General features: G+C 35.3%; 9 protein-coding genes, 1 long non-coding RNA gene and 2 pseudogenes across 11 annotated transcripts; 9 read left to right on the top strand and 3 right to left on the bottom strand.

Annotated features, from left to right (window-relative positions):
• Positions 1-44,318: 44,318 nt before the first annotated feature.
• On the bottom strand, positions 44,319-45,429 carry LOC141675169 (uncharacterized). The gene is made up of 2 exons (XR_012555925.1): positions 45,152-45,429; positions 44,319-44,781 (listed from the first exon to the last, which is right to left on the bottom strand). It is a non-coding gene; the product is annotated as an uncharacterized LOC141675169 (long non-coding RNA).
• A 23,519-nt stretch (positions 45,430-68,948) lies between these two features.
• Positions 68,949-69,497, top strand: LOC141672858 (histone H4). Its single transcript, XM_074479548.1, has one exon. It carries the CDS (start codon positions 69,005-69,007, stop codon positions 69,314-69,316), a length of 312 nt encoding a protein of 103 aa, XP_074335649.1. The 5' UTR covers positions 68,949-69,004; the 3' UTR covers positions 69,317-69,497.
• A 149-nt stretch (positions 69,498-69,646) lies between these two features.
• LOC141672857 (cytochrome P450 714C2-like) lies at positions 69,647-70,639 on the top strand. Its single transcript, XM_074479547.1, has 3 exons — positions 69,647-69,876; positions 70,004-70,230; positions 70,361-70,639. The coding sequence occupies exons 1-3, from the start codon at positions 69,816-69,818 to the stop codon at positions 70,637-70,639; spliced, it is 567 nt and encodes a 188-aa protein (XP_074335648.1). The 5' UTR covers positions 69,647-69,815.
• Positions 70,640-70,809: 170 nt separating this feature from the next.
• LOC141672856 (dammarenediol II synthase-like) lies at positions 70,810-75,188 on the bottom strand. Of its 2 annotated transcripts, XM_074479545.1 has the most exons (16): positions 74,940-75,188; positions 74,649-74,837; positions 74,374-74,463; positions 74,089-74,283; positions 73,746-73,830; positions 73,300-73,655; positions 72,983-73,216; positions 72,492-72,614; positions 72,316-72,414; positions 72,151-72,210; positions 71,999-72,045; positions 71,780-71,923; positions 71,506-71,683; positions 71,212-71,289; positions 71,028-71,114; positions 70,810-70,947 (listed from the first exon to the last, which is right to left on the bottom strand). In XM_074479545.1, exons 1-16 carry the CDS (start codon positions 75,141-75,143, stop codon positions 70,834-70,836), a joined length of 2,283 nt encoding a protein of 760 aa, XP_074335646.1. In that variant the 5' UTR covers positions 75,144-75,188; the 3' UTR covers positions 70,810-70,833. The 2 variants fall into 2 exon arrangements, with proteins under 2 accessions (XP_074335646.1, XP_074335647.1); XM_074479546.1 differs by lacking the exon at positions 74,940-75,188 and having other exon boundaries at positions 74,675-74,813.
• Positions 75,189-89,119: 13,931 nt separating this feature from the next.
• LOC141673039 (CENP-B homolog protein 2-like) lies at positions 89,120-90,845 on the top strand (annotated as a pseudogene).
• A 274-nt stretch (positions 90,846-91,119) lies between these two features.
• LOC141673728 (uncharacterized) lies at positions 91,120-92,320 on the top strand. Its single transcript, XM_074480470.1, has 2 exons — positions 91,120-91,144; positions 91,878-92,320. The coding sequence occupies exons 1-2, from the start codon at positions 91,120-91,122 to the stop codon at positions 92,318-92,320; spliced, it is 468 nt and encodes a 155-aa protein (XP_074336571.1).
• Positions 92,321-101,584: 9,264 nt separating this feature from the next.
• LOC141671389 (histone H4) lies at positions 101,585-102,130 on the top strand. The gene has a single exon (XM_074477622.1). The coding sequence runs from the start codon at positions 101,638-101,640 to the stop codon at positions 101,947-101,949; it is 312 nt and encodes a 103-aa protein (XP_074333723.1). The 5' UTR covers positions 101,585-101,637; the 3' UTR covers positions 101,950-102,130.
• Positions 102,131-102,279: 149 nt separating this feature from the next.
• LOC141671388 (cytochrome P450 714C2-like) lies at positions 102,280-103,272 on the top strand. Its single transcript, XM_074477621.1, has 3 exons — positions 102,280-102,509; positions 102,637-102,863; positions 102,994-103,272. Exons 1-3 carry the CDS (start codon positions 102,449-102,451, stop codon positions 103,270-103,272), a joined length of 567 nt encoding a protein of 188 aa, XP_074333722.1. The 5' UTR covers positions 102,280-102,448.
• A 170-nt stretch (positions 103,273-103,442) lies between these two features.
• On the bottom strand, positions 103,443-104,873 carry LOC141673727 (dammarenediol II synthase-like; the record flags this gene model as incomplete). The annotated part of the gene is made up of 7 exons (XM_074480469.1): positions 103,443-103,580; positions 103,661-103,747; positions 103,845-103,922; positions 104,139-104,316; positions 104,413-104,556; positions 104,632-104,678; positions 104,784-104,873. Coding segments are annotated over 7 exons (738 nt in total), but the record flags the coding sequence as incomplete, so codon positions are not given.
• A 296-nt stretch (positions 104,874-105,169) lies between these two features.
• LOC141673007 (CENP-B homolog protein 2-like) lies at positions 105,170-106,895 on the top strand (annotated as a pseudogene).
• A 274-nt stretch (positions 106,896-107,169) lies between these two features.
• LOC141673726 (uncharacterized) lies at positions 107,170-108,370 on the top strand. The gene is made up of 2 exons (XM_074480468.1): positions 107,170-107,194; positions 107,928-108,370. Exons 1-2 carry the CDS (start codon positions 107,170-107,172, stop codon positions 108,368-108,370), a joined length of 468 nt encoding a protein of 155 aa, XP_074336569.1.
• Positions 108,371-133,449: 25,079 nt separating this feature from the next.
• On the top strand, positions 133,450-134,781 carry LOC141673725 (uncharacterized). The gene has a single exon (XM_074480466.1). It carries the CDS (start codon positions 133,450-133,452, stop codon positions 134,779-134,781), a length of 1,332 nt encoding a protein of 443 aa, XP_074336567.1.
• The last annotated feature ends 9,398 nt before the right edge of the window (positions 134,782-144,179 follow it).

Here is a 144,179-nt window from a genome sequence, read left to right as displayed (position 1 = left end):
TGTGAGCATCTAGTATGCTCCTAAGTGATAGTGCAGAAGACATAACGTACAAAGTAAATCTGTAAATGATAAACACATAACAACATTTAGCAAATATTCGATTTCATTTCAAAACACTATATGAATCGGGTCTTTATTCATAAGTGGCTCCCACTAGTTTATCTAATTTATTCAACCCCCTGCGTGAAAAATTAAGCATTCATAATGCTAGTGGGAATAGGAATCCTACATTCCATTACACAACCCCGGCTGTGGCACGAAACGCCATGTAATGTTCAATAGGTAGACAACTCTTATCAATTACATCTAATGTTATTCCCTAATCAAACTTTAGCCTCTTGAATAATTGAGTCACGGTTGTGGCACGACAAACTCAATATTCTAAGTCAAGTCTAACCCAACATTCCGTACAATTGAATCAGTCCCCAAAGGCCCACGGCTGTGGCATGTAACGACCTTTAGATTCTTATTCAATGTACATATCTTTATGTAATAGACAAGTATTTCTTACTTCGAAATCAAAGCCCTCGGCTGTGGCACGAAACGACAATGATTCAAAAATAAGAACTACTTTTCTATCATGTTGGAAGGCTATGACCGACACAAGCCCGTTGTATCATTGGCCAATTACTACTTGATATTATTTAGTTTTAGAGGGATTATATTACGTTACAATCATAATCATATTATAAAGAGATTCTTCCTTTTAAATTAAATATTTCAATCAATAATCAATAATCAGATGATTCCCAGATCGGGTGGAGCATTGTCAAGAGGCGTCACTTAATAACCCTTTCTTACAGATAGAAATCTGTTGTTGACAGAATCATCCTTTCTCTCATATCGACAATTCATATTCAATTACGTGTTTCACAAACACAAGAATCTCATGATTGTATTCATAATATTGTTATTAAGGTTATGAAACAATTTCACTATACTAGGTTGTCTAACAAACGCCTTATGTTCATTTAAGTTCACCTAAATCTATCATCGCATGATAAACTAAGCATATATCACATATATCAACATGAATAAACATCAAGGTAGGCATGTTACATCATCTAGCACATTAGTCAAAGCATTATACATCTCTATGTATCACATGAAGCATTTAAAATTAATTCAAATGATCAAAAATAGCTTTAAAACACTTCATGGAATATAAACAGTTCAAAACTTTTATATAAACTAAAATTGATCACTCCATTAGATCCGTCTCGAAAAAACGAATCCAACGGTATATTGCACGCCTAAAACGGAGTTACGAAACTCCCAGAAAATCAATTTTAAAATCAACAGACGGGCTGTAACGCATTACCGGAACGCGTTACAAGCCCTATAACGCATTCCGGTGATGCGTTACACACCTTTTAAGCCATTTAAGGGTGTAACGCATTCCGTGAATGCGTCACAGGTGTGTAACGCATTCCCAGAATGCGTGACACCCCCATTTTTTTTATTTTTTTGTTTCAGCAGCCGCCGCTTTCTCGGAAACCGCGCCTGACAGCGCCTGACAGCCGTCTAGCAGCAATCAACAGACAACAGTACAGATAGACAAGCAACAGCAGCATATATAATTTACATACATACTATCAAAATATATATATATATATATATATGATTTATTTAATTCCGAATTTAATTGCAAGAACTTCAAAAATTCATAATAAAAAATCTATACATCCTAAAATTATGAAAAAAATACCCAGACGATCTACAACACTTGCAGAACCCAGATTAACATTCAAAATTATTCTGAGAAACGATTTCTCGTCAGACAAAATTAAACCATGATATAACTTGTAAAAATCATAATTAATTCATACAAGCACATAAAATTCTGAAATTTTTACCACAGATCTATATGCATACAACCTATGCTCTGATACCATTGTTGGATTTTTAACGCAGCGGGGTCATGGCGAAACACTTTTACACATACAAAATCCAAATAAAAGCATATAAATCGTGAATAAAAAATTCGAGGGATCGAATCTAACCTTTAAAAATAATTCGGAGACAACGATCAGAGATCTTTAGCAGTTTCTCCTCAAGTGTGAAGCACTCCACCGGTATCCACCAAGAAAACGATGTTAAGGAGGAGGAAGGAGGTGGAGAGAATTGGGTTTTCCAAACTTTTTGGGTTTTCGGGTTCGATGGGGTTAGAATAAAATAAGGTCTATAATAGTGTATTTATAGGCAAAATTTTCAGCTGAAATTTTCCCATAAATAATATTATTATTATCCCATTTATTATTCTCATTAATAATTAAAACACCTTTTAATTATTAATCCTTTTTCTAAACACTTTAGAAATAATTCTCTCTCTTGATTTAATTTCCAAAAATTAAATCCTTAATTAATAATATTAAGAACTTTTCTTAATTAATTTATAATCAATTAAATCTCATTTAATCAATTATTAAATTTGCCAATTAATTATTTATTTCATAAATAAATAATTATTAGCCATTATTAATTAATTCCTCCACCATTAAATCATTCTCTTTTTATGGTGTGACCCTGTAGGTTCAATATTAAGCCGGTAGTAGAAATAAATAATAATAAAACTATTTTATCATTATTTATATAAATTCTCTAATTTATTAAATATGATTAATTAATTAATCATATTTATTCTACATCGTGAGGGATACTTCTCAGCATATCGCGACTATCCGGATAATATGAATTCACTGCTTAGAATACCAAGAACCTATTCAGTGAATAGTTACCGTACAATAAACTCCTTCTACCCTACAATGTCCCGATTAAATACAAGGCATGGATCTCGTGTCAAGCCTATCTAATTCAATCACTTGCTTACCATTTACTATACATAGTTCTATGCAAATTAGAAACTCCTTTCTAATTTCATTTACTCTGGCCAGAGATTCATGAACTAGCATAAGTGGATCAGCCTTGAACATTCGCTTCCTTCACTGGAAGGGGTAGATCCTTTATTGATCATACACTATCTTCGTGTACAAATTCCTATATCCAGAAGAGCCCTAATAATTGTCCCTGGAGACTAAGAACTAAACCAAAGCATAGTTCAGTGTACACAAGATGACTATGATGACCTCAAGTCTAAGGATACTTGTACAACTATCACTATGTGAACAACTGCTGACACGTGAGTGAACTCCATCAGTTGTTCAGCTGTGCGAGTCATGTTCAGTGAACTTATTCTATAACAAGCACCTACATACTAGCTATAGTATCACCACACAAATGTCTATGAGAACAGACATCCTTCATAATGAAGCAAGCATAGTATGTACCGATCTTTGCGGATTATTAATTGCCAGTTAGTAATCCTATGACCAGGAACTATTTAAGTTTAGAGTTATCATCTTTTTAGGTCTCACTATTATGATCTCATCATAATCCATAAAAAGCTTTACTCTAAACTATGGTATATCTTATTTAAACACTTAAATAGATAGAGCCCGTAATAAAAACAAAACAAGTCTTTTATTAATATCAATGAAATCAAAACAGATTACATAAAAGTTATTCCTAAATCCTAATACATGATTGGACTTAGGACATATTCCTTTCAGTTATAACTAAGAATTAAACTAATAATTATAATTAAGAGAATAAGAATGATTGAATTAATATATATGACAAACATGAGATTCTAACTTCTTTAAGTACTTCATTCAATAGCCTTTTCGTTCTTAACCTTAGCATATAATGGTGATGACACTAATCAGACAACACGAAACTGATAAACGCCAACTTTCGTTGCACGAATACCATACTACCAGACATCCACAAAAGAGATAGAAGCTGAATATACACCAATTATATTGAGACCCTATATGTCTCTAGAATTTGACAACATAACGGTTTAAGCACAAGTTATCTATCTTGATTACATAGGGCAAGTAAGATGGTTAAAATTATGTACAAATCATAGTCATTGCAAGTTATCTATCCCGTTTTTTCCTCTTCCCAAGAACTGCTCCAACTGCATAGTCACTTGCATCGCACATCATCTCAAAAGGTTCATTCCAATCAGGTGCAGTTATGACGGGTGTCGTGATTAAACTCTTCTTCAATGTCTCAAAAGCTCCAAGGCACTCATCGTCAAACTTGAAAGGGACATCTTTCTCTAGCAAACTACACAATGGCTTCGAAATCTTTGAAAAGTCCTTGATGAAACGTCTATAGAAACCCGCATGACCAAGAAAACTGTAAATTCACTTAACAGAAATAGGTGGAGGAAGATTCTCAATGACCCCCACCCTGGCTTTGTCCACCTCAAGACCCTTAATAGAAACCTTGTGCCCAAGAATAATGCCCTGTCGCACCATAAAGTGATATTTCTCCAAATTGAGAACTAAATTGGTCTCAACACACCTCTTGAAAACGTGTCCAAGATTTTGCAAGCATTCATCAAAAGAATCGCCAAATACAGAGAAGTCATCCATGAACACCTCCACATTCTAGCCAATTATATCAGAAAAGATGGCCATCATACATCTCTGAAATGTGGATGGTGCACAACACAGACCAAAAGAAACTTGTCTGAAGGCGAAAGTACCAAATAGACAAGTGAAGGTAGTCTTCTCCTGATCTTCAGGAGTGATACAAATCTGATTGTAACCTGAATAGCCATCCAAAAGACAGTAGTACTCATGTCCAGCCAATCTGTCAAGCATCTGATCAATGAAGGGAAAAGGGAAATTATCTTTCCTAATGGCCTTTTTCAGCTTCCTGTAGTCCATACAAACTCTCCACCCCGTGACTGTTTGTGTAGGAATAAACTCATTCTTCTCATTTGCTACCACAGTAATTCCACATTTCTTTGGCACACATTGAACTGGGCTCACCCATGAACTGTCAGAAATAGGATAGATGATCTCTGCATCTAGCCACTTAAGAAGTTCCTTCTTCACTACTTCCTTCATGATTGGATTAAGTCTTCTTTGATGCTCGACCGTAGGCTTGCTACCTTCCTCTAGCAGCATTTTATGCATATAGTAAGAAGGGTTGATTCCCTTGATATCTGCTATAGTCCAACCTGTTGCCGATTTGAACTCTCCCAGAATCCTCAGAAGCTTTTCCTCATCACTACCTGAAAGGTTAGATGCAATAATCACAGGAAGAGTAGATGCATCACCTAAAAAAGCATACCTCAAATGCTCAGGTAAAGGCTTAAGCTCAAGAGTGGAAGCTTCCTCAATAGATGGCTTGAGGCATTTAGGAGCTTTGTTCAATTCCTCCATTCCAAGAGATTCAAAAGGCATATCAACCTTCCTCCTCCAGGGAGAAGCATTCAAATATTGCAATTGTTCTTCACCTTCGTCATCTTCACTATCGGAATTCCCCAATAAGGCCTTCTCTAAGGCATCAGACCTCGGCAATTGATCAAGTTCCGAAGTCACCGCAAAATTGATCAACTCTAACTTTAAGCACTCCTCATTTTTCGTAGGAAATTTCATATCATTGAACACATTAAAAGTTACATCATGATCCAGCACTCGCATTGTAAGCTCACCCTTCTACACATCTATCAAGGTTCGGCTAGTCGCCAAGAAAGGTCTTTCCAAGATTAGGGGAATCTTTTTATCCTCCTTAAAATCAAGAATTACGAAATCAGCAGGGAAGATGAGTTTATCAGCCTTGACCAAGACATCCTTCACAATACATCGCGGATATGTAATAGAACGATCGGCCAACTGTAAAGTCATATAAGTCGGTTTTGGATCATGTAAGTCCAACTGCTTGAAGATTGACAAAGGCATTAGATTGATTCTAGATCCCAAGTCACATAAGCATCTGTCAAAAGACACTTTTCCAATAGTACACGGAATAGTGAAGCTTCCTGGATCTTTAAGCTTCGGAGGCAACTTATGTTGCAATACAGCACTACATTCCTTCGTGAGAGCGAAAGTCTCTAAATCATCTAACTTTACATTCCGAGAGAGAATACCTTTCATAAATTTTGCATAACTAGGCATCTGCTCAAGAGCCTCAGCGAAAGGTATGTTGATATGAAGTTTCTTGAACACCTCCAGAAACTTCTCAAATTTCTTGTCCAGCTTTTTCTTCTGTAACCGCTTAGGAAAAGGCGGTGGAGGATAGATCTGTTTCTCCCCTGTATTACCCTTAGGAGGAGTGTGCTCAATAGTAGTCTTCCTTGGTTCCACTTCTTCTTCCTGCTGCTCTATTTCTTTTTCAGCCCCAACTTCTTCAGTCGACTTTTGAATTTTTTCAGGATTCGTAACCTTTCCATACCTCAAAGTGATTGCCTTTACCTGCTCCTTAGCTTCCCTCTTTCCTGGAACTTCAGTGTCACTAGGTAGTGGACCAGGCTGACGATTTAGCAAGGCATTGGCAATTTGCCCAATTTGATTTTCCAAGGTCTTGATAGAACAGCTTGACTCTTGCACATAAGCTTCAACTCCTCTAATTCAGATTTTTCATTAGCTTGTTACAGCTGGAGTTGCTGCCTTGATGCATATTACGGTTGCTGAAAACCAGGGGGGTTGTACAGCTTAGTTGGATATTGTTGATAAGGTTGTTGAACCGTATTCTGAGCGTTGCTCCAACTGAAATTAGGATGATTGTGGTTGTTGGGATGATAAGTGGATGGCACAGGTTGCTGTGAACACTGAAAGCTGCTCACGAACTGAGCTGATTCACTAGAAATTACGTATTGATCAGTCTCATGGGGACCAGCACAAAGCTCACAAACACTAGCAATTTGATTAACTCCATAATTAGCCAAAGTGTCCACCACCTTCATAGTCAAAGCCTTAAGTTGGGCAGCTATAGCAGTTGCTGCATCCAACTCCAGAATTCTGGCTACTTTTCCCCGAGTCAGTCTCTGAAAAGGATTATGGTATTCATTAGCAGCCATTAGTTCGATCAATTCATAGGCTTCATCATAGCTCTTCGCCTACAAGGCTCCTCCTGATGTTGCATCGAGCATGGGTCTAGAAGTAGCACCCAATCCATTGTAGTTTATAATCATCCAATCAGGCAGTCCATGGTGTGGGCACTTCCTTAGCAAACTGAGTAAGAGCATTCCTGATTACAGCAGTCTTCACCATAAGGAAGAATTTAGTGAAAAACTTTTGAGCAAGATCTTCCCAAGTAGCGATAGACCCTGCTGGTAGAGAATGTAACCAACACTTAGCTTTATCCCTCAAAAAGAATGGAAAGAGTCGCAACTTGATAGCATCTTCAGTCACATCGTTAAACTTGAAAGTGTCACAGATCTCGATGAAATCCCTGATGTGCATGTTAGGGTCTTTAGTAGGAGAACCCCCAAACTGAACTGAGTTCTGTATCATCTGAAGCGTGCTTGACTTGATCTCAAAAGTGTTAGCCCTCATGGCTGGCCTGATGATGCTTGACTGAATGTCATTGATCTTAGGCTGAGAATAATCCATCAAAGCCTTAGGATTTTCCGCTTGATCTCCCATCACTACTAAAACTGGTTCCTCGACTTTCTCTTCTTCTTCTACATTCTTTTTTCTTAAAAACTTCCCTTTAAACCACCACAACTTCTTCCTCGGCTTTATCCAGAATACTCTTACGAGACCGCGAACGCGTATGCATATGCATACACCCTCGCTAGAGTACCTGTAACAACCCAAATCCGGGGTCAAGATTTGGTGTCACTAAACACTTTTTATATAAAATAAAATAATAAACAAATAACCCCTTGAATCCGGATCGTTTACAGGTTATGGTATGAAACAAGAATCTAATCTTCTACAGCTTACAGCAACTAAAATACAAATGAGAATACCTTTGTCCTAATGCTCCTGTCATATTCTTCTAATTTCTTCAACCTCTCGCAGCGGAGATTTTCTCTAACTTCTGCAGTCTATCAAAGCTATTCACTTTTATCCTTATCTGTTTCTGGTAGAAATAAGAATTTACAAAGTAAGAGTGAGCCAAAAATGCCCAACCAGTATATAGTTTGAGTTTCAAGCATTAATATCAAAAGTAAACTTCCGGACAAAATCTTAAAACAATTTTAAATAATTCTATTTATTTGAGTGAGTGAGCGAATAAACGTTGACTGTCACCAGCCTTTACTAAAATCCAAAAATGACCAGCGATTCCCCGATTCATCTCCTGAATCAGGGTTTTATCCGGTTTTGGAATCATAAAACCTTTTGAGAGAGAATGCCGTTAATGGCGATCAACAACACATTAGACTGGACACTAGTTCGCATCTATATCCTGCTGATCAGTCAGGATATAATGCAGATCTATATCTCCATATATAGATCTAGTCGGGTCCCCAGGCACTACGGCCCATCTCGAGGCACCACTCATATCCCGGTCCTCAGGATTAAGACACACTTAATCCTCAAAACATCATCATTATCCAGCCCATGGAGTATTTTGATGTTAAATCATTTTGAATTCAAAACATCTCAACTCAGGGTTCGCAAATAACCCGAAAGAATGGGTATTTGCTCAAGAGAGCAATCGAATTATAGGAACAAGAATAAAAAGATCATGCATAATCAGAGTAATTGCAGCGAAATGTAAAAAATTTAACTATTCTGAACTTAGAATAGGAACGAAGAAATAATTGTAGTATTTTAAAAGAAAAATCAAGAATACTTGCCTCAATAAGCACTTGGGTTCTTCAATTTGGAACTTCGTTACCCTCAACGTCTAATCACTAGATCGTTCCTAGTGCGATGTCGATACTTGGGTTTTTCTGTCTAGGACCTACAGGGTTGAAATACCCTAATTCAGATAATCGTCTTGCTTAACATAAATTATTATCCTATTCTACCCATATGATTGCATAGCCCAACTCATATTTATATGTATTATAAAAATACACATAACAATTAGGGTTTACATCTTAAAAACTCGGTTTGGTATTTATTTTTGGAAAGTACATATACTCGTCGTTTTGAAAAACAGGTAATCGATAATTCATAAATTATTTTGTCTCCATCGCACTTAAGTTCATATAATATAATCATATATGATTATTCAACGTCTCCGATAATTATAGGTTATGTTTCCGTATTTTCAGAATTTATTTCCCGAAAATCGGGCAGCGTCTCCTTTGTTTATCGGCCTACCCGTCGAAATCAAATCGACGTCATAATGCTTAGTTGCGAAGACATTTTAGTATACTTCTAAAGTTGTTACATGACACAGTTGGGATATGATCGATCAAACTCGAAAGATGAATACAAGTGAAATGTGGATGGTGACCCATGGTATCATCCTTGTCCTCAACATTACAGCGTATTTTTTTTTAATTCCTAAAAATGTATGAACTCCTTTTCTTAATAAATTCTTTCTGGTGATATCAAAATGTAGGATTTTGCATTACTTTCAAATTTAATTGTTCCCCTCAAGTTTTGCTTTCTAATTGGGATAAACAGTGTTATGATGAGACACTTTGTCGGAATGACGAAGAGTCGGGTGGGACGCCACCTAATCATGTGCTGTATGCCATACGGTATGAAAGACTGGCCATCTTAAGTACCAATGTGGTTGTCTCATTCATATTCAAATCATTACTTCTTCTTTCTTTTCAACTCTAAGTTTATTAAAATTGTGAATCCTTCTAGTTGTTTCGTTGTACCGTTGTTCTTTGCGAGAGCTTTTCAAGCAAGAGTCAACGTATTATACACCCAGCGGGCAAAGTTTTATCTACCTCTCATGCATGGAAAGGAAACAAGGGCATATGGTGAAAATTGTAAACCACTGGCCCTAGCCAGGGATGCATTACGAGTCAAGGGAATCTACTTCAATAAGGAATACATCTCCGAGAACGAGAATTTGTGATTTTCTTGAGAAATATGTTATTTAGAATATGGATGTGATAACGTGGAAGATTATTGTGGATACCTTATGCGTTAAAGTATTGAAAGACGTGGGAGCAATTTGATCGTATATCTCTCAAGGTTTATTTGATAAGATGAATTATCCTGTCAAATCAATAAGTTTATGACTAAAGGACTAGCAAGTTAAGAACGTGCAGTTATTGAATAAATAAGTACCAATGGAGGAATCGATATTTCTGGCAATAAGTTGCGAAGAATTGATATCATTTGAGTTAAGAGGATTTGACATTATTCTAAGGAGTGGATTAACTATTCAAGTGTGATGCTCAGGTAGACCGTTGTGATGGAAGATAGTTCTGAAGACGCCAAATGAGAACATGAAGAAGTTTAAAGGACAAAGGAAAGTAAAGAACTTGTTAAGAACGATTTAAGATTACAGTGACCAAATTATAAGTGCTATGGCGATTATAACTAAGAGTCCGGAGCAAACCGAACTTGAAGATTTTACGGTCTCAAGATATATTTCCAGATGAGTTACCAATATTTCCTTTAGATAAAGAAAATGTGTTTATGATTGATTTAGCACCTGAGATGAAGCCAGTGTCCAAAGCCCCGCACAGAATGGCACCAGATAAAATAAAGGAGTTACCAGAGCAAACGCAGGAGATAATTAGAAGAAAAAGCAACTGGACCTAGTGTACCCCTCTAAAGTGCACCGGCACGATGTGTTAATAAGAAAGATGGAAGTGTGAGATTATGTGTTGACTAGCGAAAGCTCAACAAGTTTATTCTCATAAGCAGATATCTGTTACCTCAAACCAATGATTTGTTTAACCAAACGAAGGAAGCAAAGTATTTTCATAAAATTAATTTAAGATTGGGTATATTACCAAGTGAAGATTGAACTTATGGACATACTAAAGATAATTTTCAGAATTCAGTAATGTTGTTATAAAATTCTAGAAATGTTAGCTGGTTGAACTGATATACCGGTGATATTTAAATTTGATGAGTAAAATCTTGAAGAAAGAATTTGGATAAGATGTACTTGTGTTACTTAAGAAGGACCATGCAACCTATACAATGATAGCTGAGGAGTCAAAGAAGGAAGAAGCGGTATAAAAAGTTTACCAGGTGAAAACTTTAATGGTAGAAAGTATAATTCTTTGTATAGACAGTCAGCAAGGAGGAGACAAAAAGGGATTCAGCAGAAAAATTCAAAGATACTATGAAGGAAAAGAAACCAGAAACACCAACAAAAGTAAGAAGTGTTATCATAAGCCGGTTACTATCGAAAATTTGTGCAAGATTTCTTGGAAGTTGCCATATCTTTAACGAAGCTAACCAGGAGAAGCAAGAAGCTTATATGAAGTAGAGAAGGGTAAAGAAAGTTTTACGGAGTTAAGTGAAAGAATGGTTACAGCACCTGCTTTATCATTTTGAAAGTATCAAGGAGATTTGGTAGTTATAGTGATGTTTCTCATAAGGGAGTAGGATGTGTATTGATGCAGCACAATAAAGTTATTGTATACGTACCTAGACCACCGAAACCTTATGAGCAGAAGTATCCTATTCGTAATTGGGACTAACAGTAATAATATTTGTTTTGAAAAAAAAAATTTGGGAAACATAATATGTATGGAGAAAGGTGTAAGATCTATATGGACCATAAGAGTTTAAAGTATATATTCACAAGGACAAGCAAATGTAGTGGCAAGAGATAAGTAAAAAGGAGAGAGGAAGAACATAGGGACTGCACCAGAAGAATTATCTATGGAATTTTAGAGGATTGAAATTGGAAGTTAAAGTTCATAATCCAAAAGGAGCAAGGATGGATTGTATAACCTTTCAGTCGAAGTTGTGAAGGGAAAGACAAGATGTCAATAGAAGATAATGGATTACGATGTTAGTAGTTAGTAAAAGGAAATTTATGTGCCCAGGAAAACTATCACGATATTCCTAGGTTTTCTTCCAGCACTTGGATGCTACAAGTAGAAGAATTAAGAAATGAGATCCCACAGGGAATTTACAATATAAAGTGTTTAATCTATTGAAGAGATGCCAAGATATATGGAAATTTAAAGAAAAATAGTGATAACCAGGTATAAGAAGCGAATTTCAAAATAGATTGGGAAGTGTTGGACAGGTCAAAGAATTAAGGCGAAGTATCGGAGGCCTAATGAATAAGGCAGGCCAAGGAGTGGTTTTACAAGAAGCAAATCGTAAAACGTATCAGTGATGTTGTTGGAAAAAAGGAATAAAATTATGAGATTATGTACTGATTAGCGGGAGTTCAATAAAACAACGAATAAGAATAAGTGACCCCTATGAGGATTGATTACCTACGAGACCTAATCTAAGAAGTGTGTTATGACTCGAGGATTAACTTAAGATCCGACCTGAGAAAATATCAGAGATTACGATTAAAGTGAGTTAAGAGCATTGCCAGCTCTGGTGATATTATGGGAAATGACAAGTGTAACAGGTGTCTATAAGGAATTAAGGAACATGTTGTATAAGGAATACTCAGATAAGTGAATTATATTTATTGATAACATCCTCAACTATTCAAGGAATAAGAAATTATGTGTGGAATGCCCAAGGATTTTTCTCCAAAGATCAGAAGGAAAGCAACTATACGTTGAGTCTTCAAGAATGAAATTTTGACTAAGGTTAACCAAAGATTCTGAATTAATCCATTAACAACTACCTAAGCAAAGCCGTATGGTAACAGATGCCTCATGCCGATAGAAAGGATTGGATGTAATTAAGACCACCAAGGAGTTAATAAACGAATTGGAAAGAGTGGAATCTGAAGTTCAAATACTTAAAGATGATAATACATGAATATATGAAATTACTTTTCAGCCTTAACTAATGGAAAGGAGTAAGAGATGTTTTAATGTTTGGAAACCAAGTTGAAAACGAGCACCGCCTATCATCCTTAGACGGAAAGTCAAAGTACAGAAGTGATTCAGGAAATGTAAAATATGTTGAGAGGTTGAGTTTTAAAGAAACACTGGAATGAACATTTATCATCGATGGCTTTGGAATGCCACTTTATCAAGCTTCATGTGAACGCAAGTGTAGTTCCCCATTTCTATTAAAATAAAGCGGGAGAATTTTTTTTGTCAAATTCTAAGTTAAATCGGCACACCAAGAGCATAGTAATATTGATTAAAGCAGCTCAGAATAGACAGAGAAAGAAGACGAAATTGTATTGAGAGAAAGTTTGAGTATAGAAATAGGACCAGTAGTGTTAGTAAAAGTGTCGTCTTGAAAGAGATTGGATAAGTTTGAGTAGAAGCGACAAGCTAAGTCCTAAAATTAGTGAACCATTCGAGGTATTGATAAATATAGACAAAGTTGCTCATGAGTTGATATTACCGTCATAACAGTATATACATATAGCGTGTTTTTCCTGTCAAGGTTAGGGCAATAAGTATCTGATTTGAACTAAGTGAATGATTAGGAGCCAATGGGCTCTTGTCCAAGTTTGTTTTGTATATAGTGATCGATCTAAATTCTTAATCGTTAAAGGCAAGTCATTGAAAATGAGTGTATATCTATAGTAAGTACGTTCGAAATCCTCGAGTAGAAGAGTCTACCAGAAAAATAAAGTCAGATATGCTTGACAAATATCCTCACTTATATAATTAGACCAGATTCTGAGGACAGAATCTTTTTAAGGGGGGAAGGGTATAACGACTCGTGTGTTTTTGAATTATTTAAATATGTGATTATTACGGAAATTATTAAATAAAATATGTGTATTGGTTTTGACCACTCTGTGTTGGTTGATTATTATATAGGTGTAATTTATGATATACATGGTTGTTCGCGTGATTAATTAAGGAATTGCATTGAATTGTTCCACTTTTAAATTGAATTTAGTGCAAATTTATTTGCATAAATATTTGAAATGTCTCTAAAATTGTTTTTATGGTTTCATAATTACAATAATTATTTTTAGGATTTTATAAAATTGAGAAATCAATATTTTATTAAATATTTATCTTTAAATGATTTTCTGAATGCTTTTATTTGTAAAATCCATATTTAATTCCATAATTCTTCCAAAATTATGAAACTCATATTTATTTAAGTTTGGAATATTCTGAGAATTTTAAAATTATTTTGGAAATTTTCGGTATTAATTTCACCCGCGCATTGTTTCAGTTATTTGTTAAAAGCGGGTATAAAGTGCATTTTAAAAATTGTTTTAAAATTTCGGATTTTATGACTTTGTGAACTTCGGGATATCTCTAATATTTTAAGACTGTTTCCGTAATTTTCTGAATTTATTTTAAGTACAGCTCGGTTCGTTTAATTATTAAATGCGGGTGCGAGCGGTGTTTCAAAAATGGTTTAAAAATTTTGGAATTCTTATTTTATTAGTATTTTATTATCTTGATAATTTTAAAACTTGTTTGGCATTTTTTCCGGAATGTCCTTGCCCGTAAATTTATTCGTTAAAATCTACTTTCGGGACAAACCGGACTGGAATCTTCGTATTTATCCAAATGCTACGTGTCCAACCTAACTGCTACGTGTTGATTACTGAGATGTACAGAAAGAAATAAGCAAATAAATAAAATGAATAACAGACGGGCACACAATTGAGCCCTGTGTTTATCTCTTTGATTCTTTCTTTCGATTAATCTCTGCTCTCTCTTACTCTCTGTTCGATCTCTCCTCTCTCTTTCTTGTTGTTCTTTTTCCTATTTCTTTCTCTCCGTTTCTTTCTTGTTTCCCAGATGTTCTCTTCGCCGGTTTTCCTATTCCGGTAATTACTCCGGCCACTTCTCCGATTATTAATTCAGTTCAGTCCCGTGATGATATATATACATGTTTGATTATGTATGTGTGTGTTCATGTGTATCTCCGTATATGTAGGTCTGTTGTCGCCGTTTCTTTTATTCCAGCCATCTGTGGTGGTGGTTCAGTAGGTGTGCACGCGCCGCGAGTGTATGCCCCTGTGTGTGTGCGTGAGTTGTGTATGCCGGTGTGCGAGGCGGCGCGTGGCCGTGTGTTTGTGTTGTTGTTTCCTGTGTTGTTGTTTCCTGTATTGATTCAGTTACTTTCTTATTTAAGTTTATTATTATTTCTGCAGGAAATTATTTTGAATAAGTTTCGTGATATGAATAATTGCGAGCGGAAATTTTAAAATAATCGGTGGAAATTTGTGATGGAAACCCGACGAACACGGGCACCCGCGAATTTTCGCCGCCGTCGGCGATGAGCCTCGGCGAGCCGACGGTGGACTGTGATGATTATATTCTGAGTCCTAACTTAACAAATAAATGTAAAATGTGAATAATAATAGTATTGAATTGACGTTTGGGAAATTGTGAATATTGGTTGTTGTGAATTATTGTGGTAAAGTGACGTCGAATTGTTCGACGGGTTAGTCCGATAAATAAAGGAAGTGCTGCCCAATTTCCGGAAAACTGAACTACGTAAAGACGGGAACGTATTCAATAATTATCAGGATGTTGAGTGACTATATATATATATGTGTGTATATGTTTTATACGAAACCTGATTGTACGATGTGATAAAATATTTTGCCAGATCGATAACCCTGATTTCGTAAAATAAAGAGTATACGTATTTTCTAAAAATGAACACTGGATTGATTTCAAGATTGTGAACCCTAATTGTTGTCTGTGTTATTTTATTATAAATAATTATGAGTCGGGTTTGAGTATCGTTGGGTAAGAATTAGTATCGAGAATATGTCCAGCATACCTAGACGTCTAACGTAGGGCATTTCGACCCTGTAGGTTATGATTGGGAACCTGAAAGTGGACGATGGACTAAAGATAACCTAGTGGTCAATCGACGTGTCCAGTAGAGTTTCTACAGAAAGACCTAAGTGTCGAAGTTGAATCCAATGGGATCTAGTGGTTGGACGTTAGAGCCTGAGCAGCAGAGTCGGCTCAGAGCTGATCAGTAATAGTTGTAAAGCCTTATAAGGCAAGTACTTCCGAACTTTTCTTCAAGATATATTGCAAATATTTTCGAACTTTTTTATAACATGTCATTATTATGCAAAATAACTCCTGTTTTATATTGCAAATGTTTTAGACTATTTACCTTTGAACCCTGATTTTTCTTGATCTTGAACCGTAAGCCTTATTCTTTGTAAACCATCCTTTGTTGATCCTCAAAATACCAAATCACACCAATATGATACTACTCCCCAAATGTATAACTACCAGACACCAAACACTGGAACAAAATTGTTTGAAAGCACAAAAATTTATATACCTCAACTATTCTTTAAAACATCAAAGAACTATACCTGAAAAATCATTAATGGTCCAATACCTGATCATTTTACAAACTGGAAAACCATTTCTTATACATACCCTAATACACCCTTGAGATGTCCATGAGTTTCCTTACGTTTTTATGCAAACGTTTAACCATTATTGATTATGATCTTGCTTTATTGAATCATATTGTTATCATATTGAACTGCTTTAGGATTGGATAGTTTTTATATATGTGGACCAGATTCGTGGTCAGACCATACCAATGGTCAAGTTAGGCCAATGTGTGCCTTGGATCCAGTAATTAGAGCAGTGCTGTGTGCTTGCTCGGGGTTAGTGCGTGACTGATCAGCAGCCTAACCTTGATTTTTAAAACTTAAAATGAATATCCAATTCTAATGATTAGTTAAAAGAAACTTGATTCCTTTGAATCATCTCATTTGATCATTGCTTAACCTCAGTTATCGTTATCATGACTTGCTGAGCTAGTTAGCTCACTCTTGCAAATCTTTTTATATATGTTACAGTTGAAAAGGATGATAGTGAAGTTCCTCAGTCCAAAGTGCGGGCTAAGGTTCCAGTTGAGTTGGATCGAGCTAGCAGAAGCTTCATGCGGTGGAAAGATAGTCAAATTGTAAGAATACTTTATTATCAGTTGTGAGTCAATTAAAGGGAAATTCGGTACGTTGTAATAAAAGTTAAGGTTGTGGCTTGTTTTCATACTTTAACCTGTTACGATCCGTGGTTAGGTGAAGCAGGGCCATTATAAATAATATCTCTTTTACAGGGTTATATATTGTGTATGTGTTGTGGACCCCAAACTTCCGACCCGGGGTTTGGAGGGCGCCACACAAGAGTACATATATCACAAGTAAAGATAAAGATTGAAGTACACAGAAGTTCAATGAATCAAGAAGTATATCACATTTTGAATTCAAATAAATCTGACAGAGCAAGCAAGTGCACAGATTTCAAAAGATCACAAGCACGGGACACATTGTAGATTGATTCAAGTAGATACTGATAGGATACAATGAGTCCAAATACATGATACACTGTTAAGCACATAATTTTCATAAACATTAACACAGCCATGGATCAGTATGCATTCCTAAATAACAAGTTAATCAGTTAACATGACTTTGTCAAATTATTAAGTATAACCAAGCCTGAGTTATTTTTGATTAAGTGAACAAAAGATATGTTTCAATAAGACCACATAGATTCTTTAGATTGTACAATATTAAGTATTATCTATGCATCTTACACACTAAGTCAGATTATATCAAGAAAAGTTCACACTTAATCAGTTTATACCAAATCAGTTCATATCTAAAGACAGTTCATATTTTGAATTGAATCAAATGTATATATGTCTACCTAATCACAGAGCACTTGGTTATATCAATTCAACATGATTATCTTAATTAAGATACAATTGCATTTAAAACAATATTTACAGATCACAAGTGTTCAGATTAACCACGGTTTATCATTATCCATTTGTTTTCAATTCATTCAGAACTATTATACCCAGAATAGCAGTTAACTCAAGTCAAGATACAGTTTGCACAGGAATTTACTAACAATTCACATATATATATATATATATATATATTTTGATCACAATTAGCACATAATCAACTGTAGTCTTAATTTCACCTAATAAATCACACCTGGAGTTTTATTTTAATCAAATCAGTGACATACCTAAAATACAATTACACACATCACATGTCTATATCAAGTTATGATCACATATGTTTAAACACTTACACTCAACTTGATTTTCCCAGATAACACAGAAACAGAGTCAATTTTTTGGATCAAACCAAAGTTGTATCTCAATCAAAAGTTCACATACAAGTTACATACATCAATTTTGATCAAACATTCATGATTATATTCACTAACACTTCTAATACATTTATCAATTTTGATCACAGACACACAAATAATCAATTTTAGTCTTAATTCCACCAATTAACTCTCAACTGGAGGTTTACTTGAGTCAAATCAGTGACATATATCAAGCACATTCTTACATATAGAACATATATCTCATATTAAGACCACATATGTTTAAACAAATATCTTTGAATTTGATTTTTCACTTATATCACACGAGGAGTTTTGTTCATATCAACCCAGGGACATATTTCAAGATATTCCTCAACTAACATATATATATATCTCAATTTATGATCTCGTATAATCAATTAATTATATTTGAATTCGATTTTCTTAAATATTTCATAAACCAAGTCTATTTCGAAAAGAAATAAGCATATCTTTCAAGTAGTCTCTACAAATAGCACATATATTTCAATAATTTTCAATCACAGATGCTTCAAATCTTCAATTTCACAGAAACTAAATCAGTAACACATTATCTCAATAAAATGGTTAGGGTTTTATCAAATCAGTTATAATCGAATCAAAACGAAAGTATATATGTATATAAACATGATTTGAATGTTCGATTTGATGATTCTCGATGGATTCATATAAGAATCATCGATTTTTATCATCGAAATCATTCGTTTTTCCAGCCCAAACACGATAAATCCTCAATCGTATGTTATAAACGATGAGATATGAGTAATAAGCATAATGTCTATGTATATTCATCGAGTTTTTGAAAGAAAATGATGAACTTGATCTAGGGTTTACAGAGAGAAGGAAGAGGCGGAGAAGAAATGAGAGAAGAGGTTAGGGTTAGGAATGAGTGCACTGTGCAAACAGTGTATTCAGTATTGTATTAACCGAAATGGATGGCTTATATTGATCTAAACAAATGATCAATGGCCTAGATTAAAACATTTTAATTTTCTGGGTTTTTTAAAAATGGGCTGATATATATAAAGATTTTGGGTTAGGTTTTATATATATATATATAAATAAGTTTTTGGGTCTTATAATGGATTTGGGCCTTGACTATTGTTTGGGCTGGATTTAAAAAGAATAATATTTAATTCAAAAATTATTTATTTGTATATATTTTGAAAATAGATTTTTTATAAACCCAAATAATCATATATATATAATTACTAATAATAAGATATAATTTTTATCTTAAAAATAGTGTATATATATATGTATTTAGCCTTTATAAATCTCAATTGTAATTTAAATAATTACTTGAACAGTTTATTTTCCTGGTTAATCAAAGCTATATAAGATCTCACTAAATTCGATCAATAAATTTCTTTATTGACAAATCTGAATTTACGAGACTTAATAACTTGATCGAGAAAATATCCTTTTCATGAGATAGGTTTAAATATCCCAAAAGATAGATAAGAATTCCATTCTCTATCTATTTTATTGATTCCAACATTCCTAAATCCAAGGGAGTTTAGTGAATCTTTCGGAATTCAATGGTTTTGTGAATATGTCAGCGAGATTGAACTTAGTATCTATATGAGTCATTTTTATGTCGCCTTTATTGACATGATCACGTAAGAAGTGATGTCTCACATCTATATATTTGGATCTTGAGTGTAATACGGGATTTTTTCTAAGATCAATAGCACTCGTATTATCACATAATATTGAGATCACTTCAAATTTTATATTATAGTCAGCAAGTGTTTGCTTCATCCATAATATTTGAGCACAACACTTTGCAGCTGCTATATATTCAGCTTCTGTAGTCGAGATGGATACGGAGTTTTGTTTCTTTGAAAACCAATAAACTAGGCATCCACCGAGAAACTGACACGTACCACTAGTACTTTTTCTGTCAACTAAATGCCCGGCATAGTCCGAATCAGAAAAACATACTAAGTCAAATGGTATACCCTTAGGATACCAAAGACCAACATCAGTGGTTCCTTTAAGATATCTCAATATCCTTTTTACCGCTGATAAATGAGATTCTTTTGGTGCGACTTGAAATCCAGCACACTTACAAACACTATATTGAATATCGGGACGACTTGCAGTGATATAGAGCAAGCTACCTATCATTCCTCGATATTTCTTTGTGTCTACAGGAATTCCTTTTGGATCTTCCATTAATTTATCGGATGTAGACATAGGAGTAGAGATGGGTTTGCCATTTTCCATTTCAAACTTTTTCAACATCTCTTTACAATATTTTGATTGAGAGATATGGATGCCTTCATCTGATTGCCTTATTTGCAATCTAAAAAGAAGTTTAATTCTCCCATCATACTCATCTCGAATTCTTTACTCATATTTTCTGAGAATTCTTTACATAGTGCATCATTTGTTGAACCAAAGATGATGTCATCTACATATATTTGTACGAGAAATATATCATCATTTTCTTGCCTCGTAAATAAGGTTCTATTGGTCGTTCCCATTCTGAATTTATTTTCTAAGAGGAACTTGCTCAACCTTTCATACCAAGCTCTTGGAGCTTGTTTTAACCCATATAGGGCCTTATATAATTTATAGACGTAATCTGGATGGTTTGCATCTTCAAAACTAGGAGGTTGTTTGACATATACTTCTTCTTCTAATATCCCGTTTAAGAATGCAGATTTCACAACCATTTGGTATACTTTGATATTTTTATGACATGCATTGGCTAGTAGCATTCTTATTGCTTCTATTCTTGCTACCGGCGCATATGTTTCATCATAGTCTATACCTTCCATTTGGGTATATCCTTGTGCGACTAATCTCGCTTTATTTCAAACTACCGTTCCATTTTCATCTAATTTATTTCGAAATACCCATTTGGTGCAAATTATAGAGGTAACATGAGGCTTTGGGACAAGTTCCCAAACTTTACTTCGAGTAAATTGGAGTAGTTCCTCTTACATTGCAGAGATCTAATCCTCGTCTAATAAAGCCTCTTTAGCGGTCTTAGGTTCTATTTGAGATAAAAAGCTAAGATGATTCACAACGTTTTGAACTTGTGACCGCATTTGAACTCCCTTCCTTAAGCCTCCAAGAACATTTTCAAGTGGATGACTTCTTATAGTAGGAATGGCTTTGGGTAGTTCATCCTCTTTTTTGTCTATTTCTAATGGATTCTTATTGACGGGACTCCCGAGATCCATATTTTCAAATTATCGAATGATAATTTCAATATTATCTTTCTCGACATTTTCTTGATCAACAAGATCTTTATATTTTGCATGTGGTTTACTTTCATCAAATGCTACATTCATTGATTCTTCCCCCACAAGCGACTTTAGATTAAACACTCGGTGAGCTTTACTATTATTCGAGTATCCAAGAAATATACCTTCGTCCGACTTAGGATCAAATTTTGTAAGGTATTATTTTGAATTTAATATGAAGCATTTGCTTCCGAATACTCAAAAGTAGCTTAACTTTGGAGTTTTGCCAAAATAGAGCTCGTAAGGAGTCTTTTATTTTATAGGTCGTAGCAAAACCCGATTAAGAATATGGCAAGCCGTCGACATGGCCTCGGCCCAAAAATATTTTGGTCGACGATATTCATTTAGCATTGTGCTAGCCATTTCTTGGAGTGTTCTATTTTTCCTTTCAACAACTCCATTTGATTGTGGGGTATATGGAGCGAATAAATTATGTGTGATGCCATGTTCATCACAAAAGTTGGTAAAACTGGAATACTCAAATTCTTTACCATGATCGGTTCTTATATAAACTATGGTCATATTTTGTTGATTTTGAATCCTTTTGCATAAAGAGAAAAAGGATTCAAAAGCATCGCTTTTGGCTTTGAGAAATTCGGTCCATGTAAATCGTGAATAATCATCTACGATTACTAACGTATATGAACAACCTCTGAGACTTTGTATAGGAACCGGACCAATAAGATCCATATGTAATAACTCAAGAGGTCTTGAGGTAGATACCATAAATTTTGCTTTGTGAGAGGCTCGAATTTGTTTCCCTATTTCGCAAGCTTCACAAGTATGATCTTTTTGATAGTTTAACTTTGGTATACCTCGTGCATGGTCTTTAGTTGATAAATTTTTTATCAACTTCATGTTGGCATGTCCTAATATTCGATGCCATAGCCATGGATCATCATTTATAGTGATTAGGCATACGCTCACTTGCTTGCTCATATCGCATATATAAATATTTTTATTTCTGGGGCAAGTGAGGACCAACTTTCCGAATTTATCTAAAATTGAATAATGAGTAGTGTAGAAGATTACCTTGTATTTATTGTCGCATAGTTGACTAATGGAGAGAAGATTGTACTTTAATCCGGTGACTAGTTGTATGTCGGAAATTCTAACATTTCCATTTCTGATATCCCCGATGCCGACAATGTTTCCTTTTCTATTATCTCCAAATGTTACGATCCCCGTGTTAACCTTTTTAATATTGTTCAAGAGTGACTTGTTGCCGGTCATGTGTCTTGAACACCCACTATCAAGGTACCATATGTCTTGTTTCGTGGCAAGACAAACCTATAAAACAAATTAATTAAATTTATAGGTACCCCTTTGTCTTGAGGGTCCTGGGGTTAGTACATCATAAAGAGCATTTGAATGTTTATAAGCATAGCTAGGCATGTTATTATCTTCCTTAGGAACATGAACCTTTCTAAGTACATAATTCCTAGTTGGGTAATTTCTAGATGTACCATAGAATCTAGATTGAGCATGATAAACATTATGTCTATTATTATCATGATGATATGCATATCTAAGAAATTGTTGTCTTTTAAGTGCATAATCATTATGGTTGACATGATGTTGGTTGCTTCTATTTGGAACCGTAGTAGGTTGATGAGACCTTTGTTGCCTTTGATCTTTATATTCCATATTTTTGTAAGGCACACCCTTATCATCTTTCTTATATGATTCCTTGCGAATCCATATATGTTTCCCCTTAATTTCACCATTCTTGAATTTACAATATTGAACAGTGTGTCCAATCTTGTTACAATAAGAACATTTATACGATGGTGATTCGGGTGAAGTCTTAGTTGGTGATACAAATCTCTGAATATTACTTTTAGGAGGAGAATTCTTATTATATCCTAAACATTCATGATTGTATGAGGTTTTTGTATGCACCATTTGATCCAACATCTTATTGCCTTTTGTAAATCTTTGAAGAACATTTTCAAGACTTTCATTATCTTTTTGTAAGGAATCAATCTTGTTGTTAAGGATTATTTCTTAATCCTTAACTTGAGCTATGAGCTTATGATTTTTTTCTTTCAACTTTTGAGCTTCAATTGTAAGCTCGTTGATCTTAATTAGCTCATTTTCTTTATCAAGATTGTCTTTAGAAGATGTTTCTTTATTTTGAACACTTGATTCCATTTGAATCTTTAGGTTCAATAGATCAACGTGAAGTTCACATATATGTTCATTCAATTGAACCTTTTCACGTACCATCTCTTCCTCTTTGAGGATTAGTGATATATTCTCTGTTTCAAGGTTGATTATATTTTCTTGAAGTTTATTTACTTCAACCTTGATGAGATGGTTTTGATCTTTTAGAGATGTAATCTCTTTTTCATCTTGGACTCTTGAGTCCATCATCCGAGTATACTCTTTATTTTGAGTATGATGTATTTCTTCTATTTTCATTTTCTCGGACCATACTAAGTGAAGCCTTTGATTAACATCTTTGTATTTATTTTTATATTCTACCACAAGTCCAATTAAATTATGCTTATTTATTTCCATAAGTGATAAATTAGATTCATCTAATAATGACTTAATTGAGACGTAGTTAGATGTTACCTCTTCATTTGTAGAGGAGACTTCCCTAGATGTAGTTTCTTCTCCGAGAGCCATCAAGCATAGATTCACCACTTCTTCACTAGCTTCCGGAGCTTCTTCATCTTCACTCAAATCTCAACCATTTTCAGCCACGAGACTTTGTCCCTTTGAAAGTTTAGGACATTCTCTTTTATAGTGACCGGGTTGTTTACACTCAAAACACACGTCTTGTGTTTCCTCCGGAGATGCATCTTTTGGTTTTAGAGGAGTGTAGACGGGATGAGTAGTAGAGACATTGGCATTACTATAGGTATTCATATTTTGATTGCCTTTGCCTTTGTTGTAGCTTGTTGACGGAAAATTATTCTTATAGTTGGAAGAATAATTTTGGGAGTAATTAGGCCTTCCGTTAAAGTTAAAAACTCTTTGTTGATTATTTGATTTTAGGAAACCTTTTCCATATCTTTGAGCTTTACTTTGAAGCACACGACGGAGTTGTTTCATGAGAAGAGCAATTTTACTCTCATTGAGATTTTGAAGTTTCTCGTTTAACTCCTCGTCGTTTTCATCTTCATCTATTAATATGGCCTTTAGTGCCATATTTTTCTTTTTGTCCTCCACTTTTGGAGCAACCTTTTCCGGAATATTATCTTCTTCGTAAGCACGAAGATTTCCGAAAAGGTTATCAATCTTATACTCATTTAGATTGTGCATCTCTTTTATAGTAGTAACTTTGACTTTCCAACTTGGAGGTAGAGATTTAAGCATTCTTCTATTCTTTTCATTTTGAGTATAATTCTTTCCAAGTTGAGATAATTCATCGATTATACGAGTAAATCTTGTTTCCATATCGATGATATTTTCTCCTTCTTGGAGTTTAAAGTTCTTATAATCTTGGATCAATGTTTCCATCCGAGAATCTTTTATATCAGTGGTTCCTTCATAGGTTACCACTAATTTGTTCCACATCTCTTGTGCCGACTTACAATTATTTACTCTTTTGTATTCTTTTTCCGCAAGTGCACTTGTGAGAACCATTTCCGCCTTGGCGGCTATATTCATTGTGGCTTCTTCCTCGAGATTGTATTCATTAACCTTCTTTTCGATGAGGATGTCATCGACAATTTTGGTAGGTATGCGAACACCGTCTTCGATAGCCATCCAAACTTTGACTCCTTGAGATCTTGCATAAATGCGAAATCTAGTTTTCCATGTTGCAAAGTTGGTGCCATCGAACAGAGGAGGTCGTGAGCTTGACAATCCTTCACCACAATCAACGGGATTAATATACGCCATTTGGACCACTTTTTATTGTGCGTGTAAATCTGCAAATCACTTAATAAACAAGTTAAAAAGCACTGCTCTGATACCAATTGTACATGATCATGGGTCCAACCCATGTCACCATACAATGGTACCTATCCGACCAGCCGGTAATCGTATCCACCGATCTACCGCCACCCTATGGTCGGAGATCCTGGCTTCGGTGACTCATTCACCAAGCAGAGTTCCCATAGGTGGTATGCCCAAATTCACAGTATGGGTCAACTAGCTCTGATACCAATTTTTAGGTCCGTATGAGGGCTATGTTAAGCTAGAAGGGGGTTGAATAGCTTAATTACCAATTTAAATTTATTATGGCATTTTAAAATAATTTTATCCCTTTTTAAAACTTTACCGAGTGGTTATGCAGTTTATATGTGCGGAAAATAAAGTACAAGGAAAGAAAATACCACACGGCGATTTTATCCTGGTTCGCGATGGCGCAACCTCTAATAGATACGCTCACCCCTACTCCAGTCCCCGAGCTCCTCTCCCGGACTCAGGATTTTTCCTTAATATAAACTCGCTCCTTTAGTAGGCGGAGAAGCCTTTACACCGTTACAAATATTTATCTTGGTGCATAATACAAGGGTCATCACCTCAAAATAAATGTAATTCCTACACAACTTATCTTAGACAATAACGTTCCGCTATCTCTTCAAAGTTGATGTAGATCCCTTGTGTGGACTTGGCTTCCTTAGCTTTCACCGGTCTCGGATTTTAATATTCGGTCTTGGGTCTTTCCTCTTCTTCACGGTGCAAATACGACTAACTCCCCGCTAGTGCGTATGAGACTTGGGTATTAGAACGAAGATCACCTCACGTCGCCTCACCTCACTGCAAAACTAATAAGATAATCCACAAAACACAAAGTATGGAGAAAATATGTGTTGAACTAGTATGTTACGGTACTAGCCCAAAAGATAGTATAATATTTAAATAAGAATATTAATACTCTATATGTATACTTGACTTGAGATATAAAATGTTATATCAAGTATACTTTTGATTACTCCGTCTCTATGGATTATATGTTAATCGGAGTAATATAAGAAGTCATTTATATGTATAATCAATATGGATTATGACTTCTTTGATCTTCAATCTCAATACGTATACTTAACTCGGAATATATATTTATGTGTCAAGTATACTTATGATTACTCTGTCTTTGTAAAATATATGTTTATCGGAGTAATAAGAAGTCTTGTATATATGTATAAGCACTATGGCTTATGACTTCTTTTGTATTCTTCTTCTTTTGATTATATATTTATGGATCAAATAATACTTTGGTTACAATATCGGAATTGTACCTATCCTTTTAAGCTCTTAGGCTTATGGATTTAGTATACTTATGATTTGACGAGTATGTGGTCAAAGTATACTTTTAACTTCAAGCAACTTTATAGGTTCTATGATTCTTAGCCAAGGTCCAAATAATAGAAGTGCAAGTAATTGGCTTTGAATTTGTGCTTTTGAAGTTTAGGTGGATGATTACGAAGTTTACTATTGATCGACTTATAATCCCCCGGAACACTGAAGATGCTAGAAGGGGTTATAAGTGATACCTTTCGTAATGATACTATATACACGAATTATGCGTTGACCAAGATCGAGATAAATGAAATGCAAAGTAATTGGTTAACTCGTGTGATTAAATCCACCTTTTAAGCTTAGACGGATGATTACGAAGTTTATATATATCGAATAAAAACCCCACGGAACACTAAGGTGCTAGAATAGGATTATACGATATCTTTCGTAATTGGACTATATACACGAATTATGTGTTGGCCAAGATCCAAATAATAGAAGTTCGAGTAATTGGCCAACTCGTGTGATTTAATCCGTCTCTTATATTTGACAAAATTACGAAGATCACTATTGATCGATTTATAATCTCTCGGAACACTAGAGATGTTAGCGAGATTATAAACCGATACCTTTCATAATTATACTATATTCACGAAATATGTTGGTCAAGGTCGAGATAAATATGTTAGGTCACACACACACTGTAGAGGGGGGTGAATACAGTGTATAGCACAATCAAATCAAACTTTAATAACTCAAATAACAGAAAACAAACTTTATTGAAATAATAAACTTTGTTACAGTATGGAACTGTTCTCTCTCAGTGATGAACAAATATCACGAGAGCTGCTAGGGTTACAATGAATAATCTTCTCGATTGTGATAACACTTATAGTGTAAACCCTATGTCTGTGTTTATATACTACACAGTTACAAGATAATCGCTAATTGATATGGAATATAATTCTGCTTCCTAAAATATATCAATCAGATATCTTTTCTTCCAAGTATTCTATTCTTCATAGAATTCCATCTTCATGCATATCTCTTCTTATGTTTGTCTCGATCTTCTTTCCTTTAACCAGCTGCCTTTCTTATCTAAACGTCCTTCAGTACTTAAGTTCTGTAATAACCCCAATTTTTGGAATTTTTGAAACCCTTATGAATAGTGTTTTGCTGATTATGCTGAATAAGAAAACTTTTCATGCCACACTATGTAGGGGCTCTTTTATTGATCTTCTGGGATATTATTAGTACTCTATATGATAAATAAGTGTGTGTAAAGATCGTCAGAATCCAAATTCGAACACTTTGATTTTTCCCGAAAATCTACCAGATACAGAAAGAATTGAGTATAAGGTAACAGAATAAAAAGGATTTAAATTCAAGGATTAAAAGAGAGGATCATGAAAGGAATATAATGTATTGAGAAAGGTTAAAGAAACCTAAGTAATAAGATCCCGGGTATGATCCCTCAAACGATAAACGAAAATGAAAGTTAAGCGAACCGTATAACAGGTCAGCGGTCATTAGGCAAGCAATTAAGAGTTAATCAAGGAGGTTAGGGATGATGATGTCATCAAACCAACAAGAAGAGGACAAGTGTGGAGGGTGACATCACATGATGACCAAAGCATGACATAAGGGAAAGAAGTGTGGTTGATTTATAACCACACAATTTTTTTTCATGGTTAAAAATGATTAAAACAAAACAAAAGTCAACCAACCAAGGCAAATCAAAACAAATCACAAAAAACACAAAAGCTCTTCCCTTTTCTTCATCAAGCTCTCGGCCAAAATAAACACAGCAACTTCAAACTGCCATATCTCCTTCAATACTCACTCCAATGTTGTGTTCTATAGCTCGTTCGAAAGGTATTGAGATGGCCTACAACTCTTGTTCACAATTCTCGTCCAAATAATCATGGTAAGACCCTCATTTTTACAGTTCTTTCAATTGGACTTTTAGAAACTTTAAAGCCTAACTGTGTGTTCTTGATTTCTTTGGAAAGATCAAGCTTGTAGGAGGCTCCATAAGACTTCCTAGTAAATTTCCACCCTCCAAGAAAGGTATAAATCTTCACACCCTTTAGTAATAAGTTTGAATGTTGAAGTTTGGAGATGGTTTGGATGGATGAGTAGTAATTTGAATGATAAGCATGATTCGAGCTTAATTGTTAAGTAGTTTAGTTGAATTTGGAGATGTTATAATATATGATTGGATTGAGATCCTTGAGCTTATTATGACTGAAATCAGTAGCATTGATTTGTATCTTGAGTTGTTGTTGATTGGTAGTTGGATTGATATGATTTGGAATGGTAAAAATTTGGGAAATCGCGTAAACATAGCCGTCGTAATATCCGATTTACTTTAGACTGTTTTTGCTCTTAACATCAGGACCCGAGAACTCCATGTTAGGTTTTGACCATTGCCATGATTAGATAGTTCAAGTTACGAGATTCGTTTTGATATGTGGTTCGTTTGAATCCGATGTACGGTTTAGGAGAAACGACTGTTTTATGTAACGGCGTTTCGCGACCGAACCATTACCCCTCGCCTTACTTTGAAACCTTGGTTAAGGACTTTAAATGACTATTTGGGGTATGAAACATTTATGTAAAGTGGATTAGGCAGTTGGTAAGGTGCTCGCGAAAGAATCTCCTTAAAACTCTTAATGGCTAATTTATTAAAAATGGTGGAGCCGAGGGTACTCGAGCGACTTAAGTGAATCGTTAAGCGCGAAAGCGAACGTTAGGACTCTAAATGGTTAAAGTCTAGTTTCTTAAGCGACCGGGGTTTAATTCCGAATTATGTTGTTGTTCATAGGTTATCAGACCCACTCTAAGCTTAAGTCTATCCGGGAGCACTCAGGCAAGTTTTCTACCCGTTATACTGTTGTTGTGATGTATATATGTATATGCATTATCTTGTGATAAGTGCATGATTGTTATTAGCAAATTCTTGCGATATATTGGAGCATGTTGATATGATATATATGCATGCCTGTTTCGTATTCTTGATTTATATATCTGTTGGTTCAAATGCTTATTAGTTGCATAATACCTATGCTAGAGATAAGCAGTAGTTGCGTATACCCTGAGTGTAGGGGACCCAAAGGTGAATCCTTTTCTAAAACCGGGAGTAGATGTTCCCGAGTATATTATATATATATATATATTGATGTAGTTTTCAAAACTATTAATCGGATAAGGTTTATTCGATAACTTTATATTATTTAATGAATATTATTTCGAATATTCATTCGGGGGCTTATGACTCCTTTTATTTTATTTAATTAATATTATTTCGAATATTCGTTCGGGGGCTTATGACTCCTTTTATTTTATTTAATGAATATTATTTCGAATATTCATTCGGGGGCTTATGACTCCTTTTTTTATTGAATATTATTCGAATATTCATTCGGGGGCTTATGACTCCTTTTATTTTATTTAATGAATATTATTTCGAATATTCATTCGGGGGCTTATGACTCCTTTTATTTTATTTAATGAATATTATTTCGAATATTCATTCGGGAGCTTATGACTCCTTTTTTTATTGAATATTATTCGAATATTCATTCGAGGGCTTATGACTCCTTTTATTTTATTTAATGAATATTATTTCGAATATTCATTCGAGGTCTTATGACTCAGTTTATTTTATTAACTGAATATTATTTGAACATTCATTCGGGGACTTATGACTCAGTTTATATTATTTAATGAATATTATTTGAATATTCATTTGAGGACCTATGACTCCGATTATTTACTGAAATATATTCTTTATTTTATTAAAGAATAAGGTGTCGATAATCAAACTTATTTTTGATTATTCAAATAAAGATAGTACTTTCGTATAAGTATATCTTTGGTTATTTAATATTTATTTCAAGTATAAGTTTTACAACTTCTACTTCAATTATTTGTATAAAGATTATTCTTTATGGGAATATTATTTAAATAATAATATTCAGATATTTTCTAATATATTGGGACTGATTTACTTTATTAAATCAGCATTATTTCAAACACTCTTTAAAGTGTTTTCGAGTCTTTAAAATGATTTTTAAAAGTTAGAGCGGATCCCAAAACTCATTTTTTATATATTTAAGATCTTCCTTTTAAAGGGGATTTAAATACTCGCTCAAAACCAGAGGGATCCGGCTCTGTGGTGTATTTTATATTCGCAACAAGGTTGCGGTTTTGGTAAATGAATTGATTACTTACCCAACGTTCGGGAAGTAAGTTCATCTATTTGAGTCGGCATAAGCAACATGGGCTCAGTGGGCGTCCATGAAAGTGTAAGTGGCTCAGTGGGAGTCCATCAAATGCGTAAGTGGCTGAGTGGCAGTCCAGCATAAGGTCCTATTGCGACCAGGGTGATGACGAGTGGGGAATTCGTCCGTCTACTAGTAGAAAAGGTTACTTATTGGTATCTTTGCCTGATCAGCAAGATATCAGGTTTATGCCAAGGTTTTCTCCTTTCCAAAATTCATTGGATATTGCAACTCTGTTTATAATTTTCATAACAGAGGTTTTCAAGGAGTGTATGAAATGTATATATAGGTGTATATATATATATCGGGACTTAATGAAGTATCTCGTAACTTTATTATTTATAATGATATTTCAAGGATTGAATCTATTCAAGTCTTATCTTGTAGTCTCATCTGGGTGATGAACTTTTGAAACTGATTATAACTTGAACGGTGGTAGTTCAAGCAGTATTCGGATATAAGTATATTGGAGTATCTTATAACTTCATCTTTTAAACTTATATCTAGTAAATGATTATCTTGTGCATGTCAAAGATTTTCGGAAAAACGTTGAGACAAGGTTAGATTTAGGAGATCACCTTGCAACGATATTTTATACAGTTATAAACTGGAACTCTGTGTATATTATACATGTCAGAGGATTTCAAAGATTGTGAGAAGTATATATGTATATATATACTGAATATTTTGTGACTTGGTCACGTTAAGATATCAGCTTGGTTCATATCTTCTTGACCAAGACTTTCATGAGTACTATGAGAATGCTCATATATTGTTAATTATTATACATATTATATCGGTGGGCTTGTTGCTCACCCTTGCTTTCTTCTTTCATCACACAACATCAGATAGACAAGATGAACAGGACCAAGCTCCCAATTCGCGAGCGGATAGGAAACGTTCCGCAGTTTCCTATAGGCGTTGATGTCGCTGTAGCTGAGGTAGGAACTACCAATAGGCTAGGCTTTCAACTTTTGATGTACCAGACTTATGTATCTCTATCAATTGTAATAATGGCAAAGAAATATAAATTTATTCAGAAACCCTTTTAAGGTGTAATGGCATGTAATTTTGGAATAAAATGACTCGTGTTATTTTTGGATATTCATCTCTGAGACTATAACTTGTGGTGTGTGTGTTTATTATGGGGTCACAGTACAGAGTAGATGATTGTTTATTAAGATTGGGTGTTATTAAGGGAAATGGAACTCGTGACAACCCGGATCCCCGACCCCGGATTTGGGGGTGTTACAAGTTCTGATATCCATCTTCTGATGATTATCTCCTGATAATATAAGTACTGATATCCTTAAGTCCTGACTTCCAGTAAGTACTGATTTATCCTGTTTAAGTAAGATCTGAAAACTAAACATAAATCACATTAGCCATGACATTATCAAATATATCTAACAATCTCCCCCAACTTGTAAATTAGCATAATATACAAGTTTAACAGATATTTGATGATGTCAAAAATATTAAGTACAAATGCATGAGAATTTGACTAGATAACTACAACTTACAGTCCTTAAAGCTTTACCAATCTTTAACTTCTGATAACAACTTCAGTCTGTATCAATATCAGAATTTAAGTAGTTGTAGATCTTGACTTGGCTTCATCTTCTGATCTCTCTGATGTCAGGAGTTGTTCTGAGATAGTTCTTCAACAAACATCTCTCAGCATATCTGAGTTCATCAATCATCCTCCTTTTAGCATCTTTAAGTTCTGCAGAATCTTCACCAATTTGAAAGATTACAATCCTGAGATCATTAATTTTAGCTTTCTTTATGTCCTAATCCATTCTGATCAAATATGCCTTGTCAGACTCAAGATTGAATTCCACAGCCCTATAACCCAGAAAGGTAGTTATAATCTTAGCAGAATTGGGCTTCATCTCAACAATGTCACCCTTGTGATCTCTGTACTTTGGAAGATATGAGCTGTCAGACTTAACAGAATAAAGTTTTTTCTGTTTCTAAATTTGACTCTTCAAAAAGTTTGCAGCACTTTCTGTTATTTTGTCATTCACTTGAAGTAAGAATAATACATGTTCTAGCTCTTCAAAATACTTCAGTGGAAGGGCATTTTCCCTTATATGATAAACCCTACCATCTGTCATGAAGTACAACAAGATGTGTTCTTTCAAGTAGGTATGGTAAACCATTTGTACAGATTCTAGTTGATTCAATCTCTCAGGAGTTGCTCCAATACCTGGTTCACTTAAGGAAGTTGGATCATTGGTTGTGTTCTGTATTCTTCTTTCATTAGCACTTCCCAATCCAGTTTTATCTCTTGCTTCCTTTCCAGTAACCACTCTTGCTTCAAAACCACTTGCAGCAGTCTTCAAAGGTTGAGTCTGTTTGGCTTTAGTGAATCCTGGTAGGAGTATCTTTGAAGGTTTAACATGAGCAATGTCAGAGGTTTCCTTTGATATATCTTCTGATATCAAGTTAACTTGAGCTATGTCTGAGGTTACTTGCTTCTTTGAGATATCAGAACTAACTATCTCTTGACTTTGAACAACTTGAGCCATGTCAGAGGTTGTCTTAGAAACTTTTCTTGAAGTCAGAGCAAGATCAGCATCTTCATCAGTAATTTCTTCATTCACAGGGGGCACATAAACCTTGATAGGTTTACCAACTTTCTCTTTGCCCTTGGACCTTGGATCTATCTGCAGTTGTGATTTAGCTTTGGTTGCTTCAGAATTTGTCCTTTCTTTTATCACAATGCCTTTGAGTTTTGGAAGTTTCTTTTTACCAGAAGCTTCAGATTTAGATTTGACTTTTTCTGATTTAAGTCTAGCTTCTTCTTCCATCAGACTCTCCAAGTCCATTCCTGGATTTTCCTTAAGAAATAACTGTTTTGACAGTTCTTCATTAAGATCTAAAAGTTCATCAGAACTTATCCTTTTACCAGTAGCAGAAGTAATTCTTTTTCCAGCATCAGAACTTGTCCTGTGACTTGTGATTTCAGCTTTTCTTGATGAGAAACCTCTACTTTGACTATGACCTCCACCCATTCCAGAGTTTCCCTGGTCATCTTTTTCATCATCCTTCCCCTTTAGTGTCTTTTCAGTTTTGCATTTGGACTTAATGACTTTCTCCCCCTTTTTGGCATCAGCAGGTAAGAGAAGAGAGACAAGCAATTCCACTGAGGCTTGGATTTCATCAAGTTGAGATTGCTGAGAAGCTTGATTTTTCAAAATAGCATCAATCAGAGACTGTTGCTTCTCCTGGGTCTTCTCAATATAAGCAACTCTGTCAAAGGTAGGTTGGAAGAATTTTTTCTTGTCAATTTTCTGAACTTGTTCTTGATTGATTAATTCTTCCTGAATTTTATATAACTCTGCATGAGTAGTTGAATGGAGACCTTGCAGATGTTTAGTACTCAATGCAGTGACTTGAAGCTGTATTTTGAAATCATCAGTAATTAACATCTCATCAGCTTTTGTCAAGTGCTCAGCAAGATTCTTTGCAGATGGAACACAGGTAACTGAGTTCCATTCCTTAGTCCACTCTTGTCCTGCAGGAGTTTCACTCCAAGGCACTGGTGCTTCTCTTGTAACAAACTTCTTAACTAGTTCACTTTTGTGAACAGTTTGCTGAGGTGCATGTCCTGAAGGACCTGCTTCATCAGTATCTGCATTTGGAGCAGCATCACCAGTATCATCAGCATTTGCAGCATCAGAACTTACAGAATCAACATCTTCTGATAAAACAACAGTATGAGAAGCAATTGAGGCTTCAGCATCATCCTCTAAGTGCTGATCTGGTTCCAAGTTCTGATCAACATCCATATCCTGATGTTCACCTATATTCTGATCATCGACATCTAGATGCAGAGAAGGTGTAGTAGACAATTCTGGAGTTTGAGTAGCATCAGTAACAGGTGTTGTTGATGGATTAATTGTCGTTGGAGCTTCTAAGTAAAGTACCTCAGGCACAACCAGGTTCTGAATATCAATTTCAGCACTTGTGCCTGGATCAACAGGAGATACAGTCTTATGTACAGGAGACACAGATGGTGTGTTGTCCTTTTCTGTAGCAGCTTCATGAGTTGGAGTCAATGGAGAAGCAGTGGCTTCAACAGATTCCGGTTCTTGTGAGATCAGAGATTCCTGATCTCCTTCCTTAGCTGCTGCTTCGTCATCATCTGAAACTGGCCTTTTAGCTCTCTGTTTCTTGTATCTCTTTGAAGGTGGGGATTCCTTGGGAGGTTCAGCAGAAGTCATTCTTCTAAGCCTTTTGAGAAGCTTAGATCCCCCAATTCCAGAATCCTTCTGAGAAGGAACTTTCTAAGCTTCTTTAACAACAGGTTCCGATGAAGAAACCTGTTCCTCACTATCAGACTCATCTCTCAGAACCATCCTCCTTCTCTTCTGTGGTGTTTGAGAAACAGTCTTTGTCCTCTTGGGCTTGGAAGATGAAGGATTCATAGTAGGTGCTGAGGATGAAGGTTGAGCTGTCTGTGAAGTTGAGAGATAGGATTTGAGATATGTTTTGAGGGAAGGTTGAGGTATAGATGTATGAGTGGTATGTTCTGATGGTTGCTATGGTATTTGGGTTGTGGTGGTGGGTTGGACATCAGGATAAACAGATCTATAGATTTGAGGATCAGCATTTACCAAGATCTGTTTTACAGACTGAGGAATCTGTAAAGGTCTAACCACCTTTTTCTTAAGGTCAGCATTTACCAAGTCATTAAAGGCTCGTTTTGCAATTTTGAAAGGTGGAGTTAAGTCAGTGGTAGGTTGGGGTTCATCAGCACAACAAAAATTATATATAAGCTGACAAAATCTAGCAAAGTAGACAACATTCCTATCTTATATCATCCTATCCCCAATAAAACCTATCACAGCATTTACAAAATCAAAATGAGTTTAGTTAATGATAGCATACCCGATGTGCTTACTCATTATAGGAATGGCATCAAAGTTGGAGCACTTATTCCCGAAGGCTTTAGTGATGCAATCGAAGAAGAAGCTCCATTCCTTTCTGATATGAGCCCGTTTCAACTGTCCAAGCTTAGCCAAACTCTGCTCATACCCCAAACTTGTCATTAACTCTTGTAGAGCTGATTCCTCCGGTGTTGAGAAAATACAGCTTTCTGGTAAATGTAAGGCCTTGCGAATTGTACCAGGAGTTACCATATGTTCAGTATCATCCACTTCAAAAATAATGCTAAGAGTACCATTAGCACCACCATTGTCAAAATGCCCAGTCCTCCAAAACGTCAGAACTTGTTGGCTTGAAAAGACTGAAGGTTGGGTCAATGCATACCCAATTTCACTGTGTGCAAGAAGATCTTGCACAAAATGCAACTCAAACGGAGCTTCAGCATGATCGAGAATTGTAGCATAGTTATTTGGAATGAACTTAGCTCCATCAATGATCAAATCCTTAGGTGATATGAGAATAATTGAAATTTAAGATTTGCCTGTTAGGTGTTTGATAAAATATCTATATGAAAAACCAACGTCGGGATATGAGAGAGATTAAAAGCAAAGAAAGAAAGATAAAGTGTAAAAGTAAATAAAAGATTGTATAATCTTCTCTCTCTCTTACTTATACTTGTTAAAAAAAATATAACCGTTGGACACCTGTCAGACATGCAGCAATAATGAATAGTTAATGGGCACGGAAAAACAGTAATCATTACTTACCCACTTGCTGTTTTTCAAGGAAAAACCATTCCACTTACCCAGTAATTCCATTAATTGAGGTAAATTAGTTTTAATTCAAAATTTAAAATGTTCCCACTTATTCAATTATTTTCACTACAACACCAATATTCTGGAAAAAAATTCGAGTGTGAGAATGACCAAAATAAATCAAATAAACAAGTACTGAAATTTTAAGATCAGAACTTAATTTAAATCAAAAATGAAATGGGCATCAGAATATAGATATAACAGGATTTATCGGTGCATTTAAATTACAAACATCTCAGAGATAAAAACTTGCAAAAAGTAGAAATTCCATTAATATATTAAGAGAATACATTCATGAAATTTAAATTACATCAGAGCATTACAAGATTGTCCTAAGCTTCTAAACCTAACATCAACAGCCTTAGTCCTAGCTCAAGAAGCAGGGCAAGGCTGACGATGAAGAAAAACAGGAAGAAGAAAATAAGTTATTTCTTCTTCCTACTCTCTACAAAAAGAATAGCAAGTCTGATGATTCGCTCTTGCTGGCGGAGAGCTTCCAGCCTTTCTTCCTCCAATCGCTCCAGATGGCGATGGTAGTCCATGTAAAAGAACAGGAGGTGGGTGAGAACCTCCTGGGGAACCGAGTCCCAAATCTCATCAGGAATGACAGTCACGTGCCATTCCTGCTGCCATGCCTCACAGCTCAGGTCCATGTTGAAGGTCTCATAGTTCAAGAACATGTTGTAGTTGACCATGGTTTTGTTGGTTTGAAGGAAAGGAGAGTGAGTATGTGAGAAAAGAATTGATGTATAGGCTGATGTGAAGTGTTGGTTTATATAGGAAAGAGAATTCCAGGAGATGCAAGGAAATTTAATGCTAACAGGTAGAAATAATTCTACCTCGTCTCCCTAGACTTGGAAGAAGAAAAACAATCATTGGAAAGGTAAAACAGGGTTTAATGCGCACAAGAAATAAGTAAAAATTACTGTGCATGTACGTGTACCACTATCCCTAATTATATTGACTGTTAATATTCCGCCCAAACATATTCTGATTTAAAATGAGACTGTTTTTAGATTTTATCCACAAATAAGTCAAGTAAAGGATCAGAATTTTAATATCAGAACTTAGACTTATATCAGAACTTAACAGTCATCAGAACATGATTTCTTAACTCGAAAAATGAATGCCTATCTTTGTAATTCTTCACACAAATTCTGATATAGATTCTTCAGAACTTAATCATCAGAATGTTTAACAGAACTTGTCCTCAGAATGTATGCAATCTGACACATAAACTGTTCATCTAAAATAACATAGATCACCACAGTAATTTTCATCATTCATATGGAGTGTTTAGTGTGTGCATTAAGCTAAATATCAGACAAAGAGTAAAGTCTGATACACTTCAGTACATCTTAGAAATAAGGCATAACTAAAACTTTACTAAAAATCTGTCATTATTCTGAAGCCTACTATTGAATGAGTTCATGCTTGAGTCCACCTCAACTGTTTTGTGCTAATTTTGTGCATCTTTTTAAATTCCAGTTTACAGTGGCTTCTCAGTGTAAGTGAGTCACGACTGCTTATCAGAATTTATGCTATTATCAGAGTATTTCTCCAGTAATCATAGAGTGTGAAAAGTCACCAAGAAAATATTTTGCTTTTCTGATGCATATTACTTAATACCAGCAATGCACTTGGGTCGTCCCTTCCACATTTTTACTCTAGACCTCAAAGGAGTACCTGATTTTTATTTCTTTTTCTTTTCCATTTTTCTTTTGATAAGTGAGGTTTATCAGCACTTAGTACATTCAGCAGATTTACTAACATCAGAACTTAACAGATGAGAAGCATTATTCTACTTTTTGACTTAGTAATAAGATAGACAGAGTAAACTTAACTAAGCTCAATATCATAATTTGCTTGTGTCAGTGGATTTCCACTTAAATAATTACTTCTAACATGGGATCTCTAGTATATTGAAGACTACTAGGTCAACATCTAGCACAGGTATCCTCATAGGATAGAATAGTTACATAAACAGACATATCACTATCAGAGTTTAGAAAGTCACATCAGACAACAGTCAGTACTTAAGCAATTTTCAATTAAGCACAGAATACACAAAGAGAGTAATTTCTGTAAATACTGATCATAAAGTCTGATGCATCAGAACAAAACTAAGCAGATTTAGAGAAAGAACCTGAAACCATTCCAAGTTCATTTACCAATCTTGTAAAAGTAGCTTCACACAGTGGTTTTGTGAAGATATCTGCTAGTTGTTGATCTGTTGGAACAAAGTGCAATTCCACTGTACCTTCATCCACATGTTCCCTTATGAAGTGGTACCTGATACTGATGTGCTTTGTCATTGAGTGTTGAACTGGATTACCTGTCATAGCAATAGCACTTTAATTATCACAGTAAATAGGGATTTTAAAATATGTTATCCCATAATCCAGTAAATGATTCTTCATCCAAAGAATTTGTGCACAACAGCTTCCTGCAGCAATGTACTCTGCTTCTGCAGTTGATGTGGAAATTGACTTTTGTTTCTTGCTAAACCAAGAAACTAATCTGCCTCCAAGAAATTGGCAGCTTCCACTTGTGTTTTTCCTGTCAATTTTGCAACCTGCAAAATCTGCATCTGAGTAACCTATTAGTTTAAAATCTGATTCTCTGGGATACCACAATCCCAGATCAGCTGTTCCTTTAAGATACTTGAAAATTCTTTTCATATCTGTTAAGTGAGGTTCTCTTGGATCTGCTTGAAATCTTGCACAAAGACAGGTAGCATACATGATATCAGGTCTACTAGCAGTTAGATAGAATAGAGAGCCAATCATACCTCTGTAATCAGTAATATCTACTGATTTACCAGTATCCTTGTCCAATTTTATTGCAGTGGCCATGGGAGTGGATGCACTTGAACAATCTTGCATTCCAAATTTCTTCAGCAAATTTCTGGTGTACTTAGTTTGACATATAAAAGTGCCTTCTTCATTCTGCTTGACTTAAAGGCCCAGAAAATAGCTAAGTTCCACCATCATACTCATTTGATACCGCATCAGTTTGGCAAACTTCTTGCAAAGTCTGTCATTTGTAGAACCAAAAATGATATCATCAACATAAATCTGGACCAGAAGTAAGTCATTTCCATGGTTGAGGTAGAACAGTGTTTTGTCTATTGTTCCTCTGTTAAATCCACTTTCCACAAGAAACTGAGCTAAAGTCTCATACCATGCTCTTGGAGCCTGTTTAAGTCCATAAAGTGCTTTATCAAGCCTATAGACATAATCTGGATATTTGGAATCTACAAAGCCTGGAGGTTGTTCAACATATACTTCTTCCTCCAATTCTCCATTGAGAAAACCACTTTTCACATCCATTTGAAAGACAGTAAACTTTTTGTGAGTAGCATAAGCCAAAAATATCCTTATGGCTTCCAATCTAGAAACTGGTGCAAATGTTTCATCATAATCAATTCCCTCCTGTTGAGAATATCCTTTTGCAACCAGCCTTGCCTTATTACTTGTAATTATGCCATCACTGTCAGTTTTGTTTCTGAATACCCATTTTGTACCAACAATAGATCTGTTTTTTGGTCTTGGCACTAGGGTCCAGACTTTGTTTCTTTCAAATTCATTTAACTATTTCTGCATTGCTTGCACCCAATCAGCATCTTGAAGAGCTTCTTCCACTTTTTTTGGCTCAGACTTTTTTTGTAAAGACATTCACTTGAAGTAGTTGTTCTAGTTCTGACACCTGCATCAGGATTTCCAATTATCAAATCAGGTGTATGTGATTTAGTCCACTTCCTTGCAGATGGAAGGTTCTCTCTAGAACTTAATGCTCCCCCATGATCCATGCTGTCTTCATTAACATTTTCTGATACTCCCCCTGAAACTATGCTCTCTGAGTTGGATTCTTCAGAATTTAGATTTTCTGAACTATCAGAATTTGGCTTATCAGAACTTGACGAATCAGAACTTGAAGAGCCAGATGTATGTTCTGATGCTTCTTGAGATATGGTTAGATCTTGAGTATGCTCCCCCTGCATAGGTGCATCTTCCTTTGGCGTAGTCACCACAGTTTCAATAACATCAGAGTTTAATCCATCAGAGTTTGCAGTATCAGGATTTAGATTGTCAGGATTTTCAGTATCAGAATTTGAGTCTTCATTTTCAAATCTCAGCTGATCATGATCAATAAAATCTTCAAGTCCAGTAATCTTCTTATCATCAAAAGAGACATTGATAGATTCCATGACCACTTTTGTTCTCAAGTTATAGACTCTGAAGGCTTTTGTGGAAAGTGGGTATTCAACAAAGATTCCTTCATCAGCTTTTAGATCAAATTTGGATAGCTGTTCAGGATGAGTCTTAAGAACAAAACACTTGCATCCAAATACATGAAAATACTTCAGATTTGGCTTCTTTTTCTTCACCATCTCATATGGTGTCTTTCCTTGCTTGTTAATGAGTGTTGCATTCTGAGTAAAACAAGCAGTCTGCACAGCTTCAGCCCAGAAATAGGTTGGAAGTTGGAAGCTTTGCTTCATCAAGCATTGTACGTGCAGCTTCAATGAGAGTTCTATTCTTCCTTTCAACAACTCCATTTTGCTGTGGAGTTCCAGGAGCAGAGAATTCCTGTTTGATTCCATGGTTTTTGCAGAACTCTTCCATTATCAAATTCTTGAACTCAGTACCATTATCACTTCTTATTATCTTCACTGAGTCTTTGACCAATTTATCCAGTTGCTTGACATGATCAATCAAGAGAGATGTAGTTTCACTTTTTGTGTGCAAGAAATACACCCATGTGTATCTGGTGAACTCATCCACTATGACCAAAGCATATTTCTTCTTTGCAATAGACATGACATTTACTGGACCAAATAGATCAACATGTTGAAGGTGATAAGGCTCAAGAATTGATGATTCAGTCTTTCTCTTGAATGAGGATTTCCTTTGTTTAGCCTTCTGACAAGAATCGCAAAGGCCATCAGGAGCAAATACTGACTTTGGCAGTCCTCTCACAAGATCTTTCTTGACTAGTTCATTTATATTGTTGAAATTTAAATGAGAGAGTTTCTTGTGCCAATTCCAGCTTTCTTCAATTGATGCCTACTCATCAGACAGATTGCAGAACCATCAGTACTTGTTGAAAGCTTGGCTTCATAAATGTTACCATGCATGTATCCTTTCAGAACAACTTTGCCTGTAGATTTACTTACAACTTCACAGTGTTCTTCAAAGAAATCCACATGATAACCTCTGTCACAGATTTGACTGACACTCAGCAGATTGTGTTTAAGTCCTGAGACCAGAGCTACTTCTTTAATGATGACATTCCCAAGATTGATATTGCCATATCCTAATGTTTTTCCAATATTGCCATCTCCATAAGAAACACTTGGGCCAGCCTTTTCCACAAAGTCTGATAGCAGGGCTTTATTTCCAGTCATATGTCCTGAGCATCCACTGTCCAGAACTAGGATGTTTTTCCTGTTGCCCTGCAATCACAAAGACCACTAATTATTAGTTTTAAGGATCCAGACATGCTTGTATCCTTTGTCCTTATTAAGTCTGTTAACATATGCAGCGGATTTAGCATCAGAGTTTATGTTAACATTTTTCTTATCAGAATTTACACTATCAGACTTTGAATCAGAACTTACACTAGAAGGAACAATGGTAACTTTCTTTAAAGAAGGTTTTATTTGATAATAATCATAGTACAAACTATGATATTCCTTACAAGTATAAATGGAATGTCATAAACTACCACAATTAAAACAAGGATTGTGTGGCTTATATCTAACAGACTGACTCTTAACTCCTGACTTTGAAGGTAAGGAGTTTATGTTCTTATTTTTCCTGCAAAAAGAAGCCAGATGCTTAGAACTTCCACAGTTATGACACGTTTTCCTAGGAGCTTCAGGAACAGGCTTATAATCATTGCTTTTATTCACACCTTCCTTTCCATTCCTATTTTCCTAGGTAATTTTACCTTGTTTGCATTCTTAACATCTTTCAGCTTATGCCTAAGCTGCTTCTTAGTCATTAAGCCTATGTTTACTTCAGTTATCTTTTCCTGTTTTAGTTTGTCAGAAGTTAATTCCTTTTTAACTTTTGATTTCTCATTATCAGACTTTACAGCTACAAACTTAACAGGTTTTGACTTTGGCTTTTGTTTAACAACTACAGGCTTAATATCTACAGTTCCTTTATCATTCTTATCCTCTCCATAACCTAAGCCCTCTTTCCAGTTTTCACTACTTAACAAATTCTGAGTTGTTCTGCCAGAGTTAGTCCAAGTCCTGATAATCTATCTTTCCTTTTCTAACTCAGATTTTAGAGATTCATTCATTTTAAGCACTTCATCCCTAACATAGAAAGCATCATCTCTATCTTTCTGAGTTTGATGGAACATGACTAACTCTTTTTCTAAATAATCATTCCTCTTTTTGCAAGCAAGATTTTCAGAAGTTAATCTTTCACATTTTAAAGTTTGATCTCTATAACTAATGAACATGGTTTTAAGATATCTTCTCAACTCATTAATATCATCAGTATGAAAGGCATAAGTAGTTTAAGGTACCTTTAATTCAGCAGCTTCAGAACTGCTTTCAGCAATTGCCTTATCAGCATTTGCCATCAAGGCATAATTCTCCTCACTTTCAGAATCTGAGGTGTCTGTCCAGCTTTTCTTCTTTGTGACAAGAGCCTTGCCTTTGTCACTCTTCACTTTCTTGCAATCAGGAGATATGTGGCCTTTCTCACCACAGTTGTATTATTTGACATTTGTATAATCTCCTCTGTCAGACTTTCCTCCTCTGCCCTCAGATTTTCTGAAATTCTTCTTATCAGAACTTGTGCCTTTCGTGGAAAACTTCTTTCCCTTCCTGAACTTCATGTATGCAATCTTTGTGATTCCTTTCACCATAAGAGCACACAGCTTCATCATCTCTTCATCAGCATCCGTCTCAGGCAATCTTTCAGATTCTGAGTCATCATCACTTTCAGAACTTGATGACTCAGTATCAGACTTTGTGAAGAGAGCTTTACCCTTGTCTTTCCTTGAGGTAGCTGCCTTGGGGGATTCTTCTTCAGCCTTAAGAGCAACTGTCCTTGACTTTCTTCCTTTCCTCTTGCTTCTTTGTTCCATCTCAAGTTCATGAGTCTTGAGCATTCCATAAATTTCATCAAGAGTTGTTTCATCAAGATTATAGTTGTCTCTTATTATTGTTGCCTTCAAATCCCAGCATTCAGAAAGAGCTAACAATAATTTAAGGTTTAAATCTTCAAGATCATACTCCTTATTAACCAGTGACAAATCTTTCAAGAGTTTGACAAATCTATCATATAAATTAGTCAATGACTCATTAGCCTTTGAGTCAAAGTGTTCATACTCTTGAGTGAGTATTGTCTTCATGTTTTTCTTAATCGTATCCGTTCTCTGACATCTTGTTTCCAAGGCATCCCATATCTCCTTTACAGTCTTGCAGTTTATTACCCTGTTTGACATTACATTATCAATAGCACTATGCAGTAAGTGTCGTACCTTAGCATCCTTAGCAATTGATGCGATATCTTCAGCAGTGTAATCATTCTTCTCTTTTGGTACAGACTTTGCTGCTTCGCCTGCAACTGCAACAGCAAGCTTTGTTGGTTTGTGAGGCCCTTCCTTGATTGTATCAAGATATTCTGGATATGTAGCTTCCAAAAACATGGTCATCCTCACCTTCCATATGGCATATTCAGATGGTCTCAATATGGGAACTCTAATAGTCTCATATCGACTTTGAATTTGTGTCTTTGGAGGTTCTTCAGCTTTGGTGGGCTTAATTGGAGTTTCTGCTTCAGACTTGATTGTGTTTGGATCTTAAACTGTTTGTGTGTTAACAGATAGGCTCTGATACCACTTGTTAGATCACACACACACTGTAGAGGGGGGTGAATACAGTGTATAGCACAATCAAATCGAACTTTAATAACTCAAGTAACAGAAAACAAACTTTATTGAAATAATAAACTTTGTTACAGTATGGAACTGTTCTCTCTCAGTGATGAACAAATATCATGAGAGCTGCTAGGGTTATAATGAATAATCTTCTCGATTGTGATAACACTTATAGTGTAAACCCTATGTCTGTGTTTATATACTACACAGTTACAAGATAATCGCTAATTGATATGGAATATAATTCTGCTTCCTAAAATATATCAATCAGATATCTTTTCTTCCAAGTATTCAATTCTTCATAGAATTCCATCTTCATGCATATCTCTTCTTATGTTAGTCTCGATCTTCTTTCCTTTAACCAGTTGCCTTCCTTATCTGAACGTCCTTCAGTACTTAAGTTCTGATACCATCTTCTGATGATTATCTCCTGATAATATAAGTACTGATATCCTTAAGTCCTGACTTCCAGTAAGTACTGATTTATCATGTTTAAGTAAGATCTGAAAACTAAACATAAATCACATTAGCCATGACATTATCAAATATATCTAACAAAATAGAATGCGAGTAATTGACCAATTCGCGATGTCAAATATGAAATCTCACTCGTGAGGAGTTACTTAGAGATTTATGAAATCTCACTCGTGAGGAGTTATTTAGAGATTTAAGTACTTGTATATTATAGATCTTCTTCGTTTAGAGCTTCGGTTTGAAGATCAAGTACTTATTCGAATTCCGAGTTCGAATCTTCGTTCTCGTTTCTTAGAGAACCTTCTTTATAGAGATCTTGTATTAGAGCTTGAGATGAAGTAAAGAAATTAAGTATAAAGCTCAAAATAAAGAAAACCAAAGAAGAAGCTAAAAACTCACAACTTTTGGTCAGAAAAGTTCGCCTAAAAAATTGGCCGGAGGTTCGGCCGGATTTTGGCACTATGGAAGAACTTGGGAAGCCCTTCGGGAGGCCGGAAAGTGGTGGTGGATGAGCTCACTTGGTGGGAACAAGCTTCGTTGGGTGAAGCTAAGCTTGGATATCAAAAACCTTAAGTATATGTGTATATATTTAAGAGAGAGAAGGTTTTTGAGAAGAAGTGTGTGTATAGAATTTGAAAGAGATGAAGAGAGGCACTTCTTAAAAAATTCCCAGCAAGTATTTGGCTCTTTAGCTTATTTAAAATGGGTTGGGGTGGGGGTTTATTTATAGAAGAAGTTGGGTGGAATGAATGGTTGAGATTTGAGAAGGAATGGATGGTGGATGGAGTGTATCACATGGATTGATGACATGGAAAGTAGGTTGTGTTTCTTTGCAAGTGGGAAGGAAGCACAAGCTAGTATCCATTCAAATTTCAGCTGATATATATATATATATATATATATATATTAAATATATATTTTCCTTTTCTTTTAATCATTCTTTAATTACTTTAATTAAGAATTAAGCACCATTAATTATGACCACCCCAAAAAATCTTACATAAATATCATAAAAAATATGATAATTACCTAAATATTATAAAATGTTGTCCTGCAAAGTTGGGTCAATGGTAGCTAGGTCAAACGTGGTCAACTATGGGACCAACTGCCTCGAAATTCGTGCCCGGACAAAAATTCTCGAAATCCTACGAAATTTTTACCATGCATATAAAATACCATTTAAGTGATCCATACCAAATTTCAAGTCATTATAGTATGTGGAAGTATTTATTTAGATTAAAAGTGGTTCTGTCAGCCTTTACTTCCGACTAAAAATACTATTGGTTGAATGAAAGAGATGAATATTTTGACCAAAGTTTTAACTTGTATAGATACTTAAAATATATTTCCTAATATATAAAATGTATTTGAGTGATGGGAAATATTTTTGAGTATTTTAGAATAATTTTCTCCGAAAAATATTAATTTTATGAAACTGGAGAAAATTACTTTACGACCACACAGATGGGTGTAAAAATGGATATTAATACTTCAATCATGAATATTAATAAACTTTGAATAAAAACTCTTTTGAAGGATGTAAAATATATTTAGGAGCGAAGAGTAAAATATTTTTGATTTTGCACGAGATCTCTAAAGAATATTTCTAATATATTCCTTATTCGAGCTTGTTGCCTTATTGATGTTGCAACTGTGATCTAAAAAATATCATAACTTGATATTTCTTATTTGATCAAATTGCCTTAGAGATATATTCAATAAAATATAATTTTGATGTTTTTAGAATAATGAAATATCTCTTTTATAAATAGTCTTGAAAATAATTTAGCTGGTTTGACTATTTGACTTTGATCTGGATCAATTAAAATCATGTCCTAATGGAGAGGATCTAAGTGTACTTAAATTTTATGTTTAATCGTACAAATACCAAAACAAATAATATATCGAAGTGACAGGTTCTGATGCTTCTTGAGAGTCTTGAGTTATGGTAGGATCTTTAGCTTGCTCCCCCTGGACAGGTGCATTTTCCCTTGGAGTAGTTACCACAGTTTCAGTGACATCAGAATTTATAGGATCAGGATTTAAATCATCATAATTTACAGAATCAGAATTTAAATCTTCATTTTCAAATCTCAGCTGATCATGATCATTGAAATCTTCAAGTCTAGTAATCTTCTTATTATCAAAAGATACATTGATAGATTCCATGACAACCCTTGTTCTTAAATTGTAGACTCTGAAGGCTTTTGTGAAAAGTGGATATCCAACAAAAATTCCTTCATCAGCTTTTAGATCAAATTTTGACAGCTGTTCAGAATGAGTCTTAAGAACAAAACACTTACAACCAAATACATGAAAGTATTCCAGATTTGGCTTCTTTTTCTTCACCATTTCATATGGTGTTTTTCCATGCTTGTTTATGAGTGTAGCATTCTGTGTAAAACAAGCAGTCTGCACAGCTTCAGCCCAAAAGTAGGTTGGTAGCTTTGCTTCATTAAGCATAGTCCGTGCAGCTTCAATGAGAGTCCTGTTCTTTCTTTCTACAACTTCATTTTGATGTGGAGTTCCAGGTGCATAAAATTCCTGTTTGATTCCATGCTCTTTGCAGAACTCTTCCATGATTGAATTCTTGAACTCAATGCCATTATCACTTCTTATAATTTTAACAGAATCTTTGACCAACTTATCCAGCTGTCTGACATGATCAGTTAGAGTAAATCCAGTTTCATTCTTCTTGTGCAAGAAATACACCCAAGTGTACCTTGTGAACTCATCCATTATAACCATAACATATTTCTTTTTTGCAATAGACATGACATTGACTGGACCAAATAGATCAACATGCAGTAGGTGATAAGGCTCAAGAATTAGGGATGGCAAAATAATCCGATCTGACGGATACCCGATTCGAAACCCGAAATTTTGGATTTACCAAACCCGATTTTTTGGATTTGGATATGGATTTAATTTTTAAACCCGAAAATTTTTGGATTTGGATTTGGATATTAGGTATACCGATCTGAAACCCGATTCGAAATCTGAAACTCTATCTGAACCCGATCTGAACCCGAAATCCGAAAAAAACCCGAATTATTATATATATATTAAATATATATATATATATATATTAATTATTATATATATAATATTAGAATTTTATATATTACACATTATAATATATATATATTAATAATATACATTATACATATTATTATATAATTTTTAGAACATATATTTTTATATTTATGTTAAAAATTAATTAACTATAAAGTTTAATTAAATATAATTATTCAATCATTTAAATGGGTGATAAGGTTTATAAGATTAACAAAACATTTTTTAGTAATAAATCTAAAAAACTAGGTATCAATTGAGTTAATTTTTTAAATATTAGATATACATATAATAACACAATTAATGATGTGGTGTAGTGATTGAATATGACACATTAAAACTCTTTATCTACAAGTTGCGTGTTCGACGATCCCAAGCACTTGGAATATCAATAATTATACAAATTTTGAGATTTCGGGTTCAGGTCCGGGTTTCGGGTTCGGGTATGAATATCCAATTCAAAAAAATTCCGGCTTTCGGGTATACCCGAATCCGATCCGAAACCCGATGGATTGGGTTGGGGTATTCATTTTCGGGTATTTTTCGGGTTCAGGTCGGGTTCGGGTATGGATAAAATTTTCGGGTTCTGCAATACCCGACCCGATCCGACCCGATTGCCATCCCTATCAAGAATTGAATATTCAGTTTTGCTCTTGAATGAAGATTTTTTTTTGTTTTGCCTTTTGACATGAATCACAAAGGCCATCAGGAGCAAATACTGATTTTGGCAGTCCTCTCACAAGATCTTTCTTTACAAGCTCATTTATGCTGTTGAAATTTAAATGAGAGAGTCTTTTGTGCCAACTCCAACTTTCTTCAATTGATGCTCTAATCAACAGACAGATTGCAGAACCATCAGAACTTGTTGAAAGTCTGGCTTCATAAATGTTACCATGCATGTAACCTTTCAGAACCACTTTGCCTATAGAATTGCTTACAACTTCACAGTGTTCTTCAAAGAAATCCACATGATAACCTCTGTCACAGATTTGACTCACACTTAGCAGATTGTGTTTAAGTCCTGAGACAAGAGCTACTGATTTAGTGATGACATTCCCAAGATTTATATTGCCATATCCTAATGTTTTTCCAATATTGCCATCTCCATAAGAAACACTTGGGCCAGCCTTTTCCACAAAGTCTGATAGCAGGGCTTTATTTCCAGTCATATGTCATGAACATCCACTGTCCAAAACTAGGATATTTTTCCTATTGCCCTGCAATCACAAAGACCACTATTGGTTATTTTTAAGGACCCAGACTTGCTTGGATCCTTTGGCCTTTTTAAGTTGGTTAGCATTTGCAGCGGATTTAATTTCAGAGTTTATGCTAACATGCTTTTTATCAGAATTTATATCAGACTTTGCATCAGACTTTACACTAGAAGGAATAATATTAACTTTCTTCAAAGAAGGTTTTATTTGATAATAATCATAGTACAAACTATGATATTCCTTACAAGTATAAATAGAATGTCATAAACTACCACAATGAAAACAAGGATTTTGTGGTTTAAACCTAACAGACTGACTCTTAACTCCTGAATTAGGAGGTAAAGAGTTTATCTCTTTATTTTTCCTGCAAAAAGAAGCAAGATGGTTAGAGTTTCCACAGTTATAACATTTCTTTCTAGGAGCATTAGGAACAGGCATATAATTATTACTTTTATTCACACCTTCCTTTCCATTCCTATTTTTCCTAGCTTCCTTTACCTTGTTGACATTCCTAATCTCTTTCACCTTATGCTTAAGCTGCTTCTTTGTCATTAAGCCTATGTTTACTTTAGGTGGTTTATCCTGTTCTAATTTGTCAGAATTTGACTTTTCCTTAACTTTTGTCACAGACTTTTTCATCTTTTCAGAATCAGACTTTATAGTTTTTGCTACAAACTTAACAGGATTTACCTTTGGCTTAGCATTCTGTTTAACAACAATTGGCTCAATTTGTTTAGTTCCTTTTTCACTTTTATCATCTCCATAACCTAAGCCCTCTTTCCAGATTCCACTACTTAATAAATTCTGAGTTGTTCTACCAGAGTTAGTCCAAGTTCTGATAATCTCTCTTTCCTTTTCTAAGTCAACTTTTAGAAATTCATTCAATTTTAACACTTCATCTCTAACATATAAAGCATTATCTTTTTCTTTATTAGTTTGATGAAGAAAAACTAACTCCTTTTCTAAATAATCATTTCTCTTTTTATAAGCTAGATTTTCATATGTTAATCTTTCACATGTTAAAGTCCGATCTCTATAACTAATGAACATGGTTTTAAGATACAATCTCAACTCAGTAATATCATCAGTATAAAATGCATAAGTTGTTTGAGGTACCTTCAATTCAGCAGTTTCATGGTTGCTGTCAGCATTTGCCATCAGGGCATAGCTTACCTCATATTCAGAATCTGAAATGTCTGTCCAGCTTTTCTTCTTTGTGACAAGTGCCTTCCCTTTGTCACTTTTTCCTTTCTTGCAGTCAGGAGATATGTGGCCTCTTTCACCACAGTTGTAGCATTTGACATTTGAGTTGTCTCCTCTGTCAGACTTTCCTCCTTTGCCTTCAGACTTTCTGAAACCTTTCTTATCAGAACTTCCACTTTTCCTGGAAAACTTCTTGCCTTTTCTGAATTTCCTGTAGGCTATCTTTGTGATACCCTTTACCATAAGAGCACACAATTTCATCATCTCTTCATCAGCATCTATTTCACCAGTTTGTGAATCATCATCATCAGAATATGATGACTCTGAATTAGACTTTATGATAAGAGCATTTCCTTTGCCCCTCTTTGAGGCAACAACTTTAGGAGATTCCTCCTCAGCTTTAAGAGCAACTGTCCTTGACTTTCTTCCATGCCTCTTGCTCCTTTGATCCATCTCAAGTTCATGAGTCTTGAGCATACCATAAATTTCATCAATAGTAGTTTCAGTAAGGTCATAGTTGTCTCTTATGGTAGTAGAGTTCAAATCCCAATTTTCAGGAAGAGCTAAAAGGAATTTTAGATTTGAATCTTCAAGATCATATTCCTTGTCCACCAGTGACAGATCATTCAAGAGTTTGGAAAACCTGTCATATAAATCAGTTAATGGCTCATCAGCTTTTGAGTCAAAGTGCTCATACTCTTGAGTGAGTATAGTCTTCCTATTTTTCTTGATTGCATCAGTTCCCTGGCATCTTGTCTCCAAAGCATCCCATATCTCCTTTGCAGTCTTGCAATAAATTAGCCTGTTTGACATTACATTATCAATGGCACTATGCAACAAATGCTTTACTCTTGCATCATTGGCAATAGATGAGATGTCTTCAGCTGTATACTCACCTTTCTCCTTTGGTATGGTCTTTGCTGGTTGATCAACAACTACAACAGAGAGTTTGGTAGGCTTATGTGGTCCTTCATTAATTCTGTTAAGGTATTCTGGATCTGTTGCTTCCATAAATATAGCCATCTTCACTTTCCATATGGGATACTCAGAAGGTCTCAGTATGGGAACCCTAATAGTCTCATATCGACTGTGGGTTTGAGTCTTTTAAGTTTCTTCAGATTTGGTGGGCTTGGTTGGAGGTTGTGCTTCTTCAGACATGATTGTTTGGATCTTTACTGTATGTGTGTTAACAAATAAGCTCTGATACCAATTGTTAGGTCACACAACACTGTAGAAGGGGGTTGAATACAGTGTTTATACAATCAAATCGATTTAACACAAGTATGTAACAAAGATCAAGTATATTGAATAAACTCTATTACAATAAGAACTGTTGTTCTCTCTCAGTGATGAATAAATATCACTAAGAGATGCTAGGTTACAATGTATAATCTTCTCGATAATGATAACACGCATAGTATAAACCCTAAGTCTGTGTTTATATAGTACACAGTTATAAGATAACTTCTAATTGATATGGAATATAATTCTGTCTCCTAAAATATATCAATCAGATATTATCTTCAAGTATTCCAGTCTTCTAACTTTTTCCATGCATATCTTCATTTATTTTAGTCTCGATCTTCTACGGTAAATCAACTTCCTTCCTTATATGAAAGTCTTCCCGCACTTAAGTTCTGATATAACCTTAAGTTCTGATATTAAGTTCTGACTTCCAGTAAGTCCTGATATGTCCTGTTTGTTAAGATGTGAAAACTAAACATGAATCATATTAGACATGACATCTCAAATATATCTAACAATGTCGTACGCACTATTTCTAGTAATGCTAGCCAACAGCTTCTTATCTGGCCTAGGTGTCTCATACATAATATCCATAGGATTTTTGTCTGAGAACTTTGAGTAGTTCCTTTTAGGATTTATGATTAGATCTGCTTTTGGAGATTTGATGCAAGATGTTTGGCCTTTTTCCAGATAATTCATACTCATTTCATTCGCAAAAATATTCTTGACTTGAGAGTGATGGATGAATGTTTTGTCTGACTTCTGAATTGGCCCAAACTTTTGTTGAATTTCTGCATCTATTTTTTTCCATTTATCATCTAGTTCCTTCTTCACAGCTGCAACATCAAGCATCTTAGGAATTGACTTTGACTCAAGCTTAGCAGTTGCTATATGGATCAGATCAATGTTGTCCAATACTGGTGGCTTTGGCAGAGTAATTTCTGAAATAATTACTTGGCTGATTCGTACATTTACCACTTTCTCCCCCTCACTAGATGGCTCTGCTTGACTGACTTGAGATAATTATTTCTCCCTTTTTTTGTTATTATCAAGTAGAGTGGAGGAAGAAGATTGTGCAACCACCAGTTGTTGTAGCAGTTGAGTTTGTTGTGCTTGATGTAGATGTATAGCTGTAAGAGAAGCTTCCATAGCAGTCATCATTTTGTCCAAGGACTCCGCCTTTGTGGCAAGATCAGAGTTCTTCCTTAGCTGTCTCTTAATATCAATCATTGTTTCTTCTGAAAGTTTAGCATCCAATCTTTCAGAAATGTCCTTCTTCATTTGATCAACCTCATTTTTTATAGAAGTGACATTCTGACTGTGTTGAAAGCCTTGGATTCATTATAACTGAAGAGAAGCAAGGTGTGCTTGTAGGAGCTTCTTGGTGCCGGCATTTGTTGTTAATTGAAGAGCAGATTGTGTCTAACTGATGAGTTGAATGAGAGTGGTCTTGAAATAATGTTCATCACATTGCTTTGAAAATGCCCAAGTTGGCATACCAGATCTGGAACTAGGGCCTACTTCTCCCCCTATGTCCAGTGATCCCTCTTCACTATCATCACCAAAGAATTCTTCTGACCCACCAGCCTCATAATCTATGTCATCACCAGCTTGAGAAGGCATAGCTCTAATGGCATCCTTTGCCCTTTGCATAGATTGACTGGTGTGCACCAAATTCAGCATCCTTTCTGTATTTTCATTGCCCTGTCCAGTCAAAAGTTGATATACTGGAACAGGATGAGTAAATGCCTCAGCATCCAAAGAGGTGGTGATAGGGATAAATAAATCCTGATTATGTAATTAAATATTACAGTAATTATACATGATTTGGGCTGCCAGGCCCAATAAGAAGATGTATGACATTCAGACCAAAAAGGTTAACACATTGATCAGGCCTGATGGACCAGATCAGGCCTGATGGAATAAAGAAGGCCCAAAAACCCTGAATATTAATTAATTTCGTAATTAATTAATAAGGGAAAAAATCAGCTACTGAGAAGAGTCCCAATAAGGACATAAATCCTTGCAGATTAGCCTCTAAGGGACCTAGAAGGACAAGGAATCAGTTTCCTACTATATAGGACTCCAAAGTCCATTCTAATTCAGAGACTTGCCCACCAAGTCTCCTAACCCAAGTCCAATTCAAGGACTCCCAACATCTATAAAAGGGGCCTCACCCCACAAATCAGAACTATATTTTTTGGCTTGATTCTCTAATTCACAGAGATACGTAGGCATCTCGTAAAGGCAGAGTTAAGCTACGAAACACGAGAGCAGCCATTAAAGGCCTTGAGCTCCCGAACCTTAGCAATAAATACAACAAATAATAACCTTAGTTTTTTTCCATAACATTTGGCGCCGTCTGTGGGAAAGCACAACAATAACCATGACGAAAACACGGAGAACAGTTAGAGCCCTTGGAGGAGGAACACCAACGGGGACAACCCAAGTGATTTCTTCAACTGTGGAGGTACCTCCTCACTCAACCTATACAACCACGCAAGGAGAAGCCTAGATAGTGAAAGGAATATGTCCTAAGTCCAATCATGAATTAGGATTTAGGAATAACTTCCTGTGTAATCTGTTTTGATTTCATTGATATTAATAAAAGACTTGTTTTGTTTTTATTACGGGCTCTATCTATTTAAGTGTTTAAATAAGATATACCATAGTTTAGAGTAAAACTTTTTATGGATTATGATGAGATCATAATAGTGAGACCTAAAAGATGATAACTCTAAACTTAAATAGTTCCTGGTCGTAGGATTACTAACTGGTAATTAATAATCCGCAGAGATCGGTACATACTATGCTTGCTTCATTATGAAGGATATCTGTTCTCATAGACATTTGTGTGGTGACACTATAGCTAGTATGTAGGTGCTTATTATAGAATAAGTTCACTGAACATGACTCGCACAGCTGAACAACTGATGGAGTTCACTCACGTGTCAGCAGTTGTTCACATAGTGATAGCTGTACAAGTATCCTTAGACTTGAGGTCATCATAGTCATCTTGTGTACACTGAACTATGCTTTGGTTTAGTTCTTAGTCTCCAGGGACAATTATTAGGGCTCTACTGGGTATAGGAATTTGTACACGAAGATAGTGTATGATCATTAAAGGATCTACCCCTTCCAGTGAAGGAAGCGAATGTTCAAGGCTGATCCACTTATGCTAGTTCAGGAATCTCTGGCCAGAGTAAATGAAATTAGAAAGGAGTTTCTAATTTGCATAGAACTACGCATGGTGAATGGTAAGCAAGTGATTGAATTAGATAGGCTTGACACGAGATCCATGCCTTGTATTTAATCGGGACATTGTAGGGTAGAAGGAGTTTATTGTACGGTAACTATTCACTGAATAGGTTCTTGGTATTCTAAGCAGTGAATTCATATTATCCGGATAGTCGCGATATGCTGAGAAGTATCCCTCACGATGTAGAATAAATGTGATTAATTAATTAATCATATTTAATAAATTAGAGAATTTATATAAATAATGATAAAATAGTTTTATTATTATTTATTTCTACTACCGGCTTAATATTGAACCTACAGGGTCACACCATAAAAAGAGAATGATTTAATGGTAGAGGAATTAATTAATAATGGTTGATAATTATTTATTTATGAAATAAATAATTAATTGGCAAATTTAATAATTGATTAAATGAGATTTAATTGATTATAAATTAATTAAGAAAAGTTCTTAATATTATTAATTAAAGGATTTAATTTTTGGAAATTAAATCAAGAGAGAGAATTATTTCTAAAGTGTTTAGAAAAAGGATTAATAATTAAAAGGTGTTTTAATTATTAATGAGAATAATAAATGGGATAATAATAATAATATTTATGGGAAAAATTTCAGCTAAAAATTTTGCCTATAAATACACTATTATAGACCCTATTTTTAGACGAACCCCAAAACCCAAAAAGTTTGGAAAACCCAATTCTCTCCACCTCCTTCCTCCTCCTTAACATCATTTTCTTGGTGGATACCGGTGGAGTGCTTCACACTTGAGGAGCAACTGCTACGGATCTCTGATCGTTGTCTCTGAATTATTTTAAAGGTTAGATTCGATCCCTATGTTTTTACCACGATTTATATGCTTTTATTTGGATTTTATATGTGTAAAAGTGTTTTGCCATGCCCCGCTGCGATTAAAATCCAACAGATAGGGGCAACTGAACCTCAGCCACAAGGGACGGTTCCCTCGACTACTCAAGGTATGAATCCTCAAGTTCAACAAGTACATGCACCTGTGAATTCTCGACCCATCGGGTACGAATATTCAATTGTTGTTACTACTAACCCCCCTTATGGGATGCCCCTTTACCCCGAGGTTGGAGGAAGTGGACATGCTGGACGTAGTGAAGCACGAGGGCGTTCATCCCCATACATACGAGGTTTGGCTCCTATCCTTGAGGATCAGGAATTTTCTGGTCCTTATACTGAGAGAGACTCCGAATCTTCGGATGATGAAGTAGCCCCAAGAAGGAGACGTGCTGGCAAAGAGCCGATGGCTGATGGTAGCCAACGCCCTCAAAGCACCCAAGGGATGAATCCCCAAGAAGTGCAGGAAAGAATCAGGGCTCACGAGGCTGAGATTCAAAGGCTGAGGCGCGAATTGGAGGCGCACCAAACCACCAGACCCCCAGTACCTCCTAGGGGGAGAAATCCTCCTCCCATCATAGACCTGGATGGTCCAGTGCAGAGAAGGGATGTTGTCCCAAGGGCTGATCAAAGCAATCTTCTTCCCCTTGGAGATCCTGATGATCCGACTCCACCCTTCACTGAAGATATAATGAATGCCCATATCTCAAGGAAGTTCAAGATGCCAACTATAAAAGCTTATGATGGCACGGGAGATCCCGCTAATTATATTAGAACATTCTCTAATGCACTGCTGTTGCAGCCCGTGAATGATGTTATTAAGTGTTGGGCCTTTTCTCAAACCCTGTCGGGTATGGCTCAAAGGTGGTATAGTCGTCTGCCCCCGAACTCTATTGGGTCGTTCAGAGAATTAAGTCAGGCTTTTATTAAGCAATTCATCAGCGGGAGAGTATATGGAAAAAGTTTAGCATCTCTTATGAGCATTGTGCAGGGAACAAAGAAATCCTTGAGAGACTACCTGAATCGTTTCACAAAGGAGGCTTTAAAAGTCCCAGACCTTGATGATAAGGTAGCCATGATAGCGCTGTAACAAGGAACTAGGGATGAGTTTTTCAAGATGTCCTTAGCCAAACGCCCCCCTGAAAGCATGTTGCAGCTCCAGAATAGGGCAGGGAAGTACATCAAGATGGAAGAAAGCATGAGGAAGACCGTAGTGAGTAATGAGCCTACTGGAGGCAAGAAGCGGAAAACTGGTCTGGAGTATGTCGCTAAGGACAAGTATCCTAGAACCGAGCAAAACCCTGATTCAACCCCCAAGAAGGGAGGACCTGGGCAAAAGTTCAGTGAATACGCTAAGCTGAATGCTCCTAAAAGCCAGATCTTGATGGAAATTGAGATATTCGTTGGCCTAAGCCTTTGAAGCTTGATCAGGGGCGGAATCCCCAGCCTAGGGGACCTGTGATAAATACAATCTTCGGAGGACCACGACCCCGAGGGCCTGTGATAAACACAATCTTTGGAGGACCAACTGCTGCTGGGTTATCCAAGAACTCCAGGAAAGCGTATGCCCGAGAAGTTATGCATATTGTTGGGGAAGCCCCGAAGAGGTTCAGGACAGGAGTAACAATGTCTTTTGATAATTCTGATATGGAGGGTGTGAAATATCCCCATGATGACCCGTTGGTTATAACCCCGATAATAGGGAACAACCCAGTGAGAAGGGTCATTGTGGATAATGGTGCTTCAATGGATATCTTGCTCCATGACACCTTTTTGAGAATAGGATATAATGACTCCCAATTGACCCCAACCGACATGCCAATATATGGGTTTGCGGGAGTGGAATACCCCGTAGAGGGGATAATCAAGTTGCCAATAACCATAGGGCAGGAACCAAGGCAAGCAACTCAGATGTTGGACTTTGTGGTGGTGAAGGCTAGTTTGACTTACAACGCTATTATGGGAAGAACAGGGATACACGCCTTTAAAGAAGTCCCTTCTTCCTACCATTCATTTATGAAGTTTCCAATCCAGGATGGGATCGAAGAAGAGAGAGGAGACCAAAAAATGGCTAGAAGTTGTTATGTTGCCTCTTTGAGGGCAGATGGAGTTGGAGGCAGGTTCTTCCTATTGAAGATCTGGATATCCGAGAGAATGATGAGAAAAGAGGAAAGCCAGCAGAAGACTTGGTTTCAATTCCTTTAACCCCCGAAGATCCTGAGAAGGTGACTTTTATTGGAGCAACGCTCGAGGAGCCCCTTAGAGGGAAGTTGGTGAAATTTTTGCAAGAAAATAGTGACGTATTTGCATGGTCAGCAGCTGATATGCCAGGCATAGACCCGGAACTGATTACTCACAAGCTGAATGTGGACCCAAATCGGAAGATAGTGAAACAAAAGAAAAGAAGTTTTGCTCCAGAAAGACAAGAAGCTATAAAATAGGAAGTGAAGAAGCTCTTGGAGGCTGGTTTCATTGAGGAGATTCAATTTCCAGAGTGGTTAGCAAACCTTGTAATGGTGAAGAAGGCCAATGGAAAATGGAGGATGTGTGTGGACTTTACTGATCTAAATGATGCATGTCCTAAGGACTGTTTCCCGTTACCAAGGATCGATACTTTGATAGATGCCACTGTTGGGCATGAAATGCTGAGCTTCATGGATGGATTCAGTGGATATAATCAGATCAAGATGCACAAGGATGACATTCCAAAGGTATCATTCATCACTGACTTTGGTGTTTATTGTTATCTAGTTATGGCATTTGGCCTTAAGAATGCAGGAGCCACCTATCAAAGGTTGGTAAATAAAATTTTTAAATATCTTATTGGCAAGACTATGGAAGTTTATGTCGATGACATGTTAGTCAAGAGTCTAGTAAAGACTGACCATATAACCCATTTGAGGGAAGCTTTTGAGGTCCTGAGGTACCACAAGATGATGTTAAATCCTACAAAGTGTGCTTTCGGAGTAGGGTCTGGAAAATTTTTGGGATTGATGGTCTCCAAGAGAGGGATTGAGGCTAACCCCGATAAAATAAAGGCAATCCTGGACATGGAACCACCAAAAACTATCAAGGATGTTCAGAAGCTCACAGGAAGGGTTGCTGCGCTGGGACGATTCATCTCCAAGTCAGGAGACAAGTGCCTATCATTCTTCAAGTCACTAAAAAACATTAAGGACTTTGTATGAAGTAAGGAAAACCAGAAGGCTTTCGAAGAATTAAAGAAATATATGGCCCAGGCCCGTTGTTGGCCAAGCCAGCTTTGAATGAAGTTTTATTCTTGTTCTTAGCTGTTTCACAGAGTGCCTTGAGCGTTGTATTGGTTAAAGAGGAACTGAAAATCCAGAAACCCGTATACTATGTCAGCAAAATTCTGCATGGTGCTGAGTTGAATTATTCAACTATTGAGAAATTTGCTCTAGCCTTGGTGATGGCTTCAAGAAAGCTACGTCCTTACTTTCAGGCTCATCAAATTGAGGTGCTAATAAATCAGCCCCTGAGAAATATCATTCATAGTCCCAAGGCTAGTGGGAGGTTGATCAAGTGGGCAATAGAGCTGGGAGAGTTCGATATTAAGTACAAGCCACGGACGGCAATAAAAGCCCTGACATTAGCTGACTTCGTGGTGGAATGTACCATACCCAACCAAGAAGTCGGGGGGCAGAAAGATATCATACCTCAAGATAAGGAAGTTGATAAGGTGGACAAAGAGAAGGTTGATAAGGAGAAAGAATATTGGGTTCTTTATTTTGATGGAGCATCCAAAACAAATTCAAGTGGAGCAGGTTTGGTTTTACAAAGCCCTGATGGGTTCTTAATTGAGTATGCCATAAAGTTAGACTTCCCAACCACAAACAATGAGGCAGTATATTTAGCTCTGATAGCTGGTCTTGGCTTAGCAGGGATACTTAGAGTCAAGAACTTAAAAGTCTGTGGAGACTCAAAGTTGGTTATATCCCAGGTGAAGGGGGGGTTTGAGGCAGGGGATGAAACGATGGCTAAGTATGTCCTCCTGGTAAGGGTCGTGATGACCCAATTTGATGAATGCCATGTTGAGCACATTTTAAGGGAGGAAAATGCCAAGGCAGATGCGTTGTCTAAATTTGCTTCATCTGAGATGGAAGAAAGTTCTGGAAGTGTATACTATCGCATTTTGAAAACACGGAGCATTGATGTTAAGCTTGTGGTTCATATAGGCCTGGGGACATCATGGATTGATCCCATTAAGGCTCACATTCAAATCGGTTGGTTACCAAATGATGCTACTGAGGCACAAAAATTGGTTGTTCGAGCACTGAGATACTCTTTGATAGATGGAATTCTGTATAAAAGGTCTTTCGTGGTTCCCTACTTAAGATGTCTTAAGCCTGATGAGGCTCGCTTGGCTCTTGAAGAAGTACATGAAGGCATATGTGGGCAACACTTGGGGGGCAGGGCCTTGGCTCATAAGATAACCCGTTTAGGCTTCTATTGGCCAGAAATGATGGCTGATGCCAAAGAATATGTGAAAAAATGTGACCGCTGCAGAAGCACACACCCGTTGTTAGAAAACCCCCCGAGATGCTGACCTCTATTAACTCCCCCATCCCCTTTGCTATGTGGGGAATGGATATACTAGGGCCCTTCCCCATGGCCACGACACAAAGGAAGTTTCTGATTTTAGCCATTAATTATTTCACCAAGTGGATTGAATCCAAACCCTTGGCCAAGATCACAACTAAGCAGGTTGCACAATTCCTGTGGGAAAGTATTATGTACCGGTATGGAATTCCCCGCATCCTAGTCACTAATAATGGAACACAGTTCAACAACGAGGAATTCAAGAAATATTGTGAGGAAAATGAAATTGAGTTGTGATTCACATCTGTGGCTCACCCGTAAGCCAATGGGCAAGCGGAAGTGGCAAATCGAATAATCCTGGATGGACTAAAGAAGAGGATCGAGAAGTCAAGGAATAACTGGGTGGATGAAATACTCCCCATACTATGGGCCTATAGGACTACCTGTATAGTCACGACTAGAGCAACTCCCTTCATGTTAGCATATGGTGCAGAAGCAGTTGTTCCTGTAGAGATCTCACATTCCTCCCCCAGGATTCAAGCTTTCAATATTGAGGAAAATGAAGAAGGGCAAATGTTAGCCCTGGATCTAATTGACAAAGTACGAGATGAGGCACATGCGAAGATAGTGGAATATCAGAAAAAAGCTTCATTCTACTACAACCTAAGGGTTAAAGAAAGGTTCTTCAAATAAGGTGACTTAGTCTTGAGGAAAGTGGAAGCTTCTGGTGTAGGACAGAAAGGGAAACTTGCCCCAAATTGGGAAGGGCCGTACAAAGTCAAGAGCGTTCAAGGTAGAGGAACCTACAAGCTAGAGACTATGGATGGTTTTGAAGTCCCGAGAACTTGGCATGCCCAAAACCTGAAGGTTTACTATGTGTAGAACAGTTAAAGTACGATTCTCACTTGTCAGTATGACAAGTAGGTTTAAAAGCACCTTGAAGCTTTGCTTGCTTAAGATTTTTCTATATAGAAGCTATGTTTAGATTTTATCAGGGTTGAACCCATTTCATGTAAGGTATCAAGAATACTAAGTTATAATATAAAGCCTTCGACTTAATCTCAGCTTATTAGATTGATGCATTGTGAAGGATAAAATCGAGTTATAAACTTGAGTTTGAAAAATCGAAAGAAAAATACGACGATACTTGGGCAAAATACTACTAAAAATAATAAAAGTCAATTACAAAGTTCAATATTAAGAAAGAAGAAATACATAAAAACTTAGGCCTTGGAAGGCTGGGATTCTTCGGAACCACTATCCGAAGTCTCCTCGGATGTCTCTTCAGCCGGTCCCTCGGAAGTCCCCTCGGAAGTCTCTGCAGAGGTTCCCTTGGAACTATCTTCGGACGCTTTGGATGCTGCAGGAGATGCTGGTTTAGGAGACGCTGTCTTTGGAGGCTCTTCTACCCTGTCCTTCTTTACAACGGGCTCAGGCTCCTCCTCAGAAGAAGATTCCTCCTCTTCAGAGCTGGACTCAAGCTCCTTCCTCTTTTGGCCTTGGCCTTGACTCCCCGATGGGCCGTTCTTGATCAAATCAGCAAGCTTATCTGTAATGCCCCTAAGTGCTCGAACTCACACAGGGCAAGGGAAGGAGGACTGTTCGAGGACTTCTGGAAATTCGTCCTGAATGGCCTCCACAGCGGCGTCCCGGCCTTTCTTATAGCTGACTAGATGAAGGAGGGCATCGTGCTCCACTATTAAATCCTTGAACTCCTGAGTGTCCATCCACCCATCAAATGCTTTATCCTTTTGAGCCTTGAGGATAACATTTTCGACCTGGGCCGTTTCTAAGTCAGAAGTAGATGAGGCAAGTTGGGCTTCAAGGGCCTCTATTCTTTGGTTGGCCTCCTCCGGCTTCTTGTTCGCATCCTTGAGGCCAACCTTCCAAGCCTTGGCTTGATGAATCGCCCCTTAAAAATGGGTGTTCGCCTACAAGATACACAGCAAAGGTAAGAAATGAAAAAAATCAAAAAGGCAAAAAATTACGAATGGCAAAGGAAAAAGACATACCGTCGCCAAAACCTGAGCTCCGAAAAGCTCGTTAGCCTCTAAGTCCTGTTGAAGGACAAAGTCTTGATAGTCAACCGTGGAAATGGAATGCATATACCATTCCTTGGCAAGCGTTGTGCTGCTAACAATCGAATCCTTGCCCCGGATTCCCCAATCAGGCTGGAAGTAAGCCCCTGGTTTTTGCTTGGTACGTAAAACTTGGTTGGGGCCTTTTTCGCCCGGTTCCTTTGCCTGGAGTAGGAACTCCGGGAAATGATCCCCAAGGCGCGGGTCCTTAAAGACTTTTCCAGCACGCTTCATCCTGGTCATTTCCAGGTCTTTAGGCTTTGTAGCCTCCTCAATTTTCGCAGCCACTGCAACAAAAAAGATAAGTAAGTTGAGAAGTTAACAAAATGGAAGATAGAAGGAACGAAAACAAGTAGATAAGGAAGGACACATACTCTTCTTAGGGATGGGAGAAAGGCCGCGTTCTACAAGAACGGTCTCCCTGATAAGATCCCAAGAATGGGAAGTCCCATTATCTTGCGTAAGGAGGTTGAAAGCTCTTGTCTCCTCCTCAGACAAAATTATATCGTTTGGGCTCCCATCTACGGCTAGCCCAAAAGACGAGCGAAATAGGGTGCCTCAATCGCCACCCTCCCAAACGACGAATAGAAAATCTTTCTTCCACCCAAGTTGTTGTCAGGGATGGACTTCCCGTTCACTATGTGGGGAACGGTTGGGCGCTGGTTTAAAGAAACCCACCCCGGATTCTTGTCAGGATTGTTCTTGAACTGGAAAATCTTTCTAAAAACAGCAATAGAGGTAGAGACATTGTGCTTGGCGTATTGCGACAGATAGCACAGAATCAACCTCCAAGAGTTAGGAGGGAGTTGGCAAGGGCTGATGCCCACATCAACTAGCAAAACAGGGATGAATGGGTGAAAGGGGAGTCTAATACCTGCCCTTAAAGTATCCCTGTAGACGTATAGTGCGTTCTTCCTTCACTGACAGGCCATAAAAGATAAGTAAGTTGAGAAGTTAACAAAATGGAAGATAGAAGGAACGAAAACAAGTAGATAAGGAAGGACACGTACTCTTCTTAGGGATGGGAGAAAGGTCGCGTTCTACAAGAACGGTCTCCCTGATAAGATCTCAAGAATGGGAAGTCCCATTATCTTGCGTAACGAGGTTGAAAGCTCTTGTCTCCTCCTCAGACAAAATTATATCGTTTGGGCTCCCATCTACGGCTATCCCAAAAGACGAGCGAAATAGGGTGCCCCAATCGCCACCCTCCCAAACTACGAATAGAAAATCTTTCTTCCACCCCAAGTTGTTGTCAGGGATGGACTTCCCGTTCACTATGTGGGGAACGGTTGGGCGCTGGTTTAAAGAAACCCACCCCGGATTCTTGTCAGGATTGTTCTTGAACTGGAAAATCTTTCTAAAAACAGCAACAGAGGTAGAGACATTGTGCTTGGCGTATTGCGACAGATAGCACATAATCAACCTCCAAGAGTTAGGAGGGAGTTGGCAAGGGCTGATGCCCACATCAACTAGCAAAACAGGGATGAATGGGTGAAAGGGGAGTCTAATACCTGCCCTTAAAGTATCCCTGTAGACGTATAGTGCGTCCTTCCTCCACTGACAGGCCATGTCGGCCGGACCTGCAAGAACTAGTTTGAAAGGATCCTTGATTCTGAAATAACCGCTCAACTTGTCCAGCTCCTTTGGATCCCGCAAGGCGCTGATATGGTCGTGCGCGTCTAGATGTGCATCTGACGGGTACTCGTCCCCTCGGGTGTTGATCATATCAATTAAGGAAGTGTACCTTGACCGAATGAGGAATTTATTGGACTTTCTGGCCACATTCATCTTGGCCAAACGGGTCATTTTCTTATCAGCCATTTAAAAAAAAGAGGGCACATAAGGAGACAATTTTAAAACGCAAACTATGCAAAAACAAGCACAAAAAGTAAAAGGAGAAGTCTTACCTGAAGTAATGCTCCTAAAAAAGGCTTTGGGGCATAAGATACTCCGACTTACTGTTATTGCTCTGAGATTCTTAACAGAAGAAGAAAGAAGAAGAATTTAGAAATGAGAAAGTGAGGAGCAGTAGACTCTACTCACTCCTTTATATAGGAGAAAAAGTGAAGTTGAAGGGACAAAAAGCCCAGTAAGGATAAAGGCCCAAAGAAAAAAAGCCCATAAATGGAACATTCCAGAATATTCCAAGGAATTCCAAAGAAATTTCTGAGAATTCTAGAGAATTCTAAAGAAGGTTTTTAATATATTAAGCCCAGATTAATAAGAGGCCCAATGGGAGGCCCAAATTCAATTAAGATTTGGAAAATAGACGGCCCAAATCCAATTAAGATTTGGAAAATAGAAGGCCCAAATCCAATTAAGATTTGGAAAATAGAAGGCCCAAATCCAATTAGGATTTGGAAAAATAGAAGGCCCAAATCAAAGCCCTTAAAAAAGATAAGGCCCAAACAAGGCCCAATCTAAAATTGGATAAGAATGAAGCCCAATAAGACCAGGATTGAGGTCAAATTTCAAGTCGTGAATTCTGCTCAAATTCTTTCGAACAGACACCCCAAAATTACGGGTATAATAGACCAGGATTGAGGTCGAATTTCAAGTCGTGAATTCTGCTCGAATTCTTTCGAACAGACACCCAAAAATTACGGGTTTGATAGACCAGGATTGAGGTCGAAAGTCAGACCAGGATTGAGGTCGAATTCCTGAATCAAGCACAATATTTTTCAAGAATGGGTGCAGAAACCTAGACTCAAATCTAGGTCGAAGAATCGACTAGGATCCTGGTCGAAACCCAGGTCGTGAATCCTAGTCGAAATCTAACGACCAGGAAGCAAATAAGCATAGAAGTCTCGACTAAGATCCAGGTCGAAGGTTCGACTAGGATCCTGGTCGAAATCCAGGTCGTAGATCCTAGTCGAAACCAAACGACAAGGAAGCAAAGAAAGACACTAGTTTTTGACCAAAATCCAGGTCGAAGGTTCGACTAGGATCCTGGTCGAAAGCAAGGTCGTGGATCCTAGTCGAAGTCCTTCGACCATGATTGCAAAGCTGGCCCAAAATTCGACTAGGATCCAGGTCGAAATTTTGACTAGGATCCTGGTCGAAAAAGGGCTGAAAATTTGAATATTTGTGAAAGATTGCAGAAAATGTGAAAAAATCTCGGAAAAAGGGGAAAATTCCTGAAAATTCCTGAAAAATACCAGAAAATTCCTAAAAATTGGGAGAAAGTAAGAAAATAGAAGGGGAAGTTTTTAAACGACCCTGAAGCCACATACAAGGCAAATCGTTGTAAGCGTGTAGGTCGATCCACACTTTACGCAAAACGATACCCTTGAAGGGAATGAACGAACTTAACTTTTGCGAAATCTTATATGGTTTCCCAAAAGTTGGGGGGAAAATAATAGGGATAAATAAATCCTGATTATGTAACTAAATATTACATTAATTATACATGATTTGGGCTGCCAGGCCCAATAAGAAGATGTATGACATTCAGACCAAAAAGGTTAACACATTGATCAGACCTGATGGACCAGATCAGGCCTGATGGAACAAAGAAGGCCCAAAAACCCTGAATATTAATTAATTTCGTAATTAATTAATAAGGGAAAAATCAGCTACTGAGAAGAGTCCCAATAAGGACATAAATCCTTGCAGATTAGCCTCTAAGGGACCTAGAAGGATAAGGAATCAGTTTCCTACTATATAGGACTCCAAAATCCATTCTAATTCAGAGACTTGCCTACCAAGTCTCCTAACCTAAGTCCTACTATATAGCCCTTTACTTTTGCTTGAGCAACTCAAAGTATTTCTATTTACAATCAACAGGTCCAAATTTCTTCTTGCTAGAAGCTGTGTGAGTCATGTTCAGTGAACTTATTCTATAATAAGCACCTACATACTAGCTATAGTGTGACCACACAAATGTCTATGAGAACCGACATCCTTCATAATGAAGCAAGCATAGTATGTATCGATCTTTGCGGATTACTAATTACCAGTTAGTAATCCTACGACCAGGAAATATTTAAGTTCAGAGTTATCATCTTTTAGGTCTCATTATTATGATCTCATCATAATCCATAAAAAGCTTTACTCTAAATTATGGTATATCTTATTTAAACACTTAAATAGATAAAGCCCGCAATAAAACCAAAACAAGTCTTTTATTAATATCAATGAAATCAAAACAAATTACATAAAAGTTATTCCTAAATCATCATACATGATTGGACTTAGGACACATATCTTTCAGGTACTTTATTCTTGAGGAAAATCTCTGATTTAAAGAATTCTGCAGTTGTTGACTAAACTTCAATTGACCTTCAGAAGTGATTGATAAGAAAGTAGTGCACTAGTTAGAGTAGTATCAGTTTTACTAGATATACAAGAACGAAATGAAGATGCGGTCAGACAAGTGGGAGATTGTTGGTCTTTTGTGGAGTCAATTAATTAACTCCACGAGAAATATACTTTTCAGATTCAAATTAGTTTATGAATTAGTAAACTTTTTATGTTTGGATATAATTTGAGTTAGACCCAATTTGTTCTATAAAATCATAACACAATGCAACTCTGAGAGATCAATACAAAATTAGTGCGATTTATGGATTACGAATTTTTGAACCACATAATTTTTTGTATTATAATATTATTGTTTATTTTGTTGTTCTTGTTTATTTATTTTGGATTTTATTTTCATTTTATATTATGCATAAAACGAATAAAATTCCACTCCCCTGTCTCATTAATAATAACACCTTTTTTTTATATCCCAAAAAGTAATGACCACATTTCTTTTTAAAACAAATTAAGTAATATACATATTAAATTATTAAAAACCTTAAGTTAAATTTGTTAACTTTTACATGATCGTTAACTGTATGTTTTTTAATTGATGAACAAGATTAGAAGAAATGGACAAGAATATCACCATTTTATTAATTAATGTCCAAAATGTCACTATTGAAAACTAAGACCCAAAATGTCCCTTAAAACAAGTCAAAAACGCTACACGAGATAGTGTTTTGTTTTTTTTATTATTATTTAATACCACAAAGTTACTTCATGTAGCATTATTGTTCTTTTTTTTGTTATTTTGAGTTTTTTATGGTCTATTGTTTAGGGCCCCGAAAATATCACTTAATGTTACATTTTTGACATTTCTTTTTAATTTAATATTTTAAAATTTAACAACATACCCCAATTTAACAAATTTTATTTTTTTATGATTCAACAATTCACTTTTGGAGTTTAGAAATATTAAATTTTGAATAAAAAATTCAACGATTTAGGGTTTACAGTCTTTAGGCCCTAAACCCCAAAACCTAAACCCTAAATTTAAATTAGGATTTAGGACCTAAATGCCATGAATCCTAAAAATCAAAAGTGTAAACTTTATATTAAATAATTTAAAAATTTAAAGATGCAAACTAGTTTAATAATTTTTAATATTATAAGGTTCACCTTTTGAGTTTTAGAAATATTTAAAATTAAATTAAATAATTTAAGAAAAAAATTCTAAATTAAACAATTTATTATTTTAGGATTCAACAATTTTTTATTTGGGTTTAAAAATAATTTTTTATAAATAAATATTATGTGCAAAATGCTAAATGAAATAGTATTTTGGGGGCAAAACGCTAAATGATATAGCGTTTGATGGCAAAACTCTACTCTAGGTCACTTTTTGAACATATCGTTTTTTAAAAAAAAAGAAAAAGAAAAAGTGCATAACGCTACATGACGTAGCGTTTTGGGTTTTTTACCTAATTACTACACGATGTAATCTCTTGAGTTGATATTTTGGGATATTATTTTCAAAAGTGGTATTTTAAATCATTTTTTATGCCAAAATGACATGGAGGGCCATCACCGTATAATTAGTCGGAAGGGGAAGGGGGAGTTGTTTATAAATGAATCTAAAGTAATTGGACCAAGGCTTCGCATCAGAGTTGTAAAAAGCGGGAATCAGATTTAGTCGGTGGAGGCACTGTTAGGGGATAATCGGGGATTAATCGGAATGATTAATCAGATTATTAATCATAACTAATTTAATATTTTTTATTTATAAATAATAATACATGTAATTATTGTACAATTTTAGTTACATATATAATTTTTATAAATATTTATACAAATAAATTTAAAATATGAAATATTATTAAAATAAATATAATTCTTAAAATCTAACTTATGAATTGATGTCAATTTATGATGAATAATTAAGAAAATTTATTTATTTAATCATTTAAAGTAGTAATATTTATACACGATTATTATTTTTTTATACAAATTTATATATTTTTATTTTTTTAATTTTTCTAAATATTTTTTCAAATTTTTATCAGAAAGACCAATTCTTGACCAATTAACTCAATTTTTGATCAATTAATCCGAATTTTTTCGATTTTCGTAAAAAATAATTTTTAACCTAATTTTATGTGTTCAATTTACCACTGAACAATAATTATCCGCCTATTAATCGCACAACGTTTAGAACACTCCTTCGCATTACACATTGGCTTTTAGCCAATAGTACCCGCTAATAGTACCCGCCTTATATTTTCATATTCAATCCGTGTGCACTCTAATCAGCTAATCAGATCCACCTATATGGTATCACACGGATCACAAAGCTCAACCGTACGATGAAACCTTATCCAACGATCATAAACAAACCCCGCTCGTACCCTGCTTGAAAACCCCCAAATCTCAATCTATATAAACCAAACCCACACTTATCAAAACCAAACAAATCAACTCTCAATTATTTAAAATCAAATTAATTTCAAAAGAGATGTCTGGGCGTGGAAAGGGAGGCAAGGGACTGGGCAAAGGCGGAGCGAAGAGGCACCGCAAAGTCCTTCGAGACAACATCCAGGGCATTACCAAGCCTGCTATTCGAAGACTTGCTAGAAGAGGTGGAGTCAAGAGGATTTCAGGTCTCATTTACGAAGAGACTCGCGGCGTGCTTAAGATATTCTTGGAGAATGTTATCCGTGATGCGGTTACTTATACCGAGCACGCTAGGAGGAAGACTGTCACTGCTATGGATGTTGTTTATGCACTTAAGAGGCAGGGTAGGACTCTTTACGGCTTTGGTGGATAGTTCTCATGTTAGGTTTTGTTGTTACTGTTGGTATTGGTTTGTAGATCTTAATGTTTCTTGTCAATGTTTTATGCTGTTATCAATTAAGATCAGTCTATTTACATGAATCATGATTGTTGGTTTGTTACAATGTGTAAACCCACTGGAACTGTTGAAGATCAATTAGTTTACTTTTATTTTATGGAAGGTATAAGCTAAGTGCAATATTTTGTACTGAAAATGTTGACAAATCTTTATGGTTTATGACTTGAAAATTCTAACTCGGTTAGTTGGAGGTTGTGGAATGAATTTGTGGTCATGTTGTCTGTGTGACTGTGCCAAACTGATCTACTTTTTTCTGTAATTAGTAAAGAACATCTTTATCGATCACCAATAGCAATGTAACCATTACCAATATAGTCAATGTAGACTCTAGCGAAGAAAGGTAACATGAAGGAAACAATACCATGGATACAAGGAACTGGAATCAGAGGCGCTAATTTACAATTCGACCGACCCCATGTCACTTGACTGTTTGTCTATACTGCTTCCTCATATCGGTCAATGGACCAAGCAATTTGGTATGTTTGATCCTTCTACCTCTAAGCTTTTAATTTTTATAAATCTGACATTCTTTGCTAATACAAGTTTGCGGTTGGGAGTTCTCATCACTTATGCTTTAGAGATTAATGTTAATGTCAATGACAGGGAAAACTTTCTCTTTTGCCTTGGGAAAGACACAATTTTTGTATATAGGAGACGGTGAGTTGGTGCAAGAGATAAGTCATTGCAAATCATTAGACTTGGGGAAGCCATCTTACATGCATAAGGAACGCGGACCTCTACTGGGCAAGGGTATTTTCACGACGAGCGGAGAAGCTTGGTTGCACCAGAGAAAAACCATTGCTCCTACTTTCTATGCGGACAAAGTCAAGGTTTATTTACCGTGCTTAAATAACATTTAGACTTTTTATTTAAAACACAGTGAAGTGTAAGCGCAGAAGAAGCAGCCCAAACGTGTTTAAAATATTGTAAATTAACACTATATATGTCTTAATTGATCAGAACATGCTTAGCATAGTGCTTGAATCGGGGAACACACTTGTTAAATCATGGGCGAAATTGGTTGAAAACGAGAGCGGGATTGCTGATATAAGAATTGACGATTATGTGAAGACTTTCACGTCAAGTACATTCTCGAATATCATGTTTGGCAGATATGAATCTACAGAAGAAGTCTTGTTTTCCAAATGCAGGGATCTCATGGAAGTTTCTGGATCACCGACAATAATAGATGGCCGTCCTTTCTACAGGCGAGGAGCCCCAGGCTCCATAAAAATTTAGTATTTATGTAGAAGAATTTCTGGATTTTGTTTCTTTACAATCAGTACTCACTAAATTGCAGATATTTTCCAACCAAGATACATAGACAGCAATGGAAACTAGAAAAGGAGATATACCGGATTATTAAAGATATTGAAGTATTGCAGAAATATGTTCTTGAAACCACCACACAGAGGAACTTGAGCTCAAAATATTCAGTTGGACAACCAAACATGTTTACGGTATTCTGCAAGTGCCCATAAGGGATATATGTTTCTATACTCTGCATAGTGTAGCATACAATTCTTCATGTAGACTCCTGTGATTTCCTGTAATTTTGCATCAAATATTTGTATTGAAACTACAAAAAACGAGAACAAAAGGAAAGGCGAGGGAGAACTTGATCTACCTGCTGAGGAAAATCTCCATTTTCCATTTGTGCATTAATCAACAACTTTGCTGCTCTATGTAATGGGGTCGGATCTCTCTTAGCCTGGTTTTTAGTAAGAGGAAAGAAAGGTATAAATAATCCCAATGAACTATTACTCTATAAATACATTTTGCTGACAACTACATATATTAATACTTTCCTGTCCGCCACGGATGAGGCCAAGCATTGCCCAAGATGTTTGCACTAAATTTGTCCGATCATCCGCTAACGGAACAAATTTCTGTTAAAAGAAAGCATCGAGATAAGCAAGGAGAATTGGAAAGAAGTATTACTGAACTGTGTGTGGCTGTAGGCGTGAGGATTATTAATATTTTTTATCCTTTTTTAATGGTTTTTACTTGTGATTTGTAGAATTGGCCTTCGTTTACTTATAAACAACAGTTTAGAACCAGTTTCTGTAAAATGGCATAATTAGTGATGCACTGTAAGCAAGTACCTCACTTGGACATGATTCAAAACTCTCTCCCCAACCACCCTCTTCATTCTGCGTCGATATGAAAAATTGAACACCTTTGCGTACTGCTTCACTGTTATCATATGTCTTCCCAACTGAGGCTAACCCTGATAGCGCATAATATGTGCCATACAAAAAGCAAATGCCCCAGTAACCATACCTGTTGAAGTTTGTTTTACTTGCCTCTATTGCTCTACAAAAATACGTTTATATTTAAAAATATAAAGTTTGTAAGTATTCCAAGAGCAATACTCACCACGAACCATTTGGATATTGCTTTCCTTCAAGATACCTTACAGCTTTTGCGACAGAAAGATTTATTTCTTTTGCTTTGTAACCTTGGTGCAAATTTCTAAATGCTACTAGAGCTTGGATTATAGAGGCAGTGCATTCAACATGCCTAAAATATGACATCATCATATTTATCAGTAGTTTCAAAGGGAAGAAAATGAGAAAACTAGGATAATGATCTTACTCTTTTTCTACAACAATATCAGCAAAAATCTCTGAAGGATTCAACATCTGGGGGTAGAAGAAAATTTTCAAGGTTTAACCGTCAGAGTAAAAGTTGAAGTACTTTATCAAGTCAGAAATGTAGGTCATTTGAGAAGTTACCACAAAGATTACCTGCAAATATGGTTGTGGAACTGGTGGCTCCCAAACAGCGAAACCGCCACTGTCAGGACTCTGCAACAAAGGAGAAAAAGGATCTGATGATTAATCTTAACCAATTAACTCAGGTACTATTTCAAATTCATCTATATTCACAAGAATAGATAAGTTTGTTCATACTTGTAGGTAGAGAAGGACATCTATGGCATCATGTAATCTTTCTACATCAACCTTATGTCCTGCTATTTCCTCTGGCATCTGGGAAAATAACAGTAGACACTGCAGGGAGAATAACAACATTTATTTAAATATCTCAAAAGTGAATTGGCATCACTACAATCTTATAAGTGATATACCTTCAGTGCTTCAGCAGTGCAGTCAGAGACAACCCACCCCTGGTCTTGATCTGAGAAAGTCCACGATCCTTTAGTGAATTTACGACACATACTTTCAAAATCTCCGGATGGATTTTCTTTTACCTAAAAGTTTAGTTACACGGTACACATTTAACAAACACATACTTATTGGGAAGAATATTGAGTTATTTTCAGTAAGCATTCCAAAACATTTATAAAAAAATACTTTAGCATATGCATTTTGAAATTTGCAGAGTACACCCCAATAGTATTAAACTCATTTTCAGATTGCAACCCATGGGCACTTTTGCATTATCTCTCTCAGTTACCGTTAGTTAACTTTGTTAAAATTGTTCATTTACTCCTAAAGCATAGACCTACGGCTCAAAGATAAATAAAAAATAGAACCATTCAGCCATAGGATTAATCATATGCTAATAGAAAATATTCTAACGAATTTAAAGGACACGAAAATTTATGTAGGGGAAAACCTGTGATTCTTTTATATAGAAATGTGCCTTTTTGAGAGAATCTCCATATTCTTCAATCATATCAGTTGCCATGATTGCTTGAGTTGCAAGAACACAGTCCCACAGTTGACTACCAAAGCTCTGCATTTTCATACCATCCTCAGCCAGCCACAAGTAGTCAGGAACTCTAGCAAGGTGGTGTTTAAACTCATCGCCATTAGGATTCTCAGCCCACCAGCACATCATTTCTAAACTCTGAATTAAAAAAAGCCAAAAGGTCACACAGTTTACCGTGCTAAATTTCATTTTCAAGACTTTTATGTTTACTATGACCTAACCTTTTCTATGCATCCATGGGTTATATATCTGCTCGCTTCTGCTCCATAGCGCATTAGTTCCATCGCTCTTTTCAGACCTCTCTTTCGTATTTTGTTAAAAGGCCAGCAGTTGATGATTGGTTCACTGAGGTAGTGAAGTCCATCCCATAGCAGATCTTGTACAAAGCTATGAGGGTAATACAGATCCTGTTTGCAGCAGTTATGCCTCTGCTTGTTCCAATTTATATCTTCGTAAGGAATCAGGTAAATTTCTTGTCTTAAAGTTAACACAAGGTCAGTGATTGGTCCATGATATCTTCTCCCATACAAATAGGACATGGGCATGTAACCTGTACGGCAGTAGCACCACATTTTGGCTGCAATTCAACCACAAAACTGAACTTCATTCCATATTTCACCTTCTGGACTAGAAAGGGGAAAAAAATACCGGTCTCACATTAAATTACCTGGATGAAAAGGAAAAGCTGTGGGAAACAACCAGAACTCTGGGGGTAATGGGTTACACCCTTCCCACTCGTAAACTCCAAGAACCTTCCAAACAAAATTACCCAAAAATACCACAAGTTTAAGAACAATAGACTAAAACACTTAAATATCACACGTGTATAAATAGACATTTTTAGAAAAAAATTCTAGAGTTGTAGTGATACACAAGTCCATATGCTAATCAAAAGTGAAATTTGGAATTATCATTTCCAATTGTGGCATATTATGATCACAGAAACATAATTACGCTATTGTTGTAAAGAGAAAGGTCTTCACTGGCCCTGCTTATAGCAAAGCTATTACCGAGAGATAAGTCTTTCCCCAAGAGGGTATAGAAGATGCACCACCATGATCTAGGATCCACTTTCTTGCTCTATCAACTGCACCATTCCCGTCATTTGGTCCCTCTCCGAGCAACCTTAGTGCGATATAGCTGAGCGCTGAGCCCATCATGGTGCTGTGACCCTCAATATAGAGACCCCATCCGCCATCGTTGTTCTGTAAAAGACATCACTTGTTTAACTATTTAAAGTGATCTAGACCGTAATCTACTGCATGTAACCTATAATAATAAGCTTTTAATCTTACTTGGTGATTGTATATATAACGAATTATCTCCTTCCTGTGTTCTTGAGTTAGAACTACATTCATTGTTCCACTGATGTACAAGGCAATAATCTGCAAATTTTGTGATCCAATAATTAGTAAGATAAATGTATGTTGTCAGCAAAAACAAAAAATGTGAAAGTGAATCACTTATTACTCGTGAAATACTAGTTAACAAATTTCATGATTTAATATTCTTGCAAAGATCTGATAACTTCATTATTTCAAATGCTACGGCTACTATAAGTAACACTTACAAGGGGCGGTGTATAAAACATGGAACCTGCATTTTCAGCTGGCCAGTGTCCGTCGTGTGCTTGGATAGCACGATTTAGGCGAATAGCTTTCTTCACAGCTGTGGTTGCTGCTTCATAGTTCACTTCTTCGTGTTCTCCTAGTTTGACTGGTTGTAGGCTCAAAAGATCAATCCCATTCTCCTTGATAAGCTAAGCATGATAAATGAAATCATCAAAGCTTGGCGCTTTAAGCTAACAACTCGAAAGCTAATATACAAGGCATGAATAGTAAGAGCAAGTTCTGTTAGTTACCTGCATCCTCATAAGCAGATCGCCACAGGCGTGAACTCCTTTCTTCATGCAGTTATATTTGAAGAAATCTCGAGCTCTTTCAACCTCTTGTCGCTCTTCTGGTGTTCCTGCATCTGGTTGGAATTCCCATATCTGCCTTCCAACAAAGTTGTTGGTGCTATACAAATATGGTTTGCCACCCTCTGCAATCTTTAGCTTCCACATCTTCTGTTTGCTACTAATTTATGCTAAACCTCGTGGAGTGGAATACTCTATATATAGACGTGCACCTTCAACTATCAAACCTCCTGTATGTTAATCAGATCTATTACTAGTTTCTAGTAGTTAAGGCAATAGTAGTTGAATAGTAAGTGGTTGAGCACTTGGGGAGTTTTCAGATTTTCAGCTTGTTCAAATACCAAACCACCTGTGTGCTTCATCTATACTTATCTTGTGATGTAAGAACACAAGCCATTACTATTCTTATCTATTCTTATGTGGAAAACTAATTTCTCAAAATCATTTCCTGAAGTAATATCTATTCTTTCCATTTTACACAACCTTTTACACCCTAAGAACTCTTCCTTCACATCAATTCTTATATTTACTGCATAAAATCTCAGTTTCACGGTTACTCTCTCGATTTCTTACATAACCTGTGTTTGTTTTAGTTCCATTTAACATATTGCAATATTGCATGCCAAAGCTGCTGTTATTTGCTCAAAAGAACTCGGAATTCTATGAGTACGAAGTGATGGCCAAGATTATAATTAAAGGCTTATATTATGCATTTGATGCAATTATTTCTCGTACTTGAATCATCTCTCAAAAATTTATTTAACTTGTAAATTCACATGGATTGCGCTCAACTTATAACCAATTCTTAAAATAAAAATTTAGAACCATTACAAAATAAGGAAAAGTCTGGTGCACAACCCTATAATTTAAGTAGACTATCATGATTTAAACCTATATACATGTTTTCTGCATCGTTGTGTATGCTAAAAAATATTTACAAAATATAATTGCGCAATTCTGCTGTAGAACCCAAATAAATAAGGCAAAATTCTGCAGTTGAATTCTTACCTAAGATATATAGGTTCTAAGGATTGTTAGGCTAAGGGTTAGAAACATGACCCACAGGGCCGGCCCTGAGCGCAAACAATACAAGCCATCCCATGGGGCATCTATCCTGTTGGGACAAATTTTTTAAGAAAAATGACATTAGACAATTACTTATGATGACCAAAAATTCCTTAAGACTTAAGATCTCCCCTTTCTATGGACTTCGTCCCTATGGTCTACGACTTATTAGCCTCATTTTGGCTGTGAAATCCACGTCCTCCTCGTCACTTGCCTTACCTTAGTCATACTCGAAACTCCGTGAAACAACACACCCGTTCACTAACTTAGCCTCATCACATAGCTTAATTCTAGCCAAAGTACGTGCCTCCCGTTCCGAAAATCCCGGAAAATGACTCATCTGTAAAATAGATAAAAACCAAGGATATAAAGATAGAGAAAAAAATAACACATACACACAACAAAGAAAAAGAATCTTCTCGTAATGGCTACGATCGCTACGATTTTGTAAGAGATATTTCTCCGGTCATCAACATGAAAATTAAAAAATTGTGCTTTTAAATTTGAAGTGAATTAGGTCGAATCTTTTTTCAACTATGTTACAAAAATGACTAATTAAGCTGCTTATGTGATCTATCGGAAGGAAATGCTAACATTCTAATCTTAAAGGCCTAATTAAAGATTTTGTTAGCAAAATGCGAGAAAAATGATCTTTTGACTGGTGAATAATCATTAATTTTGTCTTATAAAAAATGGGTTGTTTTTTTGCTAAGTTAACTCAGTTAGGGGGTAATTTTTTTTAAAATGGCATAGGGTATCTCAAAATCAGGTCGGTCCTGGTGACCCAGTTCATATACAACATGTTAGTTGTAAAATGATGGTCATCGTGATCATAAGTACCTTGGCAAGCTGAATTGTGCCTGTCTTTTTTTTTTGGGCAACGAAACACAAGTTCGAAACATATGTACATACAAAAATTTATCTATTTATCTATCTGTTATATATAATAGCTCAATGAATCGATCCCTCGTCTTCTAATTGCTCTACACAAAATCATGCCACCTAATCATAAGTGTTTTTGTTCATACACATTAGATATGTTTGTGTATCTTGAATAAATAAATATTTGATATTATATGTTATGATACTAATAAATAAATTTTAATCATCTTTTCATCCTTTTTCATTATATATTTGATACTTTGTATTATATTTTTATATAGTATAAACTAGTAATGTTTGATATGTAGTCAGCTTACATATTTAGCAGAGTGTTGTATTAGTAGTAAATGTTTTCCTTATCGTACTCCCTCCATCTTGTTAAGATGTATACGTTTGGTTTGAGAACGGAGGTTAAGAAAAAGTGGAATGTTGTAAGAAAAAATAAGAAAAGTGGGTAAAGCGGTGAGACCAATCAATATTTAATGTATAAAGTTGGAAAAAGTAGTGGTTATAAGTGAATGTAGTTAACTAGCATATTAGCTCGTGCGAGACACGAGTCATTTTTAAGAGTTTTTTTATGCATCATGCAATTATAATATTCATAAAACAACTCCAACATTATTTTTACATAGGCTCTTAAGTCCAATTTTAAAAAAATGGAGATAATATCTCTCTCCAACAAACTCCCTATCCCTCTTTATAATATTAGAATTTTCGAATGCTTCTTCACTTTTAGAGTGAATACCCCCTTCTCAACTATTATTATATTATATTTTTCTTACCCGTCTATTTAACATAAATGACTTTAATGAGTAAAAAGATAAATATAGAGTGAGTTTAAGGAGGATTGTTGGAGAAATTGTTTGATTTTGACTTCTAAATAATTAGGAGCTCATTATTTATATTATTTGTAGTGAGCAAGGAGGTTGCTGGAGTTCCTCTTAGTTGTTTTCTTATTTGTAAATGTTGTACAATGTCTAATTTATATCAAATACAAATTGTTTATTTATCGATGTATTTTATTTTCATACAAGACATTACCAAATTACACAACGTTTCTAATATAGGTCATTAAGAAAAAAATATATATTCTTGTTTGTGTTGCATAATTTGTATTTAATGAATGAATATAAACAGAGTAGTCGGTGTACGTTTAAAACGAAACGATTAAATTTAATCTGTCGAATGCCGTTAGTATGAAAAAAGTTGATTTTAATGAAAAATGTTAGTTTTTAAAATTGAACTTATGTATGTATGAGAAGATGTTAGTTTTTTATTTACATTATTGTTAATAAAGTAAGATTAAGTTATATGTGTGTGTTAGCATGTAAATTATCGTATGTTATATTTCTTAGTAGATTATAACTGTTTCAATTGTTTATATGCTAAATATCTTATTCATGTATATGTATAATCATTATTAACATCTAGTGGGGCAATTGATTACTTAAATAACATGCATTTGTAATTATCAAAAATTAAAATTTTAATTTATATATGGTATTCACATTATCACTAATAGACAATCCATATCTATTTTTAACGCAATCGAGTATCAATCATGGTTGTAACATAAAAATAGATTATATATTTTTAAGACTTATTAGTGATATTCACGATTTTTTGTTTTATAAATATCAGTTGAACTGGTTAATTCCTTCACATTATTGAATAATATATTTTTTTTCTTTAAATAATATAAAATGCATTGAATCAAATGCTACAATATAGTATATATATAATTTTTATTTGAATAATTCAAAATATTAAAATAATTCATAATATTTGTACAATATTATTTTGATCAATGAATATTGCTTATCTAAAAGATTTTTTTAAAAAAAGTTAGTTTTTTAAAGGGAAAAATGAAAAATAAATCAATTTAATATATCATCATAGTTTTAATAAATCTCGTGAGATGTTATATTAAATTTCGAATATTATTAAAATCGGGACAAGTCTCAAAAACAATAATGCGCTACTGGTGAAGTTAGTAATTTTAATACAAATAATCAATTGATTTGATCCTATAAAGACCTCAAACACTTTAATTTATATTAACATAATATATTAAAAAAAATCACATTATTGGTAAGATATTCTCGCCGAGCTTGTAATTTAAATTTACTAAGCGTAGAATGTGATTATGTTTTTTCGGTCGGGTCATGTAGTCAAATTTCGAGTATTTTTTGAATAATGAGCCAAGTTTTGATTTCAAATTCGAAATAAACTAGAATGTATTGACTCATTATAATTTGAATTTATCTAAATATATAATACCAATATATATTATTTATATATAAACGATTCTCTTTTCAATATATTTTTTAAAAATTATATATGTACATTTTAATTACTTTTTATAATAAAAAATATGTTATAAAATATATAAGATATATTTATAAACTAAAAATTGATTAATAAATAAGATTATAATCCATTTATGTATTATGCCTAACTTTATATCTGGAATTGAGTCCTTCAAAATTAACTGTACAAATATTCAAGTAACTGTCTTTTTTTTGCGGAATTCAATTAACTATCTTTAAAGTTAAATAAAGTATTCATTTAGTATACTTATATATTATGTGTATGAAAAAAACACATCTGACAATATGGTGCAGTGGTATGAGATTGTATAGATGAATGAAATATCTTGAGTTCGATTATATAGAATTGAGAGGGACGTACCAAAAAGGAAATTATATAGAAATGAACGGGACAGAGGGAGTAGACATCTTCGTGGATAGAATCGAACACGTGTTTGACAGATGTGTATCCATTGACCCAGTTTTTTACGTATGTATGAGTGTAAGTGTTATTGTTGGTATGATATCTATAATATAGATAAACCTTAAATTTAACCATGATTAAAAAATACATATATAATTCCTTCACACATAAGACACAAAGAGAAAAAACTAATAAAAAAATAAAAAAGTAAATATTAGAGAGATTTTAGATAAATAACAGGAATTATGATTTTTTTTCGTAACAACAATTTATTATTTCAACTACAACAGTATAATATTTTATGATGACAACATTACAAATAATACTAGAACCATTAAAAATAATAAAATATATTATATAATTACGAGACAATTGTAACAAAGGCAAATGTTGTAGACGGACAACTTAAACCTTGAACACGCTCGTTACATCACAGAATTATGTATTTCTTAATTATCTAGTTATCTTATACTCCCTCCATCCCTAAAAACGTTTCCTATTTGTGTTGAACATGTTTGCCAATGCACATTTTTGATCGTTAATATCTTTAAATTCGTATTAGTATTAAATATAAAAATTTCACTGTATTAAAGTACTGATAAATACGAATCCAACGAGATCACTCATGACTATGTTTGATATTATAGATTAGACGTAAAATAGTAGTCAATCGCTTACCGTGAACAGAACCGAAAGTCAAATTAGGCAACGTTTAACGGGACGGAGGGAGTAATATTAAATGATAAGAGTCTATAAAATTTAAGTGGTTTATACTTAACACAACACTTGTAACATAATATTACTTGAAAAAATAAAAAACAAACAAAAAAAATAATAAGATCAAATATAAAAAACTCAGTTGGCAAGTAACGAGACGTGGCAAGTGACATGAACACTTGATAGAAAACCAAGTTGGCAAGTAATAACGGGCCATGTGGTTGTCCATGAGACCACGTGGGGCCAAGTTGACCGTCACGAAATATATTCTACCACCGATCATTTCCGAGTCACGATTTTCCTAATGCCCCATTTTATAGAGATTGAGAAATTTTTATTACCGATTTGAAAATAGGGAAATGCGGTTTTTCATGTAGTGTAAAATAAAATTTTGAAAAGAATGAAACTTCTTTTATTACCAATGTAAAGTTTGATGTATTATTTTGAATTTTAGACTTATGTTATTTTTAAAATTTTGTTAAAAATTTTGTTTTTTGTATTTTAAATAGTTCCTAATTTTACATTTATTTATCTTTCCATGATTAAAAACCTAATTTGTTATATATCTGTTGTTTTTGAAGAAAATCAAACTTTCATTAAGGAGATGAATCATACAAGAGTTTCTCCCTTGATACATGAGGAGAAAACGAGAAAATGTGTTGACAATTTAGCAAACATGGAACTTTAGCCAAAATATGAGCCACCTTTTTCGCTTGTCTTTTAACAAAAGAAAGAAAAAATTTCGCTTTAAATTCCAGCATCCCACGACGCACTTTATTAGCATGTCCTACTTCGAGAAATTTATCATAATTACGATGAATGGCTTGAACCGACAAAAGAGAGCCCAATTCGATGATCACCCGTTTACAGGTCATAAGGAGCAGCCATTATAACCCATTGCATATAGTATTAACCTCAGCTTCAAGAACTGTGTTGACATTGGCCAAACAGATGACCTTCTCTGCCACGAAGTCTCCAAGATGATCTCTAAGAACCATGCCTATAGAAAAACTATCAGATTCAATATGAAAGGAAGCATCAACATTATGCTTTAGCAAATATATGTCCGGGGGAGTCCACCTATGTGGTTTATGAACTACAGTTGGCACACAACTAGTTTGCATTGTTGCTCTAGTGGTCTTTGCCTGTTTCCCATCCGAGAAGAACTTCGTGCTCCAGTCTATAACAGTGGTGTGACTCACAACCTTTTTCTCTCAAACCCTCTGATTTAAAAAAAACATAGACCCCAAAGAACTTTGGAAATATGAATGATATCATCTTCATTTGTAGTACTAATTTTTTATACGAGCAAGTCCGGGACATACTCAACAGCTTGCATATCCTCAATGTCACCTGCATATTGCTAACAAAGTTGTGCAAATGAGCAAACAAAGAACACATGCAGGAGATTCTCAACTTCCACCTCATACATAGGGCACTGAACAGGAAGAGAGACACCTTGATGCTTTAGTCTGTCTCTCACATGAATATTATTCCTTAAAAACCCCAAGGAAACACCTTGACCTCGTGAGGCAATGAGACTTTCCAGATCTTCCCCTAACCATTAGATTGAGTAATATGCACTGTGTTTACGTTTTTTCATGCCAAAGAAAATAATTAGTTTTGACATCATATTGCTCATTTGTAGTCCTCAGCCAAGGGATTTTGTTAGTTTCCTTTGTCTGAGGGATACGAGTAGAGAGACTGAGTTTTGCATCTTCCTCAGGAAACACACTTATAACTTTTTCAACATTCCAGCACTTCGAATTTGGTAGCATAATACTTGACACGTAAGGGTCCCCCACATTGTAGTTGGTATGTTGATCCACTTTGAAATCAGGCTTGCCTTTTATCCAGGGATCTGTGTAGGCATCAATCTCCTTTCCATCCCCAGAACCCGAGGAAAACCCTCAGCCAATGACTCCCTAGATGTGATAACACCAGACCAAATAGAAATCGAATAGAACCTCCAATAACTTTGAAGAAGTGTGAATTAAGATAGTGACAAGCTTTATAGACACGAGCAATAAGAGACATGGGGTTATTAATAAAATTCCAACAAAGCTTACGAAGTAAAGCAATGTTGAATCCATATAAACTATGAATTCCCAAACCACCTCTACTTTTAGACATTCTCATCTTGTTCCAAGAAAGCCAATTTAAACCTTTCATATCACCTTCGTGTTCCACCAAAATTTCTTCAGTATTCTTTCTATTTCTTGACACCTGAATTGAGGGAGTAAGAAACACAACATGCAATAAGAGGAAATCGATTGAGTAGAATTCTTTATTAAGGTTGCTTTATCTGCCCTCAAAATAGTTTTGGCATTCCAGCCTAGGAGTCTTTAATAGACCTTATCCTTCACAGAACTAAATACCTGCTTTTTAGACCTCCATACCAACAAAGAGAGACCCAACTACTTCCCATTTCCAAAATCTTTGACCTGCAGAATGTTAGACAATTCAACTCTTTTTGCTTGCTTAACATTTGCATTGTAAAATATTCCCGACTTATGGAAATTCACTGATTGGCCTGACAATTACTCATATATATTCAACAAGGCTTTGATAGAATATAATTCCCTGACATCAGCTCAAAATAAAAGAACTATCATCCACAAATAGGAGGTGTGTAACTATTGGAGCCAGGAGCTGATTTGTGTACCATGAATGACTCCTTCACCAGCAGCTTTATTGAGGGCACTCGAAAAGCCTTCAACACAAAACATGAAGAAATACGGGGACAAGGGTCCCATTGACGTAAACGCCTTATAAGAACGATATGACCAATAGTAGAAGCACTGAAACAGAACTCGTAAGAAACCATGGTAACACACAACATAATCCACTCCACCCACTTTCTACAAAAACCCATCCCTTACATTCTTGCTCTCAAATACAACCAATCAGCTCTGTCATATGCTTTACAGATGTCCAATTTAAGGGCTAGTTCTCCATCCCTCCCACGTACTTTCTTATTCATGTGATGAATAACTTCAAAGGCAACCAACACGCTGTCAGTGATGTTTCTCCTGTGAACAAAAGCGGATTGATTTCTGGAGATGAGAGCGGGGATAATGGCTTTCAAATGATTAGCTAACACCTTTACTAAAATTTTATACAGGAATTACAAAGAGCTATTAGACGGAGGTCCTTCATAAATCAGGCATTCTCCTTCATAGGAATGAGATTATGAATAAGAACAACATTTCGTATCGTTGAAAATAGCAGGGAAATAAGCCGTGTTCAACAATTTCTTGCAACAATTAAACACATCTTTTCCTAGGATGACCCATGACTGCTGGAAAAAATCGGGATTTAGACTGTCTGGCCCTGAAACTTTATCAGGGTGTATTTACTTAATAGCTGAAGAAAACTCATCGAAAGAAACTTTCTCCACTAGTTTTCTTAAATACATTGTCATAATTTATTTATTTTAAATATTTTTTTTTTATAAAAATTTAAACATCATATTTTTTATATAGAAGAAATTTTTTTTGGGAACTATACTTTATCGAGATCTTAAAATACGTGCCGAGTAGGGATGGACATTTCCCCCGCCCCGCCCGACCCCGATCTCGATCCGAACCCCGCCCCCTTCGGAGCGGGGAATTGGGGAAAATAATCCCCATTTGAAAATGGGGGGGGGTTCAGGGATCGATTTTGGGTTCGGGGATCGGGGGCGGGGATAGCACTCTCCGACCCCAAAGTGACCCGATGGCCATTCATAGTGCCGAGCCCCGGTTCACCAATATAAAGAAGTTGGAGGGCAAAGAGAGTACTATTTGTATTATATTATTATATTGAAATGAACTCAAATTTGATTAAGCCGAGGTGATGATAAAAAGAAAAAATTGTTTTTTTTCAAAATTAAAAAATTCCCTTACTAATTAATTACTTAATTAAGAATATAGATGTGCTCAAAGTTTTGAAATACACCTTTGTATGCCACGATTGTTCTTTTTATTCTTCTCTTTTTGTTTATGTACAAAACTTATAAAACATTTGCTTTATTTGAATGCATTTTTTGTTATCTGTTGCGAGTTTTCCTGTAACACATCAATTATATGTTGTTTTTATTTAATTTAATATTGTGATCTATGGGGTTAACGGTAATTTAATTTCTAAAATGATTCCAAATTTATAAGGTGGATCACTCAACTATAACCAAAAAATATAAACCTATTGACCTATGTATTTACACCATTCTCTTATTTTTTGTTTATTAATATTACTATTTTTATTATTCTTCTTTTTACTCTGCACACTACTAGAGGTGTACACAGGTCATGTCGGCACGTTTTCGAGTATTTTAGTAAGGTTTTAATTTGAGTCAGGCTACTCGTGAGCTCGCCCAACTCGAATTCGTTTAAATGAGCTCGATTCGGCAAGTTTAATTAAACGATCGAGTTGAGTTCGGGAAGAGGTTTCGTCTCATTTAATTAAACGAGCTGGCTCGACTCGACTCGTGATATTAGACGAGCCGAGTTTATGTAGATGTTTAAACTCAATTAAGGGTAACATTAAACGATCCTGCTCAACTTGATTACTAGTGGAATTAAATGAGTTGAGTTCGGGGAGGGGTCTAGACTCGATTAGTTTAACGAGCTGAATCGGCTTGACTCGATTAACCTTGACTCGAATTACGCCCGACTCAAAACCCGACTCGCTCAACCCGAATTACAGCCTTATATTCTATGAACCAAACCCATTAAATCAGTTTGATGATTTTTAAACCTAACCTATTAACATTAATTCGTAAACCAACCCAATCCATTGTACTTCGGGTTGAGCGGGTTTGGGACGATTTAGATGGAATAGGCTTTATTTATATAATATGTTTCTTACAGGTGGTAGAATAATTAATACAACTGTCGTAAATGATGATTGTAGGCAGGGACGGAGTCGGAGTCAGGTGCGGCCGCCGTCCCAAAATCCGGTATAATAATAAAATTAATATTATAATTTTTGAAATTAAATTATATATTTATATACTTAGCAATAAAAATTATTTATTTTCAACTTTCGTCCCCTTAAAAATGTATAAATTTCATGAATTTAGTACTAATATTAATGATGTTCACAATATTTATGAATTTATATGAAATATATTTTATATATTAAATTTGTTAAAAATAATAGTTATTAATTTATTTAATATATAATAAATTAAAAATATATATTAATTCTTCCCGAAAAAATTTCGGCACCCCTGACTTCGATTTCCGGCTCCCCGTCCCTGATTGTAGGCTACTAATGTGTCACACATGTTGTAAAAAATTTAAGTTGTTTGTGTAATCAAATTCACCAATTTTGAAAGAGCAGTTAAGTACAGTTTATATAAAATAAGTACATATATGTATCTATGTGAAACACAGTCATCGTTTACCAAGAATTTACTGTGGTGCAAACCACATTAAACAGAATTTGATAATCCTCAGATGAACAGATTAAAACAGGTCACCGTATTGAGTAATTATTTTTTATACACATTTTATAAAGTTTTATGAAACCAATGAATAAGTGTTTTATTATCTCTTCAAGTAGTCCATATAAGATTTTTTAAAAACTATAGTGCATGGGCTTATAAATTTTTTTAATAAAAAAACAAGAATACTGAAATTGCATTTGGCTTTTAATTAAGACATATATGAGGCTAACAAGAAATGGTATTATGAATCATCTAATAAATGACTATCGAACAAAATTTCACCATGTGCAGTCATTGCTAGATTGTTACTACTCATGTCATTCAGGTTAAACAAAAAACATTGAGTCACAACGCTGTATGTAAAGATCCAAAGAACCTTTTTAAAGTTTAATGTTTTTCTTTGAATCAAAAGTTTAATGTTAATAATAAAGTTTCTGCCACATATTATAAATACCACACATAACTTTCAAATAATTAAGTTCTATGGAGACCACTTTTTTTTGGAAACTTTGGAGACCATTTTTGTTCTGCAAGTTAAATGTTGCATAAAAATATTGCAAAACATATTATTTTGTGAATCATGCTCTACAAAGATATTTATTTTTTTCAAAATCTTGAATATCATATATGTACTGCATGTAAAATATTACAAAAATACCTTATTCTCCAAAACATGTTAAATTTGCAGAACATTTTTTCAGCTTGCAGAACATACACATTCTACTTATTAAATTTAAATGATCTTCAATAATTTTAATAAATTAGTGATACTCGTAGAACATACTTCACAAAATAATAAATTTTATAGTGTTTTAATTACAGAACATATGTGGTCTCAAGATCTCCAATTAAAAAATGGTCTTCATATAACTTTTCTCTGACTTTCAATACAACTAAGTTCCTACAATATTATTACGTTTGTCAACAAATATCTCAACTGACCTAAAATCTGCATACAAAAGTATACATGACCCGAAAAAATTTATAACCATGCCCAACTCTAATTATAGGGCCGATTTGGGTCGGGTTAAACAGTTTGGGTGACACATGAACGCCTCTAATCCACACAATGAGACACACATTTACTGCATCACTTTCATAATTCGAACATCAGTGATGGATGCTTTAACCTTGTTTCTCCACCTCGTGGTGCTACCCAACCCCCAATCTCCACACAAACTTTCTCATATATGTAGTGTTGGGACCAGATTTCTGCCAGAATAATTATGGATGAACGTTCTTCGACTGGACTTGAACAATGAGGTCGTTCCTATTTTAAAAGTTTCCCTGCTTTTCCAGAGGCGGACAACTGCTCTGAGCTGTAAAGGAAAAGAGTTATGAAATTTTACAATGACTACAAGATTCCCCGAGGTGCATGGTGGGTTTATTCCCCAAGAAACAACTGCTCCGTGAAATATCGGATCTACCATGCACATCCGATTTCAAAGGACTACGTGGATATCACCTAGGGGATTTCTGAAGCAAGCGCGGGTTTAGACTCCCCCTTGCTTAAACTCCCAAATAACCTATTCCGGGAGATGAGAATTTCCCTTGGTCAGAGATCTGGGGTATGAGGTTGAAATGAATAAACTTATACCATGTGTTTGGTTGAATTTTTTTTTGTTTTTAAAACCCATTCCTGATACTCATGAGATATAGGGAACCCATGTGAGTGGGTATGAGCTAAATCAAACTCTTGAATATCATTTTTATTTTTTTTTGTGGCTCGTCTTTCTTCCTAACTAAAATATAATTCTTTTTTAGCATAAATTACAATATTGATGAATAAAAAATATGAATGTATATTTTATTTTTTTAGATACTATGTAAAAATATTTATAAACTTATATTTTAATAAAAAAATTATCAAAAATACTAGCTTTTATTTTATTTTTTTGGCGATTTTACTATCTTTTAATTTTTTTTTGCAAAAATATGGAATCAACCAAAATCAAGTAGACATACAACTAGTTGAATCGAGTTTTTTTTGTTGCATTTGAGGTTAAATATAGTGGAATAAAAAAGTATTTTTGTAATTTTTTTAAAACAATTATAGTATATTTGTAAAAATATTTTTACCCTTAGGTATTTTCAAAAAAAAACTCTATTATTAGTTATGATTAAAATAAGCGTGTATAATTTTAGTTTTTAATATTAATATAATAAATTAACAAAAAATAATAAATGTCTTTTGATTCTTGATTTCAATTAGTTTATCAACCAGATATCATTCTCATCCTATTTTTGAACCAAACAAGTGATATCAAGTATCAAATTCTAAACCCATACCAGCTTAACCCGATTCCTTATTCCAACCCGATACCATCCTACGAACCAAACGACCCCTTAATGGTTTCTGTTATTATTATTTTTAATAATAATAATTATTTTATGGGCTACATATAAATATATCAATTATATTTGCTATTTATTATATTGGGTTAAATTAAGTGATCAAATAAGAAACTCCATTAGATTTTAATTTATTGTATGGACATAATAAGTGGATACCTAATACCAGACCCAATTAAATTATAATGGGAGATTTAATTAGGTGGTATATAAAAAAGGGTTATAGTCCCCAATATATCAAGTACACGTAACGGCTTATCTTCTACCCATCAGAGAGAGCCATTGAGAAACCCTAAGGAGTACTTGGTTGAGGAAGACAATAATCAAGGACACTATACATATTCAAATACCGTTACGATTATCGCCTTATGGATTCAAGTACGCTTCCGCCTTCGGTTGAATCTCGATAATTAGATATGATGACAACGGTCCTTGTCTCTATTTTAGAGAATTATGTGTTTATAGAATTATTAAATTCAATCAATTGGCATCAAAGCCTCTTCATATTTTGATTACCGGGAATTATCGTACTTATTTATTTTGAGATTGTGGCGTATATGCCTATTTTAAATGGATCCGGGTTGGTTAATCTTTGGAACGTATAGTACTTTTGCGTGATTTCAATCAAGTTTTACTGTTTATTTTATATACAGTAAAACCTCTATAAATTAATATAGTTGGGACCAGAGAATTCTATTAATTTAGAGAGGTATTAATTAATCGATAAATTAATAATTATTAATTTATAGAGAATTTTCGGTAGCAAACAAAATTAACTTTTGATTAAATTTTTATTCACATAAATTTAAATAAAATGAATTGTACAATTTATATTTTATACTTAATTCAATTAATTCAATGTATATGAATTTAGAAAGTCAATGTAATGTACAATATATTAGATTCAAAGTCCATGTAGTGTATAAGTTAAATTCATTGTATTTTACATAGAAAATATTCAATGTATATTAGGAAAATTCAAAGTACATGAATTAATTTAATTCATTGTATTTTACATAGAAAGTATTCAATGTATGTGTAGTCATAAAATATATTATATATACTGTATATACTAGATTGGGGGAAAAATTATACAAACAAAACAATGGCTTCTCATCTAAAAGGTGTCACAAAATCAACAATGACGGATGAAGCAAGAAAAGCATTATGTGAATATAAAAGAGAAAATTCATCATGCACTCAAAAAGATCTCCAGTTGTGGCTCGAGAATAAGTTTCATCTAAAAGTTAGTCAAGGTACAATATCAAATACACTGAAAAGGTCAGCAGACTATCTTGCAGCTAATTACTTGGAGAAAAGAAAAGATATTAAGCGACATAAACCAGCAAAATATCCAGATATGGAGAAGGTTCTCTATGAATGGTTTCTCCAGTACCAAGATCGTGTTAATATGACAGGAGAGCTAATTTTAGAGAAGGCAAAAGAGACCATGAAAATTTTATACCCTCAACAAGATCAGGAGCACACTTTTTCTCAAGGTTGGCTTGAGAAATTCAAGTTAAGACATGGTATTAAGTCATTTCGTCGCTTTGGAGAAAGTGGTTCTGTTGATGTACAGGACATGGAGAAGAAACTGGAGTCCATAAGGGAAAAAATAAACCAGTTCCCTATGAAAGATGTTTTTAATATGGACGAAACTGGTTTGTTTTACAGGTTACAAGCTGATCACTCTCTTGCTACGAAACAACTTGAAGGAAGAAAACAAGACAAAGAAAGGCTCACGGTTGTTATATGTTGCAATGAATATGGCTCTGAAAAAATTCCTTTATGGATTATTGGAAAGTATGCAAAGCCACGGTGCTTCAAGAATGTTAACATGGGCAGCTTGAATTGTCATTATCGTGCAAACAAAAGAGCTTGGATGACTAGTGTACTTTTTGATGAATACATTCGTTGGTTTGATAGCCAAATGCAAGGCAGAAGAATTTTGTTTGTGGTAGATAACTGTCCAGCACATCCAAAAAATATTGAAGGACTACAAAATGTTGAGTTGTACTTCTTGCCACCTAACATGACATCAAAAATCCAACCTTGTGATGCAGGAATTATAAGAGCTTTCAAGATGCACTATCGCAGGAGATTTTATCGTGGGTTATTAGAAGGTTATGAGTTGGGACAATCTGATCCAGGAAAGATTAATGTTTTGGATGCTATCAATTATGCAGTCGCGACGTGGACGACAAATGTAAAACAAGAGTCAATAGCAAGGTGCTTTCAACATTGCAAAATTCGTTCCATAGATGAAGTTTCGAGCAATTTAAATGAACATACAACTCCGGAAGAATACATTCATGAACTTGAGGTGATGATTAAGGATCTAGGTTATCGTAATAAAATGGATGTTAATAACTTCTTAGATTGGTGAAAATGAATCATGTTCCGAGGTCCAGAGTATAGAAGAGATTGCAAACACCATCCTTGAAAATAGTGTTGAAGATGATCTTGAAGACGATACAACACCGTTGGAGCCGGTTACACGTAAAGAAGCACTCAAGGCATCAAAAATGCTTAATAACTTTTTGATGCAACATGAAAGCACCACACCCGAGCTTTTGGATGCAATAAGAAAGATTATGGATGAGCTTCATGTTGATTTAAATTATATAAAAAAGCAAACTATAATTGAATCATATTTTACAAAGATGTAATAGCTATATTTTTATGAATATAAGGGAATTATTAATTTATAGTTTTATTGGGACCATATTTTTATACAGGGTTTTCAAAAAAATTATTATCTTATTATCTTATCGAAATTGATCATTTTTTGAACTGGCCCAAGTCGGGACCAGACAAAATTATTAATTTAGAGAGATTATTAATTAATCGAGTATTAATTTACAGAGGTTTTACTGTATTCACGCTTATGTTCATTCTTTTCTCCTCAATATGTTTGACTTGAGTTCTGAGTGAATTTACGACATGTATTCTAGCCTGGTTCATTATTGTAAGTATATGTTGGTTGCTTGTTTTAGTTTTTCCAGGAAAATCAATAAACTAATAATGCAATTTCAGGGTCATGTACTTGTTTATAATCATACTGATGAATTAACTTTGTGTCCGTGATTCTTCTTTATATGCATATAATATAATGGTACACATATTTCGACCGTAGCGTTAGTGTTATACAAATTAGTACTTTTTGTATACAGTTAAATGGTTGATATTTCGGATCATACGGTACAATAATATGTTATATATTGTGAGTTTTTTATTGGCAAATAAAGTTTAACTTATTTATTTAAGTGGTCGAATATTTTTAAATTAATTGATTAAAACAATATGTTGCCAAAGTGACCTCTTTTGTGTAGATTAATTAATTTAAAAATATTATTATGACGATAGAATATTTAATTTTATGTAAATTTTATCGGCCCAAAGGAAGGTAATATTTGACCAAAATTAAAATATTCTTGTGATAATAAGTGTGTAGCAATATTAAGGTTTTCATGTGAATAATAAGTCGGTCCAAAGAAAGGCGTATTATTTGACAGAAATTAATTGCTAGTACTTGATTATTGCGTGGAGAGTACCAATTGTAAATTAAATTTTCTGTCCAAAGACTAAAATTTAATGTAGCGCTAGGTATCTTGTGATGGTGTTGCTAATATTTAAAATGTATCACAATTATTATATATACTAGTTTTGAGCATTTGTCGTATATTTATTTTCTATTACAGTTACTGCTTCTGTTAATTCTGCCTCCGCTCAGTTGAGCATGATTCCAATGTTGAATGGGACAAACTATGTCACGTGGAAAGAGAATGTTGAGATCGTTCTTGGGTGTATGGATCTCGACCTTGCGTTAAGGAAAGAGCAACCAGTTCCCACTACGGATGATCCCAAGACGGATCAAATTGAGAAATGGGGACACTCTAATCGCATGTGTCTGGCGATCATGAAGCGAACGATTCCAACTGGCTTTCGGGGCTCTATTGCTGAGAGCACGAGTGCCAAGAAGTTCCTCTCCGAGATTGAGAAATATTTTTCTAAGAATGAGAAAGCGGAAACGAGTAATCTTCTGTCAAAACTCGTGACCTTGAAATATAAAGGAAAGGGGAACATAAGGGAGTACATCATTGGATGTCTAATCTTGCTGGCATGCTCAAGGAATTCAAGTTAGAACTTTCGGATGAGTTACTTGTTCACTTGGTTCTTATTTCTCTGCCTCCTCAGTTCGGACACTTTGTGGTGAGTTATAATACTCAAAAGGAAAAATTGACTCTTAATGAGCTCATTTCACACTGTGTGCAAGAGGAAGAGATGGGTTTGTGAGAGAAGACTGAGAGTGCTCACTTGGCATCAAGCTCTCATGATAAGAAGAGAAAGAGAGGTAATGATATTACAAGTGGAAAACCCAAGCATCAGTTGCGAGAGAAGCAGGATAAGGGAACAACCTGCTACTTTTGTAAGAAGGCTGGACACATGAAGAAAGAGTGTTCCAAATATGCTGCTTGGCGTGTGAAGAAGGGTAAGACTTCTGTCTTTGTTTGTTCTGAAGTTAATTTGGCTTCTGTACCTAAGGATACTTGGTGGGTAGATTCTGGTGCTACTACTCACATACGTGTATCTATGCAGGGTTGCCTGTGGAGCCGACCGCTAATTGATGTCGAAAGATTCATCTATGTGGGCGACGACAATAAAGTTTCAGTTGAAGCTGTTGGAACATTTAGATTATTATTAAAAACTGGTGTTTTTTTGGATTTATTTGAGACATTTGTTGCACCGTCTTTTAGACAAAATCTTATTTCTATTTCCTGTTTGGACAAATATGGCTACACTTGTTCTTTTGGAAATAATAAAGCGTGTTTCTCTTTAAATTCAAATGTGGTTGCCACTGGTTCTTTGATTGATAATCTTTATATGCTTGATACTGTTGCTTTTAATAATGAAATTTTACACTCAAGTGCAAGAGGTACAAAACGTAAGTTAACTGAGAATTCTGCTATGTTGTGGCACAAGCGATTAGGTCATATCTCTAAACAAAGAATTCAGAGGCTTGTGAATGATAAAATTCTTGATCCCTTAGATTTAAGTGACTTTCAAGTCTGTGTTGAATGTATTAAGGGAAAACAAACAAACTCGAGAAAGTTAGGTGCCAATAGAGCTACAAGTGTCTTGGAACTGATTCATACCGATATATGTGGACCATTCCCTACGGCCTCTTGGAACGGTCAACGGTATTTTATCACGTTCATAGATGATTACTCTAGGTATGGGTACCTATACTTGATACATGAGAAGTCACAAGCTCTGGACGTATTTAAACAGTATAAAGCTGAAGTTGAACTTCAACTAAATAGTAGTATTAAAGCTGTCAGATCTGATCGTGGTGGTGAATACTACGGTAGATATGATGGATCAGGTGAGCAACGTCCAGGACCCTTTGCTAAATTCCTAAAGGAGTGTGGAATTGTCCCTCAGTATACTATGCCAGGAAAACCAAATATGAATGGTGTTGCTGAGAGGCGAAACCGTACTCTTAAAGATATGGTGAGAAGTATGATAAGTCATTCTTCCTTGCCTGAATCACTTTGGGGAGATGCACTAAAGACTGCAATTTATATCCTTAATCGGGTTCCAACTAAAGTAGTAGCCGAAACTCCTTACAAACTTTGGACTAAGAAAACACTTAGTATTAAGCATTCATATGTTTGGGGTTGTCCAGCTGAGGCAAGGCCATATAGGACGAATGAAAAGAAACTGGACTCTAGGACGGTCAGTTGTTATTTTGTTGGGTATCCGGAACGTACTTGCGGATTTAAATTTTATGATCCCGCTACTAGATCCTTCTTTGAGACTGATAATGCAAGATTTTTTGAGGATGTTGATTTTGGGAGGGAAGATATCGGTAAAAGTATTTCTTTAAAGAAGATAGTCATGATCATATTTATGACTCTGCCGAGAGCAATGATCAGATTATGATACCTATCATTGTTCAAGGCCCTCTGGTACAAGACAATACTGAAATTCCCCATGAGGAACCAATTGAGCAAACTCAACAACCTCATGAATCACAAGAAGTGCCACTAAGGAGATCCACTAGAGAGCGAAAGAGTGCAATTCCAGATGATTATGTTATTTTTCTACAAGAACATGAAGATGGAATTGGCATTGGGGAAGATGATCCTGTAAATCTTTAACAAGCCATGCAGAGTCCTAACTCTCAAAAGTGGATTGGTGCCATGAATGAAGAGCTGCAATTTATGAAAGACAATGACATTTGGGATCTTCTCGAGTTGCCTAAAGGCTCAAAACCTATTGGTTGCAAATGGGTATTTAAAACCAAAAGGGATTCACCCATCAAATGCTTTATCCTTTTGAGTGTCCATCCACCCATCAAATGCTTTATCCTTTTGAGCCTTGAGGATAACATTTTCGACCTGGGCCGTTTCTAAGTCAGAAGTAGATGAGGCAAGTTGGGCTTCAAGGGCCTCTATTCTTTGGTTGGCCTCCTCCGGCTTCTTGTTCGCATCCTTGAGGCCAACCTTCCAAGCCTTGGCTTGATGAATCGCCCCTTAAAAATGGGTGTTCGCCTACAAGATACACAGCAAAGGTAAGAAATGAAAAAAATCAAAAAGGCAAAAAATTACGAATGGCAAAGGAAAAAGACATACCGTCGCCAAAACCTGAGCTCCGAAAAGCTCGTTAGCCTCTAAGTCCTGTTGAAGGACAAAGTCTTGATAGTCAACCGTGGAAATGGAATGCATATACCATTCCTTGGCAAGCGTTGTGCTGCTAACAATCGAATCCTTGCCCCGGATTCCCCAATCAGGCTGGAAGTAAGCCCCTGGTTTTTGCTTGGTACGTAAAACTTGGTTGGGGCCTTTTTCGCCCGGTTCCTTTGCCTGGAGTAGGAACTCCGGGAAATGATCCCCAAGGCGCGGGTCCTTAAAGACTTTTCCAGCACGCTTCATCCTGGTCATTTCCAGGTCTTTAGGCTTTGTAGCCTCCTCAATTTTCGCAGCCACTGCAACAAAAAAGATAAGTAAGTTGAGAAGTTAACAAAATGGAAGATAGAAGGAACGAAAACAAGTAGATAAGGAAGGACACATACTCTTCTTAGGGATGGGAGAAAGGCCGCGTTCTACAAGAACGGTCTCCCTGATAAGATCCCAAGAATGGGAAGTCCCATTATCTTGCGTAAGGAGGTTGAAAGCTCTTGTCTCCTCCTCAGACAAAATTATATCGTTTGGGCTCCCATCTACGGCTAGCCCAAAAGACGAGCGAAATAGGGTGCCTCAATCGCCACCCTCCCAAACGACGAATAGAAAATCTTTCTTCCACCCAAGTTGTTGTCAGGGATGGACTTCCCGTTCACTATGTGGGGAACGGTTGGGCGCTGGTTTAAAGAAACCCACCCCGGATTCTTGTCAGGATTGTTCTTGAACTGGAAAATCTTTCTAAAAACAGCAATAGAGGTAGAGACATTGTGCTTGGCGTATTGCGACAGATAGCACAAAATCAACCTCCAAGAGTTAGGAGGGAGTTGGCAAGGGCTGATGCCCACATCAACTAGCAAAACAGGGATGAATGGGTGAAAGGGGAGTCTAATACCTGCCCTTAAAGTATCCCTGTAGACGTATAGTGCGTTCTTCCTTCACTGACAGGCCATAAAAGATAAGTAAGTTGAGAAGTTAACAAAATGGAAGATAGAAGGAACGAAAACAAGTAGATAAGGAAGGACACGTACTCTTCTTAGGGATGGGAGAAAGGTCGCGTTCTACAAGAACGGTCTCCCTGATAAGATCTCAAGAATGGGAAGTCCCATTATCTTGCGTAACGAGGTTGAAAGCTCTTGTCTCCTCCTCAGACAAAATTATATCGTTTGGGCTCCCATCTACGGCTATCCCAAAAGACGAGCGAAATAGGGTGCCCCAATCGCCACCCTCCCAAACTACGAATAGAAAATCTTTCTTCCACCCCAAGTTGTTGTCAGGGATGGACTTCCCGTTCACTATGTGGGGAACGGTTGGGCGCTGGTTTAAAGAAACCCACCCCGGATTCTTGTCAGGATTGTTCTTGAACTGGAAAATCTTTCTAAAAACAGCAACAGAGGTAGAGACATTGTGCTTGGCGTATTGCGACAGATAGCACATAATCAACCTCCAAGAGTTAGGAGGGAGTTGGCAAGGGCTGATGCCCACATCAACTAGCAAAACAGGGATGAATGGGTGAAAGGGGAGTCTAATACCTGCCCTTAAAGTATCCCTGTAGACGTATAGTGCGTCCTTCCTCCACTGACAGGCCATGTCGGCCGGACCTGCAAGAACTAGTTTGAAAGGATCCTTGATTCTGAAATAACCGCTCAACTTGTCCAGCTCCTTTGGATCCCGCAAGGCGCTGATATGGTCGTGCGCGTCTAGATGTGCATCTGACGGGTACTCGTCCCCTCGGGTGTTGATCATATCAATTAAGGAAGTGTACCTTGACCGAATGAGGAATTTATTGGACTTTCTGGCCACATTCATCTTGGCCAAACGGGTCATTTTCTTATCAGCCATTTAAAAAAAAGAGGGCACATAAGGAGACAATTTTAAAACGCAAACTATGCAAAAACAAGCACAAAAAGTAAAAGGAGAAGTCTTACCTGAAGTAATGCTCCTAAAAAAGGCTTTGGGGCATAAGATACTCCGACTTACTGTTATTGCTCTGAGATTCTTAACAGAAGAAGAAAGAAGAAGAATTTAGAAATGAGAAAGTGAGGAGCAGTAGACTCTACTCACTCCTTTATATAGGAGAAAAAGTGAAGTTGAAGGGACAAAAAGCCCAGTAAGGATAAAGGCCCAAAGAAAAAAAGCCCATAAATGGAACATTCCAGAATATTCCAAGGAATTCCAAAGAAATTTCTGAGAATTCTAGAGAATTCTAAAGAAGGTTTTTAATATATTAAGCCCAGATTAATAAGAGGCCCAATGGGAGGCCCAAATTCAATTAAGATTTGGAAAATAGACGGCCCAAATCCAATTAAGATTTGGAAAATAGAAGGCCCAAATCCAATTAAGATTTGGAAAATAGAAGGCCCAAATCCAATTAGGATTTGGAAAAATAGAAGGCCCAAATCAAAGCCCTTAAAAAAGATAAGGCCCAAACAAGGCCCAATCTAAAATTGGATAAGAATGAAGCCCAATAAGACCAGGATTGAGGTCAAATTTCAAGTCGTGAATTCTGCTCAAATTCTTTCGAACAGACACCCCAAAATTACGGGTATAATAGACCAGGATTGAGGTCGAATTTCAAGTCGTGAATTCTGCTCGAATTCTTTCGAACAGACACCCAAAAATTACGGGTTTGATAGACCAGGATTGAGGTCGAAAGTCAGACCAGGATTGAGGTCGAATTCCTGAATCAAGCACAATATTTTTCAAGAATGGGTGCAGAAACCTAGACTCAAATCTAGGTCGAAGAATCGACTAGGATCCTGGTCGAAACCCAGGTCGTGAATCCTAGTCGAAATCTAACGACCAGGAAGCAAATAAGCATAGAAGTCTCGACTAAGATCCAGGTCGAAGGTTCGACTAGGATCCTGGTCGAAATCCAGGTCGTAGATCCTAGTCGAAACCAAACGACAAGGAAGCAAAGAAAGACACTAGTTTTTGACCAAAATCCAGGTCGAAGGTTCGACTAGGATCCTGGTCGAAAGCAAGGTCGTGGATCCTAGTCGAAGTCCTTCGACCATGATTGCAAAGCTGGCCCAAAATTCGACTAGGATCCAGGTCGAAATTTTGACTAGGATCCTGGTCGAAAAAGGGCTGAAAATTTGAATATTTGTGAAAGATTGCAGAAAATGTGAAAAAATCTCGGAAAAAGGGGAAAATTCCTGAAAATTCCTGAAAAATACCAGAAAATTCCTAAAAATTGGGAGAAAGTAAGAAAATAGAAGGGGAAGTTTTTAAACGACCCTGAAGCCACATACAAGGCAAATCGTTGTAAGCGTGTAGGTCGATCCACACTTTACGCAAAACGATACCCTTGAAGGGAATGAACGAACTTAACTTTTGCGAAATCTTATATGGTTTCCCAAAAGTTGGGGGGAAAATAATAGGGATAAATAAATCCTGATTATGTAACTAAATATTACATTAATTATACATGATTTGGGCTGCCAGGCCCAATAAGAAGATGTATGACATTCAGACCAAAAAGGTTAACACATTGATCAGACCTGATGGACCAGATCAGGCCTGATGGAACAAAGAAGGCCCAAAAACCCTGAATATTAATTAATTTCGTAATTAATTAATAAGGGAAAAATCAGCTACTGAGAAGAGTCCCAATAAGGACATAAATCCTTGCAGATTAGCCTCTAAGGGACCTAGAAGGATAAGGAATCAGTTTCCTACTATATAGGACTCCAAAATCCATTCTAATTCAGAGACTTGCCTACCAAGTCTCCTAACCTAAGTCCTACTATATAGCCCTTTACTTTTGCTTGAGCAACTCAAAGTATTTCTATTTACAATCAACAGGTCCAAATTTCTTCTTGCTAGAAGCTGTGTGAGTCATGTTCAGTGAACTTATTCTATAATAAGCACCTACATACTAGCTATAGTGTGACCACACAAATGTCTATGAGAACCGACATCCTTCATAATGAAGCAAGCATAGTATGTATCGATCTTTGCGGATTACTAATTACCAGTTAGTAATCCTACGACCAGGAAATATTTAAGTTCAGAGTTATCATCTTTTAGGTCTCATTATTATGATCTCATCATAATCCATAAAAAGCTTTACTCTAAATTATGGTATATCTTATTTAAACACTTAAATAGATAAAGCCCGCAATAAAACCAAAACAAGTCTTTTATTAATATCAATGAAATCAAAACAAATTACATAAAAGTTATTCCTAAATCATCATACATGATTGGACTTAGGACACATATCTTTCAGGTACTTTATTCTTGAGGAAAATCTCTGATTTAAAGAATTCTGCAGTTGTTGACTAAACTTCAATTGACCTTCAGAAGTGATTGATAAGAAAGTAGTGCACTAGTTAGAGTAGTATCAGTTTTACTAGATATACAAGAACGAAATGAAGATGCGGTCAGACAAGTGGGAGATTGTTGGTCTTTTGTGGAGTCAATTAATTAACTCCACGAGAAATATACTTTTCAGATTCAAATTAGTTTATGAATTAGTAAACTTTTTATGTTTGGATATAATTTGAGTTAGACCCAATTTGTTCTATAAAATCATAACACAATGCAACTCTGAGAGATCAATACAAAATTAGTGCGATTTATGGATTACGAATTTTTGAACCACATAATTTTTTGTATTATAATATTATTGTTTATTTTGTTGTTCTTGTTTATTTATTTTGGATTTTATTTTCATTTTATATTATGCATAAAACGAATAAAATTCCACTCCCCTGTCTCATTAATAATAACACCTTTTTTTTATATCCCAAAAAGTAATGACCACATTTCTTTTTAAAACAAATTAAGTAATATACATATTAAATTATTAAAAACCTTAAGTTAAATTTGTTAACTTTTACATGATCGTTAACTGTATGTTTTTTAATTGATGAACAAGATTAGAAGAAATGGACAAGAATATCACCATTTTATTAATTAATGTCCAAAATGTCACTATTGAAAACTAAGACCCAAAATGTCCCTTAAAACAAGTCAAAAACGCTACACGAGATAGTGTTTTGTTTTTTTTATTATTATTTAATACCACAAAGTTACTTCATGTAGCATTATTGTTCTTTTTTTTGTTATTTTGAGTTTTTTATGGTCTATTGTTTAGGGCCCCGAAAATATCACTTAATGTTACATTTTTGACATTTCTTTTTAATTTAATATTTTAAAATTTAACAACATACCCCAATTTAACAAATTTTATTTTTTTATGATTCAACAATTCACTTTTGGAGTTTAGAAATATTAAATTTTGAATAAAAAATTCAACGATTTAGGGTTTACAGTCTTTAGGCCCTAAACCCCAAAACCTAAACCCTAAATTTAAATTAGGATTTAGGACCTAAATGCCATGAATCCTAAAAATCAAAAGTGTAAACTTTATATTAAATAATTTAAAAATTTAAAGATGCAAACTAGTTTAATAATTTTTAATATTATAAGGTTCACCTTTTGAGTTTTAGAAATATTTAAAATTAAATTAAATAATTTAAGAAAAAAATTCTAAATTAAACAATTTATTATTTTAGGATTCAACAATTTTTTATTTGGGTTTAAAAATAATTTTTTATAAATAAATATTATGTGCAAAATGCTAAATGAAATAGTATTTTGGGGGCAAAACGCTAAATGATATAGCGTTTGATGGCAAAACTCTACTCTAGGTCACTTTTTGAACATATCGTTTTTTAAAAAAAAAGAAAAAGAAAAAGTGCATAACGCTACATGACGTAGCGTTTTGGGTTTTTTACCTAATTACTACACGATGTAATCTCTTGAGTTGATATTTTGGGATATTATTTTCAAAAGTGGTATTTTAAATCATTTTTTATGCCAAAATGACATGGAGGGCCATCACCGTATAATTAGTCGGAAGGGGAAGGGGGAGTTGTTTATAAATGAATCTAAAGTAATTGGACCAAGGCTTCGCATCAGAGTTGTAAAAAGCGGGAATCAGATTTAGTCGGTGGAGGCACTGTTAGGGGATAATCGGGGATTAATCGGAATGATTAATCAGATTATTAATCATAACTAATTTAATATTTTTTTATTTATAAATAATAATACATGTAATTATTGTACAATTTTAGTTACATATATAATTTTTATAAATATTTATACAAATAAATTTAAAATATGAAATATTATTAAAATAAATATAATTCTTAAAATCTAACTTATGAATTGATGTCAATTTATGATGAATAATTAAGAAAATTTATTTATTTAATCATTTAAAGTAGTAATATTTATACACGATTATTATTTTTTTATACAAATTTATATATTTTTATTTTTTAATTTTTCTAAATATTTTTTCAAATTTTTATCAGAAAGACCAATTCTTGACCAATTAACTCAATTTTTGATCAATTAATCCGAATTTTTTCGATTTTCGTAAAAAATAATTTTTAACCTAATTTTATGTGTTCAATTTACCACTGAACAATAATTATCCGCCTATTAATCGCACAACGTTTAGAACACTCCTTCGCATTACACATTGGCTTTTAGCCAATAGTACCCGCTAATAGTACCCGCCTTATATTTTCATATTCAATCCGTGTGCACTCTAATCAGCTAATCAGATCCACCTATATGGTATCACACGGATCACAAAGCTCAACCGTACGATGAAACCTTATCCAACGATCATAAACAAACCCCGCTCGTACCCTGCTTGAAAACCCCCAAATCTCAATCTATATAAACCAAACCCACACTTATCAAAACCAAACAAATCAACTCTCAATTATTTAAAATCAAATTAATTTCAAAAGAGATGTCTGGGCGTGGAAAGGGAGGCAAGGGACTGGGCAAAGGCGGAGCGAAGAGGCACCGCAAAGTCCTTCGAGACAACATCCAGGGCATTACCAAGCCTGCTATTCGAAGACTTGCTAGAAGAGGTGGAGTCAAGAGGATTTCAGGTCTCATTTACGAAGAGACTCGCGGCGTGCTTAAGATATTCTTGGAGAATGTTATCCGTGATGCGGTTACTTATACCGAGCACGCTAGGAGGAAGACTGTCACTGCTATGGATGTTGTTTATGCACTTAAGAGGCAGGGTAGGACTCTTTACGGCTTTGGTGGATAGTTCTCATGTTAGGTTTTGTTGTTACTGTTGGTATTGGTTTGTAGATCTTAATGTTTCTTGTCAATGTTTTATGCTGTTATCAATTAAGATCAGTCTATTTACATGAATCATGATTGTTGGTTTGTTACAATGTGTAAACCCACTGGAACTGTTGAAGATCAATTAGTTTACTTTTATTTTATGGAAGGTATAAGCTAAGTGCAATATTTTGTACTGAAAATGTTGACAAATCTTTATGGTTTATGACTTGAAAATTCTAACTCGGTTAGTTGGAGGTTGTGGAATGAATTTGTGGTCATGTTGTCTGTGTGACTGTGCCAAACTGATCTACTTTTTTCTGTAATTAGTAAAGAACATCTTTATCGATCACCAATAGCAATGTAACCATTACCAATATAGTCAATGTAGACTCTAGCGAAGAAAGGTAACATGAAGGAAACAATACCATGGATACAAGGAACTGGAATCAGAGGCGCTAATTTACAATTCGACCGACCCCATGTCACTTGACTGTTTGTCTATACTGCTTCCTCATATCGGTCAATGGACCAAGCAATTTGGTATGTTTGATCCTTCTACCTCTAAGCTTTTAATTTTTATAAATCTGACATTCTTTGCTAATACAAGTTTGCGGTTGGGAGTTCTCATCACTTATGCTTTAGAGATTAATGTTAATGTCAATGACAGGGAAAACTTTCTCTTTTGCCTTGGGAAAGACACAATTTTTGTATATAGGAGACGGTGAGTTGGTGCAAGAGATAAGTCATTGCAAATCATTAGACTTGGGGAAGCCATCTTACATGCATAAGGAACGCGGACCTCTACTGGGCAAGGGTATTTTCACGACGAGCGGAGAAGCTTGGTTGCACCAGAGAAAAACCATTGCTCCTACTTTCTATGCGGACAAAGTCAAGGTTTATTTACCGTGCTTAAATAACATTTAGACTTTTTATTTAAAACACAGTGAAGTGTAAGCGCAGAAGAAGCAGCCCAAACGTGTTTAAAATATTGTAAATTAACACTATATATGTCTTAATTGATCAGAACATGCTTAGCATAGTGCTTGAATCGGGGAACACACTTGTTAAATCATGGGCGAAATTGGTTGAAAACGAGAGCGGGATTGCTGATATAAGAATTGACGATTATGTGAAGACTTTCACGTCAAGTACATTCTCGAATATCATGTTTGGCAGATATGAATCTACAGAAGAAGTCTTGTTTTCCAAATGCAGGGATCTCATGGAAGTTTCTGGATCACCGACAATAATAGATGGCCGTCCTTTCTACAGGCGAGGAGCCCCAGGCTCCATAAAAATTTAGTATTTATGTAGAAGAATTTCTGGATTTTGTTTCTTTACAATCAGTACTCACTAAATTGCAGATATTTTCCAACCAAGATACATAGACAGCAATGGAAACTAGAAAAGGAGATATACCGGATTATTAAAGATATTGAAGTATTGCAGAAATATGTTCTTGAAACCACCACACAGAGGAACTTGAGCTCAAAATATTCAGTTGGACAACCAAACATGTTTACGGTATTCTGCAAGTGCCCATAAGGGATATATGTTTCTATACTCTGCATAGTGTAGCATACAATTCTTCATGTAGACTCCTGTGATTTCCTGTAATTTTGCATCAAATATTTGTATTGAAACTACAAAAAACGAGAACAAAAGGAAAGGCGAGGGAGAACTTGATCTACCTGCTGAGGAAAATCTCCATTTTCCATTTGTGCATTAATCAACAACTTTGCTGCTCTATGTAATGGGGTCGGATCTCTCTTAGCCTGGTTTTTAGTAAGAGGAAAGAAAGGTATAAATAATCCCAATGAACTATTACTCTATAAATACATTTTGCTGACAACTACATATATTAATACTTTCCTGTCCGCCACGGATGAGGCCAAGCATTGCCCAAGATGTTTGCACTAAATTTGTCCGATCATCCGCTAACGGAACAAATTTCTGTTAAAAGAAAGCATCGAGATAAGCAAGGAGAATTGGAAAGAAGTATTACTGAACTGTGTGTGGCTGTAGGCGTGAGGATTATTAATATTTTTTATCCTTTTTTAATGGTTTTTACTTGTGATTTGTAGAATTGGCCTTCGTTTACTTATAAACAACAGTTTAGAACCAGTTTCTGTAAAATGGCATAATTAGTGATGCACTGTAAGCAAGTACCTCACTTGGACATGATTCAAAACTCTCTCCCCAACCACCCTCTTCATTCTGCGTCGATATGAAAAATTGAACACCTTTGCGTACTGCTTCACTGTTATCATATGTCTTCCCAACTGAGGCTAACCCTGATAGCGCATAATATGTGCCATACAAAAAGCAAATGCCCCAGTAACCATACCTGTTGAAGTTTGTTTTACTTGCCTCTATTGCTCTACAAAAATACGTTTATATTTAAAAATATAAAGTTTGTAAGTATTCCAAGAGCAATACTCACCACGAACCATTTGGATATTGCTTTCCTTCAAGATACCTTACAGCTTTTGCGACAGAAAGATTTATTTCTTTTGCTTTGTAACCTTGGTGCAAATTTCTAAATGCTACTAGAGCTTGGATTATAGAGGCAGTGCATTCAACATGCCTAAAATATGACATCATCATATTTATCAGTAGTTTCAAAGGGAAGAAAATGAGAAAACTAGGATAATGATCTTACTCTTTTTCTACAACAATATCAGCAAAAATCTCTGAAGGATTCAACATCTGGGGGTAGAAGAAAATTTTCAAGGTTTAACCGTCAGAGTAAAAGTTGAAGTACTTTATCAAGTCAGAAATGTAGGTCATTTGAGAAGTTACCACAAAGATTACCTGCAAATATGGTTGTGGAACTGGTGGCTCCCAAACAGCGAAACCGCCACTGTCAGGACTCTGCAACAAAGGAGAAAAAGGATCTGATGATTAATCTTTTTCCTTTATAAATTAATATAGTTGGGACCAGAGAATTCTATTAATTTAGAGAGGTATTAATTAATCGATAAATTAATAATTATTAATTTATAGAGAATTTTCGGTAGCAAACAAAATTAACTTTTGATTAAATTTTTATTCACATAAATTTAAATAAAATGAATTGTACAATTTATATTTTATACTTAATTCAATTAATTCAATGTATATGAATTTAGAAAGTCAATGTAATGTACAATATATTAGATTCAAAGTCCATGTAGTGTATAAGTTAAATTCATTGTATTTTACATAGAAAATATTCAATGTATATTAGGAAAATTCAAAGTACATGAATTAATTTAATTCATTGTATTTTACATAGAAAGTATTCAATGTATGTGTAGTCATAAAATATATTATATATACTGTATATACTAGATTGGGGGAAAAATTATACAAACAAAACAATGGCTTCTCATCTAAAAGGTGTCACAAAATCAACAATGACGGATGAAGCAAGAAAAGCATTATGTGAATATAAAAGAGAAAATTCATCATGCACTCAAAAAGATCTCCAGTTGTGGCTCGAGAATAAGTTTCATCTAAAAGTTAGTCAAGGTACAATATCAAATACACTGAAAAGGTCAGCAGACTATCTTGCAGCTAATTACTTGGAGAAAAGAAAAGATATTAAGCGACATAAACCAGCAAAATATCCAGATATGGAGAAGGTTCTCTATGAATGGTTTCTCCAGTACCAAGATCGTGTTAATATGACAGGAGAGCTAATTTTAGAGAAGGCAAAAGAGACCATGAAAATTTTATACCCTCAACAAGATCAGGAGCACACTTTTTCTCAAGGTTGGCTTGAGAAATTCAAGTTAAGACATGGTATTAAGTCATTTCGTCGCTTTGGAGAAAGTGGTTCTGTTGATGTACAGGACATGGAGAAGAAACTGGAGTCCATAAGGGAAAAAATAAACCAGTTCCCTATGAAAGATGTTTTTAATATGGACGAAACTGGTTTGTTTTACAGGTTACAAGCTGATCACTCTCTTGCTACGAAACAACTTGAAGGAAGAAAACAAGACAAAGAAAGGCTCACGGTTGTTATATGTTGCAATGAATATGGCTCTGAAAAAATTCCTTTATGGATTATTGGAAAGTATGCAAAGCCACGGTGCTTCAAGAATGTTAACATGGGCAGCTTGAATTGTCATTATCGTGCAAACAAAAGAGCTTGGATGACTAGTGTACTTTTTGATGAATACATTCGTTGGTTTGATAGCCAAATGCAAGGCAGAAGAATTTTGTTTGTGGTAGATAACTGTCCAGCACATCCAAAAAATATTGAAGGACTACAAAATGTTGAGTTGTACTTCTTGCCACCTAACATGACATCAAAAATCCAACCTTGTGATGCAGGAATTATAAGAGCTTTCAAGATGCACTATCGCAGGAGATTTTATCGTGGGTTATTAGAAGGTTATGAGTTGGGACAATCTGATCCAGGAAAGATTAATGTTTTGGATGCTATCAATTATGCAGTCGCGACGTGGACGACAAATGTAAAACAAGAGTCAATAGCAAGGTGCTTTCAACATTGCAAAATTCGTTCCATAGATGAAGTTTCGAGCAATTTAAATGAACATACAACTCCGGAAGAATACATTCATGAACTTGAGGTGATGATTAAGGATCTAGGTTATCGTAATAAAATGGATGTTAATAACTTCTTAGATTGGTGAAAATGAATCATGTTCCGAGGTCCAGAGTATAGAAGAGATTGCAAACACCATCCTTGAAAATAGTGTTGAAGATGATCTTGAAGACGATACAACACCGTTGGAGCCGGTTACACGTAAAGAAGCACTCAAGGCATCAAAAATGCTTAATAACTTTTTGATGCAACATGAAAGCACCACACCCGAGCTTTTGGATGCAATAAGAAAGATTATGGATGAGCTTCATGTTGATTTAAATTATATAAAAAAGCAAACTATAATTGAATCATATTTTACAAAGATGTAATAGCTATATTTTTATGAATATAAGGGAATTATTAATTTATAGTTTTATTGGGACCATATTTTTATACAGGGTTTTCAAAAAAATTATTATCTTATTATCTTATCGAAATTGATCATTTTTTGAACTGGCCCAAGTCGGGACCAGACAAAATTATTAATTTAGAGAGATTATTAATTAATCGAGTATTAATTTACAGAGGTTTTACTGTATTCACGCTTATGTTCATTCTTTTCTCCTCAATATGTTTGACTTGAGTTCTGAGTGAATTTACGACATGTATTCTAGCCTGGTTCATTATTGTAAGTATATGTTGGTTGCTTGTTTTAGTTTTTCCAGGAAAATCAATAAACTAATAATGCAATTTCAGGGTCATGTACTTGTTTATAATCATACTGATGAATTAACTTTGTGTCCGTGATTCTTCTTTATATGCATATAATATAATGGTACACATATTTCGACCGTAGCGTTAGTGTTATACAAATTAGTACTTTTTGTATACAGTTAAATGGTTGATATTTCGGATCATACGGTACAATAATATGTTATATATTGTGAGTTTTTTATTGGCAAATAAAGTTTAACTTATTTATTTAAGTGGTCGAATATTTTTAAATTAATTGATTAAAACAATATGTTGCCAAAGTGACCTCTTTTGTGTAGATTAATTAATTTAAAAATATTATTATGACGATAGAATATTTAATTTTATGTAAATTTTATCGGCCCAAAGGAAGGTAATATTTGACCAAAATTAAAATATTCTTGTGATAATAAGTGTGTAGCAATATTAAGGTTTTCATGTGAATAATAAGTCGGTCCAAAGAAAGGCGTATTATTTGACAGAAATTAATTGCTAGTACTTGATTATTGCGTGGAGAGTACCAATTGTAAATTAAATTTTCTGTCCAAAGACTAAAATTTAATGTAGCGCTAGGTATCTTGTGATGGTGTTGCTAATATTTAAAATGTATCACAATTATTATATATACTAGTTTTGAGCATTTGTCGTATATTTATTTTCTATTACAGTTACTGCTTCTGTTAATTCTGCCTCCGCTCAGTTGAGCATGATTCCAATGTTGAATGGGACAAACTATGTCACGTGGAAAGAGAATGTTGAGATCGTTCTTGGGTGTATGGATCTCGACCTTGCGTTAAGGAAAGAGCAACCAGTTCCCACTACGGATGATCCCAAGACGGATCAAATTGAGAAATGGGGACACTCTAATCGCATGTGTCTGGCGATCATGAAGCGAACGATTCCAACTGGCTTTCGGGGCTCTATTGCTGAGAGCACGAGTGCCAAGAAGTTCCTCTCCGAGATTGAGAAATATTTTTCTAAGAATGAGAAAGCGGAAACGAGTAATCTTCTGTCAAAACTCGTGACCTTGAAATATAAAGGAAAGGGGAACATAAGGGAGTACATCATTGGATGTCTAATCTTGCTGGCATGCTCAAGGAATTCAAGTTAGAACTTTCGGATGAGTTACTTGTTCACTTGGTTCTTATTTCTCTGCCTCCTCAGTTCGGACACTTTGTGGTGAGTTATAATACTCAAAAGGAAAAATTGACTCTTAATGAGCTCATTTCACACTGTGTGCAAGAGGAAGAGATGGGTTTGTGAGAGAAGACTGAGAGTGCTCACTTGGCATCAAGCTCTCATGATAAGAAGAGAAAGAGAGGTAATGATATTACAAGTGGAAAACCCAAGCATCAGTTGCGAGAGAAGCAGGATAAGGGAACAACCTGCTACTTTTGTAAGAAGGCTGGACACATGAAGAAAGAGTGTTCCAAATATGCTGCTTGGCGTGTGAAGAAGGGTAAGACTTCTGTCTTTGTTTGTTCTGAAGTTAATTTGGCTTCTGTACCTAAGGATACTTGGTGGGTAGATTCTGGTGCTACTACTCACATACGTGTATCTATGCAGGGTTGCCTGTGGAGCCGACCGCTAATTGATGTCGAAAGATTCATCTATGTGGGCGACGACAATAAAGTTTCAGTTGAAGCTGTTGGAACATTTAGATTATTATTAAAAACTGGTGTTTTTTTGGATTTATTTGAGACATTTGTTGCACCGTCTTTTAGACAAAATCTTATTTCTATTTCCTGTTTGGACAAATATGGCTACACTTGTTCTTTTGGAAATAATAAAGCGTGTTTCTCTTTAAATTCAAATGTGGTTGCCACTGGTTCTTTGATTGATAATCTTTATATGCTTGATACTGTTGCTTTTAATAATGAAATTTTACACTCAAGTGCAAGAGGTACAAAACGTAAGTTAACTGAGAATTCTGCTATGTTGTGGCACAAGCGATTAGGTCATATCTCTAAACAAAGAATTCAGAGGCTTGTGAATGATAAAATTCTTGATCCCTTAGATTTAAGTGACTTTCAAGTCTGTGTTGAATGTATTAAGGGAAAACAAACAAACTCGAGAAAGTTAGGTGCCAATAGAGCTACAAGTGTCTTGGAACTGATTCATACCGATATATGTGGACCATTCCCTACGGCCTCTTGGAACGGTCAACGGTATTTTATCACGTTCATAGATGATTACTCTAGGTATGGGTACCTATACTTGATACATGAGAAGTCACAAGCTCTGGACGTATTTAAACAGTATAAAGCTGAAGTTGAACTTCAACTAAATAGTAGTATTAAAGCTGTCAGATCTGATCGTGGTGGTGAATACTACGGTAGATATGATGGATCAGGTGAGCAACGTCCAGGACCCTTTGCTAAATTCCTAAAGGAGTGTGGAATTGTCCCTCAGTATACTATGCCAGGAAAACCAAATATGAATGGTGTTGCTGAGAGGCGAAACCGTACTCTTAAAGATATGGTGAGAAGTATGATAAGTCATTCTTCCTTGCCTGAATCACTTTGGGGAGATGCACTAAAGACTGCAATTTATATCCTTAATCGGGTTCCAACTAAAGTAGTAGCCGAAACTCCTTACAAACTTTGGACTAAGAAAACACTTAGTATTAAGCATTCATATGTTTGGGGTTGTCCAGCTGAGGCAAGGCCATATAGGACGAATGAAAAGAAACTGGACTCTAGGACGGTCAATTGTTATTTTGTTGGGTATCCGGAACGTACTTGCGGATTTAAATTTTATGATCCCGCTACTAGATCCTTCTTTGAGACTGATAATGCAAGATTTTTTGAGGATGTTGATTTTGGGAGGGAAGATATCGGTAAAAGTATTTCTTTAAAGAAGATAGTCATGATCATATTTATGACTCTGCCGAGAGCAATGATCAGATTATGATACCTATCATTGTTCAAGGCCCTCTGGTACAAGACAATACTGAAATTCCCCATGAGGAACCAATTGAGCAAACTCAACAACCTCATGAATCACAAGAAGTGCCACTAAGGAGATCCACTAGAGAGCGAAAGAGTGCAATTCCAGATGATTATGTTATTTTTCTACAAGAACATGAAGATGGAATTGGCATTGGGGAAGATGATCCTGTAAATCTTTAACAAGCCATGCAGAGTCCTAACTCTCAAAAGTGGATTGGTGCCATGAATGAAGAGCTGCAATTTATGAAAGACAATGACATTTGGGATCTTCTCGAGTTGCCTAAAGGCTCAAAACCTATTGGTTGCAAATGGGTATTTAAAACCAAAAGGGATTCGAGTGGCAACATCGAAAGATATAAGGCTCGTCTAGTCACTAAAGGATTCACTCAAAAGAAAGGTATCAACTACAATTAGACTTTCTCTCCGGTTTCCACGAAAGACTCATTTAGAATTTTTATGGCACTTGTGGCTCATTATGATCTAGAGCTACATCAGATGGACGTAAAGACGGCGTTTCTCAATGGAAACATTAGCGAGACAATTTATATGGTGCAGCCAGAAAACTTTGTCATTGGCAATCCAAAGACTGTGGTTTACAAATTAAAGAAGTCCATCTATGGTCTCAGGCAGGCTTCTCGCGAATGGTATCACAAATTTCATCATGTAATCACATCATATGGTTTCGAAGTGAACTTGGTGGAACATTGTGTATATCACAAGTTCAGTGGGAGCAAATTTATCTTTCTTCTCTTATACATTGATGACATCTTACTTGCTACTAATGATATAGGCTTATTGCACGATACCAAGAAATTTCTCACTAATCAATTTGAGATGAAGGATCTTGGTAATGCTTCTTTTGTATTAGGAATTCAGATACATAGAGATCGCTCCCGAGGTATTCTTGGATTGTCATAAAAGAGCTATATCGAAAAGATCCTGGAAAGGTATGGCATGAAATATTGTGCACCAATGGATACACCCGTGTCTAAGGGAGACAAATTTAGTCTCAAACAGTGTCCCAAGAATGAACTTGAGATAAGGGAAATGCAAAGGATACCATATGCTTCGGCAGTGGGAAGCCTAATGTATGCTCAAGTTTGTACTCGTCCTGACATAGCATTTATTGTTGGAATGTTGGGAAGATATTTGAGTAATCCGGGAATGGAGCAATGAAAAGCAGTGAAATGAGTCTTACAGTATTTGAAGAAAACAAAAGACTATATACTCACATACAGGAAATCAGATCATCTAGAAATTATTGGATATTCAGATTCTGACTTTGGAGGATGCAAAGATGAAAGAAAATCTACTTCGGGCTATGTTTATCTACTGGCTGGTAGAGCGATTTCATGGAGGTATTCCAAACAGACGCTCATAGCTTCATCCACCATGGCTGCAGAATATATAGCATATTTTGTGGCATCCAATCAAGATTTATGGCTGCGAAACTTTGTCACTGGTTTGCGTATCCTTGATGGTGTTGAAAGACCATTAAAGATATTTTGTGATAATAAATCAGCAGTAGAGTATTCAAACAACAATAGGAACACTATAGATGCGAAACATATAGATATTAAGTTCCTAGTTGTTAAAGAAAAGATTCAGAGTGGACAGATTTCGATAGAACACATTGACACTAACTCCATGATTGTGGATCCGCTCACTAAGGCGTTAACACCTAAGATTTTTCACGAGCATACTGCTCATATGGGTGTTACCTTATATGATACTTTGGTTTAGTGGGAGTTTGTATTTTGATGTTTTATGAAATAATCATTGAGTTGTTTATGTTCAGCAGAATATAGTTGATGGAATTTTATTAAATGTCACTCTACTTTTGTTCAATTTTCTTATTGTGGTTTAACATTGAATTGAAAAAATTGGAATCAATCTCATTAGAGATTGCCTAAGGACTAGTTGGAAATAAACATTATATAGATCACATTACATGTAATTTCCATGCCACTTATCCATGCATTGATTCATGTCGTTGAATATATTTGTGTGGTGCCTGGAAGGTTTAGTCACGTGAAGTTTGTGACGAATGCCGCCAGAATCTCATACATATATAGTAGACGGACCGAATTGTTTTGGTAAAATCTAAGGACGATAAATAACATAAAGTTGCGCACTAAAGTTTTGTATAATTGATTCTGGATTCATATGAAGCCCAAGTGGGAGATTGATATTATTAATTTTAATAATAATTATTTTATGGGCTACATATAAATATATCAATTATATTTGCTATTTATTATATTGGGTTAAATTAAGTGATCAAATAAGAAACCCAATTAGATTTTAATTTATTGTATGGACCTAATAAGTGAATACCTAATACCAGACCCAATTAAATTATAATGGGAGATTTAATTAGGTGGTATATAAAAAAGGGTTATAGTCCCCAATATATCAAGTACACGTAACGGCTTATCTTCTACCCATCAGAGAGAGCCATTGAGAAACCCTAAGGAGTACTTGGTTGATGAAGACAATAATCAAGGACACTATACATATTCAAATACCGTTACGATTATCGCCTTATGGATTCAGGTACGCTTCCGCCTTCAGTTTAATCTCGATAATTAGATATGATGACTACGGTCCTTGTCTCTATTTTAGAGAATTATGTGTTTATAGAATTATTAAATTCTATCAGTTTCATCTACATTACAACTTCCAGAACCGATTATTAAATGCCAAAGTGCACCCTTCCATGCATCTCGTCTGGTTTCACTATAATTTCTGGAAGAACACGAAAAAAATCCTGAGTTCTATAAGATAACCCGAAGGAGAGGGATCCCATTTGGCCTACACTAATCATGGAAACAAAACTAGTAGAGCTGTTCACGGATCGAGCTGGGCCAAGTTTTGATCGAACCGAGCCGAGCTTTAATTTTTTTCTGGCGAGCCGATCCGAGCTTTCTTAACGAACAAAAACCTGTGTTCAAGCTCAAGCTCGTTAACGAACGAGCCGAACACGAGCTTTTATCGAAAAAAATTGATCCAAGTCGAACCGAGTCGAACACGAGCTTTCTCCATCAAAATGAGCCAAGTCGAGCCGAGCCGAGCTGAATTAAAAAATTCTGGTCAAAACAGCGGTTGACTGTTAAAATAACAAACCAAATACTTTTATTTTTTTCTAAAATTTTTGTCATATCACTAAAATATATTGATCTTAACATCCGTACGGTTGGATTATTCATAAATATTTTTAAAAAAATCGAAACATTAATATGATACTAAACACTAGTTCTAAGTACTGTTCAAACAATTGGTTGATTGTCAAAATAACAAACAACATAAATTTATTTTTTTTTAAAATTTTTATCATGTCACTAAAATATATAGATATTAATATCCGTATGGTTGGATCATCTATAAATATTTTTTAAAAAATCAAAACATTAATACGAGACTAAACACTAGTTACAAGTACAGGTCAAAACACCGGTTGACTGTTAAAATAACAAACCAAATACATTTATTTTTTTCTAAAACTGTTGTCATGTCACTAAAATATATAGATCTTAAAATCTGTACAATTGGATCATTCATAAATATTTTTAAAAAAATAGAAACATTAATACGATACTAAACACTAATTACAAGTACAAGTCAAAAGAACGGTTGACTGTTAAAATAACAAATCAAATACATTTATTTTTTTCTAAATTTTTTGTCATATCACTAAAATATATAGATCTTAACATCCGTACGGTTGGATCATCTATAAATATTTTTAAAAAAATCAAAACATGAATACGAGACTAAACACTAGTTACAAGTACAGTTCAAACAAGTGGTTGATTGTCAAAATAACAAACAAAATAAATTTATTTTTTTCTAAATTTTTTATCATGTCACTAAAATATATAGATATTAACATCCGTACGGTTGGATCATCTATAAATATTTTTTAAAAAATCAAAACATTAACACGAGACTAAACACTAGTTACAAGTACAAGTCAAAATACCGGTTGACTATCAAAATAACAAACCAAATACATTTATTTTTTTCTAAAACTTTGGTCATGTCACTAAAATATTAAGATCTTAACATCCGTACGGTTGGATCATTCATAAATAATTTTTAAAAAAATGAATCAATAATATGATACCAAACACTAGTTCTAAGTACTGTTCAAACAATTGGTTGATTGTCAAAATAACAAACAAAATAAATTTATTTTTTTCTAAAATTTTTATCATATCACTAAAATATATAGATATTAACATCCGTACTGTTGGATCATTCATAAATATTTTTTAAAAATTGAAATATTAATATGAGGCTAAACACTAATTACAAGTAAAGGTCAAAACACCTGTTGACTGTTAAAATAACAAATCAAATACATTTATTTTTTTTAAAAATTTTGTCATATCACTAAAATATATAAATATTAACATCCGTACGATGGATCATTCATAAATATTTTTTAAAAAATCGAAACATTAATATGGGAGAAGTACTAGTCAAATTACTAGTTAACTGTTAAAATAGCAAACCAAATATATTTATTTTTTCTAATTTTTTTATTATATCACTTAAATATATAGATCTTGACATCCGTACGGTTGGATCATTTATAAATAATTTCAAAAAATCGAAACACTGATGAGGAAATAAATACTAGTTACAAGTAGTAGTCAAATCACTTGTTAATTATTAAAATAACAAATTAAAAAATTTATTTTTAATATCTGAATTTTTTCAAATTACTAAAATATATATTTTGACATTCGTGTAGTTCAATAATTTAAAAATGTTTATAAAAAATCTGAATAAAATTCATAATAATTAAATATATAATTTTTTTTTATTTTTTTCGAGCCGAGCTCGAGCCGTACCGAGCCGAGCCGAGCTCGAGCCGAACATGTCAAAAGCTCGACTCGAGCTCGTTTTCTTAACGAACACATTTTATGTTCGAGCTCGAGCCCTTAACGGACCGAGCCGAACCGAGCCCTTAAAAAGCCGAGATCGAGCTTGTTCGCGAACGGCTCGGTTCGCGAACAGCTCTAAAGACTAGTACCCACACACGCGTGTGCTTTATACTTAGGCCCACTTGAGTTTGGCATATTGCAACACGTGGATCCAACTAAGGTGTAGATGCATGAACTACCGCCACATCAACCTAATTAATTTGGGTGCCAAAGTTGTGTTTAACCATCACTCAGGATAAATATTGGATTTTTTCCATATGGGGGAGTGGTAACACAACCTCATCAACCCGTAACTTTGCCTTAAAAAAATTTCTTTGTTGTAATATATTTATCTGGTTAGGATATACATATACATACTCAATGTTTTATATAACGATCTGTATTTTATATTATTAAAATGTATATAATAAATAAATAAAATATCATTATTATTTTTCCAACTATATTTTGTGTTAAATATTAATTATATGTGACTCAGTTGTGTTCTAAAATTATTATTGCGATTAATTGCTGAGTTGTATAAAGGTATTTATTAAAGATTAATTTTCATAAATATGAATATTATTTTAAATTACCTTTTAGGGCTCTATAATTTCAATAATTATTTATAGGAATTTATAAAATTTAGAAAATAATATTTTGTCAATTATTAAGCCCTAAATGATTTTCTGATTATATTTAATTTATGTTCCAAGGTTAAATTCAAAAATATTTTAGAAATTATGAAATTTTTATTTTAGTAGTTTTCAAATATTCCGGGAATTTTAAAATTATTTTGATAATTTTTTGGGTTATTTTTACCCGCGAATTGGTTCGTTAAACAGCGAAATGAGGAATAGGATTGGGGTTTGCAAGCAGAAATAAGGACACGTGGCGAATTATTTATACATGTCAAACTTTATGTCAATTTCTTACATTTGGCAGCAGTTGAGAATTTAAAAAAAACAAAACAAAAACATAAACGCCGATATACACGCACACACCCTCTTCTCTCCTCACTCATCTCTTTCGATCTCTCTCTCTGCTACTCTCGAACTCTCTCTGTCTCTCACCTCTCTCTCTCTCTCTCAATCAACCTCTCCTCTCTCTCCCATGTTTCTCCCCTTCCCCTATGTTCCACCGTTTCCCTCCTTATTCCCCGTAGTGGTGCTCTGTTCTGGTTCCAGTCGAAAGACCCAAGCCCTGAAGTCAGTTTAAGGATAACCTAGCGTTCTATGGTTAAAGCTCTGTAAGGTAAGTACCTCTGACCATATCTTCTATGGTTCAATAATCTCTATAAATGAACTATTGATTTGAATTTCGTACCGGAACTATACGTTTTAAGTTATGTATCCCGTGTTATTTATAATTCCTTGTTTTATTTTAAATCATGTTTTAGGGGAAAAGTAACTTGTTAAAATACCTATCTCAAAATTGTGGTTGATATTGAAAAATATTTAGTAATGTGCTATTAAATTTTTTGATGAATTTTTTTAAAGAAATAGGTATAATCAAATTTGAAAACTAGATAAAAGTAATCAAATATTGGAGTTGCATAAAAGGCCCGTTATTCGGTAACGGCCCAGCGTGGAAAGGTAAGAAGCTAAGTCAATTGTGCACACTATTTTAACCGATTAGTCCAGCGTGATAAAGACCTAGCTAGCCTTTAAGTTTCGGAACACCTATTTTGGATGGCCGCCTAGAGCTGTCCGGTGTTGATAGACTGATAAGCTATCTTCACCTGTGAACGTCCAATGTATTTGATTATTTTTTTGTGGTGGAACAAATGGGTTTTGGTTCCTGTAATGGAACGAATGGTTTTGCAAAGGAAAATAGCATGCTAAAATTGAATTCTGGTATTTAAACAACATATAGTTTATAGAGCATGCTAGTTTTGATGGTATCTAGTTTCTTGGTTTTAAACATCAATGATTTCAAGATTTCTATTCACATAACTATTTAACATAAAGTTTTATATTATTTTTATTCATATATTGGTATTGTTGAGCAATTGATAACTCACCCTTGCAAAATTCTATATATGTATATATTTCAGATGTCTAGAGATCGTGTACCCGCTAGAAGATCTATTGCTAGCCGTAGTCAGGGAAGATTGTCAGCTCCTCCTCTATTTGGATCCTATGAGCTAGTATAAGTCAGACTAGATGTTAGGTCCGTTAAGTTGCAATAAAAGTATATTTGTATTAAACTTATTTAAATAATCAGTGGTGTAATAATTAAGTAACCTAGTTCATACTTAAACCTGACAAAGATCTTGGTAAGGGGGTCATGGTTGTATATTATTGTGAGTTTAGTTATTTTATATTTCTGTTTTATTATTATTCGTGACACCAACTCTTGACCCTGGAGTTGAGGCCGTCATATTTTAACTAGTATTTTTTTTATACATTGTCAACTCGAGATCCTCCAATTGAGCAAAAAAAGAAGGACATAGACGTTAAGGCGGACGAAGTATGTGTAGCTTCTCAGAAGGACAACATTCATGATCTTTCGGCTGGAGGCGGGGAAGAAGGAACCCTGGATGCTGGTCGACATGTTATTCCTGCTGCTTTGGAGACTTTTGGGGAACATCTAGAAGGATACCCCGACAGAGGAAGTTCGAGGCCCGAATATGCGAGATCGTACCTGGGGGACGTTATTCAGACATGTACTTCCAAGTGGGGTATTCTGACGACTGACCACATCTTCTTTTGGGCTCCTAAAGAGGCCAAGGATATTGGGCCAGACCATTTCTAGATTCTGACGCTTCCGGTATGCACTGAGTTAATGGCTCTTACGTTCATTATAAGTTTGTAAATCCCTTCGTTGTTTATTTCCCTGATGCACCATCTGGACTAATATCTTTGCCTTATCTTTTTTCAGGCTTCCCCTTGGGTTACTGCTATAACTGACTAAGTGCAGTATATGCGGGCCTAGATGAAAGGTGTTGATAACCTTCGTCTATGGGCTACATCTGCCGATGAAGAGCTGAAGAAAGTTAAAAAGGAGAATGAGGTTCAATACAACTAGGAGGAGGTGTTGATAGAGGACAAGAGGAAACTGTTAAGTGGCATTTATGTCCACTTAGAATGCTTCATAAAGGATTGAATTGGTGTTTTGTACTCGAGTTGTTTGTGTTTTTGATACATTTTTGTAGTGTTTTGCATTTCAGGCATAGATAAAGGAATGAGGAGATTTATCATTATTTTGGTGCTAAACTGGTGTTAGGAAGGTGCCTCGGAAGATTGCTTGTTGAATGCCATCAAAAGCCAGCCAAGAAAACAAGAAAATAATTTTTCTCCAGAAGCTTAGCGCGCCCGTGCTGTGTTAGCGCGCACCCGCTCCGGTTGGTCAGAGTTACAGCGCACCCGCGCTAGGATAGCGCGCAGCCGCGCCGGGTCGTTTTCCAAGAATCGTGATTCGAATAGAAGATCGATTTGCTGGGCTCTTGGATGATTTGGGCTCTATATAAAGACTCTCTAAAGACGTTTTTCAGAGAGAGACTAAGGAAAAGACGGCGAGAAGACCTAGGACCACAAACACAACGAAGGCGAAGAGGATCCAGTTTATTATTGTGATTTTTTTTTAAGTTGTAATCTTGGATGCTTGTTTTCTTGTTTGTTGAACCTATTACTCTTGTGATCGTACTTTGATTATTATTCAATTACGACGGTTAACTTACGACGGAAAAAAGTGTGCGCCTTACTTACGACGGAATTTTTGATTCTGTCGTAATTCTTTAAGACGACAATAGTAGTCCGTCATAAGTTTATTATTTTATTATTAAACTTATGGTCAAATGTGGCTATCAGTCAACTCTGAGATATACTTTACGATGGAATTTATATTTCTTCGTAAGTTGAAATATTTCATTATTATTCCATTATTAAATTTATTTACAAAAAAAGGAAAATAAAAATTTAGTTGTAATAACGACGTCGTTTAACTATAAATTACGACGAAAATCCTGTCGCCGTAAGTAGTATTTACAACGAAACTGTTTCCGTCGTAAGTTTCCCACCTTCCACATTAAATGCCACATGCTAGCTGTTCAAAAATATTTTTTTTATTAAAACTTATGACGAAATTGGATTCTGTCATAAATATGTGTAAAATATCACTGTCCCTTTTGGAAGTTCACTCTTTTCTCTTATTTTTTCTCACAAAAATATATCTTCATATCATTCAAAATACATGATGACATAACAACAACGAATTTTACAATCTTCAATGTAAGTATTAAATTTTAGTTTTCTTTTATACTGTTTATATGCATTTAAATGTGTGATTAAATTTTTATGTTTACATGTTTAACATATATATGGGTGCTTATATGTTATTTACTTAGCATTTTTTTACATTTGTAGATGTCTTGTTATACTATTTGGATCACTAAATGAATTATTCCCGGTGGTTATGGTTTTACGGAAGAATTTAATAAAGGGGTTAAAGATTTCCTGGCATTTGCAATAAAAAATAGCAAGGAACCGAATGATCCAGAACTTTTGGTTAGATGTAATAACCCCAATTTTTGAGAAATTTTGAAACCCTTATGAATAGTGTTTTTGCTGAATGAGAAAACTTTTCATGCCACGCTATGTAGGGGTTCTGTTATTGATCTTATGGGATATTATTAGTACTCTATGTGGTATATAAGTGTATGTAAAGATCGTCAGAATCCAATTCCGAACACTTTGATTTTTCCCGGAAATCCACAAGATACGGAGAGAATTGAGTATAAGGTAACAGGATAAAAAGGATTTAAATTAAAGGATTATAAGAGAGGATCATAGAAGGAATACAATATATTGAGAAAGGTTAAGGGAACCTAAGTAATAAGATCCCGGGTATGATCCCTCAAACGATAAACGAGAACGAAAGATAAGGAACCGTAAAACAAATAAGTGACCAAGAGACAAGCTTGTACAAGAAGCCAGGGATTGTGACATCATCAAACCACAAGGTGTGGACAAGTGGGAGCATTATGACATGTGCAAGGTGACACAAGCATGACATGGGAAGGAAGGAGGTGTGGTGGTTTTTTAACCACACAAATTCAAGGGCAACAAGGTAATTAACTAAATCAAACACAAAAACAAGCCAACCAAGCCAAGCAAAATCATTTTCATCAAAATCAAAAAGAAACCAAGGCATGGTTCATCATGCTCTCGGCTTTTTACTATTGCAAATGGGCAAGAATTCAAAAACTCAAGATCCAAGCCTCCTAAATTGGTGAGTTAATTCCCTAATCATCTTCATGCTTAGTTAGGGCTATATCATGAGTTTAAGCCATCAATTCCTTCTCAATCTTCTTCATTTAATCAAAGAAGAAGACAATGAATAGTGTTTTCAAGTTTTTAACTTGAAGTTTTTCTTGTTTTCCTTGAAGATCCAAGCATTCCTAAGACTTCTCAAAGCTTCTTAAGGCTTCCTAGCTCCTCCCACCACTTCAAGGAAGGTATACCATCTCCAAACCCTAGATTCCTATGTATTATAAGATGATTTTGATTAGTAGGGTGATATGGTAGCTTAATGTTGGTGATTTAGAGTTTGGGATTGAATTGGTATTGAAATGGAATGGTAAATGTTGTTGTTTTGATTAAAAGAACTTAAGTATGATTAAAGTTAAGCTTAGGCATAAGTATTAATGATTAAATTGAATTGGTTGGGGTTGTTATGATGTGATGAGGATGGATGTTGGTTGTATGTTGGATTTGAGGTTGATTTGGAATGGGTTTGAATGGTTTAAAATATTGGAAATCGCGTAAACATAGCCGTCGTAACGTCCGATTTACTTTAGACTGCTTTTGTTCATAACATTTGGACCCGAGAACTCCCTGCTAGATTATGACCATTGCCATATTTATATAGTTCATGTTACGAGCTTCGTTTTGATATGTAGTTCGTTTGATTCCGATGTACGGTTTAGGAGAAACGACCGTTTCAAGTAACGGCGTTTCGCGAACGAATCATTTCCCCTCGCCTCACTTTGAAACATAGGTTAAAGACCAAAAAGGGTTAATTAATGTATGAAACAAATATGGTAAGAGTGTTAGGCAGTTGGTAAGACACTCGCGAAGGAATCGCTTTAAAACTCGTAATGGTTAATTTATTAAAAATGGTGGAGCCGAGGGTACCCGAGTGACTTAAGCGAATCAGTGAGCGCAAAACAAGCGTTAGAGTCTAAGTTAGTTAAAGTATAGATTTACAAGTGATTTTGGTTTAATTCCAACTTACTTGTTGTTTATAGGTTACCAGACTCGTCCCGAGCCTTTTATCACCCCAAGTCGCTCAGGCAAGTTTTCTACCCGTTATACTGTTGTTGTGATGAATATATGTATATGCATTATCTTGCGATAGATGCATGTTGGTTAATTAGCAAATGTTGCGATATATTGAAGCATGCTGATATGGTATATATATGCATGCCTGTTTCGTATTCTTGATTTATATATCTGTTGGTTCAAATGCTTATTCGTTGCATAATACCTATGCTAGAGATAAGCGGTATTTGCGTATACCCTTAGTATAGGGACCCAAAGGTGAAAACATTTTCTAAAACCGGGAGTCGAGGATCCCGAGTAGATTTTATATATATATATATATTTATATATATATGGTTATAGTTTTCAAAACTATTAATCGAATAAGGTTTATTCGATAACTTTATTTTATTAATGAATATTATCTTGAATATTCATTCGAGGGCTTATGACTCCTTTTATTTTATTAATTGAATATTATTTGAATATTCATTTGAGGATGTATGACTCCTTTATTTTATTTAATGAATATTATTTATAATATTCATTCGAGGTATTATGACTCCGCTTATTACTAAAATATATTCTTTATTTCATTAGAGAATAAAGTGTTAATAATCAAACTTATTTTCGATTATTCAAATAAAGATAATACTTTCATATAAGTATATCTTTGGTTATTTAATGTTTATTTCAAGTATAAGTTTTAATACTTCTACTTCAATTATTTTTATAAAGATTATTCTTTATGGGAATATTATTTAAATAATAATATTCAGTCATTTTCTAAATATTCTGGGGACTGATTTACTTCATTAAATCAGCTTTACTCCAAACATTCTTAAAAATGTTTTCGAGTCTTCAAAATGATTTTTAAAAGTTAGAGCGGATCCCAAAACTTATTTTTATATTTAAGATCTTCCTTTCAAAGGGGATTTAAATATTCGCTCAAAACCTGGGGAATCCGGCTCAGTGGTGTATTTTATATTCGCAACGAGGTTGCTGTTTTGGTAAATGAATTGATTACTTACCCAACGTTCGGGAAGTAAGTCCATCTATTGAGTCGGCATAAGCAACATGTGCTCAGTGGGCGTCCATGATAGTATAAGTGGCTCAGTGGGAGTCCATCAAATGCATAAGTGGCTGAGTGGCAGTCCAGCATAAGGTCCTATTACGACCAGGGTGATGACCAGTGAGGAATTCGTCCATCTACTAGTAGAAAAGGTTACTTATTGGTATCTTTGCCTGATCAGCAAGATATCAGGTTTATGCCAAAATTCTTTCCTTTCCAAATTTATTGGATATTGCAATTCTGTTCATACTTTACATGACAGAGGTTTTCAGGAAACGTATGTATATATATAGGTGTATATATATATTGGGACTTAATGAAGTATATCATAACTTCATTTTCTTCAAAATATTTCAAAGATTGAATCTATTCAAGTCTTATCTTGTAGTCTCATCAGTGTGATGAACTTTTGAAGTTAATTATAACTTGAACGGTGGTAGTTCAAGTAGTATTTGGAAAAGATATAAGTATATTGGAGTATCTTGTAACTTCATCTTTTAAACTTATATCTAGTAAATGATTATCTTATGTATGACAAAGATTTTCAGAAAAACGTTGAGACAAGGTTAGATATATTAGATCACCTTGCAACGATATTTTTATACAGTTATAAACTGGAACTTTGTGTATATTATGCATGGAAGAGGACTTCCAAGATTTTGAAAAGTATATATGTATATATACTAAATATTTTGCGACTTCATCGCATTAAAATATCAAACTTGGTTCATTTCTTTTGACCAAGACTTTCATGAGTACTATGAGAAGGCTCATATATTGTTAATCATTATACATATTATTTTGGTGGGCTTGCTGCTCATCCTTGATTTCTTCTTTCATCACACAACATCAGATAGGCAAGATGAACAGGACCAAGCTCCCAATTCGCGAGCGGATAGGAAACATTCCGCAGTTTCCTATAGGCGTTGATGTCGCTGTAGCTGAGGTAGGAACTACCAATAGGCTAGGCTTTCAACTTTTGATATACCAGATTTATGTATATTTATGAATTGTAATAATGGCAAAGAAATGTAAACTTATTCAGAAAACCTTTTAAGGTGTATTGGCAGATAATTGTGGAATAAAATGACTTGTGGTTATTTTTGGATGTTCATCTCTGAGACTATAACGTGTGGTGTGTGTGTTTATTGTGGGGTCACAGTACAGAGTAGTTGAGTAATTATTAAGATTGGGTGTTATTAAGGGAAATGGAACTCGTGACAACCCGGATCCCCGACCCCGGATTTGGGGGTGTTACAGAAATGGTATCAGAGCTAAGCGTTATAAACCTCAGAGATGATGGGACGTTAAGATAATAAGTTAACTAAGATAATAAGAACTCTTGCCAAGTTCATAGTCGGGCTACCTAACGTAGCACTGACAGTTAAAACCCTTATGGGAACCCTTATAAATATCGTGATAGGAGCGTAGTTCGTTATCGTATATGGTAGCGGGACTCCGAACCCTGAGGTTGAGGAGCAACATCGCGATGATATTTTATTACTAATTGGAGATCGGATTGTGGATCCGATAGAGTGTCCTAATGCAGGACCGGATGATGTTGATATTGAGGATTTAGCGGTTGAGGATGTTGTCCTAGAAGGGATAGTTGTTGAGGAGGATCCCATGGAGGATCCTGACAGGATTGGATAAAGGACCACTGATGAATTGATGACCATGGTTTGGTCGACTACCAGAGGTAGGATTGGCCGGTCACTATCGGAGGTTCGTTCAAGTTGTAAAGATAGTAGCCCCTTTAACGCGTCTTACTCGTAAGACTGAGAAGTTCGAATGGACAGAGAAATGTGAGAACAGCTTTCAAGAACTGAAGTAGAGGTTGGTGATGGCCCTTATGCTGGCATTGCCGGATGGAAAAGGAGATTTTGTGAAGTGTAGTGACGCTTCGCACAAGGGCTTAGGGTGCGTGCTTATGCAGCACGGTAAGGTAATCGCGTACATGTCAAGACAATTAAGGTAATATGAAATTCGATATCCCCGCCCATGAGCTTAGGCTCGTGGCAATAGTTTTACCCTAAAGATTGGAGGCACTACTTGTATGGAGAGAAGTGCAAGATTTATACAAACCATAGGAGCTCTAGTACCTTTTTACGTAGAAAGAGCTCAACATACGCCAGAGGAGGCGGTTAGAGCTAATCAAGAATTATGATTGGGAGATTCTTTATCATTCAGGGAAAGCCAATGTGGTGGCTGATGCCCTTAGTAAAAAGGTGAGACTCAAGATGATAATGTCTTTGGGAGAGTTTATAAGAGATTTTGGAAATAGTAGTGAAGGTAACCGGAGCCGGTACCGAAAAGCTGTTTGAGATTGCAATAGAGACCGAATTATTGAAAAAGAGCATACGGTGCCAGAGAAAGATGATAAGGGAATAATGAGGTATTCCTATAGAATTTGGGTTCCGAAAGTTCAAGAGCATAAGGATGAGAACTTAGATGAGAGCCATAGTTTGAGGAATAAGATTTAGAGCAAACCCTGAACGTGATAGTCAGGGAGGTCGCCATCAAGATAGAAGGAACCCATGACATAATGGAGTGGAAAATAAGGATTTTAATTAAAAGATGACCCCAATTATGGGGAGTAGGATGAAACATTTCATACTAAGGAAACAGAAAGTCGAGTAAGGAAAGGAGACCCGAGACGGTACTCCTATACGGCAATTCATGGACCTGTCTAGACAGAACTTAGACTATTATCCCCAACCACCACCTTGAGGAAACAATGCGATAGGAAATTCTTTCAGGACCTTTAAGTCTCTAAGCTCTCAGAGTTCCAAGGAACAGGTTGACCTAGTCGAGGCAAGAGCCTGGCTAAAGGAAATAGAGGAATCATTTGAGATTCTGAATGATTGACGAACCACAAAAGACTATTTTTGTCACTTACCCTCCCAAGAGAGAGACCACCCGCTGGTGAAAGGCCAAGGAAGGCACGGAGCAAGAGATTATAATAAACTGATTTAAGTTCAGTCAATGGTTTTCGGGAAAGTAATTCCCAAAGGTTATGGAGAGAGTGTAAAAGCTTTAGAGCCAGAACAAAGGCAGACGAGTATGATGAATTGTGAATTTAAGTTGTAAAAGTGGTCAAGATTCGTTCTAAGGGCACGAATCCAGAATGACGGGATGTTGAAATCAATGCTTATGTTGTGTTGGTTCATGAAATAATGATAAGAGAAAGGAATATAAAGGCAATAGAGTTTGAGGAATGATAAGGAAGTTGGGTATGAGGAAACCCTAAAGACTCGTAGTAATAGAAATAGAAAAGTATGTAATCGTCAGGATGAGGGTGATTCACCATGAGTTAAAATTGATGGTTGAGGGCATAAGAGATACATATATATTATCCCCTGTAAGTTGGGAGGATTCGAAGAAACCTTGAGATAGTTCGAAGGATAAATAATGAGACGCGGATAGACTGAGGAGACAAGAAAGTAAGAAATTAAGAAAATTGGATGAAGGAAGTGACCTTCAAGAATGTGAAGTGTAAGACCGGTGGCTTGATACCCAGGAAGGGAGACGCCAGGTATGAAAGATATCCCAACATTGAGATGACTGTTGAGATAAACAACAAAAGTAAATAAGGATTTATTAAGAAGAAGTTCACGTTGAACACGACCAATATCTTCCAGAACATCCTTGTTATCGTTACCAAATTAGGCAAGACAAGCGGATAACCGTTGTTATCTTTTGGAGGCCATATGGATTGACCTCAATTTGAATAAGGATGCTATTATGAAGTTAGGTATAGACTATCGAGGTGGGAATGATGAATATGATAATCTATCAAGGATATATGACTTGATTTATTCATGGAAGGATGCAGGTACCTTTTAAAGGTGGAATTAAGGATAGAACATTGGTAACTTAAAATGAATCCTAGGGGACTGCATAAAGGTTGGCATGTCACCCTTAATAGGGACAGTATGAGTTTTGACAGTATGATTGGGAAAGGGTTAAGGTAACAACAACCTTTAAAAATCAGTGGAGAAATTTTTCAGAAGTATATAGACAATGGTTCTACTATTAGTAAATGGTATTGTGATATGCCCTGTATCTAGGGAATACAGGAGGAACGATTAAAGGATAACCTTAGAGGTTTTATAAGGAAAAAGGTAATATTCAAAATTCTCAAGAATAGAAACGTGGATAAAGGAAATATGATGTAATTATAATGATGCCAAGTGGGGCACGTGTTAAACCACGAAAAAGTATGGATCGAACCAGTAATGGTCAAAATTGTTCAGGGCAATTAGGACTTAAGATAAAAAAGAAAAAAAATGTTCTAAGTATGATTGAGAGTCAGTCTTGACAGTGATTAGCCTCTAAAGACTGAGGCAATAACTTATGGAAAAATGGTGATATTTTTTTTTTACCCATCTGATTTTAAGGAAAACATCTTCACATAAGCTGTGATTGAAATGAGGTAGAAAATTATTTGGAGGTGGTTAAAATGACATTGACTGTAAGGAAATTTTACTATCAGGAAAGGCCAAAGAGGTGGCCGACACTTTAAAGGTAAGAGGATAATTATAGGCGCGTGTGCCAAAAGAATACAGTGATGATGGTTAAAAATTTGAAGGTTGAATTATGGTTTGGAAGATTGACATTCCTTCTGATGACTGTGCAATATCCAACCGTAATAGTAGTTGGTAAAAGTTTAATTCGTGTAATCGCCATGAACGAGCTATCTATCTTAGGAGGTCCTATCTTGGGATAAGCCAGGACCATGTTTCCAAAAGGACTAGATGAACCTTTGAGTTAAGTCTTCTATTTAAGGCATATGATTAAAAATGGTATTAACCTGCTATCGTTGCTTTGATTGAAACTCTTCTGCAATTTTATCTGCTTCATGTCACGAAAGTACGTCAGAGTTTGGAGTGTTCTTCATGAATTGTGATTGGTGGTTATGTTAACTCCTTAGGAGAATTTGATACGACATGTATAGACTCCGTATGGTTAGATATTAAGATTTTATGGAAAAATGAATGACGACAGTAGGTCAGTGGTGGACCATAGTAAGGCAGCAATGATTCTGCGAGTATTGAGCTGATTACAACCGTGAGAGTTGTATTGGAATGGGTGTTGAGATTGAGTACCACTAATCGGGTCGTGGTAGTGTATAAGTTATCATTGATAGACTAATTAAGTAGAGTATCTACCTAGTGAATAATTATTCTTTCTTATCAATAGAGAGTCGTATTATTATACGAGGAAGGTTGCGGTGCAAGCATAGAATTCTAGTAACGATGATGTATAGAATGAGATCCCAGATTCGATTTTCGATGTCGAGGGAGTTTCAAAGGTGATTATGTATAAGCTCGAGGAAGAGTGTGGGGTCCATAGAATGATGGACGGGATAGCGAAAATATTTAGGCATGGGAAATACGAGGCTATAATGCTTGATGCTGATATAAATACGTATATGTTTTGTTCTCCTATGACAAACCTCTATAGTTCAGAGGTAGGTTCCAAGCCAGATATTTTGTGGCAGTATATTTTTTTCATATATACAATTCTCTTTAGTTCGTTCTTTTCTCTTCTTTTCATTTCATGTAAGCTGAGAAGAACAACCCTTCCAGAAGGGGAGGTATTGCCGAATGACTATCTATCTGTATGATAGAAGCCGAGTAGGATACCAGCTATTGTTTAATTGCTTGTCAAGTACTAAAGGCTGGCCACCTTCTGTACTAACTATGCGATATAACAAGTGTTCATGATCATAGTGATCTCTCAACAAATTCCTTTACTTCTATTTGATTGATCAAATTTTGGAAAATAGAAACAACTGAAAAAGGAGTAATAAAGTGGTGGTAGTATGCGGAATGGGAACACATTCGTGATACTAAGGTTGACGTGGTTATTAAAAGGTTATAGAACGCTAACGAGCAAAAGTATAACCAGTATAATATTAGGAACGGAAGGTAGTAGCGATTACGAACTGGAAAAGAATGGGTATTGAGAAGCAGAAGCTCTAATGCTAAAAGCAATAATGAGAGTCTGTGCAATAGACTTGAAAGAATTTGGAATGATCACTTAATTCGGATTGAGTTATCTTACGACAATAGATCATATATCATTATCGAGATGTCGCCTTATGAGATCCTTGAGGGAAGACAATGTCGATCTCCCTTATGTTAGGATGAAGTTGTAGAGCGCAAGATGCTCGGACCCGCAGTAGTCCAAAGGACCAAGGATATGATAGATCTAATCAGAGGACGGCTGGTAGTAGCCCAAGATGGACATGATAAGTATGTTGATTTGACACGAAAGGATAAAGAGTATGAAATAGGGGACCTAGTAATGTTATAGGTATCCCTTGGAAAGGATTGATGAGGTTCGGAAAGAAAGGAAAGCTAAGTCTACAATTTGTTGGACCCTTGGATATATTAAGACGTTTGGGAAGTTAGCATATGAGCTAGCCCTAACCCCGAACATGTAGCAGGTCGTAACGTGTTTCACGTATCAATGTTAAGAAAGTGTAATTCAGATGCCAGATAAATAGAGGCATATGAGCGCATAGATATGCAACCCGACGTAACCTATATGGAGCAACCAGGAAGGGTTATAGAGTGAAAAGGAACAAGTGCTTAGGAGAAGGATTATCAAACTAGGCAGAGTTTGGTGGTAGAACCACAATGTGGGAAAATTGACTCGAGAGTTAGAAAGTGTAATGCTAAGAAAGTATCCCCATTTGTTTTCTATCTGATTCCGGGACGGAATCCTTTTAAGGAGGGGAGGCTGTAATAACCCCAATTTTTGAGAAATTTTGAAACCCTTATGAATAGTGTTTTTGCTGAACGAGAAAACTTTTCATGCCACGCTATGTAGGGGTTCTGTTATTGATCTTATGGGATATTATTAGTACTCTATGTGGTATATAAGTGTATGTAAAGATCGTCAGAATCTAATTCCGAACACTTTGATTTTTCCCGGAAATCCACAAGATACGGAGAGAATTGAGTATAAGATAACATGATAAAAAGGATTTAAATTAAAGGATTATAAGAGAGGATCATAGAAGGAATACAATATATTGAGAAAGGTTAAGGGAACCTAAGTAATAAGATCCTGGGTATGATCCCTCAAACGATAAACGAGAACAAAAGATAAGCGAACCGTAAAACAAATAAGTGACCAAGAGACAAGCTTGTACAAGAAGCCAGGGATTGTGACATCATCAAACCACAAGGTGTGGACAAGTGGGAGCATTATGACATGTGCAAGGTGACACAAGCATGACATGGGAAGGAAGGAGGTGTGGTGGCTTTTTAACTACATAAATTCAAGGGCAACAAGGTAATTAACTAAATCAAACACAAAAACAAGCCAACCAAGCCAAGCAAAATCATTTTCATCAAAATCAAAAAGAAACCAAGGCATGGTTCATCATGCTCTCGGCTTTTTACTATTGCAAATGGGCAAGAATTCAAAAACTCAAGATCCAAGCCTCCTAAATTGGTGAGTTAATTCCCTAATCATCTTCATGCTTAGTTAGGGCTATATCATGAGTTTAAGCCATCAATTCCTTCTCAATCTTCTTCATTTAATCAAAGAAGAAGACAATGAATAGTGTTTTCAAGTTTTTAACTTGAAGTTTTTCTTGTTTTCCTTGAAGATCCAAGCATTCCTAAGACTTCTCAAAGCTTCTTAAGGCTTCCTAGCTCCTCCCACCACTTCAAGGAAGGTATACCATCTCCAAACCCTAGATTCCTATGTATTATAAGATGATTTTGATTAGTAGGGTGATATGGTAGCTTAATGTTGGTGATTTAGAGTTTGGGATTGAATTGGTATTGAAATGGAATGGTAAATGTTGTTGTTTTGATTAAAAGAACTTAAGTATGATTAAAGTTAAGCTTAGGCATAAGTATGAATGATTAAATTGAATTTGTTGGGGTTGTTATGATGTGATGAGGATGGATGTTGGTTGTATGTTGGATTTGAGGTTGATTTGGAATGGGTTTGAATGGTTTAAAATATTGGAAATCGCGTAAACATAGCCGTCGTAACGTCCGATTTACTTTAGACTGCTTTTGTTCATAACATTTGGACCCGAGAACTCCCTGCTAGATTATGACCATTGCCATATTTAGATATTTCATGTTACGAGCTTCGTTTTGATATGTAGTTCGTTTGATTCCGATGTACGGTTTAGGAGAAACGACCGTTTCAAGTAACGGCATTTCGCGAACGAATCATTTCCCCTCGCCTCACTTTGAAACATAGGTTAAAGACCAAAAAGGGTTAATTAATGTATGAAACAATTATGGTAAGAGTGTTAGGCAGTTGGTAAGACACTCGCGAAGGAATCGCTTTAAAACTCGTAATGGTTAATTTATTAAAAATGGTGGAGCCGAGGGTACCCGAGTGACTTAAGCGAATCAGTGAGCGCAAAACAAGCGTTAGAGTCTAAGTTAGTTAAAGTATAGATTTACAAGTGATTTTGGTTTAATTCCAACTTACTTGTTATTTATAGGTTACCAGACTCGTCCCGAGCCTTTTATCACCCCAAGTCGCTCAGGCAAGTTTTCTACCCGTTATACTGTTGTTGTGATGAATATATGTATATGCATTATCTTGCGATAGATGCATGTTGGTTAATTAGCAAATGTTGCGATATATTGAAGCATGCTGATATGGTATATATATGCATGCCTGTTTCGTATTCTTGATTTATATATCTGTTGGTTCAAATGCTTATTCGTTGCATAATACCTATGCTAGAGATAAGCGGTATTTGCGTATACCCTTAGTATAGGGACCCAAAGGTGAAAACATTTTCTAAAACCGGGAGTCGAGGATCCCGAGTAGATTTTATATATATATATTTATATATATATGGTTATAGTTTTCAAAACTATTAATCGAATAAGGTTTATTCGATAACTTTATTTTATTAATGAATATTATCTTGAATATTCATTCGAGGGCTTATGACTCCTTTTATTTTATTAATTGAATATTATTTGAATATTCATTTGAGGATGTATGACTCCTTTATTTTATTTAATGAATATTATTTATAATATTCATTCGAGGTATTATGACTCCGCTTATTACTAAAATATATTCTTTATTTCATTAGAGAATAAAGTGTTAATAATCAAACTTATTTTCGATTATTCAAATAAAGATAATACTTTCATATAAGTATATCTTTGGTTATTTAATGTTTATTTCAAGTATAAGTTTTAATACTTCTACTTCAATTATTTTTATAAAGATTATTCTTTATGGGAATATTATTTAAATAATAATATTCAGTCATTTTCTAAATATTCTGGGGACTGATTTACTTCATTAAATCAGCTTTACTCCAAACATTCTTAAAAATGTTTTCGAGTCTTCAAAATGATTTTTAAAAGTTAGAGCGGATCCCAAAACTTATTTTTATATTTAAGATCTTCCTTTCAAAGGGGATTTAAATATTCGCTCAAAACCTGGGGAATCCGGCTCAGTGGTGTATTTTATATTCGCAACGAGGTTGCTGTTTTGGTAAATGAATTGATTACTTACCCAACGTTCGGGAAGTAAGTCCATCTATTGAGTCGGCATAAGCAACATGGGCTCAGTGGGCGTCCATGATAGTATAAGTGGCTCAGTGGGAGTCCATCAAATGCATAAGTGGCTGAGTGGCAGTCCAGCATAAGGTCCTATTGCGACCAGGGTGATGACCAGTGGGGAATTCGTCCATCTACTAGTAGAAAAGGTTACTTATTGGTATCTTTGCCTGATCAGCAAGATATCAGGTTTATGCCAAAATTCTTTCCTTTCCAAATTTATTGGATATTGCAATTCTGTTCATACTTTACATGACAGAGGTTTTCAGGAAACGTATGTATATATATAGGTGTATATATATATATTGGGACTTAATGAAGTATATCATAACTTCATTTTCTTCAAAATATTTCAAAGATTGAATCTATTCAAGTCTTATCTTGTAGTCTCATCAGTGTGATGAACTTTTGAAGTTAATTATAACTTGAACGGTGGTAGTTCAAGTAGTATTTGGAAAAGATATAAGTATATTGGAGTATCTTGTAACTTCATCTTTTAAACTTATATCTAGTAAATGATTATCTTATGTATGACAAAGATTTTCAGAAAAACGTTGAGACAAGGTTAGATATATTAGATCACCTTGCAACGATATTTTTATACAGTTATAAACTGGAACTTTGTGTATATTATGCATGGAAGAGGACTTCCAAGATTTTGAAAAGTATATATGTATATATACTAAATATTTTGCGACTTCATCGCATTAAAATATCAAACTTGGTTCATTTCTTTTGACCAAGACTTTCATGAGTACTATGAGAAGGCTCATATATTGTTAATCATTATACATATTATTTTGGTGGGCTTGCTGCTCATCCTTGATTTCTTCTTTCATCACACAACATCAGATAGGCAAGATGAACAGGACCAAGCTCCCAATTCGCGAGCGGATAGGAAACATTCCGCAGTTTCCTATAGGCGTTGATGTCGCTGTAGCTGAGGTAGGAACTACCAATAGGCTAGGCTTTCAACTTTTGATGTACCAGATTTATGTATATTTATGAATTGTAATAATGGCAAAGAAATGTAAATTTATTCAGAAAACCTTTTAAGGTGTATTGGCAGATAATTGTGGAATAAAATGACTTGTGGTTATTTTTGGATGTTCATCTCTGAGACTATAACGTGTGGTGTGTGTATTTATTGTGGGGTCACAGTACAGAGTAGTTGAGTAATTATTAAGATTGAGTGTTATTAAGGGAAATGGAACTCGTGACAACCCGGATCCCCGACCCCGGATTTGGGGGTGTTACATTAGATGTCCGTGTAATACATGTAACAATCAACTCTTTTAACTCATTTCCGATGTCGAGTTTCACTTATATGCGGTCGGTTTTCTTGAGACTTACACCATATGGCATTATCATGAAAAAGAAGGTGGCTCACGAAATGAAGAAATGAATGATCGCGAAGATGTATTTGATGAATATGAGATGTTGAGGGATGCCTTTAGAGGGGAAGATTTTGGATATGTCAATAGTGTCCACGAGGAGTCGAATGAGCAAGCATCTAAATTATTATACAATGTGAATAATGTTGGAGAACCAATATATCCGGGCAACATCAAGTACACACAATTGAAGTTTGTGACTAGATTATTACATTGGAAGAATCATAATAATTGTAGTGATAAGGTCTTTGATGAGTTACTCCTCTTACTTGGAGATGTGTTTCCGGAAGGGCATAAACTTCCTTTTAATTATTATGGTGTCAAGAAGATGGTCAAGAAGCTGAACTTGGGATATAAAAAAATACATGCTTATGAAAATGATTGTATGTTGTTCTACGGCGATGATAAAGATTTGGAAAACTGTAAGTACTGTGAGTTAAGCCGATACAAATATGCAACTAATGGCGGGAGTGATATCATTCTGAGGAAGATCTTAAAATTTTTTAAGATCACTCATCATCTACAGCGTTTGTACATTTCTACCCATACAGCCCAACATATGAAGTATCACAAGAACAAAATTGTGACTGCAGGGGTTCTTAGTCACCCTGCAGATGGAGAAAAATGGAAAGAATTTGACAAGAACTATCCGGATTTTGCAGCGGATATTCATAATGTAAGTCTTGGTCTTGCAACTGATGGATTTCCCCTGTACAGTAATACTACTTCTACTGTATACTCAGTATGGCTTGTAGTACTACTTGTGTACAACCTTCCGCATACCATGTCCATGAAGGATCCATACATGTTCATGACACTACTAGTACCCGGGCCGAATGATCCTGGGAGGAATCTGAATGTCTATCTTAGGCCTTTGATTTATGAGCTTATTAGTTTATGGCAGGTTGGTGTGCAGACATATGATGCTTCTACGAAGACCAATTTTATGATGCGGGCAACATTGTTATGGACTATCAGTGACTTTCCCGGGATGGGTATGGTTAGAGGATGGTCAACCCATGGAAAGATGGCTTGTCATGTATGTATGGGTGAAGTTAAATCTAAGCAACTACCACATAGCAGGAAGTCCAACATTTATAGGTTACATATGGGGTTTCGGGATAAACGCCGAAGAAGTCGACGAAAAGGTCGAATTGTCCGTAACATGTGTGCTGGAATCACATTTCCACCACCAGGGAAACCACATAGCAAAGAAAGGGTAGATGGCTTTGGGGATTCACATAATTGGACACATATTACTAGCTTCTTTGATCTACCATATTGGGATTCATTGTATTGCGTCATTGTATCGATAATATGCACACGGAGAAAAATGTGATTGACAACATATTTCATACTATTTTATGTAGTGCCAAAACGAAGGATACCACAAGATCAAGAGAAGATTTGAAGGCAATGGGCATCATGCAAGAGTTATAGATGAATGGTAGACACAGGCCTAGAGCTAGATACGAACTCACCCGAGATCAGCTAAAATTGTTATGTAAATGGGTACATCAATTGAAACTGCTAGATGGTTGCTTATCAAACTTGAAGAGATGTTTTAAGATAGCTCAGTTGAAATTTCAAGGCATGAAGTCACATGATTGTCACGTATTTATGCAAAAGTTGTTGTCTTCTGCATTTCGTGAACTTCTTCCAGATGACATACACAAAGTACTTTGTGATCTTTCAAATTTTTTTTCAAGGACTTGTGCTCAACTACACTACTTGCATCAAATATTAGGCAATTGGAAAAAACATAGCTGAGATCATTTGTACATTGAAGATTAAATTCTTTCTAGCTTTGTTTGATCCAATGGAGCATCTTCCCGTTCATCTACCCGAAGAGTGCAGACTCGGCGACCCTGTCCTATCATGATGAATGTATAATATTGAAAGACTACAACACAGAATGAAACAAAAAGTAGGGAACAAAGCACGAGTTGAAGGTTTCATTGCAGAAAAATATGTACATTAAGATTTGACACATTTATGTTCTGTGTACTTTGAGTCAGGAGTTGAGACAGCGCACAACTTGCTTGGTCATAATGTGGTTGATGATCGCTCACGGGATCCACATAAACTCGAGGCATTTACATATCCGGTAGAGCTCCTCGGAGTATATACAGGTTACCATTTAGATGTGGATTCCATACATGTTACAGCACATTATGTTCTTACTAACATGCGTGAAGTGGCTTTCTATATCACGTAAGTAATCAAATATTTTCATTCATATTTAAAACTTTGAAACATTCTTCACTAACATGGTATGATTACTTTTTTCAGTATGTTCGAAGAAGAGGTTCGCAGTCGTAATACATTGATATTGAGTGATACTGAGATGGATACAATGCTAAAGGCACATTTCGCAACATGGTTTCAAAATAAGGTATTTCATCAAATACACAAATTGTATAATTACAAAATATATTTATATACTTTTTTTATGTAACACTTCCATTTCTGGTACAAAACAACTACGAAAAATTTCAATACCTATTGCAAGGCCCCACTTCAATTGTGCTTTCTTAGAAAAGATGCAAGGTCAATGGATACTCATTCAACCTAGGAAAATCAAGCTCTGGGGTACTTGTGAAGGGTAGTTGTTATGGTGATAGTGGAAGCAATTACTACAGGACTTTATAAGAGATTATCAAACTAACATATGGTGGCGGAAATTAAGTGATTTTATTTAGATGTCATTGGTATGATCATGTTAGGGGTGTAAAGAAACACAAAAATGGAGTGCTCTTAATTGATCTTAATTCAAAACTAAAAGGAAATGATGTTTAAATTCTAGCAAGTCAAGCCACACAAGTGAACTATGCTCCCAATGTCAAGAATCCTGATAGTAATATTCACACAATCATCACATGTAGACCTCAATTGTTGAGTGAAAGAACATGGGATGTTGATATGGAACCCCTTCAAGAAGAAGTCTCAAATACCATTGCATTAGATTTTTCCTCGAGGTCATTATTTGTTGACTTTTTGCACTATGAAATGGAAGAAGATCAAGAAGAAGAATAAGAGCAACCAAAATAAGTGGAAAGTGAAGAAGAGGAAGAAAATGCAAGGGAAGGTGAAGAAGAAGAAGATGGTTATGATAGTATTGATGTTGAAAGTGAAGATGAGTAAGAAATGTACTTTATCATTTTAGGCTAATTTCTATTCTTGTATGAATCAAAACATGTAATGTGATATGTTTCTGGAAGGAAATGAGATGATTTTATAATTCTAGCCATATTTTTATTTTAAATGAATTTTTGTTTTACTAACATTATTTCTAATTAACTTTTCTCATAATTTCAACTTTTTAACTAATTAGACGGTTTGAAAATATTTTAAATGTATAATATGATGCGTTCGTGCAAAAGAATTGGAATTTTTTTATCATTAATGACATTTTCCTATTTTTAAATGAATTAAAATGGATTTTCGGCTCACTAACACTATTTTTAACTAACTTTTGTTGCTATTCAATCTTTTTAACAAATTTGACATTTTAGAAATCTTATAAATATATAATATGATGTGTTGGTGCAAAAAAAATGGATGATTTATTATCTTTGGAAAATTTCTTAATTTTAAATGAATTAAAATGAATTTTCCGTTTACTTGCATTTTTTCAACTTTTTTCATTATCCTATTTTTTTTCACTAAATTGAAGATTTGAAAATCTTAACAATATGTATTGTGATATGTTTGTGCAAAGAAATTTGACAATTTTATGAATCTAGGCATATTCCTAATTTAAAATGGATTAAAATGGATTTTCCGCTTACTAATACTATTTTTAACTAACTTCTCTTACTATTCAAACTTTTTAACCAATTTGATGGTTTGGAAATCTGATAAATATATAATCTGATGTGTTGGTGCATAAATATTGGATGATTTATTGTTCTAGGTAAATTTTTTATTTTAAATGAATTGAAATGAATTTTCCTTTTTACTTGCATTTTTTTCAACTTTTTTTTGTAATCCTAAAATTTTCACCAATTTGAATGTTAAGAAATCTTGACAATATATAAAGTGATATGTTTGTGCAAAGAGATTTACATATTTGATCATTATAGGCACATTTCTAATTTTTAAGAATTAAGATGAATTTCCCGTTAATCCATCAAGATTTTCATATAAGGTTGTGATTACTTGTGTTTTGCTAAGATTCTTTTATTATTTTGTTATCATATGATTTACAGTCTATTTTTTAGTTTGAAATGAGTGGTTTAATGATGTTGATTTTGATAATAAATTGCAGCAGGGGGAATAAGTTGCAGTTTGTAATTTCTGTATTCTGGGTATATTACGACGGAATTTAAATTTCGTCGTTAGTCTGGGTTTCTTACGACGGAAAAATTGTCGTAAGTTAGTTAAATGATTACTTATGACGACTTTTCCGTCGTAAGAAACCCAGACTAACGACGAAATTGTTAATCCACCGTAAATTATTCTTTAGTGTTCCTCAATCCCCTTTGCATATCGGACAATTCTATTATATATATATACTAATTTATATCATCTTAAAATACAAAAAATATTATAATTAATTATAGTTTAACAACATAAACAAGAAATCCTACATTGAAATATGTTACAATTATTATTTCATGAATTCACATACAATATTTATTGTTACGAGTTTACTTAGCAAATAGGATCTATGAGAAAATTATGCCAATTCATATATTACAATCATATCAACTAAGAATTCATGTGTTAAGTACTATATGGTTGTACATATCAATAGACCTAGAGATGACAATTTTACCCGACCCGGCAGATAATCGACCCGTTCCGATCCGTTTGGATTTACTCGAACCCCATTTTTTGGATTTGAATTTGGGTCTGGATCTTATTTCTAGACCAAAAGAGTATGGATCTGGATTTGAATCTTAGGTATATCGAACCGATACCCGCCCCGAAACCCGAAATCTGTTATAAACCCGATCTAAGCCCGAAAACAATCCTACAACATATTCTTTACTTACATAATTTTATAATAATAATATATGATTTATATATATCAAATATTTAAATCTAATATTTATAACCGGGATATTGGATGATTATCGATAAATAGACCCTAGTGACCCAATATCAAAAGCCATCACATTAATTATTACATGAATGACGATATTATATTCAATAATTTTTTAACATTCAAGATTGAAGTCAATATTTTAGTAAATGTTAACTAATATTTAATAATAAAAATTTCAGTTATCATAAATTTGTTTGTCCAACCGTGATATTTAGAATTTTATGATTAAAACAATTCCAAAATAAATATAATATCTTAAAATTTATGTTTATTTTTAAAATTTCACATGTTAATAAAGTCTAATTTTTTTTAAAGATTTAAGCAATTTTTTGTATAACATACTAAATTATTCTTTTTTAAAATAGTGATCAAATATATTATTCTAAAAAATTTTAAAAGAGAAAATGACTAACGTATATGTAAATAATGCTCAGTAAAGCAAAGTAAAATTATATGTCACAAGTGGTAGGTCTCGCTTTATGACTCAACAGATACCCGGGTTCGAATCCCTGTTCCTTCTTTTTTTCGTATATTAACATATGACGGATTCCGTGGTAAGTATTCACGGTTAAAAATTGGGGAAAAATTGAATTGACCGCCCAATACTCTATATGACGTCATTACAAGCAAAAACGACGTTGTTCCTGTTGCGTGTATATATGTGTTGCCTGCGTGTATATGTTATTGGTTCTGAAATTTGTTTGGTAATTCGAATATTTCCTTTTTCTGGGAATTCGAGTTATTGATTTAAATTATGTGAATATCTCGGTTTAGTATTGTGATAAATGTCGAATTAATAATTTTTAATTATTCGGAATGATATTGGTGAAAATCCGTGATTGGAAACCCAACTCATGTACCTCCGGATTTTTACTTCCCTCCGCGATGAATTTTGATGAGCGGGCGGTGGACTATGATGCTATCTGAGTCCTATGATTTAAAAATATAAAGTACGAATTAAAACATAAGAAAATATGAGTATTAATTGATAACTATTTCTAATTGGTAATTGATAATTTTGGACTGATATTGATGGTTGAAATCGGTGGTTGTGAATTGGATTGTGATAGGTTGTAATTGACTTGTTGACGTCGGAATGTTCGACGGGTTAGCCGATAATTAAAGGAGGTGCTACCCAATTTCTGGAAAATTAAATTTCGGAAATGCGAAGCCGTACACAGTAATTATCGGAACGTCGATCGATTATATATAAGTACTTTATACGAAACCTGATTATGTGTTGTGATGAAATACTTTACTGAAACCGATAACCTTAATTTCGTAAAAATGACAAATATACCTATTTTCTGAAAATGAACACCGAACCAATTTTCGAGAACGTGAACCCCAATTGATATGTGTATTATAATATTGAGTATGTTGCTAGTCGGGTTTCGTTAACGTACGGGTAAATTGTAGCGAGGATATGTCAAGCATAATCGAATATCTAAATTAGGATATTACTACTCTGTAGTTCCTAGTCGGAAGGCCCAAGAGTTGGCGTTGGTATAATAATAGCCTAGTGGACAGTCGATGAGCTCAGTAAGGTTCCAATTGAAGGACCTGAGTGTTGAATTCGAATCCAGGGTAATCTAGTGGTTAGACGTTAAAGCCTAAGCATCCGTGTCGGCTCAAGGTCAATCGATAATATTTGTTCCTGACCATATCCTTATGGTTCAACATATATGAATATACTGTTGTTTTATTCTCGTAGTGGAACAGAACGTTTTAAGTTACGTATCCCTCTGTGTTCCAATGGTTTTGTTAACTTGTGTTTTGGGGGGTAAGTAACTTCTGAAAATGCCTATCTCTAAATTTTGAATAAAATGAAATGTTTTGGAAAGTGTGTTGTGATATAATTGTTTTGACAAGAGATAGGTAAATGATTTGGAAAACTGGATAAAAATGATCAGATAATTGGATGAGTGTGCACAGGGGGCCCGTAACGGCCTGGAAGATAGCGTAAGAGACGAAGTGGTTGCGCACCCTATTATAACCACCATCCCAGCATGACAGGGACCTAGCTAGTCTCTGAGTTCCAGAATAAGTTTTCATAGGATGGCCAAGATAGAGTTATCCTATGGATATTGCCTGATCACTTGTCTCACCAGGGATCATCCAATACTTTTATATCTGAGCAAGTGATTTTGAGGTTCCCGGGGAGGAACAAGTGATGTTATAAGTCCTGTGATGGGACAGGTTTTACGGTTCCCGTAAAGGAACAAATGGTTTTATGGGTCCTGTGATGGGACGGAGGATTTGAAAATGAAAATAACATGCTAAAATTTAACTCTGGTATTTACACAACACAATTAATGAAAGGTTTTATAGAGCATGCTAGCTATTGATAATCCAGTTTTCATCAGTTTCATCGGTTTCCAAAGTTTATACATGTTTTACTTGTTTTCTAACGAGTTATGAATTTTGTTCCTATAACTGTTTATCATAAACTGTTTTTGATTATTATTCATATAGTGGTACTACTGAGCAATTGATTGCTCACCCTTGCAAAATGTTTTATATACGTATTGCAGATACCTAGGAGATTCTTCCATAGTAGTCGGGGCAGAGTTCCAGTTCCTTCTATGTCAGGCTCCTCTGAGGTGGTTGTGACAGATCAGAAATGGTCTGTTTAGTTGCTATATTAAGATAATATTGTCAAGGTGGTCGTAATGAATTGGTTGTGTGGTAAGTATAACCTAAATCATACTTAAACGTGGTAAAGATCTTGGTAAGAGGGGTCGTGATTATGTTTTATCAGTGAAATGAATTTCTTTTTATGCTGGTTGTGGTGTTTAAATGACGTCAACTCCTGTCCCCGGGGTTGAGGCCGTCACATGATTTCTCTTCATATCAGAAACTAATTGAAAAACATCATGATTCTAACAGTAGTCGTACTCATTACAAGGTATAATCTTCATTTTCTTTTACGATATGGTTGTTAGTTTTCAACTATGGGTCACATGCATGTATATATATGCATCGTCCTATTATCTACATGTGTTTACACTGGGTTCTACTTGTTTCCTTTCAATCAACTTTTAATTGAACTATATGTTGATGGGTATGTATATCTATCACTGGGTATCTATATTAATCACTGGGTATCGATATTAATCACTGGGTGTCTATTTATTCACTAGGTAAAATAATATTGCACTTATTTTAGCTAGATATGCATGTAGTTATGGAGAATTGATGTTTTCATTAATTACTTTTTATGGTTTGTTTTGTTTGGACTTCGTTTCAGTGTTTTAGTGATGATGGATGGGAGGACAGCTGCAGGTGGCAGGGGTGCAAGTGGAAGGGCTTCTAGTGGTGGTCGTGGAAGCAGTGGTCGGGGTAGTGTCAGTGGTGGTGATCGAGAAATGGGGAATAATAGTGGTGGTCAGGATGGGAATCGAGGTCGTGGAACCGGTGGTGGAGGAAGTGGCAGTAGTGGTCAGGAAGGGGGGAATGATGGCACCGATGGTCGGGGAAGTGGAAGTGGTGGTCGGGGTGGGGGGGAATGATGGTAACGGTAGTCAGGAGGATAATAATGATAGTGATGAACATGGGCAAAGATGATAATGGCGTTAGGGGGTAGAGTAATGGTGCCAGTGGTGGCGGCGGAGAGGGTAGCGGTACTGGTGCTAGGGAAGGCAGCAATGAAGGTGGAAGAAAATGTACAAAGAGAAGTCGGCTTCGACTTAGAAATGAAGAAGAAAATTCTGAATGCCTTCTTTGGGACGATGAAGGGAGGCAAATTCTTTCAGTTGGGGTGGATTCTGATCCCCGCAGTCACAGGACACGTGGATACTCTCTGGGGGGATTTGGCACATACCCTGATGTCCCGAAGGTTGTTCAGATTGCGGGTAACTAGTAAGTTTTTCATGACTTAAATCAATTTAAATTAATATGTTTCCTTCCTGAGATTGCCAAAATGTTGTTTGTTTTCTTTCCTAGATAAAATTAAATCTGTTAGAGTTTTAAATGTATTCTTAGAGTTAGAGTTTGAACATCCTCGAACAAAATACTCTTGTTTAAAATATATAAGGAACTGATATATTTGTTTTAAATGTATAATAAATATACATTAAGAAATATATCTCATTAGTAAATGAATTTAATCTCCGTGATGAGTATTATGTTCCATAGTGTTGTCAAGGTTAGTAACAAGAATTACTATGTGATTTAGAAAATTTAGAAGAATTACATAATGAACTCGGATCAGATTAACTGATCAACTTTGTGTGGAGCATTATTTAAACTCTTTATAAAGTACACAAATAAGTCTTACGAGAGAGTGTTATGGTCCCTGGAATTATACCCAATATAAATAGATCATATAAAAACCGAATTCAAAAATTTATGTACGGACTAAATCGAAGATATTCTCCAAAATATAAGTTGTGATCGAATGCAAAGACTCTTTTAATTCAAGTAGATATACTAATATTTCATTCAAACTTTTTTATTATACACATGTACATGTAAACCGAGTTGAACCTGGAGAAATGAGCGAAATGAGATCAATTGAATTCCTTTTGCGGAACTGCAAAAGCTCGATATCGCCATAGTATCTCTCCCACCCCAACTCCCTTAACATTTGCTCCATAGAGTTGTATGATGATACCGATTGCCCTGTTGGTAAGTGCACCAACATTTTCTTTCTCAGAGATTGCTGATCTCCGGTTGATCTGTCGTTAAGGAGAATGACTCCATTCTTCAATACCCAAACGCCTGACATTTTGTAAGAAGAAACTTAAGATGGGAATGTTGGTTTTGTAGTAGTGCTGAAGAGAATGATGAGTTATTTATAGAGGGGGGTTTAGTGGAGAATATATATTTTGTGGGACCTGTTTATTGAAAATATTAAGAACATATAGAATCTGTTTTTTAGGGTTTTACAACTTTAGATATAAGGCAGAAGGTGGTACATGCATGATCACCTCCTTGTGGGGTGGGGGGACTGAAAGAAGGGATGTTAGAATCTTGAGAAGGTCCAGCCATTGATGTGGAGGAATCTTTGGAATTGACAAATTATATATTCAGGGGAATAGCCAAGAACTGTAGTCAGTGGGGGCGAAAAAATGTAAGATAGTAGATCCTGTTTTAATTTTTTAGATATATATTTAACAAAACTACCATTAACGTACTGTTCATCTCTTATCCGGTATATTAACCTCTTTGTTAAACATAAAAGATAAATTTATGTATTTTTTGCAAGTTATGTAATCCAGTAAGGTCAACAATAAAATTTAAATGTGGTCAAAAATATTAAATAAGTTTAAAATTATTAATTTTGGAGGTCAAATATAAAAAATTAAGCTCTATATAATACATAAAAGAAGACACTTGAGAGTTGAGGGGTGCAAGTGACCCCCAGCTCACACTACAACAAAACTGGCCAATATCCAAAGCAAGTATCCTGCCATATTTCTAGAGTAAGTCCAGATTATTGTCTGAGTTTCTTTCTCTTTTTAGTTAAAAACACTCGCCTGCCTTGTATTTAACAGTCTTAACCTCCCATAAAGGAAACGAGAAGATACAGCTACATCAATAGGTGATCAAGAGGTGATGATTGAGTTGATGAGAGATGTCCTGAATTTACACTATTTTTCTAAATATACACTCCCAAGTCCCAAATAAGTATAGATTATTGACCGAGTTTATGAGATATGCACAAATTTTACCCTGCTGTA

This window comes from Apium graveolens, chromosome 7 (assembly GCF_009905375.1).
Source record: "Apium graveolens cultivar Ventura chromosome 7, ASM990537v1, whole genome shotgun sequence".
NCBI lineage: Eukaryota > Viridiplantae > Streptophyta > Magnoliopsida > Apiales > Apiaceae > Apium > Apium graveolens.
Note: the sequence above shows the minus strand (reverse complement) of the source record. Positions and strands in the feature narration are given on the sequence as shown.

Bases quoted from the DNA above. Each gene is read 5' to 3' on its own strand.
- LOC141672858 (XM_074479548.1), top strand. From the start codon at position 69,005: ATGTCTGGGCGTGGAAAGGGAGGCAAGGGACTGGGCAAAGGCGGAGCG.
- LOC141672857 (XM_074479547.1), top strand. From the start codon at position 69,816: ATGTCACTTGACTGTTTGTCTATACTGCTTCCTCATATCGGTCAATGG. The intron at 69,877-70,003 runs GTATGTTTGATC...TGTCAATGACAG, and splicing joins TCAATGGACCAAGCAATTTG to GGAAAACTTTCTCTTTTGCC. The intron at 70,231-70,360 runs GTTTATTTACCG...TTAATTGATCAG, and splicing joins TCTATGCGGACAAAGTCAAG to AACATGCTTAGCATAGTGCT.
- LOC141672856 (XM_074479545.1), bottom strand. From the start codon at position 75,143: ATGTGGAAGCTAAAGATTGCAGAGGGTGGCAAACCATATTTGTATAGC. The intron at 74,284-74,373 runs GTAAGATTAAAA...TGTCTTTTACAG, and splicing joins GTTATATATACAATCACCAA to AACAACGATGGCGGATGGGG. The intron at 73,656-73,745 runs GTAATTTAATGT...GTTGAATTGCAG, and splicing joins AGCTTTTCCTTTTCATCCAG to CCAAAATGTGGTGCTACTGC.
- LOC141673728 (XM_074480470.1), top strand. From the start codon at position 91,120: ATGTATTCTAGCCTGGTTCATTATT. The intron at 91,145-91,877 runs GTAAGTATATGT...TTTCTATTACAG, and splicing joins TTCTAGCCTGGTTCATTATT to TTACTGCTTCTGTTAATTCT.
- LOC141671389 (XM_074477622.1), top strand. From the start codon at position 101,638: ATGTCTGGGCGTGGAAAGGGAGGCAAGGGACTGGGCAAAGGCGGAGCG.
- LOC141671388 (XM_074477621.1), top strand. From the start codon at position 102,449: ATGTCACTTGACTGTTTGTCTATACTGCTTCCTCATATCGGTCAATGG. The intron at 102,510-102,636 runs GTATGTTTGATC...TGTCAATGACAG, and splicing joins TCAATGGACCAAGCAATTTG to GGAAAACTTTCTCTTTTGCC. The intron at 102,864-102,993 runs GTTTATTTACCG...TTAATTGATCAG, and splicing joins TCTATGCGGACAAAGTCAAG to AACATGCTTAGCATAGTGCT.
- LOC141673726 (XM_074480468.1), top strand. From the start codon at position 107,170: ATGTATTCTAGCCTGGTTCATTATT. The intron at 107,195-107,927 runs GTAAGTATATGT...TTTCTATTACAG, and splicing joins TTCTAGCCTGGTTCATTATT to TTACTGCTTCTGTTAATTCT.
- LOC141673725 (XM_074480466.1), top strand. From the start codon at position 133,450: ATGAATGATCGCGAAGATGTATTTGATGAATATGAGATGTTGAGGGAT.